The sequence below is a fragment of the Panthera uncia genome, chromosome D1 (assembly GCF_023721935.1).
Source record: "Panthera uncia isolate 11264 chromosome D1, Puncia_PCG_1.0, whole genome shotgun sequence".
Taxonomy (NCBI): domain Eukaryota; kingdom Metazoa; phylum Chordata; class Mammalia; order Carnivora; family Felidae; genus Panthera; species Panthera uncia.
Window position 1 is genome coordinate 24,496,256 of NC_064808.1, and position 143,744 is coordinate 24,639,999.

General features: G+C 46.8%; 1 protein-coding gene across 2 annotated transcripts; it reads left to right on the forward strand.

Annotated features, from left to right (window-relative positions):
• The first annotated feature begins 30,861 nt into the window (after positions 1–30,861).
• PAMR1 (peptidase domain containing associated with muscle regeneration 1) lies at positions 30,862–85,645 on the forward strand. 2 transcript variants are annotated; one of them, XM_049648232.1, is made up of 13 exons: positions 30,903–31,079; positions 36,662–36,790; positions 51,657–51,771; positions 55,902–56,119; positions 58,611–58,718; positions 59,492–59,510; positions 59,795–59,817; positions 74,935–74,943; positions 76,229–76,441; positions 78,415–78,481; positions 81,831–82,063; positions 82,935–83,227; positions 84,534–85,645. In XM_049648232.1, exons 1-13 carry the CDS (start codon positions 30,950–30,952, stop codon positions 85,068–85,070), a joined length of 2,094 nt encoding a protein of 697 aa, XP_049504189.1. In that variant the 5' UTR covers positions 30,903–30,949; the 3' UTR covers positions 85,071–85,645. The 2 variants fall into 2 exon arrangements, with proteins under 2 accessions (XP_049504183.1, XP_049504189.1); XM_049648226.1 differs by lacking the exons at positions 59,492–59,510; positions 59,795–59,817; positions 74,935–74,943 and having other exon boundaries at positions 30,862–31,079.
• The last annotated feature ends 58,099 nt before the right edge of the window (positions 85,646–143,744 follow it).

Below are 143,744 nucleotides of genomic sequence, written 5' to 3' on the forward strand. Positions count from 1 at the left end.
TTCTTGCCAGGGCACTAAATCCCATAGCCTTGAAGAGTACTCCCAAGTAAGTGAACTTGTGCTTATCTTTTCCTGTGTTCTGTACTCCTCCATGAGGGACCCTCGCAATCCAATCCAATGGGTACTTCTGTTGCTACAGGCTAACCAATTCTTACAGATCCACTGGGATTTGTCCTTTTCTTTCTTTATCAGACCCATCACTTCCTGAACTGGAATTTAAACCTAGCTATTGACCTGGCAGTGAGGACAGGTCTCGGGGCAAAGTCTTGAGGAAGACACCGGTTGTCTTGCAGTGGCGAGGCCTATGCTATATCTTCCCACAGAAGGGAGTTCTAGCCCTTCTAGGGACTACAGATCCATCCATCTCTGTAGGCCTAGAAGATTCAGGGGGAGTCAGTGGAACCTCAGTCTTTGGGAGCATCCATCTAGATGACTCAATCTTATGTTTAGGAGTTCACGTTTTTCCAGCCAGGGCCCTGATTTTAGCATAGTAGATCTGCTTTGATTAACCATCCAGCTCTCTTTGAAGCTTGGTGACAAAAAATATCAGAACCTGAGTTTGCTCCTCAGCAGTGTCCATTCTCCTGCAGGAGCTACCTAAGAGGACCATTGTCTTTCACGAATAATTTTTAAGTCTGTTAATTGCCCTTAGTTTCTCATGATCCCTCTGTAGGCATCCATTCAGCTTAGTAATCAGCTGTTTCCATTGTCCTTAAATGTGTTAATCCTCCATGATCAGAGGCCCGAATCATCATCTCAGCCAAGACTTTCCCCTCCCCAGGATGTTCTTTTAAGTAACCACCTGTGAAATTTTTAGCAATTGGATTGTCATCCAGTTGTCGTGCCAGGAAGTATCTGTGCCCCCAACACCATTTGGGATGGAGTCTTCTTTGCCAGCTGTGTGGTGAGTGAGGTGGAACCCACACCCGACCTTACCACCTCTTATTTTTTTTTTTTTTTTTTTTGGTCATTCCTGGTACCAGTTGTGTTGGTGGGTTCTCTAAGAAACAGACACCAAGCAGAATTAGAAGTGCAAGACAAATTGTTGGTGGTGAGGCCTGTGAGAAATAAATGGGAGAGGGGAGCAGAGTAGGCAGGGAGTGCTCTGCCGGTCTGACACTAAAAGGCAAGGGGAAACAAAGGAAGATTGAGGAAGATACAGCTGACTTGGGTAGGACCTGGATGAGAGCCTCAGGCTGACACAGCTCTCAGGACTTTTTAGCCAGCGCAGTAGGGGCCCTAGTGTGAATATCACCTAAAGAGAACTCCTGCATTGGGTAGAAATGCCAGCTCCCGTACCCTCATGGACCAGAGGCCACCTGGGCATAGCATGGCCTCAATTCAAAGGCTAGAATTAGGGGCGGGTCCACACATCCACACATACCCCCAAATTGTAGACAAGAATCAGTGTGTGTATATTTTGCTAGGACCTATAGCTTGTCGCTAAATTCTCAAAGGATTTTCGATGCCCAGATGGTAATGTGATATTGTTATCAAGCTTCACTTGGTCATACCAACATTTTCTCCTGGTCTCTTTCATGCCCCCCCTTGTTAAAAGGGTTGGGCGTGTGCTTGTGTACCTGCTGCCCTGGCTTTCTCTGTGTTCCACACGCAGGCGGGGCTCATTCCCACCCAGGGCCTTGGCACTAGGGGCCCTCTCTGCCGGGCACGCCCTTGCCTCAGATGCTCCCATGGCACTTTCCTTCAGGCTCGAAGTGTCACCTTCTCAGGAAGGCTTGTCCTGATTCCTTCCGCAGTCACTCCGTGGCGTACTTCTCTGCTTTGTTTCTAGCATGGCAACTCTCACCCTCTGATCTCCTTCTTCACTGCTTATATGCCTTTGCCCCATTGTGTGGAAGCTCCGTGAAGCAGGAATCATTCTGTCTTGCTCACCAAGCTGTCCCTGGTGCCTAGAATGTGCCTGACACATAGGAGAGACTCCAAATGTTTCCCTAGACTGAAGAGTAAGTGCCTGCCTGCTCTGTCAGAAAATATTTTCCTATGTCCCCCTTTTATATCTCCCTATTGTGCCTTCTTTATAGCACTATAAAATAGAGATCTACTTATCAACAATTCAAACGTATCAAAATTTTTCAGAAAATAACAGGTACCTATGGGTTCTCCTCAAAAGATAAACCGATATTTACATTTTGCTCCCAATTGCTTCCGATTTGTCTTTCGCTTCCTTTGTATTTTAGCTACAATTGCATGCCCCGTGTTTTGTGACACCCTTCGTTTTCAGTGATAACTGCTGTCTTGGAGGTAGTGTATGTCACTTCTGCATACGATTTAACCGTTTACTGATTTGCATTTGTATTCATAAACCGCATATGCTATTTTTATGTGTCCTGGGGTTTTTATATAATGGCTCGCGTGCCGTGCAACAGCATTGTTGTTGAGCCACAGAATGAAGTAACACTGAAGCCGCCCTACCTGTGGACTTCTTGCTATACAGGGTCGTAAAATACCCTATTGTCTACGCCACGTGCATTGGGTTTGTTGTTCTGTGCTGCTGACAGCCTCTGCGCTGTGGGGGTCTCATTCCACAGACACTTCTCGCAGTTGCATCCTTAAGCCGGGGCTGGCTAGCAGTTTCCCTTTGGTCACAAGTGTACCAGGGTATAGACGGGTTTAGTTCCTCCTTTAACCCGGATTGCCCAATTCAGAAACCTCTTGTATTGGTACCTGATTGCTGTGTAACAAATTTAGCAACTTAATACTACACGGTCGATGATCTCATCCAGTGTCTGAGAGTCATGAGTCTGGGAGCACTTAGCTGGGTGGATCTGGCTTGGAAGGTTCTCCTGAGGTTGCAGTCAAGTTGCCGGCTGGAGCCGCAGCCATCCGGAGGGCTGGAGGGGCTGCTTCCAAGCTCATTCTCACCGCTGTTGCCAGAAGTTTCGCTTCCTTTCCGTGTGAGACTCTACAGAGGGCTGCTCTCACACAACATGGCAGCTGGGCACTTCTCCCAGGGCAAGTGGTCTGAGAGTGAGAACGAGGGGGCTTCTCCAGCACAGCCCCCTTGCACACCCCAGCATCCACGTGGTCATCAGCCGGGAGTCATCCTTGACTGCTGTCTCTCCGTTATTCTCCACGTACATCAGAATCACGGGCCCCATCTGGTTGACCTCCGCAGTGCCTCGCACACCTCCCACTGGTGCAGGCAGAGTCAGAGGTACAAATCTGATCCAGTCACTGGCCCTCAAACTGGTTCCCATTGCCCTTAGGATAAAGTTCATGGTTTTCATAGCCGGCCTACATCTCTAGCCTCCTTATGACATGACCCTCCTCAGACCTTGTCCTCTCCTGTCCCTACCCTCTATTTTTCTTTAGATCTGAAGCTCAAAGACACTTCCTCAGGGAAGCTTTTCTGACCCTCCGACAAGATTCCCCTCTGCCTCTGCCAGTTAACATGCTTCTAGAATGTTCCATTCTTACACGCGTTGCTTTTCACATTTGCTCCATGTCTCATTGCTTTCTGGTCTGTAAATCCACAAGGTGAGGGACCACACAGGTTTTGTTCAGAGCCATATTCCAAGGATTTGAAATGATGACTGGCACATAGCAGACAGGCAATAAATTGAACTGAATAAGGGAGCAAATGCTTTTTATCTGGTAAGTATTTGTGCTTTCTCCTTTGCTTCCTTCCATGGAAGAAGTCAACTTGCTTTACATATAAATCCTATTTATCCTAATGAACAATGTAGCAAGATTGAACCACATAGTCAATGCACAGACCCCCCCTCCCAGGCTTTTTTCTGGGTTCTGTGACAAAGACTGTCTCCTTAACCAAACCCTTTTTTTTCTCTTTTACTAGACCTCACCCGTGGGCCTTGTCCTCAAGAGCAAGAATCCCAGCTTAGTGAAAATCTCCCAACCTTGGTATCTGATCACCCAGGCCTACCTTAGCAAGAATCCTGTCAAATTGGTTTAGCCAGAATACCCTCCTCTTATCCCTGAGTTTCCCCTTGATAATTTTCCATCCACTGATTTCTACCCTGTTCCTTGGCTATAAATCCCCACTTTTCCTTGTTGTATTCACAGTTGAGCCTGGTCTCTTCCCTCTACTGCAAAGCTCTATTGCAGTGGTCTCTTGAGTAAAGTCTTCCTTACTGTCTTTAACAAGTGTCAGAATACGTTTTCCCCTAACACTTGGATGGGGTCCATTCAGGTTGGGCCTCTCAACTTGTCTTCAAACAAATGCACCCCCTGTCCCGAGACCTCCAGCTGGAAGCAGAAATGTACAAGGCAGTATATTTTTCAGACATGAATTTCTTTCAAATTAATATAGGAACATAACTTACATCACTAGACCTGAGGAAAATGGTAGCTATTTAATTTCAGTTACATTTCTGAAGGGAGGATTTTTTGAAAACTCTTAAGATCAGATGTCCATACATAGTTATAATAATAGTCACCACTGATTGAGCTACCATTATGTTAGCCAGCCTCATTTTAATCTTCTCACCAAAATTATAAGGTAGCTATAACCTCCTTTTTTACAGATGAGCAAACCGAGGTTCAGAGAGACCAGTGAACTAGCCCAACTTCAGCTAGCCAGTAGGTGGTAGAACCTTGATCCATACTGGGGTCTGCTAACTACAGTGCCTTTTTGGTGTCAGGGTACCCTGGTGCCTTCCCTTGGAGTTATTCATTCTGCTTTTGTCCCCTTCCCCCCTCAAAATAGCTCAACTGCACAGAACTGTGGAGCTAGCCACTTGGACCGTGGTCAGAATTTTTGCCAGTATATTCTGTATAAAGCTTTGCAGTTCAGTTGCATAGCAGACAACATTTTTTTAAAAGTGGTTTATAAATACACACGTCGAAGTCAAGAACAGGTTTCCCCAAGCGATTCAGGAGCCCTTCAACTATGAAGGAGGGAAGCTCCCTGGCTTTCAGCAATTTGCATGAAGAATGACATAGAGCAGGAAGAATGTGGCCAGAGAAAGCACCACGCACCTACCCCCTAGCCTGGCTCCCAGTGGAAAGGGAGTGGAGCTGTGCCAGACCTGGAGGCAGAACATTATTGCTCATTGTGTAGGTGAACAGCCGGGATTCATTAGGGCTGGAGGCTTCCATGGTGGGCAGGTTCTAGCAGGCTCCGGTGGGAGGGCCCTTTGTCTTTCCCACAGACCTACCCCTCTCCGTCTCGGGCCCTGGTTGACTTGAACTTTGCGTTTCGTGCGGCAGAGGAAAACCAAACGTAATTACCCCGTTCGTCTGCGATGTTTCTCTTGGGTTTGCAGACCATTCTACCCTAGCCTTCTTTCCTCTGACTTTCCCACCGCGTGGTGGCTGCTGGGTGCTGATCCCAAGGTACAGCTTGGAGACCGGGGAGCTGTTGGCATTCGTTCACAAGGCAGCCTTCTCAGGGGTTTCTTCCTGTGTATTCACATGCAACCAGCCTCCCTGGTGGCACTGAAAAAGGTACAGGTTTTGCTAGAGTGCCTCATCCTTTCACGTGAAAATTAGTGGGTATTGTGACTTGTAATTAAATGGGTGGCTTGACTCCTTCTACTACAGCCCATTGTTGATTTCTGAGCGCTGATTATAAGTAGATAATTCTTAATTCCAGGCGTCATTCCCTGCTTCCCAGCATGGCAATTTGCCTTTTTTCACCCACGCCTTTTTGACCATTTACTTCTGCCAGAAGTGGGTGTCGAAGATAAGGGCAGAAGGGGGAGATAACGGCAATAAAAATAGCTAACATTTACTGCATGCTTGGTGTATTTTAGGCACTGTGCCGAGCACTTTACTTCAACCATCTGGGGGCAGATATTATTCTTCCCATTTAACAGATGACGAAACTAAGGCCATCACAGCTGAGAGAACCTGCCCAGGTGTACATGGGTAGTAAGTGCTCCAGCCAGACTCAGCAGTAGCCAGTGATCCAAGGCAAGTGCTTTTAAGGCAGAAATCAGGGAAAAGCTAGGGGGAAGGCTGGTCCTTCAAATATCCACCGTGTAGTTTGTAGCCTAGACTCAACAATTGTACACATAAAACCACTTTCCCCAAACCCAACAAATATTTCCTCAACTTTTCAGTGTCAGCTTATGAATACCAGTGATTCTGAAATGAGTTGGAAGTCTGTAGATCCTCTTGAGACTTTGAAGAAGGCTATGGCTCCCTCTTCCTCCAAACTGCATGCAAAATTTTGCATATAATTTGGGGAGGTTTGAAGGCCCTCCCAAAACCCCCTCCCAAGAGAGCCCATGGGATCCAGGTTAAGAAGCCCTGATTGAGGACAGTACTGAACTCTATTGCTATGAAAAGTTGAGTTGACCATAATGGGAAGAGAGGAAATTAAACTTGTGTAGGAAAATCGAAATTTGTGTAGGGCTGTACAGCCTCAGGCAAACTACTGAGCTTTTCTGTATCATAGTCCTGGCTTCCCTCTCCCTCTATAAGCCCAGGTTTATTGTGAAGTTCAACAAGGAAATATTGGATCATGCATGGCTTTGAGTTCCCCACAGAAATGTGTCCTGCTTCTTTCTGAGAATTCATTTCCAGCCTCTGTAGCCCTAGGAAATCTGCAAACCCGAATAAGACAACAAATTAGCAGGGAGCGATTACTACTGTGGGCATTCCAGGAAGAGCAGTGAGGGCCTGTTTCCAGGTTTCTAAGCCTGGAGGAGCAAAGACCTGGCACTAGGGACTCCTTTAGGTTCATCATCTGGAGTCCTGCCCTGTTGGGGTATAGTTGCTGTAGGGTGAGGCTGCTGGGTTATCAACCCAGGGAGGTTGAATGTGTGTGTGTGTGGCAGGGGCGGGGGTGGGGGGGCGGCGGCTGGAGATGCAGGATCATGGAAGAAGGAAGTGCTACTGTCAGCTGGTAGTAAGAACAGACTGTTGAGAGGCTCTAATACCTACCATTATTTGGAAACTAAGTCACCTCCTCCCCAGTCCCATCATCGAAGGACTGGGGCTGGTTGACCAGACATAAAGTGAACCTCCCCTCTTCTCACCTCCGCCTTCCACCCCTTAGATATGCTGCTCTTTGGTATTTCCCACCTTTTTAAGGCTTTTTTTTTTTTTTTTTGGTGCTTTTTTTAAAATAATTTTTTAATGTTTATTTATTTTTGAGAGCGAGAGGAAGAGAATGAGTGGGGGAGGGTCAGAGAGAGACGGAGACGCAGAATCCGAAGCAGGCTCCAGGCTCTGAGCTGTCAGCACAGAGCCCGATGCGGGGCTTGAACCCAGGAGCCGCGAGATCATGACCTGAGCTAAAGTCAGACGCTTAACTGACTGAGTCACCCAGGTTCCCCGGTGCTTGTTTTAATCAGATTTCACCCAGACAGGGAAGTTGAGGGTGAGGAAGAAGGTCCTTACCATAGGATTTCCTTGGTGTTAGACTGAGGCCCATAATGCAGATAATGATTACTCTTTAAAAAAAATTTTTTTTAGTCTTTATTTTTGAGGGAGAGGGAGACTGAGTGCGAGCAGGGGAAGAACAGAGGGAAAGGGAGACACAGAATCCAAAGCAGGCGCCAGGCTCTGAGCTGTCAGCACAAAGCCTGACGGGGGCTCGAACTCATGAACCGTGTGATCATGAACTAAGCTGAAGTCAGACGCTTAACCAACAGAGCCACCCAGGCGTCCGGATGATTACTATTCATGGAGCATTTAGTATGAGGTAGGCACTGTGCTAAGGGCCTTATATACACAGTCTCCCTAAATTCTCCCGTCTACAAAGTTTGATGATTATTTCCATTCTACAGATGAGAAGACTGAGATTCAAAGAGTCAGTTAGCTTGGTTTAGGTCATTGTATTAGGAAGAAAACCCCCAAACCCCTGCCCTTCCTTCTTCTGGGTGTGTCCCCTACTCTTGGACTACTACCATACTCATTTTGGAGACTTCTGATACCAGGCATGTGTGGGTTTTCCCCGCACCACGCAAGTCTGCAACACCAGCTGGGTGTCCTATAATTTTACTCAATCCTGACACTGCCTGGGGGGAGTGCCACATCCCACAGGTCAAGGGCTCAGTCTCATGAGACTGTCCCCCACTTCAGACATCAACCGCCAGTACTAGGTCCCCAAGTTACCCACAACCCCTGTCCCACTTGGCTGCAAATCTGGAGCGTCCCGTGACTTCCTCCTCGTTGGATTCGATTGCTTGCTTGAGGGGCTCACAGAGCTCAGGGAAGCCCTTACATTTACCAGTTTATTAAAGGGTATGACAAAGGATACAAATGAAGAGATACGTAGGGGAGGTCTGGGAGGGTCCCAAGTCAGGAGCTTGGAGTTGGGGTATATCATCCCCCCATGGAGTTGGGGTATATCATCCCCCCATGGAGTTGGGGTATATCATCCTACTGGTACGTGGTTGTGTTCCCCAAGCTGGAAGCCCTCCAAACCTCGTACTGTTGGGATTTTTCCGGAGGCTTTGTCATTTTAGGCATGACGGGTCATTAATTCCATTTTCACCCCTTTTCCCTTCTCAAGAGAATAGGGGGTGGGACTGAAAATTCCAAGCTTTCAGTCATGGCTTGATCTTTCTAGTGACCAGCCCTATCCTGGAGCCCACCCAGAGTTGCCTCATTAGGACCAAAGACGTTCGTATCACCCAGGAGATGCAAGGGTGTCAGCGCTCTGTGCCAGGAGCTCGGGGCAGAGACCAGCATGTATTTTGTGTGATCTCACAGACATAGAGTCAGAAAGTGGTGAATCAAGGTTTTGAACACAGGGCTCTGACTGCCGAGTTCCTGTTCATGGTCACTTCCCTGCAATAGGCCCCAGAAGCAGGGCTGGGATTTAGGAGTTTCTCTCTGAGAGGAGTGCCTGGGCCAGGCCCCTGCCTATCCAGTCTAGCCTGAGCCCTGGGGGCTCTCCCTTCCCTAAGTTTCGCCCATCCTTCTTTCCTTCCACTCCATTGCTTACTGCTTACTCCTAGTCTGTCAACAGTCTCAGAAGTGCTCCCAATGCCAGCCTTGGCCTCCTCCTTCCCTCGGTCTGGATGCCAAGGTGGCTTTTCTTCCTAGAAATTTGCTTCGGGCTCAGCACCCCTGCTCCTAAACCGCCAGAGCCCCTCATTCGCTCCAGAATAAAATCCAAACACCCTAACCACTTGCTTCCTCTTTTCCTGCTCTCTGCCCCATCCACGCGACACACATTGTCTATCCTCCTGAGTTGGCTTTTGTTCTGGTACTGATATTGTTTATCCAAACCGTTAAAGATGTATTTTAATGGTACACATTGCCATGGATCCTTTGGGGACAAGAATAAATATAAAGTTGTACTATACACAGGCAAATACTGATTATTTCCCGGTGGGCCTGGTCAAATTTAGTCCTTCCTCCTAGAAAGGTCTCCCCACACCCCTGCCTGGGTTGACATCCTCCCTGTCTCCCAGGCTCCAGGCGAAGCCTCCCCGGTTGAGGTAAACCTCCCGCTGCCCTGGGCCTGAATGATCACTCACTTCTCCCAACATGGGTTCTTCATGTGAGAGTGCAAACTGGGACCAGGCATGGCCTGAAGCCCCAACACTTCCCTGAGTTAGACCTGGCTGTGAATCCTGCCCTGCTGCTTCCAGCTGAGTGATCTTGAGCACGTCACTTCCTCTCAGAGGCTTGGGTTTCTGCGTGCGTGCTGTGTGGACAGGACCGTCTGTTGCACATGCACACAGTGCCTGCGGCACTTTAGCGCCATATTCACAGCATCCTAGGGAGTGGTAGAGCCCGACGGCTACGACTGCTGCCTTTGGACCTGGGTTCAAACCCTGGCTGTGCCACTTACCCACAGCGTGGCCTTGGATGAGCTGTTGAATGCTCATCCACTCAGTTTGCCTCCCTGTAAAGCGGAGATGATAGGTTAATTACAAGGAATGAATGAGTTGATACGTGTAAGGTACTTAGATCCCCGGTGCAGAGAGATTGATGTTAAAAATCAGCTATTGTCTAGGGGCGCCTGGGTGGCTCAGTCAGTTGGGCGTCTGACTTCGGCTCAGGTCATGATCTCGCGGTCTGTGAGTTTGAGCCCCGTGTCGGGTTCTGTGCTGACAGCTCGGAGCCTGGAGCCTGCTTCCAATCCTGTGTCTCTCTCTCTCTCTCTCTGACCTTCCCCCATTCATGCTCTGTCTCTCTGTGTCTCAAAAATGAATAAACGTTAAAAAAAATTAAAAAAAATCAGCTATTGTCCAATAAGCGTTCTTTCTCCTCATTCGAGATGTCATTTGCTATTCCTGTGTCTAGACTGCTGCTCTCACAACGGAGGCGGCAGGGTCCTCTGTGTTCTTTTATCCCTGAGCCTACTTCCCTGCCTGGCACACACTTTATGCTCCTGAACACTCCATGATTGGGCATCAGGGGAAGATGCCTGTGATGCAGAGGATAAGGTTTTCAAATTGTGATCACCTGGAGGAACTGCTGGGGGGGAAGCAGAACTCGGGGATAGAGGTGGGTGAGGGTGAGGGTTGTCTCCCTTTCTCCTCGGTCAAGGCCACGTTCTTAGTCAGACTGAGTCTGTAGTCTTGGCAGGGTTCCTGTGGGATGATGGTGGGGTGGGGGTGGGGTTTCGGGCCTCACCTGAGCTGCCCCACCGTCCCGCCTACCTTTACCCCCATCAGAGGTGCTACCAGCTCTCCCCCAGCATCACCCCCCAACCCCTGCCCCCACAGCTCCAACCCGGCTCTGGGCATTCAGCCTGACTCAGGCTGGCCTCCTGCCCTGGGCGTCCCTCGGCGTGACCACACCTCCCGGGCCCCGCAAGGGTTAAGGCAGCGGAGAGGAGAGGTTTGGGCTGACGTCGCTCTGGCTGAAGGTGGTTCCCCTCGGACGGACGAGGATGGGAGAGCCTGGCGAGCTGAAACCCGAGCTCCCGCTCAGCTGGGGCTTGGGGAGGTCCCTGTAAGAGCCGCCTGCCCCAGCCTCCCATCGGTCCCTCCCCAGCAGTCACTCTGGCACCGGCGCGGGAACGATGGAGCTGGGCTGCTGGACGCAGTTGGGGCTCACTTTCCTGCAGCTCCTTCTCATCTCATCCTTGCCTAGAGGTACTGTGAGTAGCGTTCAGGACCCCCAGGGGCACTTCCCTCCTGGGTATGGTAGGGAGCCGCCCCCGCCCCTCGGGGAGGGGGGGGAGCCCCGAGAGGTGGTGGTGCTAGGTGGGGGGCTGGGGGGAGCAGAGGCAGCGCTGGTGTAATTTGGGGGGCTTGGCTGCTGGTGCTGGAGCGTCTGTCCTCCCTGAGAATGGGGCACCGTTTTATCATCCCAACTGGTGGGACTGGACTGCCTCAGGAAGGGGTACCAGCTCCAGTGCACTTTCCTAGTTTTCATTTTATCTTCGTAAAGCACAGAAGTACCTCTGGGAATCTATCCGGTCTGATTCACCCCCTCTGACTAGCAAGAGGGAGAAGTTTCCCCTGGAAAGAGCCCCCCCAGAGGTGAAGCGGGAAGGAGAAAAACGAACCAAGAGCAAGGCTCGCAGCAAGGGTGTTCCTCCTGGTGGATGTAGCTTGCTGAAATCCTGCAGTCCCAGCCTTCAGAACAGAGCCCCAGCCTGGGAGATTCACCCACTCAGCATATATACACTTCCTTCCCATAAGAATGAGAAAGAAGAGGAAAAAAAAAAAAAAAACAAGCAAAAAAACGGCCGGGGTTAAAAGTGCAGAATCGTTTCTGGGGACACACAGTGTTTGTTTGGAAAGAGCTTTGGCTTCTGTGTTTTTCACTATCATTTTCTGAGCCGCAAACCCCATGTCAAATGGGCTCCCGGGACAACTGAGGCTGAAATGTGACCCAGAGCTCCTGTGGGGCCTCTTAACCCCGCGAGGGAATGGCAGGCTTGTCTTGTAACTGCTCGCTGGCAGGCAGAGAAGCAGGGACTTCTGGGTGCATCTGTCCTTACCTGGCTCGAGCAGGGCCAGGAGTCAGGAGGTAGGTGAGACGTCCTGAGGGAAGGGCAGGCTGACGTGTGCAGATGTGACAAAACAGGGCAGCTTGGGTAGGAGCAGGCAGTGTGCGAGCATTTGCTACTCGCCTTCTGTGCTGGTTACCTGTCACCTTGCTGGTTACTTGTCACCTGTGTTCTACTTAAGAGGTGGGCGCCCCGTCGCTGCAGGTAGCTGGTGAGTGTCCGGGAATGAATCAGGGTTAAGTGGGGTGCTGAGGGCCTAAAGTCAATAGCCTGCTGTATAGATAGGGGACTCGACCATAGGCACGTCCCTTCATGATGAACAAAAAGCCAGGACACATGAAAAACCAACCAACCAACCATTTTGGTCAGTACTTTCCACCTGTAGCCTGCCGGCCCCAGGTGAAATCTTCCTTGGCGCTCTGCTCCCAAGCGGGGGTGTTTCATTGGAGTTTTGCCTCAGTGGCATCTGGGGACAATAAATATTGAAGGAAGAAGGAGCCCACGAGGGGCCTGATAGTCCATAAACACAAGTGCTCGCCCAGGGGTAAGTCACCAACTTTCATTAGGATTCCTCCCTGTTCGTCTCTGCCTTTTGGTGGCCCTAGCCCAACTCCATTGGGGGGTTCCTTCCCAGAGCACCAGGGCTCCGAGGACTAGCTCCTCGGGGCTACATCAACCCTCCCCTGCTTCCTTTTTTTGTAACACAGCAGGTAAGATGGCTCAAACCCACGCCAGTTAAAAAACAAAGGTCAGCTGCCCCTCTCTTCTTGCCCGGGATCTGGAAAACAAAACCCATTTATTCCTGACCCGAGAATCTCTTTTACCTTTGGCTACGGAAAAGCTTCGGGAAGGGTGCCTGGCAGTCACGCTGTTGACGGAACCCCGTAGCACCCTCCAGCAGCCTCACGTGCCTAGTGAGGCTATTTTGGTGGTTGAACGTCCATGTCAGAGGGGAGAGGGAGGAACAGAGTGGAGAAGGGAAATAATTCCTCAAAGAGTGAGTGAGTCCACTCCCGGCTGGAATGCTGAATCTGGCCCCGTCTAGAAGAGCCTGGAAGCAGATTTCCTCTAATTGCTTTTCTAAAACGAGCGTTTGATGAACTGTCAACATCCACTGGATGTTGTGTGGATGGCACAGGAGGTGGTTGTGGCTCATTGACACGGGACACATGCTGCAGGGTGAGAATGCAAACATTAGGCCAAGTGACAACCCAACATAAACAGCATGTGGGGGAGAAACCCGACTCCAGTGACTCCACCAGACAGCAGTGGCTTTGCCAGCAGGATTCTGCCTAAGAGGAAAAACTCATGTAAAATATGTGACTCTTGGGAACGAAACCTTAATGTGGATAATTTTGCAAGTGTTGCTTCCAAGAGACATTAGCTTGCGGAGAACGAACGTAGAGGCAACCGGGGAAGATAATTTGAAGCCCAGATATCCAGTGGGCAGGAGCAACCAGCCGAGAAAGGGCATGTGGAAAGAGAGCAAGGGGAAAGGAGTGGCAAGAAAAATGAGATGTTGGTTTATGATGGGATGTGTTAGCAAACTCCAAGGAGAGAGCTTTGGGAATTGGGCCATCTTGGCTGGGGTGGGTTTTCGTGGGGACCACGAAGACAGTGTTCCCCTGATCGATAACTAAGAGCTGTGGCTTCTCCACCGGGAAAATAATTTGACGGTGGGGTCATGGATTTTTGGAGCTGGGAGCGACTTTGGAGATCACTTAGTTTTGAGCACCTTAATTTCCGACGGCAACGTGATGAAACATCTGTGGACCTTTATGTTGTGCCCAGTCTTTGAACCAAATTCCGTACATGCATGAATTCTCAGGCCACCCTAATAAGGTAGGGGCTGTTATTATCCTCATTTTACAAACGGGGTTTAGAGAGGTTCTGTGACCTGTTCAAGGATGCACTGGCCTGGTTTCTCAAAAAAAAAAAAAAAAAAAAAAAACCTAAACGTTTGACCCAGCAATTCCATTTCTGGGTGTATACACAAAAGAAATGAAAGGGGGGACTCGAACAGGTATTTGTATACCAGTGTCTGTCGCAGCCTTATTTCCAATAGCCAAAAGGTGGAAACAACCCCAGATGTCCATCCATGGACAAAGTGTGGTATCTATACACACTGGAATACCATTCAGCCTTGAAAAGGAACAAAGTGCTGACACTGACTTTAGCAGGGCTGAATTTTGAAGACATTACATGCTAAGTGAAAGAAGCCAGACACAAAGGAAAAATAAATACTGTGTGGTTTTACTCATAGAAGGTGCACAGAGCAGGGAGATCTAGGAGGGGCTGGGGGGGAGGAGAGTTGGGCGAGTTCACGTTTAGTGGGTGTGGAGTTTCACTGTGAGATCATGAAAAAGTTCTGGAGATGAATAGTGGTGTTGTTTGCACGAGCTACTGAACGGAACACTGAAAAGTGACTAAAATGGTAAATTTTGCATTACTTATAGTTTGCTGCAATCATGATGAAAAAGACAAAGAATGCACAGGCAGATGAGTGGAGCCTGGGGTGAGCTCAGACTGTCTAATTCCTGAGCTCAAACTCTCCTGGTACCTGGGTGACTTAAATTCCCGCATTTAACGGATGGATCGATTATGCTGACGTACGTCTCCGCTTGGCACGGCTTCAGGACCCATGTGGTAGGGGAGAGTCCTTGCCAGCTCTAGTTTCGGTGGCACTGGTTGCCTGTAGCAAAGAGGGAGACTCGTAGAGCTGAAGGTCTGGCAGTCTTTGGGTCGAAATGCCTGCAAAAGTATTTAGGTAGTATTTGAGGTAGGTTGGTCCTCTCTATGGCCAGACACCCCACCTTTTCAACCTACGTGTATGTTCCTGGCTACTTCCTACTGGCAAGTGAGATTTTGACTGCGTTCCTGAGAGGGGCGGGGCGGAAAGGGAGAGTGAAAGCCAGAAGGCAGAGCGCTCAGTTCTGGTTGGGGAGAAACACATGAGAGGATTGAGTAGCTTGACAGGACTCTTTATTTTATTTTATTTTATTTTATTTTATTTTATTTTATTTTACTTTATTTTATTTTTAATGTTTTTATGTATTTTTGAGACAGAGCACAAGCAGTGGGGGGTGGGGGAGGGGGTGGGGGAGGGAGGGGAGAGGGAGACACAGAATCCAAAACAGGCTCCAGGCTCTGAGCTGTCAGCACAGAGCCCGACTCGGGGCTCAAACTCATGGACCGTGAGATCATGACCTGAGCCGAAGTAGGATGCTCAACCGACTGAGCCACCCAGGTGCCCCTCGACAGCACTTTGAAAAGAAGGAATGTGAATATAAACTTGTGGGTTTTGTAGAACATGTAGAACCTCTGTGACCACCAACACTTCAGTAAAATGTTTTATTCCCTTGAGCTCTCAAGAGTGAGCTTTTGATGGAAACAGAGGATGAAGCTGGGTAGTATGTCTAGGTCAATAAGCTGGGGACAAAGCACCTTTGGACATGGGAGCCCAAAGGCAGAAGTGGTTTAAAGCATGTGAGTCTCTAAGAAATACCCAGAAGTCTTAGGGAAGGCTTTGGAATACCACTGGCATGGACTGAGGGTTTGATTTAAACTTACCTACATCTGAGTTACACTGGCTAGACAGAAATGGCTGAGATAATGGTGTCTGGGGGGATCTAGTGACTGGCCTTAAGTCAGAAATTATTTCCACCTGTCCCACTAGGGACGGCCAATCCCCATGCAAGAGAAACGTCTCTACCTGCATCCCCTGAGACCAGCTCTAGAAGCTGCGATTGATTTGTTGTATGTGTGGATTGGGGGAGGTGCCATTTCAGTGGTAAATGAGGGAAGTTTGTGCCCCGTTTCCCCCCAAATGTGGGAGGACCTGTCACCCTCACTCTGGGATATCTGAAAGTCACAAGAGCCCAGCTCCCTCCCCTCTTTTTTTTTTTTTTAAATTTGAGAGAAGAGGGAAATGCAGTGTTTACATTTTCCAGTTCCTGAATTCCAGGGTAAAGGGGCCAGAGGCCAGCTGGAGCTTTGAAAGCTACCAGATCAGTGGCAAAAAGTCTACCAGCTTCCAAGCCTGGTCTGTGTTTAAGGAATTCTGCTTGTCAGCCATCATAAGATCTGGGCTGAGGCATTAGGTTGACAGTGAAATGTGTAGGAAAAAACAAACCTTGTACCTATAAGCAAAACTACTCAAGGAAGGCAGAGAATTAGAGTTGGTATTGTACTCTCTTAGTCAATGGGACCTTCCACTGCTCCCGGCTCAGCTCCACTCCTTTCATTTTTCTGGGGTACAGTTATCTGTGAGACAGACCCAGAGCCCGTGTGGTTGACAGCAGAGTGGGTAGGGGTTGTACCTCAAACCCTTCACCCTTGATGATGGAAGCACCAAATAGCCTCCCATCCTCTCGTGTATAAGGGACCTGACCATAAGTTTGGCCACCCAGATAATTAATGGCGTTTGTGGTAAATACCAGGCTCTGTCCTATGTGCCTTACGTTTAATTTATTTAATGACACATGGAGGAACTTAGGTAGAGAGTACTCGCCCTGGCCACATGGCTGGACATCCATGTTGGAGCCCAGACAGTCTGGCTCCATAACACACGCTGGTGCCCTCCATGACACTGACTATGGTAGGTAGATGTGCCGGCTGTATTTTGGCTGACTCATAAAAGAACACGGTGTCAGTAAAGAAATCAGGTTATCCCTTGGGCATTGAAAGTGCTCAGAATGGCAGAAGTGAGGCCGTATGCTCACCACTGCGGAGACGGAGAGGTTGCGGGAGGAGGGAGAGAGGCATCAAAAGCCCCCGTGGGCCCATGTGGGATCTGGGACTGGGGGGGGGGGGAGCCGTTCCCTGAAGGAAACTGAGGCACTGAGCAGAGGCCCAAAACTTTAACCAGTTGCTGGGAGCGCTGTCCACAAGATCATGTGTCTTATTCTGAACCAGCATAGAAAGTGAGACTTTCTTTGTCTCGTGGTCAACTTTTATCATCGGAATCACGTGTCTGTTTGCAAAGGGATAGAGTTAAGGATGAGCCGTGTTTCATGTCCAGCCCTGATACTATGTAGCCTATCTCCTTTATGGATTTATTCTGTCAAGATCATCAGTGTGTAAACCCTTAACGCTTTGGAATGGGAGAAGCAGGCCTGGAATAAATAAAGGCAAGCATTTTTTCCCCTTCTTTTTTGGCATAACACAGTTGATGGATATAGCAGGGGATGGAGACACCATCCCCTTCCAGTAAAATTAATATGGGCTTTAACCAATTCATTTCAACCATGAATAAGGATCTACTGCCTACCAGACACTAACGTGGAACAGTTAAGAGAAGTGCCCCCATCGTCTGGGCAGCAAACGAAGACACCTATTTCTGTCACCCTTCTGCCTCTGGAGCTGGGGAAATGCCTTTATTCCTGCGGTGTGGGTGTCTGTGTCACCACCCTCCCTGAGGTTCTGGCCGTTTCAGAGGGCTGCGTTAGTGGTTTGGCAGTGAGTCTCCGTGTGAGTAGAAGTCTGGTCAGTGGGTTTGGTGATTGGAAAACCGGGGTTGCCGCCAGAACAGAGTGAGGAACGCATTCAGGCAACGTTAGCTCATGGGGAGACAAGGCAGTTGTCCTCATAAGCTGAATCCACGATTGGTTTAAAAAAAGTTTCTTCAGCCAGTTGAATGGAAAACCACTAAATGGAGGGGATGTTGACCCAGTTTGCTTCAAGTCAAATGAATCATTTGAAGACTGAGGAGCTGAAGGGTCAGTGTTTTTCAGAGCCCCCTCTCCACTTCCTTCATAGGATTCCTTTGCATGTGATCAGTGAATCGCCCTCATGCTGGGATCTTCCCTCCGGATCAGCACTGAAAGTGGAGAGCACCTGAGATGTCCCAGGACACGTTGCCTGAGTTCAGCTTCTAGCTGGTCACTTCTACTCCCATACTTTGCCACATCCCCTTGGCTCACCTGGTTGTGAGCAGAAGCGGGGGTTTGGGTGCCAGTAAAGAATGTTTGTTGCAGGATTTCTTGGTCTGGCTTTCTGCCTCCCAGTGGGTGGTTGGCTGCCTGCTTCTGTGTGGTGCTCAGCCTTCCTTCTGTGCAAGCCCGGCTCCCCTGGCCAACCCGCTGGTGGAACAGAACAAGCAAGCATCCCTAGTCTTTGTAGAAATGAGACACACACTGCAGTTAACAAAAATATTCACAGTGATAGACCCAATGGATTCCTCATACTGCACCATCGAGACTCCCGTGTGACAGCAAGAGCCGTTTCTAACCTCACTCTTTGTCAGAACTAACCTTTCCCTGGGAATCACACGTGCTTCACATGTCCACATTCAGGTATTTATTCAGCAAACTTGATCACGCACCTACCCCGGGGCCAGGCGCGATCCTAGGTACTTGGGGATGTCATGATGAATAAGACAGAGTTCTTTTCCTTAAGGCACTTGAACAATCTATCGAAAGAGCTGTTGGTCCAGTCTGACATTTTTCCAAAGTGGGTTTCATGGCATTCTAATGCTGGAAGATATTCAGCAAAAATAAACAAACAAAACCGAGGGCACTATGATGAAAAATGTCTGGGGAATGTGGAGATTAACTGTTCACAAAGCATTTATAGACACTGCTAAGCCCTGCAATAAAGAAAGCAGTGATTAGCATTTTATAAGGTTAAGCACAGAATGTCTTTTCACACAATACCTTATACCACCAGTGGAGTTACTGCTCCTTAGAATATAGTTTGGCAAACTACTCCCTTGCCCATAAGGAACGCAACGCTGAAGAATACCTCACCATTACGGAGGATAAGGGAAGAAGGGAATTTGAAAGTCTGTAAAACGGGGGCTTCTCATTAGCCTTCTGCTGAGGGCAGGGCAGGAAGTCTGATGTCCTAGTCACTTACCACTCCCTGAGAGAGTGAAAGAGCCATGGATTTGGCCCCGTTCATGTTGAGAAACATCCTTGCCAGCATTGACCTGCATGGTTCATTGAGGAAACTCATTTCTCATAGTCAGGTTGCCTACAGTAATGCAGTCGGTCTGGGATCATTGGACAAACTGAATCTGATTAACAGGTGACGCCCACGGTGACGCAGCAGTTCTGGGGAGTGATGGAGCTGTGGCTTGACTCCCCAACTAGACTGTATCCTTGACTGTCACCAAGTCTCCCCTTCACAAGGATGCTACTTGAGCATCCTTCGAATCCCTGGAGGCACTGAGTCCCAGGACTGTTCATCACCAGTTACCCTCTCTTCTCCACTCCTCCTTCCCCCACCCTGCACACCCGGAGGCTTGTCTCCAATCCCTTGTTATTTACCCTGGTGCCTGCCAGCTCGGGAATAGCCCAGATTTACACACCCTGAAGTGGTCTGAGCTGTTTACACTGGGGCTGTATTCCAAAGAGACAGCACGTGAGTTTGAGCTGCTCATCAACCCGCTGTTTGCTGCTTCTGGGAACTTCTTTGTTCCTGCCTTTGCTAAATATTGTTCTTGTTGTCATGCAACACGCTTCTCTCTTGGCCCTAGCATTGCCTGCCCCTTCTCTCTGCCCTGACTTGTTTCAGATTGGATAACTGCGGTGGCAATGGGTAAGGGAGAAGACCTGTTGTTCCCTTAAGGGGTATCTTGCCAGAGTAGACTCAAGTCATCCATGACCTCAGCAAAGATCCAGCCTTTACTTGCCATAATTCTGGAATTCACCTTTGATATAGATATCTTGGTATGGATGTGTCCAAGTTTGAATACACACGTACACAGAAGAGTAGAGATGTGGATGTGTGTTTGTATGAATATGTATATGCACGGGGTGTAGAGTATTATGGTTTAAAGGATGGGGCAGGGTTTGAGTCCTGGCTCTGTTGTTCGTGGCTGCTTTTCTCTGGCAAGTTACTTAACCTTTTTTATGTGGCCTTACCACCTTCCAACCTGTAGACTGAGGATTGTAGTGTATTATGGGTTTATTGCAGGTGTTAAATGAGAATCTACTTAAAGTAGATTAGTGAAACGCCTCGCAAAACAGGAGTGCTCAGGAAGTTACAGTCGTCTCCTTCTCTCCCTTCTACTGTACTTCCCACCAGCAGACATTTCACAGGGTATCGAGAGGAAACACTGGCGGCTCTGTGTGTAGTAGGGTGGGAGTTACAAGGTCTCCTTGAGGCCCTCTTTGCCTCAGTCCACAGTCCTATCCTCTTTCCCTGTGGCTTTGTCAGAAAAAAAATCCCCTAAAGATTCACCGTAAGTTTCTCTCTTTGAGCCTTGCTACCTTCCCTTGGTTTTATCATGCATCCACCTTACAACCTTAGAGGAAATGCCCTTCCGCACAGTGCCTTAGTTTCTCTGTGTTTGCACCAGGGCGAACGGTAGTTTCTTGCAGGGGCTGAGAGGTCAGTGTTTTTTGGAGCAGGTGATTCTGGATCCATAGTGTTGGTGTCCCAAACAGGAGATGCTCCCGGCCCCCTGTTGCGATTCGAAGGTGGAGCCAGGCAGGAAGCCTCAGGCAAAAAGAAGTTCCCCTTCTCTTGTTCTAGCCCCCAGAGCTGGGGGAGGTAGCTGTAATGAAGGCTAGCCTGCCTGAAGCTGCTGCCAGCTTAGGGTTCCGTGAACAGGACATACCATCATAAACGCATCATCCTCACTCAACTTCCCTCCACATTCGACCAGTGCTGTTGGCCAGCTGGCTCTGGCAGGAGGAAAATCTGGCTTCTGCCGGGCATCAGTGACCCTGGATCTGAAGACAGTAACACTAACCCTGGAAGCTATTGGCAAGGAGGGAGATGTGGCCGACCAAGACTCCTGTGTAGCCTTGACGTGCTCCGATTCAGAAAGAAGGGTTTGAAAGTGTGGAAGATTGGGGGCAGGTGGGGTGGTTGGTAGAATTCTTGGATCCAGGGAAATCCAGATTGGATTTTTAGGGTAGAGCTTAAGTTTTATTGTTTTTAATTTGGCCATTCTGATGCTTCGGTTGATCTAATAATTTGCTGAATTCGATTGCCAAGTGCTTTTAGATGCATTATTAATTTTTTTTTTTTGTAGTAGCCAATTCTACTGAGAAAATAAGACCCAGTCAGCTCGCTCGTTTTCCAACAATGGAAGTAACCCAGAAGCAGCTGTCCTTCAAGGATTTCCAGCACCACAGTTGTTGAAGATAATGGCAACTGGGGGCCCTTCCAAATGCCAGAGTTTAGGTTTTGTTCCCTTTGGCTATGGATGTCGACTTTCTATTTCTAGAAGAGAAGCAGCAGGAGGTGAGGTATGTCCTATTTAAATGGGTGTCTGAAGAGGGAGTATTAGGAAAAAGAGACGAAGAAATCTGGGAGCAAGGCGAGGAATTCAGAATGCCATGATTTAAACATGAGCCTACTGCTGAAAAATGCCATGTATGTGTGGGCCTCAGGAGAAGACATTATTACTCACCCCCTTCACTCCCTTCACCATCTGTGTCTTAGCCAAAGACGTGGTGGCTCTTTATCCTGCAGAGAATATTGGTAATGTCTTGACAAATCTGTACTTTTTCTTTCAAAGCCCTTTCTGCTCATCGCCTTCTTCCACCGCAATGACGTCGACAACACCATCGGCCTACACCTCTCCGCTTGAAGCTTTGGGGGAAGGTGTCTTGTCTGCGATTGTCCAGCAGCGTAAAAGAGGGACAGATTTCAGGATTAAAATTTGGGTGGTCTGTTTCCCAAACGTGTCCATTTCGTCACTGCCGAATTTTTAATCTGCAAAGTCAGGGGAGTGAACTCTCTAGAATGAAGCTAGTGTGTTGGAAGGAATCTGTTTCTAGGCTCTGGCTCTAGAAAGAGGTGGGTTCTGATCTTCCTTCTTTCACCTGAAAACTGTGCCGCCCGGGGCAGTTTATTTACCCTGTCTGTTCCTCAGTTTCCTCATCGGTCAAGCGAAGAAAATAATACTTACTTTGAGGGGTGGCTCTGAGGATTCAGCGAGCTGGTGTGGGCATGCCCTGCGGGTATCGGGGCCCAGGGTGCAGAGGAGGGAATGAAGAACCACAGCAGAGAACAGTGTGCTTAATAAAGGGTGGGTAGGGACAGCTCGTGACACACTGACTTTTACCTCCCCGTCCCTCCCCATTGTGTGCATGCCTAAAAACCAGATTTCTACAGAATCCCTGAGAAGTTTTCTCACTCCTGATACCCAGAGGTGGTGACGAAAACCTTGACTGCACAGCTGTCATTATCTCATTAACAAGAGGAGCTGTAAAAAGGGGCAGCCAGAGGTCACCGAGTTGGGGAACCCAGCCAGGCTGGGACCGAGGGTCTCTGGCTGACAGGTTGGTTCTCAAAGGCTTAGGAAGAGACAAGGAGTCCCCGAGGGCCCAGTCAGCATTGCGTAAGCATCGCCTGTCCCCTGACTCACCATCCTGCCTGCCTGGGGTTTGCCTGTCATGGATCCCGATCCCGCAAGCAGGAGGTCTGACCCTGGGGAGTCAGGAAAGGTGTGTGCTGCCCGGACCTCAGCATGGGGAATGCAGATCGCATTTTTTAAAGTTTATTTATTTTTTGAAAGAGAGAGACAGAGCACGAGTGGGGGAGGGGCAGAGAGCGAGGGAAACACAGAATCTGAAGCAGGCTCCAGGTTCTGAGCTGTCAGCACAGAGCCCGACGTGGGGCCTGAACCCACGAGACATGAGATCATGATCTGAGCCACAGTCAGACGCTTAACTGACTGAGCCCCCCAGGCACCCCCGAGTTATGCGTCTTTTTTCCGCCTTCTGGTCTCAGAAGGTTTACGGAATGCAGGACGGTAAAGGCTCAGTAGAAATTTTAGTTACATGTGGTTACACGGGAGGACCTGGAGGTTTCGGGGGACAGAAAGGAGGGCTCTAACATCAAGGAGGAGTGAGCACCTGACAAAAGTGCCTTTCTTTGCCACCTTCTGGGGTGGTCTCCACCAGGGCCTTTCATCTGACAACTGATGTTTCCATCTTGCAAGGAACAGGCTGACCCTTGTTTTCATGGAGAATCCTCTGGGTTTTTTCAGATGGACCTTAACGGCCATCAGTTTCAAGTTATTTCCTTAAAATGTCGTGTTGAGAACACAGTACTTGAAGGCTACGGGGACACAGTCCCCCACCATCCTGTGGAGGTTAGCACCTGCTGTTTGAGGGATTATGGGCTCTCCATCTTGTCAGCAGGAGGGAGAGATTCAGAGCTGGACAGCCTTCAAGCAGACTGTCAGGCTGCCAAGGGACCCTGCAAAATAACGATGGTGACAATGACATCAGCCAGCTTTCTTTCATTGATTCATTCATTCGACCTCCATGTATATGAAAGCTGAACTTGGGCCAGCTGGTCAGCATTGTCCTCATTGCCTTGGCATTCCCACTGATAGAGCAGGACTGAGAGCTCGAGTGCCTTCCATTTTCCACAGTGAATTCTGGAAGAACCAAAGCTGGACCAAAACAATGGACTCTCTACTCTGCTAGGATGGCTTATGCCTCTAAACATGGCAGCTGAGAGGACAGAGCTTATGATACCAAAGTACTTTGCAACTCTCTTGCTTTTATTTGCCCTGATTTAAAAAAGAGGGGAGCAGGGCACCTGGGTGGCTCAGTTGGTTAAGTGTCGGACTCTTGGTTTTGGCTCAGGTCATGATCTCACAGTTTGTGAGTTCGAGCTCACATGGGGCTTGCTGCTGTTAGCCTGTCGCCTGCTTTGGATTCCCTGTCCCACTCTCTCTCTGCCCCTTTAATTAAAAACAAAATTTTTTTTTTAATGTTTATTCATTTTTGAAAGACAAAGACAGAGCGTGAGGGGGGAGGGGCAGAGAGAGGAAGACACAGAATCTGAAGCAGGCTCCAGGCTCTGAGCTGTCAGCACAGAGCCTGATGTGGGGCTTGAACTCACGAACCGCGAGATCATGACCTGAGCTGAAGTCGGACACTTAACTGACTGAGCCACTCAGGCGCCCCATCTGCCCCTTTAATTTTGATGAAAAAATTAAAAAAGAGGGGAGAGGGCACCTGCACACATGAGATAATTATGCAGCAATTTAAAACCACTTTTGGAGACTCTTAAGTGTCAAGAGAAGGCATCCATGATTGAAGTAAAGAAAAAGGAACAGTGGTTTCTAACCAGAAACGTTATCTATGTCACCAGTTTCCAGAAGACTATGTGTACACACGTATCAGTATCTGTATGTGTATATATATGTCCGTGGGAATAAGACAACTTGAAGCTTGCTGTCTATCCAGACAGCAACAATATTAAAGATATTCCCCAATATTTTTCATTCCGTTATGATTTTATTGTTGAAGCTTTCATAAGGAATCTTTGATATTAAAATGTGTAGTGTTTCATAAAAAAAAAAGAGAGAACCGTAAATATTTTACCCAGTGGAAGAGCTCGGCGTGAACAAGTGTGAGTGCCACGCAGAACTCTCGGAGCTCGATTTCGTCATGGACGTGTGTTCTCAGTGACTTGGTTTATCCCAGGCGAGTTCTTTGTGCTTTATTTGTGCTTCCTTCCTGGGAAGCGCTGACGGGATAAGGCGCATTTGCAGCTTATATAAGGTTTTGTTCTTAAATGTGGACGGCAGAGTAAAATTTGCTCACCTTCCGTAGCTGCTCATGCTGGGGGCGGTCCTGGCCCGTTGCCCCCTGAGCAGTGGGTTTTTCATCCCCTCCCTAGGCCTCCTGTCCTCCCAGAATTAATTGCCCAGAAAAGCTTTGGCATTTGTCTTTACTTCTTCTCCTACCTAGCTCTTTTCCTCCTTTTCCTCGCTGGTAAAGTGAAGAAGTGAGGCTACATCATTTCAACTTAAAAGAAAAACCTACTTCCCTGGGTCACGTTGAAGATTAAATTGCATGAACAATATAAAAGCACTTTAGGTAAACACATGCTGACATGCTTTAGTATTCACACGTACATCCAGTAACTTCTGCTATTGGAGAGGTTTCTCTCAATCCTACTTTCTGGAACTGGCCTCTAGCACCATATTGAAATTCCCTGAAATCTATACAGCAAAAGCCAAATGACCAATATGCCTTTTCTGCAAATGTAATTCTAAGAAATGGAGGGAGGAAAAGTCCAGGAGATTGCTTTTGTCTGCTTACCTCGTTTTAAAATCTCTTCAGCTGGTCAACTTTAATTATTTCTTACAGAATATTTCACTTATCTATTTATTTCTCACACATATATTTTGAGGGCACCTTCTCGTCTCTGTTAAAGCTGGGGAGAAAGAAGGGTGATGGATTTGCCAGACCAGAGGGAACAGGTCGAGTCACAAAACCATTAAAACCATTGCCTCCTCTGGCACTTACACGGATTTCTGAGTTTTTGGTTTTGTTTTGTTTTTTAAGATTTATTTACTTATGTATGTATGTATGTATGTATGTATGTATGTATTTATTTATTTATTTATTTATTGAGTAATTGCTATACCCCAGGTGGGGGCTCGAACTCACAACCCCAAGATCAAGAGTCACATGTTTCACTGGCTGATCCAGCCAGGTGCCCCTCTACCTGTGGTTGTATTTAACGTCCTCCCCCCGCCGCCCCCCCCCCCAGCAACCCTGTGATTCCCATAGATTTGGTACTAATGTCCCTTCATGACCATCCATTTGTTCTCAGAGCATCCTGAAGTTTCCTTACCACAATTAGTGATCATGTGTCTGTGAGGTCATTTGCTCTTAGTCTCCTCTTCTACAAAACAGTGACTTCTGTAAGGCTGGAAGGGTGTCTGTTTTTCTCTCCATCATATCCCAGCACCCAGCCTCCTACAGGACACAAGCAGACACTTGGTAAATACTTGTGCAATGAAAGAATGAATTTGTCAGTTCACCCGTATTCTTGGCACTGTGTTCAGTGGGGAAACTGAGGGACGGGGTGGTTAAACCTTTATTGATTTATTTTTTCTGAGAAGACGCAGCATGTTAGTTCTGTTAGTATGTTACCGCGGTAACAAATTACCACAGACTTACTAGTAACTTAGAACGGCACACCTTTATTTCTTCCAGTTCTGGCGGTCAGGAGTTTGAAATGAGTTTCCTGAGGCTACAATCGAGGTGTCAGCCGGTCTGCATTCCTTCAGGAGGCTCCAGGGGAGGGTCTGTTCCCGTGCCTTGTCCAGCTTCCAGAAGCTGCCTGTGTTCCTTGGCTCGTCGTCCCTTCCTCCATCTTCAGAGCACGTCAGTCCAGCCTCTGCTTCTGTTGTCACATCTTTCTGAGCATCCTGCCTCCCTCTTATGAGGGTCCTTGCAATGACGCTGGGTCCACCTGGACAATCCAGCATACTCTTCCCATCTCAAGATCCTTAAATTAGTTATATCTACCAAATCCCTTTTGCCTTGTAAGGCAACATTTTCATAGTTTTGGGGGGTTAGGATGTGGACGTCGTTGGGAGGGCCATTATTCTGTTTGCCACCCACAGAATCCTCGAAAAGGAGCAAGTTGGCGGACCTGGCAGACAGAATAGCTTCCCGGGATCATTCCCTTTGGTTAAGATGATATGGCGCCTGGGACGTTACCTATGAAGTTAATATGATGGGCTTGGGAGGGCAGAGGTGGACTTGCTCATTGAAGTTAAAAGAAATGTCAATGAAGGCATTTTAGGGAATTAATTTCTGGGTAAAAAGGAGGCCAGAATATTCCATGGCTGGGCCAGAGGTGTTGCCTGCTGCTTAGGGGGAAATGGACGTCACTCTCTGTTGGAGTAGAGCCGACCTCACTTGGCCTTCTTAAGTTTAAAGGCTTGTAAAAGTTGCAAATTACTTTTATCCTGCCATTGCCCTCCCAGGAGTTACTCGTGCTTATAAATTCTTAGAAAAGCCTGAAGGATGTAGGGCTTACCCTAAGGTGAACAGAGGGAGGGCTAAGACACGAGCCACACCCCACAGGCATATTTGCTGTTCCCGGGGTTCAGATTGTGCACGGCTGGACAAGGTGGGGGCTGGACCCAAGGCAGGCAGCCTGGACCCACTGTCCCAGGCACTTCTCTACAGATGGAAAGTGCCTTAGTTCCAATAGCAAATTATGGGATGAAGCCAGCTCCCCTGGCTTGTAGCTCCAAGCTGGACCTACTGGATGGAAATACTGGACTATTGAAGAGAGGTAGCTCGGGTGTTAAGGCGGATTCATTCAATAAGCATTTATTGAGCGCCTTTTGTGTGCCAGACCCTTCCCTAGCAGCCGTGAACAAGTTAGATGTGGCTCCTACCAGCTTATGGTCATGTAAGGGATGCAGACAATAGGCAAGTAAATGGAAACGCAGAAAATAAGTTGTGGTAAGGGCTAGACAAGGAAACATTTAGTAGAGATTATCATGGAGGGGGCGGGTGGAGCTATGCACTTCCGGGGGAGAAGTCAGTGAGAACCTCTCTGAGCAGGTGTCATTTATCATAAGGCCTAAAAGGGTGAAACAGAGGCAGTGGGAAAAGCAAATGTGAAGGCCCGGAGGTGGACAAGTTGGTGGTTTTGAGAAACTTCTAGAAGGTGGGAGACCATGGCCAAGAAAACGTTTGGAGGGGTAGGGAGTGGTGGGTTCTCAAAGGCCTGTGGGCCATGATGGAGCATTTGGGCTTTGTTCCAAACGCAGTGGGAGCCAACATGAACATTTTAAGTAAGGAACTGGTATGCTCTATGGTAAAACCTTAGACTGTGAGTGTTGTGCAAAACAAGCAAGCATTTCTAATAAATTTTAGCTTGAGAAACGAGCCGTGTCTTGCAATATGAGTAGTATGTGATGCCGAATGTCACATGATCACAGCTGAGCCAATGGCTCTTCTGTCTCTTCTCTCGCTGTGGGATGGTGGGCGATCATCTCCCGTGCTTGGATGCTCGGTCTCAGGCCGTGGTGTTTGGCAGAAATCAGGGATTTTTCAGAACATTGGAAGGTGCCCACAGCCGGTACTGGTGTATTTTTTGTCACTTCGAAGCACCCGTGGACAGTCCTTTGCTTTTCCATACAAGAGTAAGCTCAGGAATGCTTTGCCTCATTCTAGGTCCGGCTGCCTGCAGATAGAGACCCGTTCCTCTGCTGCCTTATTGCCAGCTACATTAAATACGGCGTATGACAAGAGTTTATTAACACTGTACTGTAGTCAACATCGGTTAGTGATAGTGGAAGTCGTCCCACACAACAACCCTCCTTTCTTGTCTCCCTCACACCAGCCAGGAATGTTTTCAAAGGCAAGTGCAGGTTAATTTGTTTATTTTTCTCCATATCTTGTCCATACTGGGCACCTGCAGGTCGCAGCCGTGCTGCATGCCTTTTCATGGCTGAGTAATATTCCACGGTCCGAGTACCATTGTATCCTGCACCACATTTCATTTACTCACTGATCTCCTGATGGACACTTGGGTTGTTTCCCCCTTTTGACTCCGAGGAATAATGCTGCAATGAACATTGGCCTACACGCATCTGTTTTGGGTCTCTGTTTCTGATTTTTTGGGAAGATAGGTGGGAGTAGAATCGCTGGGCCTCAGTGATATTTCGATGTTTGCCTTTGAAGGAACCGCCACCCTGGTTTCCACTGCACCCACCTTACCTTCCCACCAGCAGCACACGAGGGTTCCAGTCCCTCCACATCTTTGCCACCTCTTATCATTTTTCTTTTCTGTAGCCACCCTGGTACTGTGAGCTGGTATCTCTTCATGGTTTTATTTTGCATTTCCCCAGTGACTTGTGATATCACCCATCTTCTTGTGAGCTTATTGGCCATTTGTTTATCTTCTTTGGAGAAATACGTCTTCATGCTACTTGCCTGTTTGTCTTTCTGAGGTGGCGTCGTAGGAGTTCTTTATGTATTTTTGATACGAAGCCCTTATCAAATCTTTCATTTGCAAATCTTTTCCCCCATTTTGTAGGCTGCCTTTTTACTTTCTTGACATGTCCTTTGTTGCACAAAATTTATTAATTGTGATAAAGCCCCATCTATCTGTTTTTTCTCTGTTGTTCATGTTTAAGGGTCATATTTAAGGACTCGTTGCCAAATACGATGGAGATTTACCTTTGTGTTTTCTCCTGCTCTTTCTCATTTTTAACCATTATGTTCTCATCTGCATTTTCTTTTATTTAAGTTATTTTTTTAATGTTTATTTATTTTTGAGAGAGAGCGAGCAAGCAGGGGAGGGGCAGAGAGAGGGGGAGACACAGAATCCGAAGCAGGCTTCAGGCACCAAGCTGTCAGCACAGAGCCTGACGTGGGGCTTGAACCCACAAACCGTGAGATCACGACCTGAGCCGAAGTCGGACACTTCACTGACTGAGCCACCCAGGCGCCCCTTGTCTACACTTTAGAAGTCTTCACTTCATCCAGCCAACATCAGAAACATGGGAAGCCGAGTATCTATCCCGGTGTCTGTCCTGGAGGGGCCCGTAAAGTAGTGGGGGAAACAAAACCTCACTAGTGATGTTACAGTAATCTCTACCAATCACTCCCAAATGCCATCGTGAGTACCTTTGCTGGCTGGCCAAAGTTTGTGGGGGGAAAATTAGAAAATTTTTCAAAAAGCTAAATTTATTCCATGTCAGGAACCATCTCTTATTATGCAAGTGGTTCCTTGCTATGATGCTAGAATGTTCTTATGACCTGAGGCTGACAGGAGATGGTGATAGTTTCTCTAGATGGTTCTACCTGGCAGGTTAAGGATGATCAACTCAGCGTCAGGCTTCCAAATTTAGGAGGGGAAAACAGAAAACTAAACTGTGAAATTCGAGAGGTTAGAAGCCACCACAGATCCTAGTGTTGGTTTATGTGGGCCTGCAAAGCATGTTGGGGGATCCTTGCCCAGGGTTTTCGGGGACGACTTCACAGAGAAGCCAGATTCGCTTTCTCCCTCAAATATCTGACCTATTTCTTCTTCAGTCATCGTCTTTGTGCAAAATTTTTAGAAACTGAGAGTGGATGAGAAAAAAGAGCCAATCAAAACTCAGTCTGTTTTTTAGGCTGGGTTCCTCTGGGCAGCCTCCAACCGAGTCCTCTTATAGATTTTACCAGATGGTTTTTCTTTTTCATTTACTTAAGGTATGTTTTAAAAAAGAAAGAAAGACAGAAGTTCTACCCAGAAATACTTCTCTCTCTCTCTCTCTCTCTCTCTCTCTCTCTCTCTCTCATGGGAAAGAACGCTCAGTTGTATTTGGGGACTGAATGAAGTTTTGCCAATGAGTTCACCCTGGTAAAACATTGAAATTCTCCCAGACATACTAATTAAGATACTTTTTGTCTTTTTTGTTGGTGTTAGCTTTGAAGATACGATAAAAATGGCATGCTGCAAAATCGAGGAGCCAAGTTTGGAGGAAATGACATGGTCTCTGCTTGGCAATTAGCCTTGAACTTGAATGGCCTCGTCTAGAGAGTAGTCTCCAAACTTTTTTGATGGCCCAAATGTCTGGGCTATGCTATACAGGTGTTCAGTTGAGTGGTTCCTCCTGGAGTTGTGCAGTGTACAACCTATGTAGCTGTAAGCAGTAGCCGGATGCACCCCAGCAAAAATAGAAATGAGCATAGACACTCAAGAAATGTATACTTGTTTATATTATTTTTGTGTATTCGCACAGATTATATATTGATAAAACATCAGTTCTTAGCTTTTTTTTTTTTCAAGAAATAAAAATGAATAATACTTCTAACACAATTTCATCTGTGCCCCGGTGGATGGTTTTGAACACCCTTCAGGTCAGGCCACCCCACTTTGGAGACACTGGCCTAGGAAGAATCCCCACGGCCTTCTCTATTATTCAGGCAGGATGATGCATTTATTTTATTTATTTATTTATTTTAATTTTTTTTAACATTTATTTATTTTTGAGACAGAGAGAGACAGAGCATGAACGGGGGAGGGGCAGAGAGAGAGGGAGACACAGAATCGGAAACAGGCTCCAGGCTCTGAGCCATCAGCCCAGAGCCCGACGCGGGGCTCGAACTCCCGGATCGTGAGATCGTGACCTGAGCCGAAGTCGGACGCTCAACCGACTGAGCCACCCAGGCGCCCCAGGATGATGCCTTTATTTATTTTATTTATTTATTTATTTATTTATTTATTTATTTATTTTGGATGATACCTTTATAGGGCAAGGTTGCATCATCCCAGTAGAGCCCTCATGGGTCTTACCCCTGTGCTCAGCTGCTGGTTTCCATTTCAGAGTACACGGTCATTAATGAGGCCTGCCCGGGAGCCGAGTGGAATATCATGTGTCGGGAGTGCTGTGAATACGATCAGATCGAATGCGTCTGCCCTGGAAAGAAGGAGGTAGTGGGCTACACCATCCCTTGCTGCAGGAACGAGGAGAATGAGTGCGACTCCTGCCTCATTCACCCAGGTGAGCATGGAATGCGAGACCTCAGGCTGCCTTCGGCTTTCCTGAGGTCGTGAATGGGAAGAGGCTTAACATCCTGGCCGACAGATACCAGGAGGCTGTGATGCCGCGACGTGAAAAGTGGCATGATTCTGCCCTGTTCTAACTTCAGGCCAGGGAAGTGGGGGAATTAGAACCCTCTTCACCGTTAACATGGGAAAGCTGTGAATTCATCCACTTTTTCGGTCATTTAATGAAAGACTCGGCAGCTCCTATGGACCATAGCAGATACTGGGAATACAATGATTTTTTTTTAAAAAAGACATATTCCCTGCATTCCCAGAGCTTGTAGCCTGGCGGGGGCAATGGACGAGTAAACAGGCAGCTACAGTACACAGCGTGGGGAGTGCTGTGATAGAGAAGCACCAGGTGCCATGGGAGCGGGGATGGCGACGGAGGGTGGCGGTGGAGCTTACTGGAGGAGGTGATAGGTGTGCCGAAGGTGGAAGCGGCAAAACTGAATGGGGTGGAGGGGGTGTGGTAGAGAGCTCAAGCTGTAGCCGAGAGCATGTGCTAAGTCCCTGTGGCAAGAGAAAGCATGGGGTTTGGGAATTGCATGTTCCTGGTCTGGCCAAAGGAAGCTGTATGTGTGTGTGTGTGTGTGTGTGTGTGTGTGTGTGTGTGAGAGAGAGAGAGAGAGAGAGAGAGAGATGAGAAACATGAAGAGTGATAAACAGACAAAGAGAAAAGATTCTAAGAGAGCTATCTGAGGGTCCAACCCCCATAGGCTTTGCACGTTGTGCTTTGACTTTAGGCTATATCCTGAAGAAATTTTAGCAACATTGGAGACCTTTGAGTAAAGACGTGAAACACGATTTTCTCTTTGGCTGAGGTATGGAGAAGGATTAGAGGAAGGGCAGGCCAGGAGGCGGTGGGGGGGGGGGGGGGGGGGGGGGGGGATGTGTAACGGAGACCTTAATGAATGCCGAAGCCTTGCAGATGGAGAGAGGTGGCGGGATTTCAGAGCAATGCAAGGCAGTGCAATTGCCAACAGTTTGGGATTGGCTGGATGGGGAAGGGAAGGGAAAAGCAGAAGTCAAGGATGATGCTCTGGCTCTGAGCTGGACATTTAGGAGGGGGTCCCAGTAATATAAGAGCATCTGAAGGTGAGACGGGACCTTCCCAGGCCACCGTGTACTTTTCTTTGCCTTCTTCCGAGCCACCGTATCTCCACCACTGAGGGGACAGTGATTGTCGTTTTTCACTGCAGTGCCTGTCTGCCCAGAGGCCCGTGAACACCCTGAGCCTCAGACTGAAGATGTTTCCAATGTGATTAGCAAGCCACCGAACAATTTCTAGGCGTTTTCCTGTCTGCTCCCTGGCGCGTCTGGCTTTTCCCAGGGGCATCTTACCTTTTCCCTCGTAGGCCAGATCAAAAGGAAGATGTAGAGAGTTTCCAACATGCTTTCCTCGGGCTGAAGACTGAAAGGATGTCAAAAGTGCGTTTGGGGAATTTCTCTCGTTTCTGCTTTTCCCCCTCTTTGACAAACACCCAGAATGACGCACGTAACTACCAGGAAGTTTCTTTTGTGGGAAGCTATAGAAGTGGAAAGAAAATGGGGCTCAAGTAAACAAGTGATATTTCTAAACTGTCTTCCTTCTTAGAAGAGAGCAATGCTGAGTTTGGAAATTCGAGTGACCTCGGTATAGCCTTTGTCCATTTGATCTAGAAAAGAAACCAACTGCCCCAATTTTCTGATGGTTAGTGTGGTTTGGAGGGAAATACTTGAGTAATGCTTCCAGATTTTCTAAGGAAATTTTGAGAACGAAACCAGGGTCTCTCAACCCGGGATCCTTGGTAGTGGTATCAGTCTTTGAACGATTTTCAGTATTTCCAAAAGCCTGGTGGTCACTGTTGGGGTGAGGGCGGGGCTTTGATTTTATGATAAGTAAGAGAACTTCATAAGTGGTGCTTTGTGCTTCCTGCTACATTGTACAGACGGCAGTCAACACCTGTCTCAGCCGTACCAACCTCTTCCTGTTATGTCACACAAGAGGCACCCGGTGTCGCCCCCTTGAGGAATGCTAGGAATGATCTTTGGACCTAAGCGGTGACCAGCTGGTTGTTCCTGAAAGGGCAGGTTACATAAAGGCTTGTTTTCTTTTTCTCATGTTCAGAATAGTGAGTTGATGCCCTAGCAGTTCCTACTGGTGATCAAAGAACCGTGTGCATGGTGTGTGTCAGTGTGAAATTATGAATTTAGGTGCTTTTACTTATGTGGTTTAATCCATTTCAGTCATGATTCATTTTCATGCATACATCCCCCTATCTCAGGACACTGGGGGGCCCCCCTCCGTGTCCATCTGTGTTCTTCGACATGACCACTCTAGTGTTTGAGATCTTACTTGATTTCAGACTCTTCTTGTGTATTTTCTGCCCCAGATCTGGAATCAGCCATTCCTCCAAGGAATTCTGGGCTGATGCCATAATCTGGGCTCCAAACATGTTCCTTGTTCCTGGACTGTCCTTGCTGTACAAGGCTATCATTTATTTATTTAAAGTGGATGGGGCTAGGAAATACGTATTTTTAAACAGAGAAAAAAGGAGTTTATGCTGGTAGTCAAGTTCAAATGTAATATTCCGAGGTGGTTTAATTAACTTTGCTAATTTTATATTTGCGTGTCTTTTCTGTCATGGTGAAGACACTGTTTCCTAATGGTATTTACCTAATCATTTATTGCTTTATCTTATAGCATAATATCATTGTACAAAATAGCAATAGCACTATTTTTTTTTTTTTGCGGTAACACCGTTAATACTAACAAGGCCACTGATTATTACAGTTTTTATTGACCTTAGGCTACATCCCCCTAAATATAGCCGTTCTTTCGTCTGTGGTGTTACACCACGTACTTGATATATAGGCAGGTTTTTTTGTTTCCATCTGTGTTCTGTATTTGACAACAATATACACATTCGTATATACATTTATATATCTTTCCCCTGGCACAAAAGACAGCCTACGATAAACACCGCTAACTACCTTGCTTTTTGTTTTCCTCTTAACAATATATGCTGGAGATCACTGACTGATCGGATGGATAAAGCCATTTTTTTTCCATTTCTTTTTACAGTTGCATGTAACTGCATTGTGTGGACTCCTATAGTTTACGAGTATTTGGGTTGTTTCCAGCCTTTTGCTATTATAAATAATACTACAGCGAAGAGCCTTAGACATACATCACTTAGTATTTTGCAGTGTTCTTTGGGGTAGGTTCCTGGAAGAGAGGTTGCTGAGTCAAAGAGAGGTGCCTATGTCATGTTGCCGGCCTTTGTATCGTCCCCCGTGCACTTGGCATTCTCAGCAGCCGGGTATGAGGGTGCTGTTTTCCCAAAGCCTTGCGACACAAATCGTTGTGGATTTTTGCCAGTCTCAAAGGTGAGAGATGGGATCGCAGCACAGTTTTAGAATCTCTATTCTTTTCCTCATTATGGTAGACAACCATCTCCTCTGGTGGCAGTGGTTACAGGCAGGTCCACACCCAGGCACATGGTGGTGGGGATGTCAGTAGTGATGTCCCACGGTGTCCCGCAGCACTCGGGCCCTCCCTGGATCGAGTGTGCCGTGTATTTTCGTGTGGCTTGAGGCTAGGTAGCTCTGAACTCAGTCCTCTGGCTTTTCTGGCAATGCTGTGAGCTACTTAGTGTCTTTGCGTCATAGCCTTGCTCATCTTGATCACCTGGCTGTTTTTTGTGGCTTGCACCCAAAGGCCTTGAAGTTACTGTGCCCAGAGAGAGAGTTGGCGGGGTAGTTAGGGGCAGACTCGGAGTCCGTTTGCCTCCTCAGTGGCAGAGTGGATAGGGAACCAATGCGGGGAAAGTGCCACATGGGTGAAGATGGCCTTTGGAAAGCACGGTGACTCCCCTGGGACCCGGTTGTGGGCCACATGACCCACTGGGATTTGATGAATCATATCAGCAGCTCTTCTTCTCTGGTGGGAGGAAGCAGTAGGACAGGGAAGCCGCATCAGGGTGGTGTGCAAAGAGAGGACTGCAAGTGCACACTATGGGCGGATGAAAACCCAGTTTCAGCCCAGATCACAGAGGTGTGCTATCAGCTCAAGGAAACGCTGGTCGTCTCAAATGGTTGAGAAACCTGGATTAGCAGTTCATCTCTCCATCCACCCACCCATCCCTCCGTCCATCCGTCCATCGCGTCCACTTATTCATTCATTCAAATAGTACTTATTGAACACTTGCTATGTTCCAGCTATCACATTAAGTGCTGGGAATATATTGTTGAACAAGATGCAGTTCCTGACGTCAGCCTGTCGTAGGCAAACAGACAAGCAGTTACACATTGAGCAGGTTATGTGCAGGGGTAGGAGAAGCCACGTGCAGGTATGAGTGCAGAGTAAGAATTATAGTTCATATTTGGGGGGTAGGTACTATGTGCCGAGTCCTTTATATGTATGTGTTCATTTAATTTTTAAAATAACCCTTAGGGGCTGGTACAGTTTTTACCCCCTGTTTTACAGATGATAACATGAGGGCACGGAGAGCTTCAGCAGTTTGCTCAGGGAAGCACAGCTGGAGAACTTAGCTCTCCATTTTGATAAGTGGGATCGAATTATCTCTATCTTTCATCACTGCCCCCCTCCCCTCAGGAGACTGTGTTTTAAAAATGACCCTTAACTGGGAACTGCTCAACCTTCTGCTGTGGCCTGCTGGTGGGGGCAGTGCGACACGTTCTGGGGTGAGCCCCTTATTAGGCGTTAAGGTTGTTTCCCCGGCATACTTGGGTTATGGAAGTATATGGTATAGAAGACTATTTAACAGAACAGGAAGATACTATCTATTATTAACTGAAAAGGTAAGTTACAAAAACAGAATGTACAGTCTATGGCACAAGCTTAATTTTAAGAAAATGTGTTTTTGTATATACACAGAGAGGGTGTGTTACCAACCGTTGTTCCTGGGTGATGGACCGTTAGGTGTCTTTAATTTAATTCTCTTTGCCTGTCTGAATTTTCTAAATATTCCACAATATGGACATAATACTTTTAGAAAGAGAAATAAATATGCTACATTGATAGATAGATTCTAGCTTTTACTAGAAGTAGGTTTATGTTACTTCAAAACGTCAGCCACTAACTCGGAAGATGGTTCAGACCACCCCCACCCCCTTGGACTCCTCGCTGTGGATTCTGGTGACTCTGGCATTTTCCTAGGAATGAGTATCTTTTCCCAAGGGCTCAGGCACCTTTCTAGGCCCAGAGGCCTTCATTTGAGATGGGGCCCTGAGAAGTTACGATGTCTCTCTCCTGCTGTCCATTAGAGACCGTAAGTGCTTTTTTTTTTTTTTTAATTTTTTAAACATTTATTCATTTTTGAGAGAGAGAGAGGGAGACAGAGTGCAAGCGGGGGAGGGGCAGAGAGAGAGGGAGGCACAGAATCTGAAGCGGACTCCAGGCTCTGAGCTGTCGGCGCAGAGCCCGACGCGGGGCTCGAACTCACGAACTGTGAGATCGTGACCTGAGCCACCCAGGCGCCCCAGAACCCATAAGTGCCTAATCTAACATCCTTCTGCTGGGGAATTTTCCAGGCTGTACCATCTTTGAAAACTGCAAGGCCTGCCGGAACGGCTCGTGGGGGGGCACGCTGGACGACTTCTACGTGAAGGGCATCTACTGCGCAGAGTGCCGGGCGGGCTGGTACGGAGGAGACTGCATGCGTGAGTAGACCCCGATGCGGCCCCCTCCCTGTGCATGCTGTGTTCACGTGGCAGCTTGCAACACACTAAGGTTTGTCTGTTGGAATCTGAGTTCTGGAAAGCTGCGGCCAGAGGGCTTTCTAGGTAAGACTATAACAAAAAAAAACAAAGGCGTGTTTCCATCTGCTGGGTGTGGATGGTGGACATCTGTTTAGAACTGGCGACCAGGGGTTTATATCTGCTCTTAAATCTTCTCCTTTCTCTTAAATGAAGCCAAGACATTCTGCACCCAGCACGCCTCGTTTCTGTTAACACAGAAGCAGTTGTGTGTTAGCCATGGTCAGCAACCGGTGAATGAGGCTTCAACCATGCTGAGTTCTGTAGTGCATTTTAAATATCAAGTTCTATTGGTGAATTTCTTGAATCCTGAGTTAAATTCCTGGCACCCACACCAAATTGTCGGCATGCCGCCTCTCCCAGGAAAGGGATTCTTTCTGGGTTTGACTTCGTCTCTAAGAATTACTTAATCTTTATTAGGGTTCCCCTCTGAGTTTCAATAAGCCCTTGAAAACGGAGTGGAAATCTAACCTCTCAGTTTAAAACTCCCCTCCGCAGTGCCCTGACAGTGACTGTCCCTCTGAGAGTCTGGAGCCACAGACTGTTATCTTGTTAAGCCTCTGTTACATGCTCCCTATTTGTGTTTTGTTTTTAGATGTTTATTTTTGAGAGAGAGGGAACCAGAGTGTGAGTGGGGGAGGGGCAGAGAGAGAGGGAGACACAGAATCTGAAGCAGGCTCCAGGCTCTGAGCTGTCAGGGGCTCAACTCACAAACTGCAAGATCATGACCTGAACTGAAGTCGGACGCCCAACCGACTGAGCCACCCGGGCGCCCCGACATGCTCCCTATTTGAGTCAGAAACAGGATGAGTTGACAGTCCGAGCGAATTTACTCTTATGAATGATAGTCCCAGTTTGCAGAGATGAGTATAGAGTATTGTTGATTTTTTTGCCTGACCCTACCTGCAGCAAAATGCCATGAGTTTCGAGAGTCTAAGGCAAAGGATTTGCTGTGTGGTCTGCAGCTGAGGGACTCCGCTCTATCTGGAGAAGAATTGGTGTATTAGGATTTTCGGATGAACCTGGATGTTAAATTATCCAGAATACAGATAAATTTATTTTATGTATTTATTTTTAAATTTTTTTTAATTTATTTTGAGAGAGAGAGAGAGAGAGAGCATGAGCAGGGGAGGGGCAAAGAGAGAGGGAGACACAGAATCTGAAGCAGGTTCCAGGCTCTGAGCTGTCAGGACAGAGCCCGACTCGGGGCTCGAACTCACAAACCGTGAGATCATGACCTAAGCCGGAGTTGGACACTCAACCGACTGAGCCACCCAGTCGCCCTCAATAAAAGTTCAAGAAAGAAGAGATATAATGTACATGCTTAGATTTCACATTGACCTTTGGGGTAATGAGATAACTGTGGGGTTTTCTCCCCTTTGGATATGGGAAGTTGCTCTTTTTCTTTGTGAGTGAACAGAGAAGTGGTATGAGATGGGGTGGAGCCATCTGCCAGAGTCGGCTCACATACGACCTTAGAGGCAGGGAAAGTAGGTAAAGAGTTTAGATGTTTTTATATTTTATTTTATTTTATTTTATTTTATTTTATTTTATTATTTTATTTTATTTTTATTTTTAATTTTATTTCATTTTATTTATTTTATTTAAAAACTTTTTTAATGTGTATTTATTTGTGAGAGAGGCAGAGACAGGATGCAAGTGGGTTAGGGGCAGAGAGAGAGGGAGACACAGAATCTGAAGCAGGCTCCAGGCCCCGAGCCATCATCACAGAGCCTGACGCGGGGCTCGAGCTCACGAGCTGTGAGATCATGGCCTGAGCTGAAGTGGGTCGCTCAACTGACTGAGCCACCCAGGCACCCCTTTAACTTGATTTTATTTTAGACAGTACACCCAAGTGGGGGAAAGGAGCAGAGGGAGAGAGAGAGAATCTTAAGCAGCCTCCACACTCAGTGTGGAGCTTGACATGGTACTTAATCCCACCATCTTGGAATCATGACCGGAGGTGAATCAAGAGTTGGATGCTCAACTGACTGAGTCGCCCAGGTGCCCCAAGAGTTTAGATGTTATCGTAAGAGCAATGGGAAGCCAAGAAAAATCTGTGAACTAGGTATGGCTAAGTGCTCTGAGAACATAGATAAAAGAACAATTAATCCCAGGGAGTCAGGGACAGGGGAGGTAATGGTTGAGCTATGCCTTTGTTCACCTGTGGGTAAAACAGGAAGGTGCCTAGGTCTGTGTGATTCTAGACCCCTTGTTCTTTTTTTTTATTTTAATTTTTTTAATGTTTATTTATTTTTGAGAGAGAGAAAGAGACAGAGCGTGAGTAGGAGAGGGGCAGAGGGAGGGAGACACAGGATCTGAAGCAGGCTCCAGGCTCTGAGCTGTCAGCACAGAGCCCGTTGTGGGGCTTGAACCCTTGAACTAAGAGATCATGACCTGACCCGAAGTCGGATGCTTAACTGACTGAGCCACGCAGGTGCCCCTAGGCCCCTTTTTCTTTCTTTTCTTTTTTAAGTTTATTTATTTTAGAGAGAGAAAGAGAGAGAGAGAGATTGAGCACGAGTGGGGGAGGGACAGAGAGAGAGACAGAGACAGAGAGAGAGATAATCCCAAGCAGGCTCTGCACTGTCAGCTTACAGCCTGATGCCGGGCTCGATCTCTCAAAACGTGAGATCATGACCTGAGCTGAAATCAAGAGTTGGACGCTTAACCGACTGAGCCCCCCAAGTGCCCCTAGACCCCTCATCCTTAAGCACAGTGCCATCCTACCTCTGCTGGCAAGGCCCCATCGGACAGCTCTGTTTCCGCTGAGAAGTGGGAAGTGAAATCCTGCCGACAGCAGAGTGCACGTGAGTCTGTGACTGGGCAGGACCGAAGGTTTGGGACAGCGGCAGGAGGACTAAGGAAAGGCACCAGCTCGTGGCAAAGTAAAGCTTGTCCAAGCAGACTAAGGACCCCGCTATAGCTGGATCCCCTGTGTAGGTGGTACAGTCCACACGGTTGGGCAGTGCTCGGGCAGCAGGGCAGCAGAGGGGAATAAAACCAGTCATCTGGCGGGTCCACGAGTTGGCTAAGACATGATGGTAGAGGTTGGAGACCACATGAAACCGGAAAGAGGCTGGAGAAAGGGCAGTGACCAGAGGTGTCAGTGAGGTGGAAAAGCAGGTGCAGTGGCAATAGAGTAGTGGAACGTGTAGGAGGGAGGGGTACTGTGATCATAGAGCAGAATTTCCAAGTGGAAGCTTCCATGAGTAGTGGTGATAAGGTGTTCATGTATATTAGTCATTTGTGTGTGTGTGTGTGTGTGTGTGTAACAAACCATCTCAAAAGCACAAATGTTTATTTTCCTTTGTCATGCGTCTGTGGGATGGCTGAGGTTCAACTGATTTCAGCGGGGTTGGCCTGGGTTGCGCTCCGGCTTCAGGGCTCAGCCCCAAAGGAGCAGCAGCTACTTGGGACGTACTCTGCTCAGGGTGGGTTGCAAAAACACTAGAGGCCGCGCCAAACACACAGGCACGTTTAAGGCCTCTGCTCCCATCACATCCACTAACTTCCCCAAAAAAGTCACACGGCCAAGCCCCCGATCAGTCAAGTAGGGAAGTGTATACCATCCCAAGGAGGAGGGGGTACAATTATTTCCTAAATGGTTCTCCAGTCCCTCCGTATAAATAAGTGAGTTGTTTAGGGACAGGACAGGGAAAGAGAAGAATATTTGGATACAGGAGAGTGCTAAAGCAAGTAGTAACAAGACAGAAGGAGAGCAGTTGCCCAAAGAAATCCTGTGCGTGAGCCTTTCCAAATAACACCTATTGGTCGAGTCTTGGCTTTAGCCTCAGTATAAAAGTTGGCTGTATATGGAATCTGACTGGTTGGATAGTGAGAGTGCCCATGTGTAGGATCAAGGGTTTCTTGAGGATAGCAGATAACAGGGCAACTGGTCACGAACCCTAGGAAAGAGAGCGGAGAGCATCATTCGTTAATCTACCCATCCATTCAAAAAAGATTTCTTTTTAATGTTTATTTATTTTTGAGAGAGAGAGAGAGAGAGAGAGTGAGAGCGTGAGCAGAGCAGAGCAGAGAAGGGACAGAGAGAGAGGGAGACATGGAATCGGAAGCAGGCTCCAGGCTCTGAGCTGTCAGCCCAGAGCCCAACGCAGGGCTTGAACTCACAAAACCCGAGATCATAAGTTGAGTCGAAGTTGGACGCTCAACCGACTGAGCCACCCAGGCACCCCCCAAAATATTTCTTTAAAAAAAATTTTTTTTTAACATTTATTTATTTTTGAAAGAGCAAGACAGAGCGTGAGCAGGGGAGGGGCAGAGAGAGGAGACACAGAATCCGAAGCAGGCCCCAGGCTCTGAGCAAGCATTCAGCACAGAGCCTGACGCAGGGCTCAGACCCACGAGCCATGAGATCATGACCTGAGCCGAAGTCAGACACTCAACTGACTGAGCCACCCAGGTGCCCCCTAAAAATATTTCTTAAATAGATGCTCCTAGGTCCTGGACATACAATGGCAAGACAGATATGGTCCCTGTAATTTTGGATCTTGCAATATAGAGAGGAGAGACCAAAAAAAAAAAAAAAAATTGGAATGTGGTCAGCGCTATGAAACAAACAGAATAATGGCCAGATTCCTATCTCATTCTGTGTTGGTTCGGTTATGCTTGTTCAATTTCATTATGCTTGTTCTGAAAGCCTCTTTTCGCACATTGTATGTTGTTTGATCACAGTCATAAGCATTTATGAAGCATTTCTTATGGGTCGGTCACCAGGGAGAACAATGAGCCCTCAATGAGTTTACAATCCAACTTACGGGAACAGGGCTTGACTGTGAGAAGACTAGGTTCTTATCACCTGCACCTCATACTGGCAGAAAATAAATGTGAAGGGAATTCAAAGGAGGAAGTAATTCATTGCGCTGTTTGCTGAGCGCTTGTCTACAGCTGGGCACTATGCTGCCTGCCTGTATAAAGGAGCTGAACGCTTGGTGCCCTGTTCCTGGCTGGAGCAATGCAAGCATTTACCCAGTAGATGGCACCCAAGTGATCCTTTCAGGCTGTTTAATTCAGAAGGAGGGCTTCCTGCTGAGTAAGATCTGTGGAGCCCTGGCTTTTTTTCCTGAGTGCCATATAGAACCTTGGAAGGAGAAGAGACGGGCAAATGCCACAAAGGATCAGAATATTTTATATTTGAATTATAGAGCATTCAGTATTGAGCAGATGCTATAGCACCTTTATTTGCTCACTGTCCTTGACAATATTCTTAATAATCAGTATGACAGTCTTAAAACCCGTTAGGTGATTGATTCAGTCATAACAATTGACAGATTATATTAACCAAGTTCATAGGAGAAGGGCCTGAGGTCAGTGAGCCCAGGAGAGGACTTTCTTCACATCCTCTTGCCTAAAGGAAGATTGGTTTAGTAAGCTCAGAGTATTCCAGGCTTCAGAAAGGAGCTGATTCTTTCTTCCTTCCTCCAACTTTTTATTTTGAAAAATTTTATATTCACGGAGAGCTGAAAGAATAGTACGTTCATATGCCCTTCACCTGGATCCACCAATGATCATTTTCTCGCATCTGACTTTCTCTTTTACAGCACTATGAACGCATGAATTTAAATTTTTTCCATATTTTGCAATGTTATCATCATTTTTCTTTCTGATGCTCAAACTGTCCCAGAATTGACCAGTGAAGACCTTTCAAGCCAACTCTATAGCATTATTCTCTAGGCACTTCCTTGCTTTCCTTCTGCCCGCCCCTCAACCAGATGTTTCAAGTTCACCTCGATTGTTTATGTCCAAGTCCTGGCGCCAGCCATTTCTCCATGAATCCTGGTTCCTTTTGTAGGGAGTGGTTATTATGAACTGTGAGCTGGACGGTGGCTAAAAAGGCACTGATATCTCAAGTCAACATTAAGGCTTCCTCCCAAGGCTTCATAAACTGGAAAGTTGACTTCTTAAGTGGAACCACTTCATTGTACTTCAGAGTGGAATTTGTTTGTTTGTTTAATTTACTTACTTTTATTTTGTTTTAATTTTTTTAATATTTATTTTTGAGAGAGAGAGTCAGAGTGTGAGTGGGGAAGGACAGAGAGGGAGAATCAGAAGCACGGAGCCCTACACGGGGCTCGCACTCATGAACTACGAGATCATGACCTGAGCCAAAGTCAGATGCTTAACTGACTGAGCCACCCAGGTGCCCCAGCGTGGAGCTTATTTAACATGGCCCTCAGGCTGAGTTCTTTAGCCACCGAATGAGATGGGCAATGAGAGGGCAGAAGAGCCACCCAGGATGCCATACCTTCAGCTCACATTGCAGTGACCCAGACTTTCAGGCTATGGAGAATCTAGGGGATGGAAGGTTAGGAAGTCAACCCAGATGAGAGAGGATTTATGAGGAGAGATTATGGACCCTTAATACATTTTATCTTCTTAGCCATATTTTGGATAGAACAGAGGAACTGGCCACGAGCCATGCCTAAAAACATGGGCTAGAATATGAGACAGGAGGACGATTTGTGTAGCCTTGTTCCTGAGCCATAATGTGGAAAGATCAAGAGCAAATTTTGAGAGAGAGAGCGCGAGCAAGAAGGCTCACAAATCTATGTGCTACTGATATATGGAGCTGTCTTCCTAGGGAACCATAGAATCACCAGGGAGGAGTCCCTGAAAACTGCCTCATCTTGTTTTGGACTTATGTGTCCTGAAACTTCCAGGAAAGGAAAGATGCCCATGTGGATCCAAACTGGGAACTGTATTCTGTGGTGGTTACCAACTGGGCTTGGAACTAGTGGGACCTGGATTTGAATCTCTCCTCCCTCTGTGACTTGGGGCAAAGTTACTCAATCTTTGTAAATCTGTTTCCTCATTTACAAAATGGGATAATAATAGTGGGCCCTTTGTGGATTTTTGTGAGGGAGGGTTAAATGAAGCACTATCTGTAAATCCCTTAATATGGAGCCTGATTCATAGTAAATGCTCAATAAATGGTGGTTGCCATTCTTATCATTTCTAAGCAAGAGACAGCAAGAGAGCTCTTGTTTTTCTTTTTTTTTTTTTTTCTTTTGTTTGGGAAGGAAATGAATGTAGGGCCAGAGAGCAAAAATAGTAAAGTAGAATTCCCTAAGGAACAAGAAAATATGTACCAGGCATGAGGAGGTAATCTTCCCAGAACAAGTATTATATGGTAAGTGGTATTTTACATCTCATATAAAATTATATGAAAATTATATATATATTATATATATACTATATATATTTTTTATATATATACTGTATATATTTATATATAACATATTTTATATTGCTAAAGCTGTGACTGCAGGGAATTCATGTCTGAACCTTTGAAGAGGATCTTATTTTATTTTATTAAAAAAAATTTTTTTTAACGTTTATTTATTTTTGAGACAGAGAGAGACAGAGCATGAACGGGGGTGGGTCAGAGAGAGGGAGACACAGAATCTGAAATAGGTTCCAGGCTCTGAGCTGTCAGCACAAAGCCCGACGCGGGGCTCGAACTCACGGACCGCGAGATCATGACCTGAGCCGAAGTCGGCCGCTTAACCGACTGAGCCACCCAGGAGCCCCTGAAGAGGATTTTATATTGTCAAAGAACTCATCAATCATTGCTCAGTTTCTGGCGAAGGTGTAGGAGGACATGAAAAAGACCTTCCTTCCTGCTCAGATAGCAAGAAATCAGTTGATAAACCAAAGAAAATCCACAGTTTTCTTTAAAGCTGTCAAGTATCCATGAACGCAAAATCTAAAAGAATCTAAACTCCAGAGGAATAAGTTCTTCCTGGGTAGGTGGGTCATCCAGGATACCTTAGACCAGGGCTAGCTATGAGGCTGAGGGCAGGGCAGGTGAAAGAGGTGGGTGGGTGGGGGGGCGGCTAGCCAGACTTGTGATGAACCTGTGGGCCAGCCTGCTGAACTTGTATCTAAAGGAGACCCCAAAGTAAAGGCAATTCAAGTATTTTCTTAAATGAAATTGCGCCGAGCAAGCAGAGTCTCGGGCAAGACTGCAAAGCAGAAGATCTCGGGATGCTGGAGTTTTGCAACTTCAAAAACTTGGTGATTTCAAAGTCTCAAAAGCTCACAGTTTCCCAGTCTTGCAATTATGGAGGTGGAGGAAGCTGAGGGGGGGAGGTTCAGGGGGAGTGTTGAAAATCAAAGACAGACTTTTTTTAGGTTTCTGGTGCTTCAATTTCAAGATCCCTCTAGAAGAATCATATATCCCGTCCTGCTTCATACTAGTTTAATTTCTGATTGGTTCCAAATGATCAGCCCCTCATCTTCCCTGCCTAATGGAGGAAAGGATATTACCAATCAAAAGAAAAATATGTATTTTCTATTGTGAAGAAGCAAGAGAATATAGCCTTCAGTGTAGAGAAAAAAATCAGTCAAAAGAAACAGATCACGCATGATCAAATACTGGAATTTTCAGTTAAGAAATCAAAAAAACCACTGTTTAATAGGGGCACCCAGCGGGCTTAGTTGGTAGTAAAGCATGCAACTCTTGATCTCAGGGTCATGAGTTTAAGCCCCATGTGGGGCGTAGAGCTTACATAAAAACAAATAAATAAATGAAATAAAATAACTTTAAATATACTAAAGGTTCCACAGGAAAGAAGAGATGAGAAATTTCAGGATATATTTGGAAAGTGTTAAAAAGAAATTTCATAACCGAAAACCATTCTACACACACACACACACACACACACACACACACTACTGTATTCATTGGAGGGGATTAACAGTTGATTGGTCACAATGAAGAAAGGATTGGGGAACTTAAACACATATTTAATAGAAATCAGCCAAACTAAAGCACAGAGAAATCCTTTTTTTTTTTTTTTTTTTATTCAGCAGTTGAAGTTCTCTGTGCTACCCAAGCCCAGATCCTCTCTTTTGAGTTGGATTGGCAGAGTTCAATCTCTACTATTTTTGCAAAGATCCTGATGACTTTGGGGAGGACAGACTTTCTACAGCAAAGTGGCAGACACTGTTCTTGCTGGCCAGTTGTTTCAACTAAGTGGACAGACCGCTTGGTACAAAGATGAGGAGCTTTCAGAATGGTTTGATTGGGCGGGGAGATGTTTGAGTTTATCTGGTATAGGCATTCATTCAGTTAACAATTATTTGGACACCTGCTCCATGCATATAAAGGTGTGAACAAGACAGACAAGGTCCCTGCTCTCACAGAACTGTGTCATGGGGCGGGGGGGGGGGGAGGCAAACAATTAAATAAACCATCACTCTAATGTATCAAATTAGTTGAGATTATAGGCCAAATCATAAGGTGAGCCATGGAGTTATTCCTAGACATCTGACAGTTCCTGATTAAGATCTGAGCCCCTGATAAAAGCCATCTTTTAGCACTTATTATGAACCAGGCATTGTTCTAAGTGCCTTCATGTCCTAAGCCATCATTCCTCATCAAAGCTGTTTTATAGGTGAAGACACTGAGGCACAGAGAGGTTAAGTAACTTCCCTATTGTCATGTAGCTTGTAAATAGCAGAGGGAAGATGCCAATTCAGAAGCCAGGCCCCAGAGCCCAGTCTCTCACCCTCTATCCTAAATCGTTTCTTGTTGTGGGAGGAACTTGAGGTCCTCACTCTGAGTTCCTGTGCAGGGGCCTAGCAGGTCATGGTAGGATGATACAAGTCACGTGAAAGGTGTCAGCTCCCCCCTCAGCTCCTGGCCTGGAACATGGGTCGTCCCCATGTCATCATCCAGGCATTTCTTCTGCCATCAGTGTCTGGGTTCCTGGGTCTAAATGGGTTTAGGGATGTAGCCAATGCTGTAAGGAGGCCCTTAGGAGCCTTGGAGCAGGCTGGGGCATCCCCAGCGAGTCTTGCGCCAAAATAGCGTCTCAGATCCAGACAAGACTCGAGAAATAACACGATTAGTTGCCGTTTATTGAGCATTTTACCTATCGGGTACTATGCTAAATGCTTTACAAAATGATCTATCTTGTTTAATCCTTACAACAAATAAGAAAACAACAACATGGTGGAAGGAAGATTCTCATTTCCAAATGAGGAAGTCTTGGTCTTGAGAATCTGGAGAACTTGTCTGGGGTCACACAGCTAGTAAAAGGCTGAGCGGAAGCGGACCCAGCCTGACTTCACGACTGCCCCTTAATCATTTTGAGTCTTGCCCTGGAGTCCTCTCAGAAGGAGGGAAGAAAATGCAAATGTCTCTGTCTGAATGCTTGCTTTCTTTACTCCTTTCTGCACCCCCCCCACCACTCCCAAGAGGAAAGATTTAAGAAACAAAACAAACACAACAAAACCCCAACCATGTCTCAGAAGTTTGTTGTGTCTGTCTCTTGCTCCTCCTTCCCCACCCTCCATGCTGGAGATAGCAAGACTTTTGTCTGAGTGCTGCGGTGTTCATTTTTGTTGGGAACCTTCCAGCTCTCTTGCCAGTTTAGAAATTAATGGAGATTTCCCTTCGGCTCTGCAGCAGTAGGGTCTCTCCAGCTAACTCTCCTATTTTGGCTTATAGCAACAGAGAAGGGTCGGGGGGTGGCGGAGTTGGAGGGGAGTCCAGGATTTGAGAGCCCAGGGGACAGTGTGGCTTCGCTGGCAAACACCCCTACACACATACACACACGCCCCACTTCCCCCTGCAACAAGACATCGTCGGGGAATCTGAGCACGTTTCCGGGCCCACTGCCTGCTCTGGTCTTTCAGACTCAGGACCACCTGCTTGGTTGGCCAGCAGTGCCTCCTTGGCGGGAACACTCAGCTGTGTTCACTGTTCTGCTCTAGACAGAGAGGTGCACTGAGTCCGCCCTGCACCCAGGCCCGCCAGTTCCCGGGGAGGAGGCAAGAGTGGAAAGGGAGCTGAAGGAGCCCCTTGGGGTGGGCAGGGGGTAGGGCTCCTTCCTCCTCTCCCCTGTGCCCAACACCCCTCCCCTGAGCACATTTCTGAGAAGTGGCCTCTTTGTGTCTGCTTGGTTGGAACTTGTCCACCGTCTTGGGGTCAACTCCTCCCTTCCCCCCAGAGGGAGAAGGAAAACATCAGGAGGAACCGAGGCATGGCATGTGCTTTGGAGTCCTGGCTACTTCTGAAGGACAGCCCCGGGCCTGCAGGACCAAGTGGTCTTGCATTTCACATGGCCAGGGGCCAGCACCCAGGTGGGAATGGAGGCCCCAGCCTCTCCAGAGGCTGCATGAGATCCTGGGTCTGGCTAAAGCCTGAATGGTCCTGCCAAGGAGACCTGACTGGGATGGGCACCAGCACCCCCAGCCATGAGGAGAGGCCTAGTTTCCCTGCTGCCTGAGTCCAGCTTCCATATGCAGGGAAGCAAGCAGGCAGCATTTGCTGCTGGTTCTCACTCAGGGTCCCTGCAGGAGGTTTGCTGTGGGAGCTGGGATTTAACACCTTGCAGGCTGGGAAGCTGCCAGTCCCCAAAGGGTGGAGGCTGTGCAGGCAGGTTTCTTTTTTTGTCTCTCACACCCAACGTATCACTTCCGTAGCCGGGCAGCAGATGGGCGGATGGGGGCGATGGCGTGTGAGGTGTGCAGGAAGGAGGAACGCGCACTTCAGAAAACACGGCTGAGGGTGGGGGTGGGGGGAGATTCAATGTCTCTTTTTCAGGGCAGTGGAAAAATCCTACTGCTTCGAAATGTGAGTGGGACAGAGCTACGCTAGAAAGCCCCCAAGACAGTTGAACATACCAGCCAAGACCCAGCATTGGTACTAGACAGATCCAAGTTCAAATCCCGGTTCTGCCACCAACCAGCAGCAGCTAACATTTACTGATGTCTCTGCTTAGGGCTTTCCACCCATAACCTGATTCAAGTCTCACAAAATCACATGACGTAAGTGCCAGTTTTATTCCCATTTGGTTCCGGTTTCCTGAGGTTCTGAGAGAGGAGGTAACTTGCCCAAAGCCACACAGCCAATGAAGATAAAGCTGAGTAGTGGGGTAGTGGGTAGAGGGTAGTACCCTCAAACCGAGGGTACTGGGGGCTCTGAAGTCTCCATTCTTAACTAGTACTTTAGAATTAAAACACTCGCTTGCAGACTTTGACCTCTTGGCCTTCTGGCCTTGAGGAAGTCACCTAACTTCTATCCTCAGTGTTCGGCATCTGGGAAATGGAGAGATGAATGGTGTTCTCCTAGGTTTCTCAAGAGCATTAAATGAGAGAGTGTTTGTAAATGTTTCAGCCAGTGCCTGGCCTGTGATAGTATCATCATTCATTCATTCATTCATTCAACCTATTACACACCTGGCTCCATTCCAGGTGTATAAGCTAGAAAAGGTCCCAGCTCTACTAAAGTGAGTGAGCAGATAAGCTAGATAATTCTAAATAGTGATGTGTGTTATGAAGAAAACAAAAGTAGAATAAAGGCAGTTCCTATAGAGACATGGGGTCTCTTTGAAGCAATGGCATTTGAACTTAATTTGCAAAGAACAGAGATGTGGAAGAAGACAAACCTGCCAGGCTAAGAGCAGCAAGTGCAAGGCCCAGAGTTGGGGACAGAAATGAGGCTGGTGTCGCTGGGGCAGTGTGAGGAGACAGATGAGTGGGACTGGGGACCGGGCAGAGGGTGGGCTGGGGCACTCAGTGAGGCCGGGCCATGAACATCTGTGGGAAGGTATTTGCATAGCGGGAAGCCTTTGGAGGGTCAAGAAAGCCTTTGGAGGAATCAAGAAAGCAATGTGATCTAATTTATCTCTTTAAGAGGTGGCTTTGGCTGCTGTGTGGAGAATCAAATATTGGTGAAACGGATTGCAGAGAGGGATGGCAAAGGCTGGGCGGGACGAGGACCCCCCAGTGGAAAATGGTGGACCATGCTTCTCCCTGGCAGACCAGGACAGCAGCGGTGAAAGTCCGAGCAAAGACATGACTTGTGCAACCAGCCTGGCAGTAGGTGTCACAAAAACCAAAGCCTCACACCTCACAGCTCATCGGAAGCAGAATCTGAGCTCTTTCCCTGACATTGTAGAAATGTCACCACCACCATCTTGCCATGGAGCAGTATCCACTGACATTAATATTTTTCTTCTAAGCGATGAGAATTTATACTTTGGGGGGAGGAGCTATTGAGTGTAACTGCATACCTAGAGTTTATGAGGTCAAACTGGATTTCTGTATAGAGCAGGGTTAGAGAAACTTTTTCTGTGAAGGAGCAGCTAGTAAATATTTTCATTTTTGTGGACCCTGCTGTCTGTTTCTTGTCAGAACTGCTCAACTCTGGCATTATAATTTGAAAGCAACCATAGACCATGAATAAAAAATGGGTGTGGTTCTGTTCCAATAAAACTTTATGTGCAAAAACAGGCAGTGAGCCACATTTGGCCCATGGATTGTAGTTTGACAACTCTGGTAGAAAATAGTGTTTACTTACATGACCCAGATAATTTTATTCCTATAAACCAATTCAAGACATTTTCCCCAAACTCTTTTGTGAAACTAGGGTGCATCTTGCACACCTGTGCTTATCTTAACACTAGAGAATATGATGTAATTTAATGAAGACTTAGTCCAGTGGTTTTCAAATCTTAGTGATTCCTGGGAGGTAACTCAAGGAACCAGGGCGATAGTGAGGGTGGAGGGCTTTTGACCCCCAGTTTCAAGCAGGAGAACCTCTTGGATCCATGTTTTTCTAATTGGTGTTTTTCATGAAAGTTTGTCTGGAAAAAAGGGGTTGGGGGCTAGGAAAAAAATAGAAAACCAGTAATGCAGCCCAGCTGGTGGAGAGCATGTCCCCCTTCTGGTGTCATGTGTTAAAGAGGCATTTATTACATAATTGCACGTAGAACAAAAATTGACACATAAATGTTCTAAGTGGATAGAAAGAGGTCAGGAAAGAGTTGCTTTGGGGTTATATTTGTGGAGTAGAGTATGTTCAGGGAACACAGACCAAGGGTCTTATGCAGATTTAGGCTTCAGACAAAGGCCACTGTGTCTACTTTCAAAGCCTTTTAGGGTGGGGGATCCTGGGTGGCTCAGTTGGTTAAGCATAAGTCTTCAGCTCAGGTCTTGATCTCACAGTCTGTGGGTTCAAGTCCCAAGCTGGGCTCTATGCTGATGGTGCAAAGCCTGCTTAGGATTCTCTCTCTCCCTCTCTGTCTCTCTGTCTCTCTCTCCCTCCCTCCTCCTCTCGTCCTCTCTCTACCCCTGCCCCACTCATGCTCTCTCTCTCTAAATAGTTAAAAATAAAGCCTTTCAGGGTGGAGTCAGCAGGTTGGCATATGGAAGTCTTGGGGAGGCAGAATGATAGAGTGGCTTGGACTTTATACTCAGATACAGTTAGGTTTGAATCTCTGCTCTGTCACTTAGTGGCTCGACAAGCTATTTCTTTTTTTTTTTTTTAATTTCTTTATGTTTATTTTTGAGAGAGCAAGAAGAGCACAGATGGGGAAGGGGCAGAGAGAGAGGGAGACACAGAATCTGAAACAGACTCCAGGCTCTGAGCTGTCAGCACAGAGCCCGATGCAAGGCTCGAACCCATGAACCGTGAGATCATGACCTGAGCCAAAGTCAGGTGCTTAACTGATTGAGCCACCCAGGAGCTCCTCAACAAGCTATTTCTTTAACTCTCTTGTTATACATTTTCCCAGATGGAAAACTGGAATGATATTACTTCCCTTTTCAAGCTGTTGAGTAGATTAAGTGAATTAACCTATGCAAATTTCCTAGCACATTGCCAGGTGCTTGAGAAAGTAATTTCCTTCTCCATTCTGTTCTCAGGGGTGTGGGATGAGCACAAAGGCTCTTTGAGACCTTCTACCATCTCTTTCCTGTTTATTCCAATTTCCATGCCCCAATCTTCTCTTCCCAGGATGTGGCCAGGTTCTGCGAGCCTCAAAGGGTCAGATTTTGTTGGAGAGCTACCCTCTAAATGCTCACTGTGAATGGACCATTCATGCCAAACCTGGGTTCATCATCCAGCTAAGGTAAGGGAAGGGGCTGGGATCAGAATTAGGGAGTTTGAGGTTATACGGAAACATAGTAAGAGGACTGAGTGCCCTGGATCCTAGTGACCAAAGGCTAACCATCAGAAAATTCAGAAAATGTACCTTATTCAGAAAATGTACAATGGAGTCTTTTGTTTGTTTGTTTGTTTGTTTTTAAACGTCTTGGCAATTCCATGGAATAAACCTGGTCAAAACTACAACCAATGAAATGTTTGTCATTCACTGCCCTAGAACAGGGGTTGCTTAGGTAATTTTGAACCAAGGATAACACCAACAAAACAGAATACTGATAGCAGTCTACCCATCCACAAATCTTTACCAAGTCTTCCTGTTCACCCAGTACTGGGCTGGGTTCTATGGGAGGAAAGTGAAAAAATTAAAAGGCACGGATCTAACCTTCAAGGAATTTATACTCATCAGCTCCTTTCACTGATGTCCTCAGAAAACAACAACCACATCTGTAACAAATAAACCAATTTTTTCACTTGCATGGAAGATAAGTCATCTCTTCTTATGAAGCTTTGGGGTCCTCCCAAATATGCAATTTATGCCATAGTACAAAGTGTAGATCCAGTCTTGTTGTAACTGTAGATAAATAACACAAGAGAGAACTGTTCACTGCTGCATCCTAGTGCTGGGAACAGTACGCAGTACACATCATAGGTGCTTGATAGATACTTGTTGCATGAATGAACGTTGAAAGAACTTCTCCCTGCCTCCAGTGTATCTCCTTTTTCCTGGCAAACACCTCTCCTTTAACTCTCTAGGGAATCAGAGTGACCCACTCACCCCTAGGATTTCTAGGGATATTGTCCACTTAGCTCTTCCTTTTCTAACCAGTGGGGGGAGGTTGGCAGTAATGGAAATTTCTAATCTTCTAGAGCATGGGTTTTCAATAAGTATTTTCTGGATGGATCAGTGGAAGTTTCCACATTCCAGCTGGCTCCTCAAATGGCTTTCTATCCTCTAGGAGGGACCGCATGGTACCCTGCCCGGGAAGGATCCAGCAAAACAGGTCCCCTTCTCAGTTCTCCTCATCAAGGCTGGCCCTCAGTGGCTGGTCTCCCCATTCCTGTAGGATCTGGGGTTGGGAGTGAGTCTCATCAATTGGACGTTTCTAGAGGAAGGTTAGCGCAAGGAACATCTGAAGGCCCACACCCTTCTGCTTAAGGTGCTTCAGGTGGGGTCTCCCAGAGATGGTGAGGGGAGGTGTTAAATGCTGCATATTATTTCAGCACCTCAGGGACCAGGCCAGATGGTCCCTTAAAGGGTCCCCTTAAAGGAGGAGCTTCTCCAAGATCCAGGATATAAAGGAAATCTGTCCCCAAGCAAAAACCCAAAATGGTGGAGGGATTGGAGAAGCACATCACCTGCCTGGGAATGCCCCTAGGGAGGCCTGCAAATAGGTAGATTTCTTTCCTTCTAGTCAAATCTGGACCTGCTGCCCAGTGATAACAATAATCATAGGATACACTGATGCATATGTACAGTGTTCAGACCAAAAGCCAAGCGGTCATCCCTGATGCCCCTCTTTCTATCACCTACCACAGCCAGACCACCACGAAATCTATTTTATTACCTGTAAAATAATCTCAAATCCATCCACATCTGACTCTAGTGCCGCTATTCCACTTTATACCACCACAATCTCACCTCAGTTCTCTCCTGGCTTCCTAACTGGCTCATGTTTCCACTCTTGCCAGCTCTGCTGCTTTCTCTCCTCAGTGACAAGAGTGACCCTTTAAAATCCTAAGTCCAGGGGCGCCTGGGTGGCTTGGTCGGTTAAGCGTCCGACTTCAGCTCAGGTCATGATCTCACGGTCCGTGGGTTCGAGCCCCGCGTCGGGCTCTGTGCTGACAGCTCAGAGCCTGGAGCCTGTTTCAGATTCTGTGTCTCCCTCTCTCTGACCCTCCCCTGTTCATGCTCTGTCTCTCTCTGTCTCAAAAATAAATAAACGTTAAAAAAAATTTTTTTTTAATCCTAAGTCCAGTTCTGTTGTCGAAACCTTCCAGTTTTTTCCTATGAGGCTTGGAATCAAATCTGGATTCAGGATGCTGTATCTGGATCCTGCTCTCCTCCTTAGTTCATACCAGTCTCCTCTTTACACTCCATCATGCAGCATCCCTGACCTTCTTTCAGTTCCTCAAATGCGCCAAACTCATTACTGCTTCAGGGCCTTTGCACTTACAGAGCCCCCTGCCTGGGCCTCTCTTCCCCATGACCTTCACATGACTGGCCCTGTTTCATCATATAAGTGTCTGCCCAGATATCAAGTTCAGAGGGGTCTTCCTTGACCACATTGCATAAAAAGCTTACCCTCCCCAGTCACTTTTCATGCTCTTACCCGGTTTATTTTATTCACAGTGCTTCATACTCTATGAGATTACCTTGTATTCTGGCGTCCTTGCTTATTATTTGTTCACCAAATCAGAACTACTCTCCATTAGAGCAGGCACTAGTTGGGTATATTTAGTTGGGTCACTGCTGTGCTTTCAGCACCTAGAACAGCGCCAGCCACAGAGCAGGCCTGCCACAGATAGATGTTAAGTACATGAATGAACGAGGGTATGAACATAAATACAACTTGGAGTGTCTCATATTTTGGTTTCAGAAAAAGCTGTGATCTCTTTTGGGTGGTGGCCTTGTCCCTCCTCCTTCCCTTTTCAGACAGAGTTACCAAAGTCCAGAGAAAGAACTGATCTGTCAAGGCCCACCGTGAGCTAGCAATGGCATCTGGATGAGAAGTCAGGTCCTTAGATATTAGACCACGTTTCACAAAGCATGATTAATGGGCCTTACAGTCCTTTACAAAAAGTTTTGTGATAAAAACTTTGTAAAATAAACACTGGCCATACATAGTTAGAGGGCTTCTTTTTCGTAAGATCCTTAGGTGCATTTAAAATATACTGATCCACTATGTTCTAGTGTTCTCTAATCCTGACCCTTGAACTTTTCACCCAAAGTGGTAGAAATAGACCCTTGTCCCAGCTTTTCAGGTGGCAGTTGTGCACTCTTCTGTCTTTTCCTGCTTCTTCTCCAAAACTCGAAGGAGAAGATACAGATGTATATTCTGTGAACTCAGTACCCAGGCATTCCCTTGGGAATATTTTGAAAAATGGCTTTTCCTCTCTTCCTCTGGGATGTGGCTGCCTCCTGTCTTGTCTGTTGGCAGTGGAAGCTTGCATTCATCTTCTGCTTTTTTGATCTGATGTATTCCAGTATTTCCAAACCTGAGACCCTTTTAGGCAAACACACGTTTATCAGATCTCCCCCGTTTCTGAAATTCTGATATAGTGCTACTTTTTCTACTCTTTGGGTTAAGAATTATTGCTACCCAGAGGATAATTACCTTCATATCCTTCCATTAAAATAGAAGAATGTGCAGAGATTTTGTTCTTTTATTGAGTTTTGCAAGGCAATGTATACTTTTTCCATTCTTCAGTTGTAAAATTATACTATAGTATCTATTCAACCATATCTTCATCAATATTTGCTTGGCATCTCTATATGCCAGGCACTGTGTTAGGCACAATGAAAACATTGATGGAATAAGACAGATGTTCTCTCCTACACTCAAGAAATTTGCAGTCTAGTGGAGAAGATAGGGATTCATGCATGTGAACGCGCGCACACACACACACACACACACACACAATCAAGAAGATAAATTTGAGGAGTTAAAATTAGTATCCTCACTATGAAGAGAACAGAGGATCTCCTTTAGAAAGAGTTGTCAGGGAAGCGTCTTTGAGGAGAGAATATTTAAGGTGAGGCCTGAGGATAGGAAGGAACCAGCCAGGCAGAATGGGTGGAAAAGTACCCCTGTAAGAGAGGCCAGCTATGTGCAGAGATTCTCTGAATGGAATAGGTACTCCCTCTGTCTGGGCATGCACATACACATGGGGACAGCAGACGTATACATGCCCCTCTGTTAAAAGAAATTCATCTCACCTCACATTGTCCAGGACCCTTTTTCTATCAGATCAGACCAGTGGTACCACTCTTCTGAGACCTGTTCATCATCTGGTCTGGAACTTGCTCAGGCGTCTCAGGAGTCTCAGGATGGTCAGGGCCCACCTGTTTTGTGCTGTCACTCTCTCCACCCACAGGTTCATCATGTTGAGTCTGGAGTTCGACTACATGTGCCAGTATGACTATGTTGAGGTCCGTGACGGGGACAGCAGCAATGGCCGGATCATCAAACGCTTCTGTGGCAATGAGCGGCCAGCTCCTATCCGGAGCACAGACTCTTCGCTCCACATCCTCTTCCATTCAGATGGCTCCAAGAATTTTGATGGCTTCCATGCTGTATTTGAGGAGATCACAGGTAAAGGCCGTGGAGACAAGTGTAACATCTTATGGCTATGCTCTAGATGAACATCTTTCTGTGCACGTCTCCTTCTCCCTGCTCAGCCTTAATAAAACCCAGTGGGCTGAGTTCTCAGAAGCAACCTACACATCGAGAAGGAAGAAAGAAATGGCGAGGTATATTTCACAGATGTTCGCCAGAAGCATAGCTAGGAATTATGGACGCCCTCGTATGCTGGAGCAGGGAGAGGGTAGGTTATTTGTCCAAGGTCACAAAGCGGTTGGCTCTATGGATCACACTGCGGGGGGAATCTCATGGTTAAGAGCATTAGCTTTGGAGCTCTGGCAGATTAAGCCATGTGACCTGGGGTAAATTCTACTTCTCTGAGCCTCAGTTTCCTAATCAGCACATAAGGGAATATGCCTAGATCCTGCTCCATTACGGAGGCTCTGGGAGATGGAGTGGACGAAGAATTTAGCCCAGTGTCTGGTATGTAGGATACACTCAATAGCTGCCCAACCCTAGGCCTGCCCTGAGCCTCCCTCTGTCATCTGCAAGATAGGCATCAAAAGTGTTTAACTCAGTGGTGAGGGCCACTTACTTTGTGAGCAACTCTGAGCTTGACTTTAACTCCTGCCCTATTCATATCAGGAAGTAGGATTTGACCAAAATGCGCAAAATGCTCCATCCTAAGGAAACCCCCTCAGCTCTCACGGTTCTGAGATTGAATTGCATCAGGTTTTACAAACTAAGCCCAGGCTTAAAGTTCTGGGGTTTTTTAAGTACCCATTTAGGCATTGTTGTGGCATTTTGATCGCTGTGGCTTCCTACGGAAGGTATGATACGAAAGACTCAGGAAGAGTGATGGTAGCAGTGGGATCATCCTTCTGCAGCCTTGTCCTTTTGGTGAGACTGGGACACCACCCCCCCCCCGCCCACCTGCCCATCCCTTGGAATGTCTCCACGTGAGCTCTCAGCAGCTGCGGCTCCCCTGTGTGCCCGCTACCTTCACAGAGGATGTCTCCTGTAGAGCTGTGCGGGCCTGGGGGTTCTGGAAGTGTGCTTCTGTGGTGTGGTGTGGTCAGCCTCCGGCTGATCTGCCCCCTTGGTAATACGTGGCTGGCCGAGGCTGGGCAGGGGGTGGAGGGGTCACACTTGAGATACTAGTGTGGGTACTCGTGACAGACAGCAGGGCTGGCTGTCAGGGAAGCCAGGTAGAATTAGTGGCAGCTTGCCAGCTTGTGACCCTGTGACTACGGGGAGGGCCAGGAGGGTCTTTTCCTCCCCCGAAGTGGACTCCTCAGCCCCCTCTGGAGAACTTTGGGAAATGCTGGTCTGCATCGTCAAGTGGAGAGTAGCACTCGTGGCTTCTCACACACCCTGTTTGCACGTGTGTACTTGAATTTTCTCCTCAGGCTAATGTCACCTCCTCCACACCTGTGCATGAAATCCCACCCTTCAGGGTTTGTCTCCCATTCATCCTCCTCTGCTGAACCTTCTCTCTTGGTCCAACGGGTTGTGACTTTGCCCTATTTTGAACGTCTTACAACACTCTCTCCCCTTTCCCAACGTGAAGTGAATTATGCTTCAGGTGATAGTGGTTGTATATTTTTTGTCAAAAAGCCCTGATTTGGTAAACACGTGTCCTGTTCATCTTTCTGTCTCTCCAGTTGCCTCACACAGAGCAAGCACTCAGTTTGGGCTTGTGGAAGCGGACCCAGCGATCTATTTCCATGTCAGGGTAAATGAATGGAGGGTTAGTGGTTAGGACACAGACCTCCGTTTCCCAAAGTATTCTCTACAGAAGAATAGTTCTCTGTAAAATGTAGGTTCTGAGGCCAGATAAGCTTGGGAAAGGCCAGACATGATGTGCCTTCTTAGATATCTGCAGTGCACATTAGGACATGGAACATTCTGAGAAGTTCTGCAGTAAAGAAATCTGGTTCGTTGCCATTTAATACCAGTAGCACTTGCCCACCATATTTGAGCTTAGAACCCTTTCTTAGTTGAACGTATCAACATCTCAAGAGACTAATGTTCACAGAATATATGTTAGGAAGTTCTCAACTACGCTTTTGACAGTGTCATGGAGATCTTCCAGTTCCTTCCCCTAGTACCCAGGACACTGAGCTTTCTTAAAAAAAAAAAAAAAAAAAAAAAAAAAAAAAAAGGATCTAAAGCTGCCTGAGGATGCCTGTCTCCCCTGGAGTCTTTATGGGAGGGGTAAAGGCATGCTTCCACTTTAATCCTGTGGTGTGCCTGTTTATGTTGGCTTTAGGCTTTTCAGACCATAGAAGCATACTTCTGGGGCCTTTGAAAATATCAAATAACATCAGATAAGCACCGATTTTAGGCACTCTCAAGTGACGGTAATGTGGATCCAGTAAAAGAAGTAAAAATATTGGAAGAAGACTGCAAAAGGCAAGTGAAAGACCCTGGTCGAGGCTCCAGGCTTGAGGAAATTGACTCACCGCAGTGACGCTGAGGGAAATTGCCTTTTCTCTTACAGCATGTTCCTCTTCTCCCTGTTTCCATGATGGCACTTGCCTTCTTGACAAAACCGGATCTTACAAATGTGCCTGCCTGGCAGGCTACACCGGGCAGCACTGTGAAAATCGTGAGTATGCTTCTGGAGTGAGGGTTGAGGAGTCACATGGGGCTGGCATGAAGAAGGCTCTGGGAGCTTATGAAGTATGTTGTTTCTTGGTGTTTAGGACGGTGTGTCCAGGGTGGCACATAATGTGGACATTCCCGTCGAGTGGTTCTCGGGGCTCGGCTGCCTCTGAGTCAGGATATTTGGAACCACTTAGGTCTTCCCGTTGACATTTCCACATCTCCCCCACTGCATATAGTTCTCAAAAAGATATGCCTTCAAGGGCTTGAATAATATTCAGAGCTCAAAAACACGGAAGAAGTGCCAACAGGAGAAAGCCACCATCATAAAATCTCCTGTGGCTCTCAGTCTGAACTCCCTGTCCTTTGCAAGATCTGAATTTTGGAGTTGTGCCCCAGGGAAGCATTTATAGATTCCAGTATGTTGTTGCATGGTCTGAAGCCATCAGCAGAGAGTAACTCAACATCATGACCAGCAATCATTTATCAAGGGTCACTGGTCACCAAGCCTTGTGTATGACATGTGTCGCAACCAAAGTTTGAGACCTGAAACAGGTGTCATGGACTGCAACTATCAGCATAGAATGAGATGCGCACAAGAATAAGAAGAATCAAAATTTGGGGAGGGGGGCAGGGGGAGGAAGCAAAGGAGGGCAGATAATGGCATAGGCAGGGGTTCCCCCCAGCAGATCCTGAGTGGTGAGTATGAGTCAGGAGATGAATTAGGACGTGCTCCCAGAGAAGCTGGCAAGGGAGTGGGGAAGCTGGACTGAGAAGGGAGGGAAGCCAAGCAAAGGTGTGATTTTAGGCAAAATCCAGCCTCAGTGGAATCTGGAATGTAATTTATACCTCTGCGTGTATCCTGGCTTTATAGCAAGGAGCTGGGCTTCCATATCCCCCTTGCAATCAGCCATTGACCAAGGGCTGCCCTGGATGAGTGGGAGAACACGACTGACGTTCTGTGTATGTGGGATGAGTGGTTCCAGTAGCCCTTGAATAGTCAAGGAGATCTCAGGTGCAGGCCAATGGAAGCAAAAGCATATAGACTGGGGGATGGGGGCAGTGTGGGACCCACAGAAGCAGTGAAAAGGCATCTGAGGACAGTGTCTGCTATAACCACTTGCAACTAGCATGCACGGGTCCTTTGGGGTCGTCCTATAAGGTGCCTGGTCTGATGGCATTCTATAAAGTTCAGACATTTTCTAGTCAATTTCATCAGTCGTCCTTATCAACAAGGCAGACGGAAGCCGTGGTGTCAATAGTGTACCCTTGAGTGTGTCATTGCGTGGTGCTGATGACCTTGATTTGGTCCTTGATTTGGCTTGGCACGGTTGACCTGAGCATGGTTATGCTGGGGGCTTAGAAAAATATGTTCTGCTTCATGGCTCCTGCCTCGTTGGAACCTGCTGTGTTGTGTGCAGGGCAGGGAAGAGAAACGCTGCTTTCTCTTTGTTTTGAAATTGCGTGTAGAGAGTGAATCTGGAATCTCGACAATGGCAGATCCTGAGCTTTAAAGGGTTCAATTCAGAGCGAGAAACAAGAAAAAGGGGGAAGGCTTAATTTCTTGATGAACTAATTACACAATGCTAGAGCTTTGAAAAACAAGGTAAAATTGGAGAGAAGTGAAGTATTATCGAAGAAGCCAAAATGCATTAAGAAGCTGGGTCAAATCAGGGCACAGTGAGGATTTGGGGGCGGGGGGAGGGAAGGGTAGAAATTGATCAAAAGTTGTGACTAAAATATTTATGAGTTGCTTATGAGTCAAACATTGACTTTTCAGCATTTCCATTTTGTCCAGAACACAAAGCAAAACAAAACAAATACATATAATGAGAAAGAATGGAAACTATGTCGTTACAAACTGATTCATATCTTGAGTCACAAACTGGCTCAAATCACATCTGACCTCAAAACACCAGCATAGATGCACAAGAGAATTCTTCCTAGCTACTTTTTAAAATGTCCTTAAAAAACCATAGTTCCCTTAGTACCTTGTAGTTGTAACTGGGTGAAGGTATTGGTGGTGGGTATCTGATACATCATTTGCTGGCATTCATGTGGGGGACCAAATGTTTTATTATTTTTTTAAATAAGATTTAGGTTTGTTTTTCCTTCTAGGAAATTCAGCAGGAGTCCCCACTAACTCAATGAGGGGAACGTCACAAAAATTAGCTGTGACAGTTTACCTTGTAATTTCTGAACAAACCATAGCAGATTTCTAGAATAGCCTATTAGTTAGAAAAACCAAGGAGGAAAAAAAAAAGATTTACGTTATTGTTTTCCTCCTGAGTATACCACTGAACTGGAATAATCTCCCTGGAGGAAATTCCTTCAAAATGAACAAGAAACTCAAGCATTCTGGGATTCTTTGTACATTCTGAAATGCCTAAATTGGAGTAGACATTTGTTTTACAAAATAGCTTTAAAAGCACTGAGTCAAATATTGATGAGAATTCCATCTTTTATTTATGTAGTACCAAATCTGATGAGGGGCAACCACATCATAGATGCTGCTTTAATGGTCTGCCCTCCTGAAGGCTTTGTGAAAAGGTGGATGCCCCTTTTAACGGATGAAGGATTTGAAGCAGAGAGCGCGAGTCACTGAAATTCAAAACGAGACGCTAGAATGCCACATTTCCCATGTTGGTCACGGTCTCCCAGACGTGGTTCTCGCCATGTGGCTCAGTGGAACTGTGGGTGAACAATTGATAAGCTCTGGTCATGGCCTCATGGTCCATTATGTATTCCTCTCAAAGGACTTACCTTCCCAGGTAAGCTCTGCCTGTCACTCTTTTCTAAAGAGCATCCTGACTCCCTGTCTCTCGATAGAAGCTATTCTCATTCTTTTCTTTGTGTATATTTAAGAATGTGAGTGGGACTGGAATAAAAATAGATATTATACTGACTTACAGAAGAAATATGTGCCTATAAAAATAATCAAATAGTCCAGAGGTGTTTAAAATAAAAAGAGAGGGGCGCCTGGGTGGCGCAGTCGGTTAAGCGTCCGGCTTCAGCCAGGTCACGATCTCGCGGTCCGTGAGTTCGAGCCCCGCGTCAGGCTCTGGGCTGATGGCTCGGAGCCTGGAGCCTGTTTCCGGTTCTGTGTCTCCCTCTCTCTCTGCCCCTCCCCCGTTCATGCTCTGTCTCTCTCTGTCCCAAAAATAAATAAAAAACGTTGAAAAAAAAAATTAAAAAAAAAATAAAATAAAAAGAGAACATGACTTTCCCTAACCGACCCTAGTAGACTGTTACTATGGTCCTTCTGGACTTTTTGCTATAATGTACAAACCTAAGTTGTTGAGAAACCAGTATTTTAAACCAGTGATTCTCGGTTGGGGATGATTTTGCCCCCAACTTCCACCCTCAGGGGCGTTTGGCAACCTCTAGAAACATTGTTGGTTGTCATCATGGGCGGGGGTGGGACGCGGGGGGATGTCACGGGCTTCTAGTGGGTGGAGGCCAGGGACGCCACTAAATATCCTACAACGCATGGACCCAGACCACAGAGTTATCTGGCCCAAATGTCAGTCATGCCAAGGTTAAGAAGGACTGTTTCAAACAAAAGTTTGTTTTCAGTGTGCTGTTTTCAGTGCCTGTATCATGGATATTTTTTCCAGGCCACTCCATGTTGGTCTACCTCATTAAAAAAAAGGGGGGGCGGTGATTTTCTGTGTATTCCATCATAGGGATATATATACAATTGTATTCATCTAATCCCTTAAGATGGACTTGATGCCGTACTTAATATATTGTTATAAAGAGAGCTTCGGTGAATATCCTAACATCTACCTCTTGGTTCATATGGAGAGGAATTTTTGTAAGATAAATTCCTAGATGTCGAGCTGTTAGTTCAAAGGGCACACATATTTAAACTTGGGAGAGCTGTTGCTGAAACTGTCACTAAGAGGTTTCACCAGTTTACGAGATGAGCTGTTATAAACACCAGTCCTCCGATTAAGAATTAGAACTCGCATTTGAGAGACAAGGGTCTGCTCTTGTCAAGTTGAAAATGGATTTCTTCTCCAAGGGAGACAAGTGGGTCTGAGGGAAGATCTCATGGCCGGACTTCCTGGGGCTGTGAAGACAGAGGAGGAAGCAAGCACCCGCGCAGGCGGGCGCCTTCAGTTGTGGAGAGGCTGTGAGAGCCCCCAGTGCAGTTGGACCATAGGTGCTGCCCCCCTGCCCCCCCCTGCCCCCAGGTGTCTCCTCAGACTGTTTCCCAAGGAGGAGCGACTTTCCCCTGCTCTCGGGTGACCTCCTCTGAGAGCAAAAAACGGGAGTGGCCCTCTCCTCAGCATTGGGGCCAAGCTAGCCTCCGGCCAGCACCCTCAGTGACCCCAACCTCCCTGGGCCACCGCGTAAGAAACTGCTCCCCCCACCTCTTTTCCCTCTGAAGTTTCCTGTTTTTTTGTATGGGACACAAGGACAAACTAAGTTCTTGAGTAAATGGTGGGAATCTTGTTCTGTAAAAGTGAAGAGCGAGGGCTTCATTGCCCCGTTCCAGTTTCCATGTTGCCTTTGTTCCTCTGGCCCAGTTGCCGATGCCCGGGCTCTCCCCTGCATCCTAATGAAGGACGATGAAATGGGCTAAATCTTGGGGCACAATGCTCACACTGCGGGCTCTGACGCGCTTTGAACAAAACAAACCGGCTTCCACCAATTAAAGAAAATGGGGGAATCTGGATTCGTTTGGGGTTTGGAGCATCAGAAGGTTTCCCGCTAGCCTGTCCCAAGGACTGGGAAGAAAGAGCCCCAGATGAGAGGCACACTTTATACTTTAGCTTCAAAGGGGCAACCGCATTTCTCATCAGAATAAGTGATTGGGAACTTGGGGGTTTTCATGGAAACGGTAATGCTGATGCAGTGAGAATGTGCCGAGGCCAACAGTGGGTCATGATCACCTCTCCGATCAGAGATGTAAGATGCGGGGCTTTGATGGGATTCGTGCAGATTGTCCCAAGATCACTCAGGGGCGGCACTGTTAAAATGGAATAGTTGCCTGGATTTTTCACAGTTCCAAGGGCCTGTCTCGTCCTTAATTTATGGAAGACGGGTGCACCTCTGTCTGTAGTCTGGAGATGGTACATCCCGGGGTGGAGAGCTTGGGCTCTGTGGCCAGAAAGACCTTGGTTTGACTCTTAGCCTGCAATTTACCAGCCAGAGGACCTTGAGCAGGTCGTTTAACTCCAGCCTCATTCTCCCTGTTTACAAAGTTCAGAAAAATAATGCCAAATATTTCTCAGAGCGTTTGTGAGGATGCAATGAAATAATCCATGTAAGGTGCTGAGTTGAATAATAGGAGCCATTATGTTTTTAAATTTTTTTTTAATTTGAGCATAGCTGACGCATGATGTTATATTAGTTTCAGGTGTATGACATAGTGATTCAGTTTCTTTATGTGTCACGCTATGCTCACCACAACTGTGGCCACCATCTGCCACCCTACGCTGCTATTACGGTATCATTGACTGTCTTCCCTATGCTGAGCCTTTTGTCCCTGTGGCTTATTTATTCCATAACCGGAAGCCTGTATCTCCCACTCCCCTTCGCCCATTTTGCCCATCCCCTACTTCCTTCCTTCTAGCAACCACGAGCTCGTTCTCTGTAGTTATAGGTCTGTTTCTACTTTCCATTTGTTTATTCGTTTGTTATGGCCATTTAAAAGTTTGGCAGAAAGCAGGGGACTCTCCAGATAAGGGGTAAGGGGAACAGCACCAGTTTCTACAAACTAGATGATTATGACACACCTTTCTCGGGGCTCCAGGGCTTAGGAAAATTCTCCCTTCGACTTTCTAAGTTTCCTCTGTGAACTGCTGTTTGTAAATCATTGCCAGATACTAAGAACTGCTACCTCTGCGTTTGCATACAGGCAAGAAGGATCTGGTTTTATCAGGGCAAGTAGACACTTCCAGTGTCGTTGTCATGGAGGCATCCTAGATCCCAGGAGAAGACACCCACACTGGGCATGAGGGATAAGGAGCCTTTGTAACCAGGGCAGCTCAGAGTGGGGGCTTTGAGAAGTGATGGATGGAGTAATGCCCCGGGAGGAACTGGATTTGGAAACTCCAGGGCAAGTTGCCCAAGCATCAGTGTTATCTGGTCAACCTCCCTTTTTCTTATGGGGATTTTCAGAAGTCACTCACTTCACATGTGGCGGGCCCTATGTCAGTCCCCTGGTGGTCATATAGGAGACTGCTGCCCCAGGGCATCCCTTATATGTTTCATTACAGGGACAAAGCAATAAAGAGAACGAGCAGTCTGGCTTGAGATGGTATGAGAAGCAGAAGGATAATTCCATGAAGAGTCCTGGGGAAATCCATAGTTGTTACCCACAAGCACTTGATGGCCCAGAGCCTTCAGAGATTTCAGGGGCCCCAAGAAGACCATCAGCTAGTGGACTGCTAACTCCTCATACACTTCCTTACACCTGTGCCTCCCGTCCACTTCTGTCCCTAACATGGAGATGAATCTCTGACATCCTTCTTGGTGTATTTAGAGGGATGCCATCCCGTTTAGATTAAGATCTGAAAAGCAAAAGCTATAACTGAACACAATAGAAACTGCCTTTATGTAGTTATCAAGGTATTTGTTTGTTTAATAATTCAGGAGGAAGTTTCCTTTTCGTTTGGATCATTCCTTGTTGGGCGAACCTGAGTCTACATAGACGACATGACGCTTTAGCATCAACTCTGGTGGGCTCTGCGGGCCTCCAGCCTCTTAGCCAGAGTGTTGCCATATCCCATTCGGGGTAAGATGCTTTGTGGTCAGCATACAGGGGATATATTTTGCGAGTCAGCAATCCCTCTCCTTATGGACAGCATTCTAGCAAGTAACAAGAGGACAAGTGAGGCCACATGGTCCTTTCCAGTCTGACTGTCTCTAAGAGCTTGGGATGGAGCACCCATCAGTGTGGGGAGGGCCAGACCCACCACTGGTTTACTAAGAATTTGCTTCCATTCGCCTGCCCCTGACGGGGCCCTCTTGGCTTTTGCTTCGGCAGATGAGGTCACTGACGCAGGACTTATCGCGGGAGGCAGATTTGATTTTGGGTCTGAAGGGGTGAAGAGGCAATCCATTAGAGCGGGGACGGGCTGTGTGCCACTGAGGGAAGGCACTGGAGGAGGCAAAGAGTAGAAGAGCATGAGAGCAAAGCAGAATGAGCTTCTGGTGGGAACAAATATCCCTGCCTTCCTGGACCCTGAGACTGACCCCAGCCCCCTGACAGAGGCTAGAGGGGGGCCCCACTTTTCTCTACAGGCTCCTGCCTTGTGGGATATCAGCACTTGTCCCTCACCCTGCTTCAGAAGATGAAAGCTTCCTCTCTGCAAAATGTAAGACCTTGTCACTGGCCTCCAAATACGAAAAACGACAAAGGTAGTTGCTCTTATTTGTGTCCTCGGCACAGGCCAGACTCTGTGCTTTATGTGACGTTGTCTCATTCCATTGTCTCAACATCTCCATGGGGTGGGCACTATTATCCACGCCACTTTATATATTCATGTAGCCGAACATTTTTGAGCATCTGTTACGCTCTAGGCACTCAGGAGCTTGGACAGGGCTATACCGTATGTTTTTTCCCTTCTATTTAGCAGAACTAATCTTAGCCTTTCTCAAGTGCAGAGGAGAACATCCCATGCCACACAGTTCCCGGTCACAGCTTCCTCTAGTAAGGCCTTTGGTGATGGTGATGGTGGCGATGAGAATTAGTAAGTGGGCAGAGTCTCTTAGGACTCTTCTGCAAGGTCGTTCTCTTCATCCCCAAGGCTAAACAGAACCGAATTGCCTAGCCTGGGCCATTTTCATGGTGAGCGTTTCTTATATGTTGAAAAGTTGACAATCAATACTGCTGGGAGACATTTTCCCTGGGAGTTTAGCATTAGGACCCACCTTCTACCACAAACCCAGCAGCTGACTCAGAAGCCTGAGATTTGGGGAGGCCCCTAGAAGACTATCACCAAGCAGGTCCACTAGGTAGAGGGCAGCTAAGTTTCTACCAGTGACGTAGGTTACCCAGTTACTCTACCAAATAAGTGTGTGTCAGGTTGATTTTGAACAAAAGTAAAATGACTAGGACTTTCTGAACATCTTTCAAAGCCGACCTGTCTCTTAGACACAGGCAGTGTCAGCTAAGTAAATAGGCCATCCAAACACCGGAAAAATGGTATCCGAAAGACACAGTGTACCAGGGGCCAAGGACAATACTGATTAAGATCAAATAGCTAATTGTAAGCCTCAGCCTCCAAATTGCTGCCGGATGAATAAACAGCAGTATGTGCAATCCAAGCATAATTTCACATGGATACTGTCTCATTCACACCCGCAGAGGGCTGGAAAGCATCAGGGGGACAGAATACCATTGGCTGGAAAGAGATAAAAAAGGGTTTGTAGTGGGAATTACATCGCCGGTGGGTGTCATTATGCCTGTTTGGGGAAGACTTTTGTGGAGGTAAAAGATAATTGGTTCGGTCCAAAGGCACTAAACTCAAATATAAGCTGAACAGGAAGAGAGGAGACCAGAGTCCATCCGGTGGTTATCTCTAGGTGTTGGTCTTATGTTCATTCAGGTTTCCAGGATGAGCAAAGCCCCAGTGGGAAAGTTAATGCCTTTTCCAAACAGAATGTAAATTCTGTCACAAACTGTTTCCTTGATTTTGGTGACACGTGAGAATGGGCGGGTACCAAGGGTATGCTAAGAATTGAGACCAACAGCCTCCACCACCCAGCCCCCAACATCAGCCAGGTGCTGGGGTCACGAATTGTGTTGACTTTGGATCTGTTTTCTTTGCTGAAATTCTCAGATAATCTCCCAGCTCTGAAACTCAGCTCCTATTTAAAGAGACAAAATAGTACCCCGGTTTAGTTTTTTCCTCGCGCGGCTATCTGGCTGCCATAACTAGTTCATTCATATACGATTCGACAAAAGAAATGTATGCTTTTTGATGTGCAGTTTTGTAAATGACATCAAACCGTTGCTGAAAGCCAGGAGGATGTAAATAATAGTAATTAGAAGGAATCCAAGTGATTTAGAAGCAGGGCAAGAACAAGTGAAAGAGAACACTAGATCAGATGAGGGAGTTAAATGCAGCTTCCACTTTTGCATTAGGTGAAATGCAGCTGCAGATGTCTCTGATTCTGAGTGTTCTGGCAGCAAAGGCAAAAAGGGAAATGCCTTAGATGGTACGGCTCTAATTGTATATCAAGTGAAAGTGGACGCAAGTTCATTGGGAGATGCAAATATCACCCATCCTGTTACAACCCCTACTCCCTTTTGCTCCTTATCTAAAGATGGGTGCTGGGGAAATGCTTTCCACTTCAGTTTTGTAAACAACAGAAATCTAATCTTTTTTTTTTTTTACACCAAATATTTCTAAAAGCTAAATCCATCCACATCTCCTGAAAAAAGAGGTAGCTGGACTTTATTATGTTTACACCATCACTGTGTATACTGACCCACTGGCTTCCAATCCCAGGCTCCTGCAACTGTGCCTCAGGGTTTTCTTGGGCTTCCAAAGCCCACTGACTCATATATATGGGCAGACTGGAGGTGCGGAGGAATTAATGTTTATCTCATCATCCTTCAACAAATGATTGATTGCGTTTGGTAGGTAATTACTCATACCTCTTACTCCTTCTGTAGAATAATTCTGAGGTAGGTTCCTCACTGTCTCTCAGAATTTGCCAATGGCATTGAGCCTCAGTTGTCCCCAGTAGTAGCTTTCTTGGTAACGTGAACTTCCCTGTCTCACTTCCCCTACACTACCATTGGTCCTTCCCGGGATCACCACCTAAATAAACTACCTGCACTCAAATCTCTTCCTCGCAGTCTGCTTCTGGAGGGACCCAACTGAAAGTACCTCATGAAAATATTTATTTGAGAAGCTAACTTAATAGAGGGCTGGAGCTCAGGTCAGCTAGATTAGCATTTGATTGTTTCTTTAAAATATTAGGTAAGCCTTCCATCAGTGCTGAATAATGTGTATTTCAGGATTGCGCTGTCTGAAGGATGCTCAAAATATGATTGTATGGTTGATTTTAAAAGATCCAGTGTTAGACCCAAGAACTGATCTCTCTCTCTCTCTTTGTCTCACGTTTGTGTGTGTGCGTGCACACACATTCTCTGTGCATAAGAGCCAGCCCCGTCCTTTATTCGGTGGGGTGGTGAAAGTGAGTGTAGACTCCAGTGGTGATAGCCTATAGTACCTCCCAAAGGACTTGAAATCTTCTGAAGGATTTGAGCAAACTTTGCCACCTAGCATTTCCAGACAGGGGCTAGAAAGTGAGTGGTCCCACCCTCAGGAAACATCATTGGGCCTTCACTAATGGTCTTATCTTTGGTTATTGTGCCCTTGATTGACTGGTCATACTGCACTAACTTCAACGTGTGCCCTGGTTAAATGGTGATCTCTATGTCAACAGCTCTGCCTAGTAACCCAAGGGGAGCACAAATGTGCTAAGACATTCCAACAAGTCCCCAGTGGTTATTCTTAGCAGAAGCATCTGAATTAGAACCCGGTTCCACCTCCCCCGGGTTCTCTGTCTGGATTTACAAGTTTTCTTTCAGGTGACACAGCAGGCTAAGGGCTATCAACCCAGTTCAATCAACGGTGCCTGATGAAATCTTTGTTGCAACTCAGACTATAGTCAACTGCTGGGGTCGGTTAGTGTTTGCTGAGACCCCACAACGCATTCAAATTCATTTAAGGCCCCTGTGATTACCTTTGTTTTATTCCTTGGTCAGGGCCCTACATTCTTTTGTAATTTTAGAAGCGAAGTTATATATATTCCTCTGGATATTTTGTTTGGTAAAAATCTGACCTGGGGAATAGGTAGTTGGAAGGAAGTCCCCAAACCATTTCTAACAAGTACTAAGTGAGGCCCGGGAGAACCTTCAGGTACCTCAAGTACTTTAGTACAATAAGCCTTAACTGACATCACTTCTATTTCTGGGTTTAAATGAAAACGTTTCCGTATTAAAGATGTAGGAAAACATCTTCCAGTGCCTTATTCTCCTGGGCACAGAGGAAGCACTCATTCAATATGTGATGCAAGAAAATTAGTCCATGAAATCAATAGAGCTCAGCACTCCCCCACGTCTTTCTCTACAGAGAGGCATGCTGGACTTCTAAAAGGCAAAGCAGTGATTGGATTCTCTGCTTCCTAGGGGTTTTTTGATAGATCTTGTCTTCAAATTTGAACTTGTAACTTCAAGAACAAAGCAAAAGGAAAAGACAAATATTCGTGGGTGTTTGGTATATCATATTGAAATTCTGGCCTTATTCATGAAAAGAGTATTTTTGTGGGCAAGGATATACTGGCGGATACTGATATAATGGAAGAAGAGGTCTGGGTGTTTGTTTGTTTGTTTGTTTGTTTGTTTGTCACAGCTGGGAACTGCCCCCACTCCTGAGTTTTGTGATTATTAGGGGGATGGGGAGGTGGTTCCACTTCCTAAATTAGGGATGAAGAGTGTGGACTTTGTCATATTCAATATAATTGAGCAGAGAACACAAAAAAATTGGTGTTACTTGTGTGTACTGAAGAGCCCCCATTCCTAAAAATGTCTCCACATTATCTTGACATGCTCTCTGATATCTCCATCATCATGTCCATTTCCTGTAGAGCTTCTGGACCTGGTCACCTCAGCTACCTTCTGTCGAGTATGAATCTTAGTGTATCAATCAGGGGAGAGAAAGCCGTAACTTTATTTGCTTTAGGTCAACCTAAAGCCAAGTCTAAGACTCATCATTCAGACTTGTGAGAAATTCAGTCTGGCATTGTTGGGGCCTTGTCTGTACCTTTGGGGGGTGAACAAGTTGCTGGCTTTACAAAGACAGCACCAAATCATCAGGGAGAATCTTCACGTGGATTCTGGGTCCACGCTGTTTAGCTCGCGAGGAAGCCTCTTGTCTCAGAGCACCTGATCCCTTCAGGTCAAACACCTCTGCTGACGTGGGGCTGGCCGGCCGCTAGAGGATCTGTGGAGGCTGGAGGCCCCTCTGACTAGAGCTGGCCTCTCTAGATGACAATCATCCTCCCCAAGATCTCCCAGGAGTGCTGAAAGGCATGCAGAGCTTCATGCCCAGGGCTGAGATGACCGCCGCTCTGGGGTCTTGTCACCTCCCGGGAGTGCCACCGTGGGGAGGCATGAGGGGCCCTAAAGCCCAGAGCTAAGAAAATAGCAGACCTGTCCTTGGTAACTTTTTCCCAAGCCAGTCATTGAGCTAAGCATTTGCGTCCAAATGATTTATTAAAGGAGGTAAGGGATCAACCAGTTGATCCCAGGATCGACCAGTAAGGGAGTTGGGGAAGCGAGATGGGAAAGAGGAGGAAACCAAGCAAGAGTGGTTTCACCTGAACTCCCAGACTCAGTCCGATCCTGTGGGGGTGCTGGGGAGTATAAATGATGCCTTGAGGAATAGGAGTTGAGCTTTTGTGTTTATACACCTAGCAGTCATTGTCTATAGGCAACCCTGGGGTGGGCATGAGGGGACCAAAGTCTAGGCATTTTTCAGCTTTTCATATGGGCAAGATGGTGCCCGTGCCTGTGCCCAGGGCAGTCCTCTGAAGGTGGCAGGTGTCAGCTCTCAGCAGTAAAGCGCACATGTGGAAGCTGAGCTGGTAAAAGGGGATGAGGGGACCTGGGTGGGGCACTGATAGACTTCATCACAAGAGCCATCTCAAAACCATCACGTGTCCTTCATAAAGTGGCATCACCGCGAACCACCTTGTACTGTTGCCCTGAGAAAACAAGAAAACAAGGTTAGAGAGTCTTTCTTTAAATGTTTGTCTGAAACAGCAATGCACCTCGAGATACTGTTTTTTGTTCATGAAATGGCAGGTAAGGTCATGCTAAACTTAACGTGTTTAGCATCCCCGGACTGAGTCCCAAAAGTGACAGGGAGATGTGCTATTTATTATTAATCGTGGAGTATATTACTTAGCAAAGCAGAAGCTTGGTGCTTCTTCAGGCCAGGGATTCAGATGTTTTACATTCTCATTTGGCTTTGTGTGGAAACGTCCATCCCACTGAGGAGAAAGGAAGCACAAAGCCCTTGAAAAATCAAATAGAAAAGAATCATGGATCTGTTCAATGGGGAGATACAAAGGATTCTAAAAAGAGAACCCACAGGTGAAGTGAAGAGATAGTTTTTGAAATGTAACCCTGGGGAGGTGCTCCAATGAGATGCAGATGGTCTATAGACCCAACAGGTAGATGTCTAAACTGGGAGAGAAAAGGATGGGTGGAGGAAGTCCTAGAATTCTCTTCAAAAGCATCCTAGGAGAGTGTACAGCTTTGGATAGGATAGGAAATAAATGAGAGGGAAAAGGAAAGGATGCCCACTGGATGTTTGAGACAAGAATACAATTCTGAGGCTTCATGATGCTTGATTAAAAGAGATGAGACAGAGACCACGGCTGATACCCAGAAGTCGGAGTCAACATCCTGGACCCAGGTCTCCAGCGCATCATGCATAGACATTACCAAGAAGCTAGACAATAGAGTGGCATATTGTTTTACATTCAAATAGACCCAATAATAGGTCTTTAGATTTCCTCGTGGGTTTTCTTTAAAGTGTATGAATTTGGGGAATTGAGTTTTAGAAGTTGCCTACTTTGTAAATAAAGGCAAACAGGAGAAAAGGAAACTATGTGTTATAGAAATTACTCCTCAAAACAAGCCCAGCCAGATAAGTGCTATTATCCCATTTTTCAGGCCAAAAAAAGCAAGGTTTGGAAAATTATGTCATTTTCCCACACCCTAGTTCATTAAATGGAAGAATGAATAAATTTTACCCTTTATCCCCTCCACCTACTAACAAATATTAATTGAGGACCTCTGGTGTACTTATTCTGGACACTGGGGACCCAAATAATTATTTCAACCTATATCTGTCTGATTCTGGAGGCCCTTCTTTTCCCCCCAGACTCTAGTGACAAAGCTCATTTAAATCTGAGCTCACAGTAGGTTGGATTATTCTGTGATTATGCAAGATGGTAATGAGATTTACAGGGAGGGGAGAGAGTATGGGAACATAAAACAATGCATGGCCCAGTTCATGCTAGGTTTATAGGCTGAGCAGGGAGGACCCAAACCATTTTGCCTGCTATTTTAAAAAATAAAAATAACGAATGACCACAAAAATAATAAACACCAAACTTTTATGGCTACAGTTTCTGATTGTCAAACATGGGGAAAAAATGATAAAGAGGCAAAAATCCTTTGTGATGTTACAAGCCAGAGAATGACTATAATTATTTTAAAGTATGTTTTTCCCATCTGTATTTTTTTTTTTACCCCTTTGGCTGCTTAAAATTTTTTCTTTGATTTTGGTTTTTAACAGTTTTGTGTAATAGGTCTGTGCCTGGTTTTCTTCATATGTATCCATCTTGGGACTTTGTGAATCTGTAGGTTGATGTCTTTTATCAGTCTTTTTCAGCCATTATCTCTATATACTGAGATGCTAGGTACATGTATTTGTTAACCTTCTCTGTATTCTTACATGTTCCTGTACGTTTTCACTTTTTTTGTCTCTTGGGCTTCATCCTGAATTTTTTCTTGCAAGTTATATTTCAGTTTATTAATACACATAAGCTGTTTCTGACTTGCTATTAAACTCACTTCATTTAAATTAAGCTTTAAATTTCTGTCACTGTAACTTTTCTGCTCTACCTTTCTCCTTTGGTTAGTTTCTCAGGTTTCCAGTCTTCTACTGAGGTTCTCAATTTTCTGTTTTATTTCCTTGAGCACATTGAGCATATTTATTTTCAAGTGGTGTCCTAAAACTACACATCTGAATCCTTCCTAAATCTGTTTCTATTGCCTGTATTTCTCTTGAATTTTAACCATCGAGTTTTTTTTCCTAAGATTGAATTTTTAAGTAATCTCTACACCCAACTTGGGGCTCGAACTTATAATCCTGAGATCAAGAGTCACATGCTCCATTGACTGAGCCAGCCGGGTGCCCCAGCCATATAGGGTTCATTGGACCTAACTCGGAAGCATCATTCAGCACTAGGAAGCTCCATCCTGCCGACCATTCATGAGCAATAACTTAAAATCAAATAATAGTTCTCTGTTATAAGATCTCATCAAGTTTAAGGTGCATTGTTGATTTAATTACAGCTTCTTTGAGAATTGGAAGTAAAGACATACTACATGAAATTATATATGTGACCTGATTCAGACATGTCACTTAAAAAAGAGTAGCATCTAAGAATTCTAGAAATATGGCAGAACTCCTCAGCCTTGGGCAGACCTGTTTGTATATCCTGACTCAGTTTCTCTTGGAGTCTCCCTTTAAATCCTCCTCAGGGAGAAAGGCAGATAACCTAAATTGTCCCAAGGCTTTGTTACCTCCAAAGGCTTGAGAACTTTCCAGTGCATTCCTGCTGGTTAAGCCCACATTAAATGGGGAACTGGAAATATGATCCACAAGGATGCTGCCATTAGGAAATCACAGGGCAGGAGCCTGGTGGACCACAGAAGTCCTTACTTCTAAAAGGGGAGAAACCCAACTATCAGGCTCACGGTAGAAGGGATTTCTTATCTGCTGTTGAAACTGCTGTGATTCAACTATAGTTCATTTTCTTTCAGTATTCCAGGACTGGTCTTAAGTATCACCAGAATTTTTCTTGGCTGTGAGCTATAGGAAGCAAAACTCAAAATGGAGAAGAAACTGCCCTGGTGTTGCACAAATCATGCCCTTTGCACAAAGCATGGCCCTTTGATAAGCTAACTAACCACAGAGTGGAGCCCCTGCCAGGGCCAGGCAACGGGGGCAGTGACCAAAATGAAGAATGCAGCCCCCATTAAGCAGAAGCCACTTCTCAACGCCAGTTGATTGTGGCCATGTGGGAACACAGGCCCAGGGTTTCCGGATCTGAATTTTGCTCAGAAATCAGTAATATGGATTTCTCTGAGCAATCTCCTGATTTTTATGTTGGCAGTGAATTCCATTTTCTGACACTTGCAGGTATGACGCACCATACCTTTTTGAGATGATTGCAGGCTGTAGGCTCAGGTTCAGGCTACACGTTCTGGGCATTAAGTGATCTCCGCTCTAAGAAGGGAGTCCCATCACTGGAGCAATATGGAATGCTTTCTCTGCCTCTCCCTCCTACATCATAGAGGCATTCCTGGGAATATAAGCACTGGGGATTTCTAAGGCCGCTTGAAGTTTCAAAAAGTGCATTGCTCTCCATATGCCATGTTGCGAAAGCTCTCTCAGGTTCATTTCTTAAGTTAAGGTGGGGTTTTGGAGTTCCCCGTTGTGGAAACTGCTCCTAGTATGTAGCCCAAAAGCATACAGAAGATCCTTGAAATCATCTGCCACATGGTCTATGGGCAGTCTTAAAGCAGACAAACCAGAAATTTGATTAATATTAGCAACCCTGCCAAATTGGCACAAAGGGAAATTTACTCATTTTTACTTCTCAAGTATTTTAGAAGTGCTATATGAATGGAATGGAGATTATTTTCTTGCCTGGAGGCAGGCAAGCAGGTTGCTTGAAAGGTAATTGGGACGGTTAAGGGAAGAAAAGCATGTCAGTTGCATGATCACATTGCGTGGGGACTCTTTCATAGGGATGAGACTGTGTCTGAGACGAAATGATTAAAAAGAGACCAGGGAGGCTGACGGAGCGATTGGTGCCCAAGTGCAGTAATTAAAGGTCGAATTCCTCAGGGGACTCCCTCTGCGTCCTTACGCAAGCAGTATTCACCCTTGTGCCATAATCGATTTGAGAAAAATATGTTACCTGATAGAATCTTTCCAGGAATTGTCTGATACCCTGTTCAGTGCTCGGACACTGGTGTTATAGCTGGTGTTGACATTTCTGCTCTCCATTGCTGTCCAATGTGAGTTAGAGAATAGAAATGCCTTTGGAGTGGACATTAAGTGTTTATTTAGTTAGAAAGTATATAGTTGGAGATCAGGGGAACTTTGTTTTATCTCTGAATCTATATAGTTTCTAGTATTTTTTCACCATAACTTTCAGCACACTTGGGTTCCTGAAGATGAAACATAGCATCTAAATTCATTTCACACATAAGGCTCTGTTTCTAGTAAGTTCTACATTCTGGGTATAATACAAATAGGAAACTGAATGGTCTTGTTGAATTGCGCAAGCTTTAGGGAATGGAAGAGACAGCACAACACCGAAAAGCAATAACCCCTGGGTACTGGTCACAAAATCTAGGTGCAATGTTTATTTTGCCCAGGCCTGCCCAGCTCCCACAGTTTGAGAAAGAAATGAACAAGATCACAGGAGAGCCAGTGGCGATGTCAAATTTATTTATATACGGGATGAAATACTTCTCAAGGGAAGACATGTCTAACGTGTGCATTTTCTATTACGAGTTTTCTCTTGGTGATTCCTCTGGGTACAATCCTTAGCAGGCTCCACCTCACTGCATTTTTAATTCAGTGAAACATGAAAAGATTTGGTTCTAAAATGGAATACTTCACACTTTTAACAGCTCCTCCCCCCACCCCCTTTTATTTCTTCTTTTAGTCCTTGAAGAAAGAAACTGCTCGGACCCTGGGGGCCCAGTCAATGGGTACAAGAAGATAGCAGGTGGCCCTGGGCTTATCAACGGGCACTATGCGAAAATCGGCACTGTCGTGTCCTTCTTTTGTAATAACTCCTACGTTCTTAGTGGCAACGAGAAGAGAACTTGCCAGCAGAATGGAGAGTGGTCGGGGAAACAGCCAATCTGCATAAAAGGTAACCTACAAGTATTTGCGAGAGCCACAGAAGCAGACGGAGCTGCGGACTTTTTGGTAGTTCCCATACATGGGTGTTTGTGAGCCCCTGAAAAAAGAAAATGCCTTTCCCTCTTAGGTTCTCCCTGGAACCATCCATAACTCTCAGGTGGGAAGCCATCTCTGAAAACATTTGCTCCTTTTCTGGACCTCCAGAGAACCTGCTTATCCTAATCACAGCTTCTTGCTGTGATCAAGATAGTTATCAGAGCAGTTTAGGAAAGATGACAGGACCGATTTAGATATGCAGACCCAAGAACAAAATTGATGCAACCAGTGTGCTTCAATATAGCTGTGTTTATCTACTGTCCATGAAATACAAAGTCAACACAGGAAACAAAAGAACAAAATAGACACACCGTCCTGCCGGCCTATGTGGCAGTAAGTTTAAGATGTTAACATAGTGGGGACACCTGGGTGGCTCAGTCAGTTAAGCGTCCAGCTCTTGATTTCGGCTCAGGTCATGATCTCATGGTTTGTGAGTTCGAGCCCCTCATTGGGCTCTGTGCTGGCAGCGCGGATCCTGCTTGGGATTCTGTCTTTCTCTCCCTCTCTCTGCCCCTCCCCTGCTGGCGCTGTCTCTGTCTCTCTTTAAACAAATAAACATTAAAAAAAGATGTTAACATGGTGAAAGACATCTTAACAAGATGTCAAGTCCTTGAGCATTCAAGGCAGAGTTAGAGGAAACAGATGAGCAATGTATGTTCAGAGAAGGGAACGATCAATATTGCTTGAAATGGGGATAGCTGCACACCGCAAGTCAGAGGAGAGCCAATCTGGGGAGCTGGGAAGGGTTGGCAGAGATATTGCCATCATGAGACAAAGGAAAACAAGGAAGTATAGGCAGGAGGGAACGGATCATGCTGAACTCAAAGTGGGGCCAACTGGGAATCTGGGAGGAAGATGGAAAAGGTTGGTTTGGGACTAGAAAAAAATGGAACCTTGTACAGAGAAGCCTGAAACTTCCCCCTTGGCACTGGGGGTGGGTAGTTTCTTACTGAACCAGGTCAACAGCCCCTGTATTTCAGGGGCAGGTCACAATCATCTGGCTGTTTCCTAGGAAGAAAAGCATGTCCTTGGCCTAGATTATCCAGATAATTGCCTTAATCCTCCACTTTCCCTTCTGGGTGTTTGTCAACAACCCAACTCCTGGGAAAAGAAATAAAAGAGAATTGGTTTGTGAAAGGAATAAATCACTTTAGACTTTAGCCAGAAGCGACCTTCGTCCCCACCAGCACAGACTCTGATTCTTGATTTCATTAAGTATGGACACGGTGTTACATATGTCCTTGGAGATTTTTGTCAACTCTTCTCTTACGAATTAATAACAACCAAAGTTCTCTAGTTTGCTAATTAGACGAATGTTGGCTGCCTGATTGGGAAAGTGGAACGAGAAGGATTGCTTTTCACTTGTGAAGAAAGAGACACTTCAGCAAAATTACGCTGGGCTTTGAGGTGTCCTTAAATGGTCATCAGGAGCCTCAATTTCAGAGAAAGGACATGAGGGAATCAGCTACCCAAGACTTCCCCATGGTGGACACTGACATCTGGTCCTAAAGGAGAACCTTGTAGTTCCCTGCGTGGGGCTTTATGTTAGAACCTTCATTTTGACCTTGACTCCGTTTTCCATCAAGGTCACTAACGCTGTCGTGTGAACAGAGAGTGCCAGTGTGTTGACTGCCAGGGTTCCACATCACCTAGGTAGAGCAGCTTTTCAGAGGTGCGTGCTCTACGTGGCTTCTTCGGAGGGGCTTGTCAATTTAGATGGAAGGCGGCGAGCTCTTTCGCTAGGGAGCTGTCCAAGCTTGGCCGGCATGCCTCCCCTCAGAGACCCCTGGGGGTGTCCAGAAAGGGCGGTCAGGGATGAATCTGGATGGAATGATGGGAGCAGGTAATATGGGAAGAGATTATGCAGTGTTGTCTCCTTCGTTCTAGCCTGCCGAGAACCAAAGATCTCAGACCTGGTGAGACGCAAAGTTCTTCCAATGCAGGTTCAGTCAAGGTGAGGTGGAGACACCCGAGCTCTGCTTTAAAGGCAAATGCATGCTTTCCGCTCCCACCCCTTTTCTCGCCTTGCGTTTGGCCAAAGACACTCTGGGGTTTCTTAGGGACACTCAGAGCTGACTCCTCATGAAAGAACAGGGCCTATTAGGGGGAGGCTGATAAGCCAGCTGCCTTTGGCCAAGAGGTAGCAACTGCTGGAACGTGTACACGGTTCACTGGATCGTGGGAAAGCAGGTGGTTGATGGGAAGTGAGGCTTGAAGATGATCCATGAGGAACTGGATTTTAATACTCGAGTCTTCGTGAAATTGCTCTGTGTTTACTAGGGTACCTTCTACCGGGATGGCCCTCCTGCCAGACTCAGGCAGATGTTTTCTGTAGTAATCAACCAGAGGAGGCACGCCGGTGGCACCCAGGAACTAGAGACAAACGATCAGTCCCGATGAGGGATGCGGGCCCTCAGATCTGCCCACCCAGCCTTCCTCCAGGGAAGACAGATGTGGAGGCCACCGGTGGGGATGGAATAGGCCCATTTCTACTACTTCTCGCCTCATTTTGCAGGAAACACCGTTTCATCTCATCTCCTGCCATTCTTCTCCTCACCCTCCGCTCCGGCCACACGGGCTGCCTGGCTTGTCCTCTCTACCCCTCCACGCACGATGCCTTCAGAGCCTCACAGCTCTGTCTGGACCCTGCTTCCACTGGATTTCAGTGAGGCTTCATGCCTCCCTTCCTTCAGCTCTCTCTCAGCTTTTTAACCTGGCAGAGAGACCTTCCCTGGTTGTGCTTTTGAAAATAGCAACCCCCCGAAATGACAACTATGTTGTGGTACCATTTAATGTTTTCTCTTTTTACACCTTATATAAAATTAAGCCACAGCCAACCAGATAAATAAGTAAATTAGCAAATAAAATAAAGGTAGTAATGTCACTACCACCCAGACCGCAGAGCCGACTTCTCTACTCTCTGTCATTTGCTGTGACTCTGTCTTCGGCTTGGCTTCTATCCCCACCTGTCGTCTCGCATCCATTTTTTTATTTGTTCAAGTTCTATCTCCCCCCCCCCCGCCCCCAGCCCACGAAAATAAGTAAATACAGTTTACAAGCACAGGAACATTTTGTGTCTTGTTCATGCTCGGGTTCTCCTGCCAAGAACAATGCTTGCCACACAGGGGGCACGCAAGAAAACATAACCACCCCGAACATGGACTGAATGAATGGGACTGACAAACAATGGCTTGAGACCGGCTTCTGTCTCTCTTTAGGGCTGTATTTAGTATTCTTGGGCAAGCTCCTACACTTGCTAAGCCTTTAGTTGCCTCTTTTGAAAAATGAGGACGATCATAATAACGTGTGTCTCTGGGGATTGCTGAACAGATTAGACACAGCCCCGATAGGCAGCATTTATCGAATGCTATGTGCCCAGTTACTCTTCTGAGCGCTTCCCATGCATTAGCTCATTTACTCTTTGTTACGCCCTCTGAGGTAGGGATTATCATTATTACCATTTTATTATAGATTTTATTACCAATTTTATTACGGATGGGTAAACTGAGGCTCAGAGAAATTAATTAACTTGCTCCAAGTCACATTGCAAAATGCGGATCCAGGATGCAAATCCAGGATCTTCACGGTCTTCAGGGCCTTCAGGGCTTGCTCCCTTATGCACTAAGCTCTAACTAAGTCCTACGTAAAGGCTTTAGCAGAACACTTGCCTGGATGAACACCTGTCACTGGTAGTTATTGCTTTTAGGGTTGGTAACAGTGCATCCCAGTGACCAGAACTGGCCATAGCCAAGTGACCTGAAATCTTCATAAAGCAGGATATTCCTCAGTCTCTCACCCTTCCTCCGGATATCTCCTATTTCTGTCTTTCCCTTGTCAGGCAAGGCATTCCCTTGGGAACAGTGGCTGTAGAATACAAATTCCGCTCCCTTTCCTGATCTTTATGACCTACCTGGAGCTGGACTCTCCGCTAAGTGAGATAAACCTGTTCTTTCCAAGGAGACGTCTTGTAGAGCAGCCCCTGAGCTATTGAAAAAGACTATGGGGCTTTGCATTTTTAAAGCGATTATAATGGGAGGTTAGGTGACAAGGTGCCCGGTAGCTCATGTAGATGAAAAAGCAAGCCTAAAACTTGGTTTTAAGGATCTTTCTGGAAGATAGGCTGCTGGAAAGTGGATATACATATCTCCAGCAGCCTAGTCACCCAAGAACCCCCAAAGGCAGTGTAGTCTTTCAACAGATGGACCAAAAGATGAGCTTGCTGGCCAATTCAGAAGCTCCTTGAACTGCAGACCTTGTTCTAAACTGGGCTCAACATTTGTTGAATGAAATCAGTGTGGGTGGAATATTTGCTCTGAGTGAAGTGCCGTGCAGACACATGACACACATTTCTTCAGATGATATCAAATGGCCCAGTGGAGACACCAGGTTGGGAACCATAACTGCTCAGGTGCTGCCTTGGGTACCACCTTAGCTTCCCATGTACCCTTCTGTGTACTCTCACTCCCCTCTCTGGGCTTCCTCTCCCCGTTCATTCAGCAGAGATGAAAACATTGTTTCCTAAAAGAATTCTAACTTTTCAGTGATCGTTAGCACTGATGCACCATGAACGCAAGCTCTCCCATGTGTGTGCGTCTCCCCCAAGAACCCCTGAGTGGTCTCTGGGGGCTTTAGCTCCAAGTGTGGATTTGAAAGGCCTTTTCGCATGTACACACAGTATGCTGTGTTTCTGCCAATCATTGTGCCCTGAGAAAGCTCTATTCTCTGAGGTGTACTAATTATATACGCTGATTGCTAAATCAAACTACTGTATCAACACAGTTTAGTTCAAGTCAATTCCTAATGCTACCCCATTATGATAATGTTTGGAGGAAAAAAGACGCCTGGATTTCTCTCATTCAAATGAACTTCCTTTCCTGTTTAATTTCACAGTTAATTTTTCTCTGTGTGCACGTATAACGTACCCTTGGATCGCAGCTGTTACACCAGATACTATCCTTTGGTTAAAATCCTAGGCAGCTGGAGGCATGCCAGAAATGGAAATGGATGAACAGAATGAAGGTTGAGGTGTGCAAGAGAATTTGCTCAGTGGCAGAAGGGAAGCGTGTGTGTGCATGCGTGTGTGTGTGTGTGTGTGTGTGAGTGAGAGAGAGAGAGAGAGAGAGAGAGAGAGAGAGAGGAAAGAGAGGGTGGGGGAGGTGAGCGGGAGGGATAGAGAGAATGAGATAGACTTTTTGTTTTCTGCTCTAACCAAATATCTACGTGGGGGGCTGGCATGGATACCATAGGGGCCGCCATGACCGTCTCTCACCCTGTTTTCTCTGGGCCCGTGGGCCCCAATGCAGGGAGACGCCGTTACACCAGCTCTACTCGGCGTCCTTCAGCAAGCAGAAACTGCAGGGCGCCCCCACCAAGAAGCCAGCCCTTCCCTTTGGAGATCTGCCCCCCGGGTTCCAACACCTGCACACCCAGCTCCAGTACGAGTGTGTCTCACCCTTCTACCGTCGCCTGGGCAGCAGCCGCCGGACATGCCTCAGGACCGGGAAGTGGAGTGGACGTGCCCCGTCCTGCATCCCTAGTGAGTCAAGGCTTGTCCTGGGGCTGGAGCCCTTACATCTTCCATGGTTACTTGTGAAAAGCCCTTAACCCTCTTGAAGACTTTTTGGGAAAGGTTTCTCGTCCAATGGTCTTAGGTGAATTTTTTTGGAGGGGGCATACTTCCTTCTGAATAATTCTCTTATGTTTCCTTGGATAAAAGGGAGAGAACCGTCATTACACACAGGTGGGGAAAGGACTTAACAATTCCAGAAGGCTTCTAATTATGTCATCTTGGATATCCTGTCTAAGCCCGTTTTCATGCTCATCATCCAGTGGTATTGAGTAAGTAATTGTTACTAATTAGGTGATGAGCTTTTAATTACCCATAAGGCTAAGATGATGATTACTGAAGTAGTATGTGGAAGTTTCTGGAATAGGGTCTTGCACATAGTAAACTACCTTCCTCATCCTCTTTGTCAAAGGAGAACAGTATGGCTTAATTCTTTGTGGTCAAGTTTATAATGATAGTCATTGATATTTTGAGTCTAACTGTTTACATACATGATCATCCAGCCTCCTCAAGAATTGGGTGAGACACGTGTGATTCCTGTATCCATTTTGTAGGCAAGAAGACTGAGGCTTTAAGAGATTAGGCAATTTGCCCAAAGTCCTATTGATAGTTAAGTGCCTGGGATCCAAAGCCTTCAATCTTCACCCTAGACTTTATAGCCAGCCATGACAAGGTGGTTGGTAACTCTTTAGTGGGAAAGGAAAAACAGCTTAGATGCTTAGTGGTCATCACGCGCACAGTGCTTACCTTTCCAGGTTTGTGTTTTCTTGACTGAGTAACACATTCCCCTTTGGATGGGATAGTCTGAGTTTATCTCACTGAGCCAATGCTTTCTCCATAGTCTGTGGGAAAACTGAGAACATCGCCGCTCCAAAGACCCAGGGGATGCGCTGGCCGTGGCAGGCGGCCATCTACAGGAGGGCCAGCGGGGTGCACGGTGGCAGCCTGCACAAGGACGCGTGGTTCCTGGTCTGCAGCGGTGCCCTGGTGAATGAGCGCACCGTGGTGGTGGCTGCCCACTGCGTAACTGACCTGGGGAGGGTCACCATGATCAAGACAGCAGACCTCAGAGTCGTCCTGGGGAAGTTCTACCGGGATGATGACCGAGAGGAGAAGACCATCCAGAGCTTGCGGGTGAGAGAGAGCTGTCCCCTGGAGACTAGGCCTCGGCTCAGCAAACTCCACACCAGGAGAGCAGCAGGTGTGCCTGTGCCGACACCTTGGCACTGTAGCACCCAGCCAGAGGCTGGCATGTAGCAGGTGCCCAATATTTCACGTCGACAGATACTAGAAAGGGGGCACCTAGAAAGACTAGGGAGTCTTTTCTCCCTTTGTTTTCAAAATAAGATTGTAACAACTATCATCTCTCATGGAGATCATCAAAAGTTAATCACCCATTATGTTTAGGTCACTGTACTAGGTAGGCTTTGAGGACATAGAAAGATTTTATCCAAGGTACTCCTGATCAATTTATAATATACATCTGTCTTTATTTGCCTCTTTCCCTCCCTTCCTCTCTTCCATCCACCTACCCACCTCCCTCTCTATCTATCCATCCATCCATCCATCCATCCATTTATCCATCTTATCCATCTATTCATTCGTTGTTGATCTCCCATAGTACGCCATTCACAGGGAATAGATACAGAACTGATACATAAGAATAGATATATGAGGCATGGTTTTTGCCCTGAGGAGTCCACAGGCTACTGGAAGTGACGGACCAGTATGTTATGATTAGTTTGACACAAGAGAAGCCCTGAGGAAATGTGCCCAAAGGTAGTTGCAGTAATAGAACACGAACATAAAAATGTTAGAGCATATCACAGACGTAGGCTCCTAGAAGCTCCCATCAAAGTGAATGATCAGCAAGGATTGGGACAATCAGCAAAGACTGTGGAAAAGTCTTGTAGAGCATTCTGGGTGGAGCTCTGTCTTACTGGCTTACAGATGAATGTGTATGGTGGCCCAGAGGTTGCAAACTGGTCGCCTTGAGGGGTTTGTGTTTGGATGGCGCTAACATACATTTTTTTTTAAGCCAGTTCTGTGCCAGCATTTAAAAATCAGGAGGTTCAGATGAAGGTCTGGAGTCTGTTCTCTGGCCAGGTTAGAATGCTGCCCCCTTTCGGCCGGGCAGTGGTCAGCCGGAGCAAAGTGGCCGCTACCCGCTTTAGATGGGTTGTGCCACACTGTTGTCGGCAGCCCCGTCTGCCGCCCCCACTTAGTTAACCCCACCTACCAGGCAGCAGTGGGCTTTTCACTTTGCAGCCCCCGAAAGAGAGCTGATGTTTCCCAGGACCCCTTAAGCAAAGCGTCTCCAAATAATTACGTGTGTCCCTAAGACGTTTTCTCCGAATTTTATTTGGCCCCAGGGCTTGCCTGTTCTTGTTCACTGTGCAGCTCGTGGCTCACCACTACTGTCCATTTCTTGCGTTTGTAGATTTCTGCAGTCATCCTGCATCCCAACTACGACCCCATCCTGCTGGACACGGACATCGCCATCCTGAAGCTCCTGGACAAGGCTCGTGTCAGCACCCGCGTCCAGCCCATCTGCCTCGCCGCCCCGCGGGACCTCAGCACCTCCTTCCAGGAGTCCCGCATCACCGTGGCCGGCTGGAACGTCCTGTCCGATGCCAGAAGCCCGGGCTTCAAGAACGACACGCTGCGCTCAGGGGTGGTCAGGGTGGTGGACTCGCTGCTGTGTGAGGAGCAGCACGAGGACCACGGCATCCCCGTGAGCATCACGGACAACATGTTCTGTGCCAGCCGGGACCCCGCTGCCCCTTCTGATATCTGCACGGCGGAGACGGGAGGCATCGCGGCTGTGTCCTTTCCGGGACGGGCATCCCCCGAGCCACGCTGGCATCTGGTGGGGCTGGTCAGCTGGAGCTATGACAAAACATGCAGCCACGGCCTCTACACGGCCTTCAGCAAGGTACTGCCTTTTAAAGACTGGATCGAGAGAAACATGAAATGAGCCTCGGCGCCACTGAGGTGCTTTTCGTGGGTCCATCTCTACGTGTGTTGCCTGAGGCAGTGTGGACCTGAAGTTTGATTCTGCCTGTGAATTCGGCTGGGCCAGGGCTTCTGACTTCAAGATCGAAACTCAGTGGAGAGTGAGTAGAGCTCACTTTTTGGTAGACCGCTGCCTTCCTGGCTGCTGAGACCATTTGGAAGACACCACGGCTGCTTTGCAAGGACGGAGTCTCCTCCAAAAAGACTATGCGAATAGCAGAGAAGTGGTCCCCGTTCCACCAGCCCAGTGGCTTTGCCCACCTGCCCTATGGTGGTGTGAATGTCATGGCCAGCTCTGGCGGAGACAGCATTGGCCAAGAAGTCTGGGTTTCATGAGGTCTCTTCCAAGACTCTTGCCAGACCACATTCCAAAGAGCCGCCTGTGGGACAGCCCGGGACAACGGAGCTTGGATGTGGCTCTGGCTTTTGTGTACATTGCCACCGTAAAGTGTGGTCCTTCTCTTTCTCAATCCCCTGTCCATATTTTAATAAAACGAGGGTTGGCTTCTGACCTACAGAACCGCTGTGCTATGGCTCTCATTGCTGCATGCTGCTTCTGATGGCTTGAAGCCCCTTAAAATAGATCCTCAAGTCATAATTTCAAAACAATGCGTGCGGCAAAGCCAATGCCATCTTTTCAATACCAGCCCCTGAAATTGCTGGGTTATGGGCTGGAGGAGGAACAACATGGGGGCCGTCAGAAAAGGCACAACCAGAGGAAAATACCAGGGATTAGATGATTTCTAGTGTCCCCTCTGGTTCTCATGCTCCAAGATCTAACCCAAAACTCTGCTTTGAACTTCTGTCCATCTTGATGACATATTCTCATAGCATCTGAACTGGAATCACCTATTTACTCACACTAGATTGAGATGTGCCAAGACAGTGAAGCTCCACTGTTTTCCAGAAGTGACGTGATTTTCTTTTCAAACGCTACCTGGCTCTCACCGGATAGCGGCAGGAAAAAAATATGAATTCAGTCCCTGAAGTGATCTTTTCAGTAACTTTCACTTTTGTGTGTGTTGGGGGGGGGGGGGCTCACTCTTTTATCCTTTCTTCCCTGCTCTCCTGGCCAGTCTCCTCTCCTCCAAGAGGGTGCCGTGGAGGCTACCCTTCAAGTACTGGGGCACAATGAGACTCCGGAGTCCCTGCTGGCTCTTGGGTGTGTGTGGTGGGTCCTTCCCATCCCTGGCCGTCCTGCCGACATTGACCTCGAGTGCTACAGCGGTAACCACTGAAACTTGTGCCATGTTCTTTCTGCTCCCCTGGGGCCCAGCAGCCCTCCCTCCTGACATGGTACTCCTGAGTCGTGGGGGTGACTCCCTTTTGACCCTGGTTTGGATCCCTCGGCCTCATTGCCACAGCGACAACCTTCTCTGGTAGCCATCCTGCCAGACTCTCAGTGACCTCCCCTTCTACCCTTGGGGCCTTTGCGAGAATATCTCAGTCTTTTCTACACTTCATGAGGGCTGAGAGCCCAGGGTTGGTACAGGGACCTCCAGAAGATACACATCTCCTATAGACCCAAATAGGAACACTACTCTTTCTCAACCTACTGGAGAGAACTTCGACCTTCAGATCTTGGGCCCCAACACAGGAGGTTAGGATACACTTGTCTCCCAACCTGCCTACTATCTCTGTGTCTTTACGTAATTCCCTGAGCCAGGAGACAGTTTCTGGTACTTTATCATCTTGTCGGACTTTCCTGGGGCTTTCCAGAATCCACACCCACCTCCTTTCTCATGGCTTAGTCGAAGAGCAATGTATTAGTTATCAACTTCTGAGTAACAAGCATCTAATGTTTCGTGGTTAAAACAAGGAATAGTTATTCTCTCCTAGCCTCAGTGGGTCAGGAACCGTGGAGCTGAGCCTGGCACGATGCCGTAATCATCTGAGACCTTAACTAGGGCTGCGGCATCGGCTTCGACAGATATTGTTACCAAATTGCTCCAAGGTTTTTTCGTTTTCTTTTTTCTTTCTTTTTTTTTTTCTAAGCCTAGAAAACTTGGATTTTGAGAGGTATAATGGGAGTCTGAGCAAAGAAATCTAGATTCAACTTCCTGCCTCTCAACTTCTTTTCTAAGTGACCTGGAGCAAGTCACCTAACATAGCTGCCTCAGTTTCCCAACTGTTAGGTTGACATAATAAAATCCATCTTTTGTGGTGACTGTGATGATTAAGTCAGATACCGTGTAAAGTGCTGAGCATAGTACATGGCTTATAGCTCGGTGCCTGTAATACGAGGCGGGGGCTAGGCTGTCCAGCTGGGCACAGCTCCATAGAGCCTGCATCTGTGCCTCTGTGGGCATATCCGACATGGGTGCCCATGTGCATAACTTGTTCTCTCTGTCCTGACCCCCCCCACACACCACTCCCCAGACCATCAGTTCCCTACTTTCTTGACATCCTTTCCGTCCTTGCTCCTTCATTCAGACTTGGTTCACATTTCTGTCATCTCAGCTATGACTTTGATCCCCTCAGAAGTTGAAACGGGCCTGAAATCCTGGCAGCCCTGCCTTGGCATACTTGGTTAATGGGCCCCATGCCCATTTCTCCACCACCCCCAAGATCTTCCCGTCCCGGCATTGCCCTCGTGGGCTGCAAGCATTCTGCCATGCTGACCGAAATCTCTAGGTCTGGACAAGAGAGTCAGACACCAGCCTGTCCCTTGGCCACATCTGGCACCATAGGAATGCCATCCATATCTTCATAACATGGCCTTCACATCCTAGCATGGGGCTGTGAGGATGAGAGATCTCTTTCTCAGCTGGGAATCTGGAGTGGTCCATCAGTCAGGGGTTTTGATCAGAGAATCAGAACTTCTAAGAGTCTTATAGAATAGGGGATAGTAATGAAAACATACAGTTGTGGGCACTGGCAGGGAAGTCTGTGGGAGGCTCTTGCCTTGGCATCTGGTGTTGAACCTGGAATCAACAGGGCCAGCAGTCTGGAAGGAAAGCCAGCTGGGAAGTTGGCCGAGCAAGGACAAGCTGAGACCCCCAAGGATGAAGGGAAGCCCATGTTTTCCCTTGCCGTCCCCAGCCGTCCTGACACCCTTAGCATGTAGCTGTACGCATACCTGATCCAGGACACTCAGAGAAGCTTGAAGAGCATTTCCGGCAGGTGGGCCTGGGTGCTGTCCCCCTCACCCCCCAGCAAGGTGAGCCGGTGGATCAGTGACCTTGAGTGTGAACTATCACAGTGACTGGTGCGCTACCAGCTTTCAGAGCAGGGAGGTACTGCTCCACTCCCCTCTTCAGATCCCATGGAAGTTCCTCTTGTGCCCACCCGCAATCACATAAGGAAGGGAATTTTGCATAGTTCCAGCTTCCCCTAGGTTGACCCGGAACAAAAGCCATTGCAAATTATGGGATATGAATGCTGGACAAATGTTTGTCCATTCAGGATGCATTCGGGGGGAGCCCGAGAAGGCTCCTGCTTCACCCAAAACAGTTTGGTTCTGATTCGTTTTGAAGTAGTTCTTTTTGTCTTTTATGCACAGGCCGCCCCCAGCGTGGAACGTTCTATTGGCGAGGCCTTGAGGAGCTGGCCTGGCACTCGCAGCTAGGCTATGGTGTTCTCTTGTTGAAGGTCAGTAATTTCCCAGGATGCCAGCAGCAGTCAAGATCATTCTGTGACTGCGATGGAGCAAAACACCAAGACCACATTATCTTGTCAATGAACAGACAAAAGCAGGGTCACCATACAAACCACAAGAACACCAATTACTCCCTCTCCAGCTCATGTGTGTGAATGGCTGCTTCTCCCAATTGCTGTTTTAGCTTTGGCTAGTTTTCCTTTTAGATAAGATTTATTGAGATCGCTATTACAGAATGACCTCCGCTTACTGATAGTACCTGAGCTAGAATAAAGTCCCACTTCCTTGCAACCTCTCCCAGATAACCTAATAGAAGCCCAAATCCAGTAAGTTCTTTCTAATACTATCTAGGTGAGATACCCTACAGTTCCCCAGGATGTACACTCTCTTTTGTGTCAAAGAGCAGTTAAATCCAACTTGCTTAGCTATTGGTGTATTTCTGGTGGTCCTTGGCTGGAGGTCACTGAAAAAAAAATGTATATGCCCACATATGCTTCCATGTGTATGGTAAGAGTTTTGCCTAAATAGAACTTACTTAGATTTTGTATATCATGTGATCAAATGTATACGATATATAAAATGTAAGTAAAGTCTATATGATTTAGGCAAGCCTCTTGCCTTCCTTAGGAGTGGCCAGGCTTACACATCAAGAGGACTTTTTCAAGAGTAACTGAGTAGTGGACTCACACTGTATTCTCTCACATCCTCTCCAACAGGAATTGAGATGACGGGGCAATCCAAGCAGGCTAGCATTTCCAGTTAACTTGACATTCACAGGGTAGTTAGCACTTCAACTGAGTCTTTGGAGTGGTGGATGGGAAGGAAGTAGGATATAAGAACTTGGCAAGTGCATAGGTTTAATCATGGAAAGGGATGGCCTGGAGAAGGACCAATTATTGCCCAACATGAGCCCTTTATTGCAGTGACAGGTCAGGTTGGCCAGCCAAGGCAAGGCCAGTCCAGGCGAAGCCAGTTGGTGGTGGGTTTCAAATGCTGGGGTGAATAATTTGGCTTCTTATTGCCCATCGGCAAATTTCAAACTCCTGTCGATGTTTCCAGGAGTGAAAGGGTTGAAGTAGAATTCTAGACAGGCCTCTCAGGCTGACTGTGCAGACAGAAGCAGTGGTTAGAAGACCCAGCCTGAGCTCAAATTCCATCTCTGTCAATTTGCACGCTGTGACCTTGAGTGTGACACTCGATCTCTATTCTGCAGTGGCCTCTTCTGTAAATGGGACTGGTGTGATGCGTATGTGAGCTCGGCATGGAAGATGCTGTCTGACCCATTGCACTTGGTCAAATAATGGCCACTGTTATGGCTGTTGTTTAGCTGCTCTTGAGGAGGAGGAGATTGGATGTCTGGGAACCAGTTATGGGAAACCTTACAAGGGGTGGAGAGGAGAAGAGAAGTCTTTCAATGCGGCTGAGGTCCCAGCATGTAGAAATAAGTTCAAAAATCTGCAGAGTGGGGTTGACAACAGGAAAGGGTGGGCAGAAATAAATAGGGGCCTGGGTTAGAAAAACCAAAAAGTCTGAGAGCAAGGAGCAATGGGATTGTGTAAGTGGAAGGTGTCTGGATAAATTTCTGAGACAAAGTGCTAGGCTTGCAGTGATTTTTTTTATACGTTGCCCATCTGCATGTGTGTGCATGCGTGTGTGTATGTGTGTGTGTTGGGATGGAGTGGGGTAGGGGGGCTATATATATCGAAAGGGACCAGGCTGAGCTGGCCAGTAGAAAATATAGAGCTATTTCACCCCCTCCTTTCCAGCATAACACACATTGTCCTCTGAAGTTATGCGTGTGGGGGCTGAATATGAATCTTTACAGTTCTTTGGGATTTCAGATTTTTTCTGCTGCCAGATTTGTCACCTACTCAAAACTTAATGGGCCTTCCACATTCACCTCCTATATCAGAACATCAGTCAATAAAATCTCTTCTATCCCTAATTCAATCAAGAGTTGTGAGTTCATGGATTTTCTACCTGCCTGTCATTCATTCATCAACAAAAATGAATACAGTGCTTACTACGTGCAAAGGACCGAAACACTACAGGGGGGCGAAACAGGCTTGGTGCTTGCTCTTGGTCATATAATCCGAGAAATAAGAAATCACAGTCATATAATCCGAGAAATAAGAAATCATGGAAGGAAGACACAGGGTGCTGTGAGACCCTCTAGCAAGGGTGGCTGATTTAATCTGGAGGGTGGGGTAAAAGCTTGCCTCCCCCCAGTTGGCTAGCAAATGGAGCCCGGGCCGTGGGGAAGACTGTTCCAGATAGGGAGAAAAGTATGTGCCAAGGTGTTGAGAAGCAGGGCTCCCGGCCTGTTTGAGACACTTCTAGAAACCAGTAAGTCTGCGGTTGGAAGCGTGAGGAGAACAGTGGTGCGGTGTGTGGCTAGGGATGGAGTCCCATGGGCCATGACCACCTGGGGAGGTTGGAGGATGAGGTGAGTGGGCATGGCCGGGACCACCCTGCACGTATCAAACGCTATGAATTCCTACCTGTGCCCTCGAAATTAGTGAGATCAACCCAATCAAGTGTAGCCCTTGGCTTTGACGTGGGGTTTTCCATGGCACTTCTAACCTGGACAGGAAGACCTTGAGTGTCATTGCTCTGACACCATCCCATATTGTTTGGACAGCGAATGATCGTAGATGAAGAGGAGCTAAAAGAAGGCTGACGGCTAATGCAAGATGCAAAGAACTGAGACCCTTAGATCTCAGCTCTGGCCTGCCTTCTATTTTTCTCCTTCTTTAGGATCCTGTGAAAATGTTGAGTGCAACTTCGGATCCCCAGGGCTTGGGGGAAGTTTATCTTTTCAGGGCTGCTGGAAAGACGAGAACATTCTGGAGTGGTTTGGTAGCCATTTGTGGTTTCTCTCTGCTTTTCCTGGCAGCAGGACCTGCCTTCCCTGGCAGGGCTCTGCCCGGATGTGCCGTTGAGGCCCAGCATTTTAAGAAGAGCGTCTCAATGGCTGAGTTTTTCAGGGCTCGCTTCACATTTGTATTTCAATTCACCGAGTGTTTCTACAGAGGCTTGTAGTCTAGGTTTGATGGAGAGTTTTGTCAACAAAGGAAAAAAAAAGTCGGTAAAATTAGCGAATAGCTTTCTCAGGTGAAGAATAATATTAGCGATTGAATTCTCAGAGAAGAAAAACAACAGTGCTCCGTTCCTGAATTTATGGTCTCTAGGAAAAGGTAATTCCAGACCAAAGAGAAAGAAAGGACGTTATTAATCCCTGTTTGCAAAGGGGGACAGGGTGTTGCAAATACAACATCCACGTGCTAATAAATGAAATCTTCAAGTGGACTGGAATGGTTCTACTTTACCTGTTATGCAAAGGCATAATTCAGCCTCCGATTTGAAGAAGAAAAGATCTCTGAATCTATAGTCTTCGGTTAGAAGAACCAAATTACCTGGTTGCTCTCTCTTATTCTCTTAATAAGGAAAATAACTTTATAAGAAAAAATACCTTTGGGATTTGATACAAAGCCTCCCTCGGAATAATCATGTAATTTCATTAGGAGGTGAATACAGGCAATAGAACAAATCACGTCGCTGGATTTTCTGAGGTCACGAGAGCCTGACTTGGGCTCCTAATTCACTCCTTTAGCCAAATCCTTTAGCATTTAACCACCACGAGCCGGTGTCAAGCAGAGGAATCATCTCAAATATAAACAGTGTTCACCCTTTGCCCATCAGAAGGATGTCACTAGGGAATATTGTAATGTGCCCGCAGAACAAAGGGAAACACGCATAACTGGCATTCTTTGCCAGGATTAGGAAAAATGGGGGTAGAAATGAAAACACCAGCAATCGCTCTCCAAAAAATATTTCCGCTTTATCCAGGATCAAGCTACTAAAAAAGAGACAGACACTCTAATTCAGATTTTTATGGTTTTTATGGCGGGCGTAAAGAATTTGTGCCAACCCTGACATTTAGCCTCAAGCCATCTTGTAGTGGAAGATGCTGACATACAGGAATGATATACCAAGAACTCAGTTCATTTTTTCCCCATTGTCTCCTTTCCTCTTTCATCTCTACTGAGTAAATGGAACGAAGTCACACTCTTTCCATTAGAATTCATCAGGAAATAAGTGTAGCTAGCAAACGTTTTAGTCTCCCTGAGCTCTCTACTTAATGAGACGCTTTCTGCCTCAAGAATGGATTATATTTAGACCAAATTCTCAGTCTGAACTGAGATTTCTATGAAGTAACATCTCTTTCTCATCAGCGTAGAGAGTGAGTAAAAATAGAACTCTCTTCTCTCCTGCTAATGTGTGTTAACAAGGAGAGAGTGAACGAACTCAACGTGTATCTTACCGCTCCAAACACAGGGGAGATGAAGATTTCCTTTACTCTCTATCCAGCGACCACGCTGGGACAAACGGAACCACAGGCAGGCTCATCTATAGCTGTCCTGCGTTGTTGGCTCCAAAGTGTCACCACTGTTACCACTTTCGAGTAGAGCAGCCGCAGCCAGGAGACTGACATAATACAGATGATGATAGCTGTCACCTCATGCCAAGAATTGAGCGAAGTGCTTTATATGATGTTGCCTCACTGCGTTCTCATCCAAGCCCAGTAGATGGGGTCATTACCACCCCACTGATGTCCAGAGGGTTAAGTGACTTACTCAAGGTCATTCAAAATGGCGAGAGAGATGATGAACTCAACTGGAAACTCACTGGTCCAAAACCAGATGGGGTGGTTCCCAGGTTAGTCTAATTCTGAAGCCCGTGTTCTAGCTTTTGCTGTGACCATCTCAGCATTCTTAATACACTGAACTGGGGCTGCTGCTGTGAAAATTCTCCCCCTACCAGTTGTCTCTCTAAGTACCCCCTCTGTTTCCAAAACCTTTTCATTTTCTTTTTTTTAAATTTTTTAATGTTTTATTTATTTATTTATTTATTTATTTATTTATTTATTTATGTGAGAGAGAGAGAGAGAGCGAGAGAGTGAGAGAGCATGAATGGGAGAGGAGGGGGTGGGGGTGAGACACAGAATCCGAAGGAGGCTCCATGCTCTGAGCTGTCACTCACTGCAGAGCCTGACGTGGGGCTCGAACTGAAGAACCTCGAGATCATGACCTGAGCCGAAGTCAGACGCTTAACTGACCGAGCCACCCAGGGGCCTTAAAACCTTTCATTTTCAATTTCATTTCAGACTTCTCCATTTTCTCTTGCTGATGCTCTTGGCTTCAGGGACAATGCTGTTGAGAATACTATCTTTCCCCTAAAATCGGAAGGAACATTATACAATAATTTTCACTCGTCCTAAAAGTAGCTCACATATTTGAAAAATTAGCACATGCACATTAATTGTCAGGGTGAAAGGGCCCCTATATCTTCCTCTGTTTTATTGCTTTTTAAAACAACCTAAAGATGTCTAGTCTTATAGTCTTTATCAGGCCAAACTTTTAAAAGACCGATCAGACATGCAGCTTCCGTTTCCTCCGCTACTTAGGAAGGTAGGGGGCAGACATCCAGTGTGTGATACCCGCTTGATAGGTATCACTTTCTTAACGTTTATTTATTTTTGAGACAGAGAGAGACAGCGCATGAACAAGGGAGGAGCAGAGAGAGAGGGAGACACAGAATCTGAAACAGGCTCCAGGCTCTGAGCTGTCAGCACAGAGCCCGACGCGGGGCTCGAACTCACAGACCGTGAGATCATGACCTGAGCCGAAGTCGGACGCTTAACCGACCAAGCCACCCAGGCGCCCCATATAAGTATCACTTTCACAGCTACAAGAATGGCTTCCATTTTATAGAGGAGGGAGTTCAGTGTTCGAGGGATTAGGGGCCCACTCGATGTCCTGGGGGAAGGAGCTGGGCTTTGAACACAGGCCTGCTCGACTCCAAGACCCATACAAGTTTTATCAGAACAACTACACGGAACCTGAAAAGACAAGATTTGTTCACTGGGTGGTTCTGACTTGGCAAAGAACCGTAAGAGTGAATGTCCCACCGAATGAACCAAGGGTGGGTGGTTTTCTCATTCCTAAATTCTGGACAACATCAATAATCTTTAAGAGCAAGTGTGATGAAATGGTTATTGCATTCAGGGGGAATCAAATTTAGATTTCTCAGACATTACTAAATGACAGTCCCTTTTAGAGAGGGCACCCCTTCGGTCACTTGGCAGCTAGTTCTCGCTCTAGGTCACTTTCTTCTGATAAACTTTGAACATTGAAACATCTCTCCTCTGTTGTCATCATGGGAGGGAATGGACTTCTTTAACAGCCTTTTATGGGAAATTGGTGTAGGACTTTTTTTTTTTTTTTCTTTTCTATATTAGGAGCCTCCCCCACCCCTCACCCTCCATCGAGATGCAGTAACCAATCTCAAGCAATCTGAAAGAGAACCAAGACAGGAAATGAATCCTTTACAAGAACATAACAGGAGGAGGGAGAGTCTTTACCTCTCCTTTGGTCCAACTAAGCTCCAATAACGAGGCTAATGATCGGACAAGAATGTTAAACACTGTGGAAGTTAGGACTGGAGACTTGGGGCCATTTCGTGATTTTTTTTCTAGAAAAGGGTCTAGTTGAGTCTTCTCTGATGGAAGATGCTCCAGGTGGAGAGGTCCCCGCATGTCAGGCGACAGCCTGTTCCAGTAACAATGGCATCATTATTACCATAGGTTGCACAGCAGAGGGGTTAAAAGCCAAGTTCTACAGGAAGATTGCCTACACTCAAATCTCAGCTCCACGCCCGCTTTATCCAATGGCCCTGGAGCTCCATCCACCCTTCTCCATCCTGCTGTGCTCCCCAGGGAGGCTGGGCTGCAAGGACAGCCCGGGAATTGCAGCAATGCAGCTTCCCGCTTTGGCCAGTAGGGAGCCCCAAAGGGGAGAGAAGAACCGGAGGGAAGTGGGATCAAATTATTCCCAGCACCCATCCAGCAGGTTGTTGTGGCAACAAAGCTCTCTGGTCCTGTTCTGCATAGGGCACTCCCCTCTAGATTCTAGTAGCCTCCCTTCAAAAGTAAGGTAGGTAAGGGGTGCTTTACAACTACCAGCCCAGGGGGTCTGGACTATGCTTTGGAATTTTCCTACACCCTTCTCATATAGTCCCTTTATCAAACTGTGCACAACTTACTTAATTTGAACATGCCATCGTTTTCTAGCTAGCACCTGGACTGCTACGGCCACTCACTATCTGTGTAACGTTGGGCAAGTTCTTTAGTCTCTGTTGGCCTCAGTTTTCTCCTCTGTAAAATGGAGTTAATAATAATAATACTATCTTCTGTAGAAGGCCATCTAGAGGATCAAATGAGGTTAGACATATTATGATACTTTGAACACACAGTAAGGATTCAGTAAGGGTTAGGGGAATACCACAAATACCCTGCAGTCCCTAGACACTACCTGAATTCAACCATGGTAAGTCACTTCTCATTGCGTGGGTTAGACCTGGAGTAAACAATCAGTAGGCAAAAGAAAAAAGATCCTTTTTGGTAAACATTAACTTTGAAAGCCTCTTAAGTCACCTATCAGAGCAGGGTACGGAAAAACGTTGGCATTCGGTGCTACAGAGTAGTTCTTCAAGCGAACTTTGAGAACGCTCGCGCTAGATCTGAGAAAGAAAAATCTATGTGCAAACCTCAGAGCATCCCATCCCTTCTGCTTTGGCCATAACCATGGCATCCTTGGAGGAGACAGATACTGGACAATTCACAAGTGTTCCTGCTAGCTTGTTGGGTTGACCTGGTTCTGTTCTATCAAGTCTCTATCAACTTCATGCTGCTGGCTAGGAGACTTACGGTTCGTTGTGAGGATAGGGGAGTTTATGGGATCATAGTTGAGGTGACTTTAGCAGAGGCGAGGCTCACAAGCGAGCTCCGTGGCAAACGGTCTGTGTCTAGGGTGACCCTTTATTGAGCACTCAAGAGGTGCCAGGCTTAGAGCTAAGGATTTCCCACATAGAATCCCATTGAATCTCACAATGATCCTGAGGTGGGTGTCATTACATTCTCCAGTGTTTAGATGGGAAAGCTGAGAACCTAAAGTGCCCAGCCCAAGGTAACACAAGAGTCTAATACAGGTTCAGGGAAGTATTTAATGCAGGTCTGCCTGACCCAGAGCTGAGTTCTTACCTAGCACTGAGCTGGTGGGTATAGTGACTCACTCCCAATATTCCCTGTGTGCACAACCTAAGAAGAGAGCTCTGCGTTTGCCAGGAGAGAGTTTTTAAAATTTATTTATTTATATTTTGAGAGAGAGGAGAGAGAGAGAGAGGGAGAGAGAGAGAGAGATGTGGGGCCCGAACTCACGAATGGAGAGATCATGACCTGAGTGGAAACCAAGAGTCAGATGCTTAACCCACTGAGCTGCCCAAGTGCCCCTGCCAGGAAAGATTTTTTTGATGCCCTGTGTTTGAAGAGAGGAGGGTCAGCCTTGTATCATGTCCTTCTTAGTTTTGTCTTTCCAAAGGCTAAACACACCAATTAATTCCGTCTATTTCTGGGCGCCATTTTGTTGAACCATGCTGCCTGTACAGAATTGATCACCGGGGGAGAGGGATGTTTTAAAAAATACTGTAAGTTAAGGCCCCCACTGTAGGCTGATGGACCCAATATTTCTGGCAGGTAGCCTGAGCAGTTTTTTTAATTAAAAATTTTTTTGTAATGTTTATTTTTATTTTGTATGTTTATTTTGAGAGAGAGAGACCCAGCTGCCCTGGGTGAGAGACCCATCCCACAAACCCACAGGCAATTATTTTTAAATGAAATATAATTGGCTTACAACACAGTGTAAGTTTAAGATGTACACCGTGTTAATTTGATACACTTATATATTGCAAAATGATTACCACCATCGGTAAGCTAACACCTCTATCATATCACATAATTATCATTTCTTTTTTTTTTTTTGTGGTGGAAACAACTTATACTTAGTCTCTTAGCAACTCAGAATTTTTAATACAGTATTGCTGTCTATAATAACTTGGCTGTGCATTAGATCTCAGGTCATTTACCTACTGGTTGCGGGTTTGTACCCTTTAATAACATCTTCCTGATTCCCTCACCCCCAAGCCCCTGGTAACCACCATTCTACTCTGTGTTTATGAGTTCTGCTTTTTTAGATTCCACCTGCAAACTATAATCATACAGTATTTGTCTTTCTATGTCTGACTTGTCTCACTCTGCATAATGCCCGAAGAGTATTTTTTAACTGGATGGTTTAAAAAGTGAAAACAATCCCAGCCCCCTTTCTCTTTCCTTTTAGCTACTCTGCGTTTACATACCACCCGGTGCCTTGCTTTCTGGGCAGTGTGTGCTAATGAATGATGCCACTCAGCCCTCCGCGCCTGTGTGCAGGCACGGGGGGGGGGGGGGGGGGGGCGTTATAATGGTGGAGTTCATTCACACTCATCTTAAGAGGGGTGTTGCAGTGTGGCTGGGATCGTTAATATCTCGGCCTGGGATAGATTTCCAGCTGCCGCCTCAGCAGGAAAGTGAACTCCCTAAAATTGTAAAGAGAAAATGAGACTGTAAAGATTCTAAGCCCCACCGCTTCCCATACAAAACCACACATCTACCCCCGGTAGGGCTAAAGTGTCAAATATAACACCAAGGTGTAAGAAGGTAGTTTTTCACCTACGAATTATTTTTAAATGCACATGTCAGATTGCATAATTTAAATACAGATTAATAACATGAGTAACTACAATTTAGAAATGCAAGATTAGAAAGGCTGTTAAGTAAAGGGTGATGGGCTGATTAACATACAGATCTGGTTGATGTAATCAGGTAGACGGGAAGAGAGGAGGGGAGAGGGAAAGCAAGATACAGAGCAAGGTATGGACGGAGGAAGATGTTTGGGCTCAGATTTGGGGAGGGGGCGGGGTGAAGGGAGGAGGTGAGCAGAGATTTTTTTTTTTAACTTCTATTTAGTTCTTTTCTCTTTTTCGTGTTAGTTCTCTCATCTGCCTTCATCCTTGGATATTGAGCCCAAGAAACTATCCTCTGGGGACCCTTAGATTTAACTGAGCAATTTTTGAGGTTTTTACCGGGTGCCAGACTTTAAAGCGCTTTGCATATCTTTTACATTTTATTTAGTTCCGGGGAGGGGGGAGGGGGTGGTTGGGAACGTAACTCTCGTGTTGCCTATGGGATGAGAAGACATTGAGGAATTTGCATCCCCCCCACCCCCCCACATACTCCACCGGCAGGTGGTGACGGGCTCAGGCTCTGGCATAACCACTAAGCCATCCTTGTGGGACTCCGCTCTCCTGGCACGGTCCCCGGGATGAACTCCTGGAGATTCCAGGGGGCCAGCGGTACTCCGGCGTCGGACAAGGGTCAGCACAGCCGCGGCATTGAAGGGCACCTCCCTAGGGCAGAAAACTGGGGAGGCAGTGAGGAGCGGACACTATTAGAGTGCTGGGGTTCCGTGACCCCGCTCGGAGGAGCCTGGCACGTTCCTAGCGACAAGCTAAGCGCCGCTGACATCTCCCGGGGCGCGTTTACACTTTGCAAATCTCTCCGTCAAGACAGCCTGTTTAATTCTCACCGCGGCCCTGCAAAGGGGGTTATTTTTGGTCCCATTTTCCAGACGCAGAAAGTGAGGCTTCCTCTCCCAGGCAGTCACAGCGTCCGGCAGGTGGTGGAGCTGTAGGTGTCTGCTGTGTCCCAAAGATAATAAAGTCGGCACGGATTTCGTCATTATTATGCAAAGCCGGCGGGGAGGCTCCGACCCTCCCCTGCAGGAGCCCATCTGTCTCCGTGCGCCGCCCCCGGGGCTCAGAAGCCGAAGGCGAGCGGGAGCGGGTGGAGACGCGTCCCCAGCCGCTAGCCTGGGCCACCTCCCAGCGCCCTGCGGGCCAGCGCCCCCGAAGCCGACCTCCCAAGGCTTAAAAAAACCACAGCCTCCCCAGCACCCCGCCCGCCGGCCGCCCCCTGGGAGCTGCATTAATATTAATCCCGATGAATAATTGAAGGCCAGAGATTTATTCGGGCCGCGGCGGGGGAGGGCGCGCAGCTGGGTTCGGCTGGGCCCCGCACCCGGCACACCCGGCACCCGGGACGCTGGAGGCTGGGGTGGGTGTGTCGCCGGTGAGGGTGAGCTTGCTGGTGTGCGTAGAGCCCAAGCTAGTGTGCCAAGGAGCGAGGCGGAGCGCCGGGGGGCTGCTCGAGGGCGGCGGGGACGGAGGGGGCATCCCAGGTCTCCGCGCCCCAGCCTGCGCTTCGCCCCGCTTGGGGTGACCCGGGGCCACGCGGGCTTGAGGGGGAACAATAGCGACTCCTTAGATCCTGGGCTCCTGCCACGGGCTGCCCAGGCCTTCCCGGCGACCAGCGGGGCCTCCTTTCTTATTTCGCTAATTTATGGCGAGAGGCCGGGGCGGGGGGTGGGGGGGTGGCATGGCAGAGAGGGGAGCGCGTCTGGGGACGGGGGGCGAGGGGGCGGCAGTTAAAGGAGTCTCCCGAGGCGGCGGCGCGGGTGATGTCAGCTCTCGACGAAAATAGAGAGGGATCGCCTGCAAATCCCCAGCTGCGGCGGGGCTAAACCTCGCAATCCCTCCCCGGCGGCGGCGAGCCAGGGCGCAGCGGCCGCCACCGCCTCCCCCGGCGCGCACACACCCGCACACGCGCGCACGCACGCACACACTTCCCCTGCACACCCGCGGCACACCCCCTCCCGGGCCTCCCCCGCCGCGCGCCCCGAGCCCCGCAGCGCACGCAGGTGGCGGCCGCGGCCCGGCGGCCCGGGGGCGGCGCTGGCTCGGGGAAGCCACCCCCAGCCCCCCGAGCGCCCCGCCGAGCGCCGGCGAGGCGGGACGCGCGCGGAGGAGAGCCCAGCCGGGGCTTAGCGCCCGCGGGAGCCTCCCGCGCGGGCTGAGGCGCTAAAGGGCTTACCCGGGAGGGGGGTGGGAGGCGGGGAGAGGCTCCCCCTTAAATAGAGCGCTCCGCCACTCTCCGGCGCTCACGCCGCGCCCGCCGCCGCCGCCGGACCGTGCCGAAGAGGAGGGGGCGTTCCCCGGACCATGGCATCCACCGAAGGGTGAGGGGGCTCTTCTGCGGACCCGCGGGGAGCGGGCGGGCGGGCGCGGGCGGGGCGGGGGGGAGGGTGGCCCCTCATCCCGGATGGGGACGCGGAGACGTCGGCGCCGGGCCTCGGAGACGGTGGCGGAGCGGTGGCTCGGCTGGGGGTGGGATGGTGGGCAGGGGATTGATTTTTCTTTGGCGAAGCTAGCTGCTTAACCCTTTGGAGATGCGGGAGACAGACGCTGCGTTTCTTTTAATCAAAAGGGCACCGGTGGAGGTGTGAAGAAGAGTCCGACGGGGTGGAGGGGAAGAAAAACCCTCTTGAGGTTACTTGTGAGATTTAGAAGCAATACGGGATTGGGCACGATGTGAGCGGCAGGCATTGCCCGGGGAAGCGGCGCTTGGAGCGCGGCGCGGGCTGGAGCGTGGGGACCGGCCCGGAATGAATGAGCCGGGACCAGGACCGGGGCGGGGCGAGGACCGGCGCGCGCGGCCTTGAATGTCAGATTTGCTGCAGAGTCCCGGGGTAGATGCTCGGCCTGTGGAGATCGCACTCTGTCCTTGGATGGTGGAATCTCCCTGGCCAGCTCAAAGGAAGAGTGGAAGAGATTTGGGTACTTCCCGGGAAGAGGCGGGAAAAGAAGTAGTTTTGGGCAAGGACAGGAGTCCCCAGATTCCACTGGGTAAAAGCGCTGGCCTCCCCATTCCGCCCCGGGGCAGTGCAGTCCGCTCCAGCCTTCTGAGGCAGCAGTTGGAGGGGCGGATGTTCCCAGTGATAGATGACAGCTATCTTTAGCCAAGAGGGGACAGGGGCTGCAAGAGGCAAGAGGATCTCTTGAATACGCACACCTCAAAGGAAGGGTCCAGAACAACGTCCCTGGAATCAGGATCTCCCAGGAAACTTTTCTGGCTTGATAGAACCTGGTTCTGGTTGGGGAGCTCAGCTCTTTGGTTAATACACAAAATTGCCCTAGCCACTTGCCAGAAATCACCAAATCCAAGTTGTGTAGAAAGCCACTGTCAGCACCTCCTCGGGGCACGGGTGGAAAATCCTCGGTGCTGGCACTGTCCATAATTTCTGTCTAGTAAATTTTCCAAACACCACAGGCTTCTTTGGGGGGAAGGAGTCTCTAGGAGTAAAAAACTGGTTCCCAAGTTAGATCTTCAGATTCCTACCTCCAACAAAAGGAAGATAGTTCTAAAACCGTCTCTCTGTGTTCAGGGAAGGAGCTCATCCCTTTTCTGTCCCCAGGACTCTTTCCGAAGGAGTCTGGCACCTTGTGCTAGCGTGAGATTTCTTCTCTCTTTTCATCCTAACATTTCGGCAGTATGGACTATTTTGATTATTATTTCGCCAAGAAAGATGTACACACGTGTACAAGGAGGGTATCACATTGTGCTAAAACAGAGCTCTGGAATTAAATATTAAGAGCCCAGATGGCTCAACCTCAAAGCCTTTCCCTGTTAAATCAGTCTTTCAAATTAGAAAGGGTCCTTCTAGACTTAGCCCTGCTTTTAAAAGCTAGGTTGCAAAACGTCTGTGAAAGAGGTGGATGATGGTAGTCTTTCAAATCCTGCACCCAACTCACCCCTCATTTTGATAGCCAGATAGTGAAGGCAAAGGTTAAAGCAACAACAAAGACCCCCAAAGGTGTTTGTCTCACCTTTGTCCTAAATGAGAGTTGTCAAATGATTTGACATTAAATACAGAGTGGAAGTGATTTTCAGTGTTTTTAATGCCTTATTTGTACACTGTGCATGTTAGGAGAAAATGGCAAAAAAAACCAAACAAACAAAACTTGTACTGAGAAGATGAATTGAAAAAAAATGAAAGGCTGGGAAACATAGAGAAAGATCTATGAGCCGTTATCCCTTAAGAACAATAACTGATGAGCGGGTAACATTTTCAGAAGCCCTGGTCTGTCTTTGTCTCTTCCTTTCTTCTACCTTTCCTTCCCGGAGCATCTCCTGGGTAGACCCCACATGCTAGGCACTCCTCGGAGATACAAACAAAAATAGTTTGAGAGCTGGCTTTTAGAATGCTGCCTCCAATCAACGACATTGATTGGTAAATTGTTCGTACAGTTTGGTGGGATTCTCCTGCGTCTTCTGATATCTTTGATTAATGTGCCTTATAAACACAAGTTCAAGTTCATGGGGAATTCTCAGACCAGTTGCCTTCATTAGCTTTTGCTTTCTACCAGTGTTGAAGCTGTTTCTTTGAAACACATTGCTGAGAAGGAAGCAAGAATAGCAACACAATTATATGTTTTCCATGCATGTATTTTCAGTTCAACTCTATTTGATCCAGAATGTTTGGGAAATGGGAGAGTATGGTGAACTGACCATTCTGGGTACCATTCATTTGGTGATACAGTTACCGTCAGCTACTTATGCCGATTACCAGCTAGAGGCAATAGTGACATCTTATGTTTATTTAGTACCCCACTTGCAAAGCTCATTTGTATACATCATCACATTTGCTTCTTCCAATGTCTGTGAAGTAGGTGGTCCAATGAAAATGGAATTTAAGAAGAAGATGGCGTAGAATGTAAAGTCATCTTTCCAGGAAGATTCCAGGACTTGGCAAAACTTTGGGGTTATCATCTGGAAATGTCAGTTATCATCAGAGAGTATACTAGGCATGTCTAGCTCAGAAGATCACCTGCTTTCTCTCAATCCTTTGGCATACACACCCTGCAGATTTGCCTTTTGGAGTATTCTTATTATCAGCCTCTGCACTTGGTCTTTGCCTTTGCAAAACATACCCAAGACGCTTTGGTTATTTGAGGCTTCTAATTATTTGGAGTGGGGATTATTAGTATCCAGTTGCCATAGAAGTCAACATTGGACTCTTTGGTAGTTCCCAGGCCCGGAGAGGTATTTTCTTGCAAAGCGGCATCTAATCTGATAGTTGAGCACTCTTTTTCTCTGGCTCCCCGGACATGGCTAGAATTACGGTTTTAGGTCTTTGACCCAAATTGGAAAGAGATTATAAGTAGTTGGTGGCAGATAGGCTAGTCAATTATGGTCTGAGTTATACTGGAGTGCCTCACTGCTGTAGAGGTGGATGTTTTAGAGATATGTTTGGGGGGTGAAAGTCTGCTAAGTCTCCATGTCTGTCAGGAACCCAAAGCGATCTGTCTTCTGATCAGTTCCCAAGAGCCAAGGGGTCAGGGCAAGAGCCAACCACAAGGCCTTGGGTTTCAGTTTGACTGAGAAAGCAAACGAAACAGAACTGCTGACAGCAGGAAAACCCTGGCAAGGGAGACCTCTGGATTTATTATTTCAAGCAAACAAAAGCAAAACATAACGATTGCCTTCTCCCTCCTCCCCTCGGGACTGAGTTTGAGGTCAGTCGGAGGAAGAACCCACGAATGGACTTATTGAAAGGCGAGTGGCGCGCACGGGGTTTGGGGGCCAGAGGGGGTTGCGTATTGCATGCCTTGGGCTTTGCTGCCACTGTCATTTTTCATTTTGAAGAATATAAAAACAGCCTCCTTGAGTAAAATACATACTAGTGGAATTACGAAAAAGCCATTTCGTGTTCACTAAGATGGCCTCTTGTGAGTGATTGGAAGCTCAGTTCTAACAAGAAACAATTTCTTTTTTTTTTTTTTTTATTTTTTTTTTTAACGTTTATTTTATTTTTGAGACAGAGAGAGACAGAGCATGAACGGGGGAGGGGCAGAGAGAGAGGGAGACACAGAATCGGAAGCAGGCTCCAGGCTCTGAGCCGTCAGCCCAGAGCCCGACGCGGGGCTCGAACTCATGGACCGTGAGATCGTGACCTGAGCTGAAGTCGGACGCTTAACCGACTGAGCCACCCAGGCACCCCTACAATTTCTAAATCCGAATGAAGCTGGATTTCCACCAAATGAAGTAAAAGAGCCAGGATGTTAAAAAACAAAAGACAGGTCTGTCCATCGGTATCAATAGCCCCTTTTGCTCTCTTACGCAACACGATTCGGCACTGTCTCTTTTCACTTCAAATTTAAGGAAATTGTCAGACAAGGAAAAGTCCTTAAGAGAGAGAGCTTCGGTTGCAGGAACAAGTGATATTTAACAGCCAAGTGTGAAATTTCTGGGTCATTGTGCCATAAATCCTAAAGATGCAGGATTGCAAAGCTTTTTCACTGTTCGAAGCTCAACGCAGGTTGATTTCAATGAAAATCCCCCCTCCCCACCCTCCTCTAGGACTGTGTCACCAATGCCCAGATGTTCGGTTTTCCCCCATGTGAAGGCAAACTAAATTGCTTTCCATGCTGATTTTTCTCCCCCATGGGACTGGCTTGTCCTAAGGAACTGAATCTATTCTTCATTTCAATTGCCTGCTATGATTATTTTAATCGAATGAGACGCCAATAATTTAAAATCTTCTAGCAACAGTAGGCAGGAACGTCACTCTCAAGATAAAATTTTAGTTTTCCTTGCATGTAAGAACTTGTCCTTGAAGTCTGAAAACATCTGACAAATGCCATATATCACCTTGCTCGCGAGCTTCTCTTCATGCTCTTAACAGCTTGTTGGGGGCACGCAGGATGCTTCATAGCAAGGGTTTTAGAATCCAGATTATGACAAATCTCTTTATTTACCAGAGCCTGTGCTTGCCCTCTCCTCCCTCTGCCCGCCCCTCACCCCTCACCCCTCCGCGCCTCAAGTGCTTGGTCCTTGGATGAATTCATTAAAGGAGTGTTTAAAAATACCTCATTGCTCTGTCCCCACGTGCCCATCATTGATTGGAGGCAGATGGGCCACATATTTGTCAGTAGAGTAGAAAAGGACTAGCATCTTGTTCTAAATCTGTCTGGTTGGCTTCTAGACGATGGCAGGAAAGACAATGGGCCGGAGACAAAAGAAGATCCTTAAACTTTAGAAAAGAATAACTCGGTTTCTAAGTGCTTTGCTTCCCCCCTCCCCCAAATGGTGGTTGTTGTTTTCTTTAACGGTGTGATATTTATTTACATGTCTTTCATTGATGTATGTATTTAATTTTCCACGTAGGTGAGCAGATATGACGGCTGTCTGCTGCACCGCCCTCTGGTGACGTGGGCAGTCTTGGTAGCTACTTTGGATTGCGGACTCATGGAGCAAGTGTTGTCCTTTAAAAATGGAATGAAGGGAATGGACTCCATTTTGGTGGCAGGACTTGGTCTGTGTCGATCCTGGCTCCCTCTAGGATATGTGATGGTACATGTTAAAGACCTTGAATGAAGTCCCTGGGGACAAAGAGGGAGATGGGCTCCCCTCAGCCCCCTCCCTTATATTAGAGGCTTCATTTAAATCACCGAGAGTACTTTCTCCTGTTACATTTGGTCAGGAATGCCATCTGTCACTCGCTCTTCGTAATCTGGCACGGGACTTTCTCTCGTATGCCCCTGCCACCCCCGGCTCCCAGGCACTGTGCTTTCAAGATCACGGAGCTGGTGGCAGAGTTAGAAGTCAGTCTGAGACCTGTCTGCATCCCAAGCATGGCTCTTCCCACATCACTAGACGTGAGGCACTGGATGCCTGTGGACCGTACATGGCCCACAGGCATGTATGTTTTGGCTTACACAGGATTTTGAAACTATTACAGTTATTTGCTCCTACTTAGACATATTTCACCTAAAAAGGAATTGCGATTCTGGCTTCTCTCAAACATTGGGAAAGCTGATGGCAAAGGATCCGTCCTTTTGTCTTGGTACCACTTATTGAGTGATGATAGCTCTGCATTGGTTTAAGCACTTTGTATGTATTAATTTATTTAATCCTGCCGACAATGTGATGCACAAGGACTATTATTATCCCCATTTGACAGGTATGGAAATGGAGGCGTAGAAAGATTCAGCAACTTGCCCAAGGTTTCACAGTTAGTGAGTGGCAAAGCCAGGCTGTAAACCCAGGCAGCCTGGCTCTCTCTGCACCCTCGCCCTAACCACCAGACTACACGGCTTAGTCCCAAAGGGCTGGGGTCAGCTGGGGCCAAGTGGCTGTCCCTCGAGATAGGGCATGTGCCTTTCAGCTTGGGCACAGTCTTTTCTGAGACGACTCACTCATGTTACCTCTTGACCCCTCACCTCTCTAAGGCCCTCTTGGAGAGAATGAGAGCTTGGGTTCTGTCCTCTTATGGCGTGCCACTCTAGTGGTTGTGGATTGGGAGAATTCTTCAAAACCCCATTTCTATGACATGAAAGGTAATTCCAGCGACTTTTTCTTGTTAGCCCTTTCACCACTACCTTCTTGTTATTTCCTTTCACATTCGTTGCTCTGGGTTATTCTTAATGATGAATTCTCTTGTAATTATTCATTGTCGGGACACCAGTAACACAGTCTTATCCAGATGCGGTGCTCTGAAACGGCCCAGGGCACGACCACATGGGTCCCTTCCCTTAGAATGCTGAGCCTTGGGCGTGCACTTCTTAGTGGCAAATGTAGCTGAGCATTTTACAGCTCTGGGATTTATCCTTTCCTGTGTGATTTCAAGTGTAGCCATTCAGGGTTGTGACTTCACTTAGCCACTTTCCTGAAAGAGCTGCGAGCCCTACCCTTTTAGGAGCAGGGCTGATGTTGTTGTTGGGTGGTTTTTTTTGTTTGTTTGTTTTTTTGTTTGTTTTGTTTTTTGCAACATACGCGAACAGTGATGACTAGAGATGCCCTTTTTTTCTATTATTTTTTTATTTTTTTATTATTTTTTTCAATAGATGAAATTTATTGTCACATTGGTTTCCATACAACACCCAGTGCTCATCCCAAAAGGTGCCCTCCTCAATACCCATCACCCACCCTCCCTTCCCTCCCACCCCCCATCCACCCTCATTTCGTTCTCAGTTTTTAAGAGTCTCTTATGCTTTGTAGAGATGCCTTTTAAGTTGAGGGCAAATTTTTTCAGAGGTCATGTTGCTGTGTATTTAAGCACAGTTTGCTCATCACTCCATAGGTGGCAGTAAATGTCAGCACTTTGTCCAGACTGGTCTTTTGATTCCCTTTGGAAGCCCCTGGTGCTTAGGGACTCCCAATTCCCACAGCATTCCATTCTTTTTTGATTAAAGAAATATATCTCCACCAAGTACATCATTTAGTATTTGTGAGACAATCATCATAAATCAACAGTGTTCATAGATATCACCATAAACAAATATAAATAGGACTATTCATTTCAACTTATTCCAAGTTTGGGTGACTATACATATACGATTTCATTAAATCCTTGGAAAATTACTATGGAATGTTAGGCTCATTTTACGGAGAGAGAAATTGAAGCTTTGAAAAATTTTGGTTTTATGCTGTTATCGGGTGCCTTTTATTCCCATCTCATTCAACTCTGTTTCAAAGTATCCACATTTTGCAGTTAATTCACATTTCCTTAAAATTTCACAGACCTTCTCTTTGTTTCAGCTCTAGTGAGTATCTCCAATCATTGTGGTCAAAGGGAACGGGATAGCCAGAGTGTCCTTGCAAAAGGAGATGATAAAGCATTTAAGAGACAATGCCCAAGAAGGATGGCAATGATTACAGAGAAGTTAACTTATCTTTGAATGGAGATGCGACATTAAGGAAAATGCCTCCATTTAAAAAAAAAAAAGTGGGAATAAGTTTAGGCAACTGAGAACAATGGTCAGACCCCGGCCTGTAGACATTAAGCCAAAGAATCTCAAATAGAAGAAGCAGTTGCAATGTACAAAGGGAGATAAAGTAAAAGAAGACAGATAAAACAAGAAAAGCATTCTTTTTCTATTAGGTATCAGACAAAGCCAACTGCTGCAGACCAAATTGTATTTTTGTTTTTATCTCAGTCTTTACTTAAAAGGATGGTTGGGATCTGATAACCAGCTTTGTTAGGAAAGTGGATAGAAGTCAACATGAACAAAACACAAACAGATAAACTCGGCTAGAGATCAAATGGATGGATGTCAGCTGACAACACTCATTTCAGGCACTCGGGACCTTCAGCTATTGTTTTTTTATATTTAGATGCAACATATGGTCTAGAAAAAATAAATTTTGTACGAATGTATAAGAATAGAGTAGGGAGTAATGGAATTATAGACCGAATCTGTTTCCCTGGTGTTTCTCTGGGATTCAGCGTCATCAATCAGCAGACATTAATAAAATCATCATAGAATAGAAGCTCTGAAGGGATCATCAATTTTTTGATCATGATTAATTGCTGACATTTCAGATGAAGAACTGATCATTTGTAGAAGTTTATTAGTCTGAGAATATTCAAATTTGCATTCTTTCAGGACATTGATACATTGGGTTTGAGGCATTGTTGCTGGTTGGTCCGTCCTGGGAGGGCACTCCGAGGTGGAGACTTGTGTTCATAAAGTTTATTGAGGGGAGCTGTCAGCATAAATCCCCGTGGAAGAGGGAAGGAAGCAAGGTGTGGGCAGAGGGAGAAATTGAAACAGTCACATCAAAGGGCTCAGCCCATCCCACAGGAAGCTCATTTCTTCTGAATGATCCTGAATTGAGGAAAGAGGTCTGGCCTTTCTACCCCTGCGTCAACCAGCCGCTGCTGGGCAGTGGGCATGGCCCTGGGTGCGTACAGGGCAAGGCTCTAGAGGGCGCTATAGTTGATGTCAGTATCGACACTGTCAGTAGGTAGGGGAAGATATCTTAAGAGTTCTGAAGGTGGGAGCATGGAAGTCTCAGTGGCACACCACAGCAGCCATTATTGACTCCAAATTCGAACATTCGAAAGAGAATCAAATAATGGGTACAGTTGCCTTCCATCTGAATGTCCAGGCCTCCACAAAGCCATTGTCTGTAATAAAATACGATATCTTAAAAGAGTAGGTGGTTGGGGGAAAGGGCAGGGAGAAGATGGAGTCTAATGGGCACGATGGGCAGAGTTAGCAGGCATCCTTTTACTTAGTTTTAGCCGTGACCCACACGGTCGCCAAAGACGGACGACCAAAGACCTTTTCTTCAGTCCAGACCTTCCAGAAGTATCTGGTGCAACGGGAGGATGGTTATCTGAAATTGCCCAGGAAAGGGTTATCACCTCTAGTTAGTGGAAGGGGCCAGAAAGAGCAATAGATAAATATACAGGGAACCAGAGTATAGCTATTGTTGGTAATCCCAGGGTCGACAGCAGCTTTTTCTATACTCCCACTAGTGTGTTGCCCATGGAGTCCTTACCTTGGGAAAAGGTGAGCTGGACAACCCCTTTCTGGAATATCCACTGCTTTGTTCTATTGATTCAAGAACTCATGCATTCTGTCAGTCTGCAGCCAAAGGTGCTTTTAGGTTGATATGTCTCAGCTCCGTTCCCTTGGCAAATAAGATATGTTCAGAGATGAAAGAGAACTTTTGTACATAATCTAAGGCCTTGGAGGTTGCACATCTATGGACATTTCCCCTTCTTCTCTCACATTAGCTGACTCTGCTTTCTGAGACTAGGACATTGATTATCAATGTTTGAGTTTTTATTAGCATGACAACTTAATCCAAATGGCTCAATTGCAGGGCAATAGATGATAAAGCAAGCCAACATTGAAAATTGCCTTTCTTTCTTTTTACTTGTTTACATTATTTACTATGGCAAACAGATACTGTACATGTTTCCAGTATTTGGGTAAATACAACACTGTATTCAGTCAACATTGAGAAAATCCATTTTATACAAAGAATTTACCAGCTAAATAAAGCGATGTTCAGAAGTTACATGAATAATTTTTGTCAGAGGAATTATTTTTAACAAAAATTTTTAACTTTTTGTCCTCTGGATCAGTGACTCTTAGCCCCATAACAGTAACAGCGGCAACAGCACAAAGTGGCATTATTAAAAAACAGAAACCAAAAAACCCCGAAATTTTAAATATTACAGAATGGCATAAAATGAAGAAGTAAGAGAATGTCTCTTACCTCAACCCTGTTCTCTAGAATTACTCATTTTTTGGTCTGACCTTCAAGATAGTTTTCTTTTTTTTTTTTTTAATGTTTATTTTTGAGAGAGAGAGAGAGACAGAGAGACAGAGAAAGAGAATGAACGAGTGGGGCCGGGGCAGAGAGAGAGAGGGAGACACAGAATCCAAAGCAGGCTCCAGGTCTAAGCTGTCAGCACAGAGTCCAACACAGGGCTCGAACCCACGAACCGTGAGATGATGACCTGAGCCAAGGTCAGACACTTAGTGGCCTCCCAGGTGCCCTGAGACATTTTTCTGTCCCATGTAAACATCCTATTGTTAAGATGCAAATTTTACCATCCTATACAGACGGTTGTACAACTTGATTTTCACTTGACAGTTTTAAGTGTATGTACATGTGTTGTATTTATCTGATAATAGTCTATCGTATGTCCATATAGGTGGAATATGAATTGGAGGAGAGGATGAGGCAGGGACACTGAGACCAGTTATGATTCAGATGACAGCAGTGATTCACGTGGGAGATAACGGCCCAAATGAAGGTACAGGGATGCATTCGCATTACCAGGTTCCAAGGATGGTTAGAAGGACTCAGTGACCAAGCGTCTATAGTGGGTGAGCAGAAGGGAGTCTCTTGGGTTTCTGGCTTAAGCAAATAGAGGTGGAAGAGAGTGCAGAAAAGGAATTCAGGAGAGAGATGGCAAGTTTGAAGGAGAAGGTAATCAATTTGGTTCATCATAGTGGTTTAGAACTTTTTGGTGGACATCAGGTGGGGAATGCTCACAGAGCAGTCAGATACAGGAGAGTCTGGGGGCCTCGATTTAGTGGCATTTATGATCACAGAAATAAATGAGCTCACTCAGACAGGTCATGAAGCTAGAAAGAAAAATGAGGGGGTGGTGCTGGGGGAGGAATCGTGGGATGCTCTAATGTCTATAGATGAGCAGGGGTGGGGGGCAATTCACAGGATGCTATGAAATAAGGAGGGGAGTCAGGAGAGAGCAGGTGTCTTGGAATGGGAGACAATGCTATGTGCTATAGAGAGGTAAAATAACGTTAGGTACTGAAAAGTGTCATTGAATTAATTAGTTTCAAGGCCATCACTGACCTGTGCCAGAGTCAGCAACGTGGTGGCTCCTGTTGCCATGTTGGCATGGGTTGAGAATGGATGGAGGGAAAAGGCATGTAATTTTTTTTTCAAGAGTGGCAATCAAAGGGAGGATGGGAATAGGAAATTAGATTCTGAAGAGATTACATCTTGGCTTTTTTAGGATGGGTGCAATGTGAACATGTTCATATGCTAAGAGAAAAGTTTGATTAGTGATGGTGATGTCTTGGGTGCCCTTTGTAGAAGCTGATGAAGAAAAGAATTAGAGGGGGCGCCTCTAATTCTCAGTCAGTTGGGCATCTGACTTCTGCTCAGGTCACGATCTCGCGGTTCGTGAGTTCGAGCCCCGCGTTGGGCTGTGTGCTGACAGCTCAGAGCCTGGAGCCTGTTTCAGATTCTGTGTCTCCCTCTCTCTCTGACCCTCCCCCATTCATGCTCTGTCTCTCTCTGTCTCAAAAATAAATAAAAGTTAACAAAAATTAAAAAAAAAAAAAGAAAAGAATTAGAGCCAGAGGGTAGTTCATTGCTTGCTCTGGAGGTTCCTACATGGGAGGGGAAGGTCGCTCTGTGAGTGCTTGGCCAGAGTATTCCTGTTTGACTGATCCCACAGCCCACAGTATAGGGAAGGACACCTCAGGATGGAGAGGGAGGAAAAGGTCACCTGCTTAGACTGAGAGCTCTGTGCCTTCCACCCTGGTGATCCATGGAGTGACAGGCAGATGGGGCAGCCAGCTAGAGTTGGGTAGATTTTAGTAGTCATTGGCATTATTTTTTAAGATTTAACTTCTGGAATCCTTTCTAAGTTTCCCTAGCTGGGATTTTTCTCTTTCCTTCCAACCGTTCATTTGTACTCTCGGGTAGCTGGTGAAATTTCCTTGGATTCATTCTTGATCTCCATTTCCTCAGCTCTGCATTCTCTTCAGATAACTTCATGGGTACTTTCACACCACATATACATTGAAAACTTTAAAATGTGTATATATATATAGTTTATTTATTTTTGGAAGAGAGTGGCAGAGAGATAGGGGACAGAGGATCTGAAGTGGGCTTTGTGCGGACAGCAGAGAGCCAGCTGTGGGGCTCAAACTCACGAACCGTGAGATCGTGACCTGAGCCAAAGTCAGACACCTAACCCACTGAGCCACCAGACACCCTCTAAAATGTATATTTCTAGCTCGGACCTTTCCTCCAAGCTCCAGATTCGCATATCCTGCCATCAAATTGACATCACCCTTTGTGCGATGCACAGACATCTCCAAATTACCGTGGGAACAATAGAACTCTTGATATTTCTTCCTGTAGACCTCTCCCTTGGCCCACCCAGTTTCTCCCATCTCAGTTAATGGCACTACCATCCATTTGGCCATTTGAAGCGAGCAGTATAGGTATTAGCCCTGTATTTTCCCCTCTCTTCCATCAGCCCCACCCTACAAGCTTTCTCAGTTCCATTTCCAAAATGTACCTCAAGTCTGGCCTTTTCTCTCCATTGCCAGGGCCCTCACATCAGCTCAGACTACCATCACGGCCCCACTTGAAGCTCCATAACCTCCTAACTTTCAGTTCCTCAAATACCCCGTGGTCTTGCCCACCACCTTAGAGCGCATTCCCTCCGTCCGGACCACCTCCGGCCCTCCACCCACCGCCATGCTTCAGTTGGCCGGCACCCTCTTATCCTAGAGCCTTCCGTTCTCGGTTCGTACGCCATTTCCCAGAGGGGTCTGCCCTCATCACTCCAAAAACTAGGTCCCCCTGTCGTGGCCCCACTTCATCCTCTGCGTTTGCTTCCTCCATGGCGTCAGTTACAGTTTTTCAATATTTTATTTATTTACCTTTTTGTCCGTATCTACCCCCCGCACCGGAATGTAAGCGCTCTGGCGGCTGGTCCATCATTGCACCCCCTAGACCCTGGCACCACACACTCAGTAAGCACCTGTTGATTGAATGCTCATCCTCCAGGTCCAGCCTCGGGAGGCAGGGAAGGCCTCTCAGAAGAAGTGACATTTGAACTGTGTCTCTTCCAGGGAGTTTGTTCCCATTACACTTTGTGCAGACCTCTCTTCCGACAATTCGTGATAATGGGGTGTGCTGAGTGTTTTCTTGTCTGTCTGCTCCCGTCCTGGTGTCTCTCTGGGGATCAGGGCTATATTAATTTCTTTGTGCCCCAACTTATTATCATTATCACAATGCATTTAGTGTAATTGAGTTGTCTAGCTTACAGAAGGCAGAAGGGGATGGCTTTAAGGGGCTTCAGGGCCATAGTGGAGAAAACATGTCCTTTTGTTTCTTGGGACACGTCCTTTCTTAAGGTTCTGGTGGTCAGTTGCACTACCCTGCCCAGCAGTCAATAACCCGACTTTTGACTGCTAAGGGTTGATAGCGTCCAGGCAGGTTACAAGAATAACTAGCTGGGCAGCAGCTCATCTTGTGAAGCCACTTGTATTTGTCACAGTCGGTCATGTTCCTGTGCTATTGTCTGGGAAAGATGACAAATCCCTATAGCGGCTGTTAGTTTAAATTTTTTTTAAATGTTTATTTATTTTTGAAGGAGAGAGAGAGAGAGACAGAGCACGAGTGGGGGAGGGGCAGAGGGAGGGAGACACAGAATCTGAAGCAGGTTCCAGGTTCTGAACTGTCAGCACAGAGCCTGATGGGGGCTCAAACTCACGAACCGTGAGTGACCTGAAGTGAAGTCGGACGCTTAACTGACTGAGCCATCCAGGCGCCCCTATGGCCGTTATTTTAGAATGCACTGAAGTTTAATCAGATGAGACTTTTGAGCCTTCCCTCCATCTTTCCCAAGACCACCTGCATCCTGTCCTATGATGTCTTTCTGTTCCTTTCCTTGTTCCTTGTGAAGGAAAATAAGAAGTTACCATGAGTTTGATATTTAGAAACACAGAGAAGGATTTCTTAAGTCCAAGATGATGTTTAAATTGCATCAGTGAATAAAATCCAAGGCTCAAGAGTTCAACCGCTCATAAAACTGATTTAGAAAAAGAGAAGTCCAGAAGCTGACACCATTATTGTTAAGCTGAGGCTTTTTAACTTTTGAAGAGCTTCTGAGTGTATTTAATCATTCCCAATAGAGTTCTCCACTCTGGCTTCCTATTGTGGTTGGAAAAAAGAGCCATGAGTGAAGAAATAAAAAATCCTATAGTTGGTACATGTGTCTTCTGGCCATCTAAATAAAAACGTTTGTTGTTTCTCTGTTTTCTAAAGTGAAATTCTTCTCTGGAGTTTTCTGGTGGCGGGACATGCTGAGGGGTATTTGTTGTGCCCTGGTGGGATAAGAGGATAAAAACTCTGCCCAGAATCTTCTTTTCTTATCAGTGAGAATTCTGAGGTTGAGTAAAGGGCCAGTTTGTGAAACTGTCTTCCTGAGCCTTCACCCTGTAGCTGAAACCACCCTCATCGTCCTTATGGCGAATGCTGGATTCCTGCTGGATTCAGAGCCAGGGCCTTCAAACTGCTGTATTTGAGTTGAAAGTGGCTTCCTCGGGCATAGAAGTCACTGTTCATTGGGAGAACCAAGCATACACGGCTCATGGTTTTACTTTATTTGCTTTCTCTTTCCCTCTGAAGATGCTCAGTGGGTTTCTGGGAAAGTAAACTCCAGATCCCACACAATCTGCAAGTAATTGTTCAGCCATCAGAAGGACCCATCCGGTTTTTCCAGGAGGGGGCACTGTGGAGCCCCGTGTAGGCTCGCTGCAGTGCAACGGTAATTTTCCTCCCAGGCTCTGAAGCAAGAGCCAGAGGGCCAATTGCCTCTTTCCCAGGCCAACACCAGCTGTTGCCTTGGTTTTCAAGAAGGGAAGCCCTGCTGCTTTGATTATTTACATTTCAAGTGACCTGGAGTTGTTAAGTCACTGAGGGGACCAGAGCTCCCTGGCACTCAGGGCTATCCCTGACACCACAGGCTGAGGTTGAGAGTGAGTTGACAGCAGTCGCCATTTACCCTCCTGGTCCTGGGTCCTTGTCCACGTCATCAACCACCTGGCTTCTCCATGAGAGTCATCAGCGCCGATTGAAAAACATTTGCTGGTTCCAGAGCTCGGGTATGTCCAAACTGGTTTTGTCTGGGTTGTTGCCTGACTTTTTAAGGTGACACAGGGGCAACCATGGGGAAAAGGAGAAGCCCTTAAAGAGGGAGAAAAAGACACTGGAGAGATTGAAGGGTACATTTTGAAAGGGTTGGAGAGGCCCCAACATAAGGAACGCAAGAATAGAAGTATGAGCATAGTCATCTCTCTTCTCAAAAGGACTAACCAGCCGCCCCAGAGGTCTAGCTTGTGTCCCAGCCCAGTTGGAAGCAGGCAACAAAGTCAAGATGTGTGTGAAAATGCTGTGTGTTTGGTACAGGGCACACTCCCTCTGGAGGAGGCCGGAGAGGAGTCAGGGACTTCTGTCCATATGTTTGCCTAAAGAGGACCTTCCTCTTCGCCTTTGAGCTAAGCTGCTGCGGCCGGCCAGTGAGATGAAGGCGCCCCCATGGTGTCAAGGAGCAGGAAAATCACAGTTCCACCCAGCTGTGACTTTAGTGACTGGTCACAGGGCATTTTAAATTAACCTTTGAGTTTCCATGTCATGGAGTCCCAGGGTATGTGTTGAGTACATACATGAAAGCGGTAAAAAACTCACTGGGCGGGTTCTTTCCTGTAATGATTTCTGATTCCTCCTTCAAGAGAATCTTAGATTGGGTGTGGACAAAGAAACACAGAGAAGCCGCCAGCTTCACGGGCATGTGATAGGTGGTAGCCCAGGGCCTGAGCTCAGAAGGGCCCCCGTCTTTGGTTTAAGGCTCTGCGGTCACCAACTTGAAATTCTTAGTAACAAGAGACCTTGTGTTTTCAGTTTGCACCAGACCCTTGGAAAGTGCGGGGCCGGTCCTGCAGGGAAGCCACACGTGTGCGAGCCCAAGACGATAACCTTGGGGCTATCTGATCTCTTGCAGGGCACCAGAATGTTCCAGTAACGAGGCGCTTTGCATAAAACGGCTTCCGGCAGCCAGTGTTGCCCAGTGGTTAAGGGGTGTGTTTTACACTCAGAAAGACCCAAGCAAAATTTCCCGTTCCACCACTTGTGAGCAGCGTCACTTCAGGGAAATTCATTAACTTTCTCCGAGACTCGGTTTGTTTCTCCATTACATAGGCACAATACCACCCACTCGACGGGGTTGGGAAAAGATTGAGGCGGGATGTGTGTGAAGCAGTCTGGCTGGTGTCTGGGACGTGGCAGACACCCTGTAGTGGTGACTGTCCTTCTTGGAATGGCATTACCGTACTGCTGAACTTAGCGGAGTCTATCCGTCATTCTCCTGGCTTTGCACATTGGATTGCTAACACTCAGCGCATACCTGCAGATATGTTTGCTAATTCGTTCTCCCAGAGGCCCCTGGTGATAAGATTAGAAAGTGGGTCCTGGCCGTGTTTGATCTTCTGAGCGGTGTATTTGCACTAGCATAGGTTTGAAGACTTTTCTCCTATGTGCTTTTAACCCTTGAACTCACAACACTGCTGACTCGAAACGCATGGTGACTTTTCCAGCATGCCTCCAACTCTCCAACACCAGCCGGGTGCCCTACGATGCCATTCCATTCTGACACCATCTACCTGGAGTTGGCGTCAATCCCATAAGCTAAGGGCTCGGTCCCACCAAACTGCGCCCACCCCAGTGCCGGTTGGAAGCCCGTGTTGCGCTTCTCCCTGATTGGCCGAACATCCGGGGGGTTTGCACAACCCCCGCCTCAGGTTTGATAATGTGCTGGGACGACTCGAAGAACTCAGGGGAACACTTACGTTTCCCAGTTTATTGTAAAGGATACCGCTCAGCAGAAGACAGAAGAGGTGCATCGGGGCAAGGTACTGGGGAAGGGACCTGGTACCCTCTCTGGGTGCACCACCCTCCCAGCCCTTGGATGTGCTCACCAACCCAGAAGCTCCCGAAGCATCATTTAGGGGTTTCTGTAGAGGTTTCCCTACATACAGCTGATTAAATCGCTACCCATTGGTTGTTAACTTTGTCCAGCTCCTCTCTCTCCCCAGAGGTCGAGGGTTGGGGCTGAGACATAAATAAGTAAAACATAAAACATCATATGCAGCTGAGTGCCATAAGATTTCTATATGATTATTTTTAAGGGAAATCAAGTCTTTTAGAAAGACTTCTGTGTTTTGGGGTCTTTTTTTTTTAATTTTTTTTCAACGTTTTTTATTTATTTTTGGGACAGAGAGAGACAGAGCATGAACGGGGGAGGGGCAGAGAGAGAGGGAGACACAGAATCAGAAACAGGCTCCAGGCTCCGAGCCATCAGCCCAGAGCCTGACGCGGGGCTCGAACTCACGGACTGCGAGATCGTGACCTGGCTGAAGTAGGACGCTTAACCGACTGCACCACCCAGGCGCCCCTAATTTTTTTTTTTAACCTTTATTTTTGAGACAGAGAGAGACAGAGCATGAATGGGGGAGGGTCAGAGAGAGGGAGACACAGAATCTGAAACAGGCTCCAGGCTCTGAGCTGTCAGCACAGAGCCTGACGCGGGGCTTGAACTCACGGACCGCGAGATCATGACCTGAGCCGAAGTCAGCCGCTTAACCGACTGAGCCACCCAGGCGCCCCGAGGGGTCTTTTTTTTTTTTTAATGTTATCTCTGCTAAATTTTCATGGGCCTCTGGCTTTTCAGGGATGCACCTGTATGATATTGTGGCAGCAGTAAGCCATATGAAGGCACTGTTCTGTAAAGGTAGAGAGTTTATCCGTAACAGAGGTATTCGTGATGCGTGAAGTCCTTACTGGTTAGACACGGACGAGATTAAAATACCCCAAACTGTAACATCTATTCTCCCACTAGCCAGCGATAAATATCTTTGCCATTGGTGTATTTCATTTCAGACTAAATGCAGATTTACTTATCAATACATTTTTACTAAAAATGGAAGCATAACCTACAGATTGTCTTATAAACTAATTTTTGACTCGACAATGTGTTGTGAACCTCTGTTAATAAGTAAATCTATAAACTTATTTAATTGCAGTAGTTTCCATTTTGTGGATGTATTATAACTTTTAGAACCAGTCTCCACTTGTCAGATACTTAGGTTGTTTCCGATTTTTCATTATTATGAACGTCTTTGTGTATACCTCTATGCAAACCCATTTCATCATTTCCTTAGGGTAGGTTCCTAGAAGTTGAATCGCTGGGTCAAACGGTACACATGTTTATCGTTTTGACACCTGTTTCCCAATTGTGCAGTGTCTGGTGGGGACAGGAGATTTGAATGACCAAATGCAGTTGTCTTTTTGAGTTGACTTCACTGCAGTGTCTATTATTGTAGTTGTAATATAGAATGGCTCTGAGGTTAACTTTAAGTCCTGGCAAACACCTGAAACATTCCTGAGCAAACACCATTTCTTTAGACTAAGAAATGTCTTTTCTTTGCACTTGGTGAAACATTTTTTTTTTTCCTGTCTTGGCTCTTTTTTTTTTTTTTTTAATATTTATTTATTTTTGAGAGAAAGAGAGAGACGGAATGTAAGCGGGCGAGGGGCAGAGAGAGAGGGAGACACAGAATCCGAAGCAGGATCCAGGCTCAGCCATCAGCACAGAGCCTGACATGGGGCTCGAACTCACCCACCGTGAGATCATGACCTGAGCCAGAGTAGGACGCTTAACCGACTGAGCCACCCAGAAGCCCCCTGTCTTGGCCATTTATATGTATGTTTGTTACATTCCACATCAGGGCTTTTGTGGAACATTCTCACGGTTTCTTTATCTGTTACTGTGCAGAGTTCACGCTGCGTTCCTAAGGGGCTAGCTTTCCTCTAACAAGTGCTTTTTGTTAAAAAAAAAAAAAAAAAAAAAAGTGGCTCCCGATGTTACTGGGGCTGGCTTCTTCTTTTTTGCCTTGTCTTTTTGCTGCACCTTGAAGGAGCCGAATATCCACTCTGTTTTGAGTACAAATAGGTGGTCCGACAAGCTGTGTACAACTGGAAAAGGCATCTTCTAGAGTGCAGGCATCATCACACAAGGTTTGCCTCCCACATCCTTAACCTTCTTGTCTCGAGATCCAGTTCTGCCCCTCACCCCAGCCACCCCCTGACCTCCAGTTGTGCTCATCTGGATCTTGTACCCAAGCTTTATGGAGGTGACACGTGTGTAACAATCAAACAGGGAGAATCATCCAGTTTGGTTTCATTACTGAGTAGGTCAAGCTCAAGGTCAAGGTGTTGGGTCCAAGTAATTAAAAGTGCTTGCTCTGGTTTCCCATCTTAGAAGTCCACAGGGGGCTCAGTGTCTGTTAAAGGCCAACTCTCAGCTTCCTTATGGACGAAGGGGGACTATGTGGGGAGGACAGAGATTCGGGGAGCAGGGGAGGAAGAGAGGGGAGTACTGAGGACATGCTGGAGGTCAACGTGGATGGGGTTGCTCTTTCCAGGCTGGTAGGAACGGATTGTAGTTGAAAATTTTTATTTTGTGAGCAATTTGCAGGCTGCAAATAAATGCTCACAAAGTCTCTCCTCTAACTGGATGGTGACCCGGGCAGGGGCAGGCTCTGCAGGCCTGGCGTGGGGTCCTTCCTTCCAGTTCACGAGCCTCTGAAGGGGCTCTCTGTAAAATGCGACACACTCTGTTCTCATCTCACGTGTTTCCCAGCCCCGTGGAGCTGAGTCGGAGGCTAAGCCTCCTGCCGCTTAGGGTAAGACTTTGCCTTTATTTAGCTCTCTTAAGATTAGATAACTCGCATCACCTCTTAGAGTCCGGAGGTGGCATTGCTTTTTATTACCTGACAAACTGTGGACCCCAGATATCTTTGAGCAGGTTTTACTTCATGCAATGTGCAGTCACCGTAGGCTTAATGTCCTTTGGACTACTCAGTATGGTAGCGCTCCAAGTCTGTGCCCTGTTTCCTTGGCCAGGTGTCTGCATTTTGTTTTTTGTTTTTTGTTTTTGTGTTTTTGTTTTTATGTTCCATCCCCTTCAAAAGTGACAGTGGTCAGTGCATGTGAAATTGCGCTGGAAATGGGCTTTAATGTCATGTGAAGGATAATTAAGTGTTTCTACTTGTGGTCATCATGGACTCAGAACATTCCAGAACATTTGGCTCAGCCCCCTCATTATGTTGAAGCCCACAGTCAAAGAGGGTTGAGAGACCTGGGTTTTAGGCCTTGCTCTGCCATTGGCTTCTGGATGAGAAATCTATCATTATCTCATTCTTTTTCCTGCTCACTATGTGAGCTTTAGAAGGCATGTTGCCTATTGTACCTGTGTTCTTCCCTGTACCTTGGACCTCTGGTCCCCATATGCTGGCTGTTCTGGGGCCCCTGGGACTGTTGCCCCTTGACACTGTGCTGCTCACCCCGAGGTCTTGGTGCAGAGGTGAGGTGGGGAAAGCCGAACTTCCCTTAGTTTCTCTGTCCTTAATTCCCCAGAACTGCTCACATACAAGAGGGTTGTGGATGTACAGACTTTATCAAAGATAAGGGACCAACTAGAGGGAATGATGATGTGAAAAAAAGATAACCATAAAAATCACTATTCTCAGTGCTTAAGAGGAAAAGAATCCTAAACATTTGACAGGAGACCTCCTAAGAGATGAACTCATCCCTGGTGCCGGCTTGAGGTCTGAACTCAGAGAAAGAGCTCCTCTTCCAGTCCTCCTCCAGGCTAACCGCCACTCGCTTCTGGAAAACCACCCCGCTCCTGCCCACAGTATACTGGGTGTTGTCCTTCGATCTCTGTCGCCCTCCCCGCCCCAGGACAGCTCAGAAGTGTTCACTGTGGAGTGTTCCAGAAGTCATGGTGAATCACGGTGGAAGGCACAGCTGCAGCATGTATCGGAGCTCACGTCCTCCTGGGTCTCCAGGGTCTCTGGGGGCCTTTTAGTAACCGTAGGCCACAGCGTGTGCCTCCACACGAGGCCCCTGGGTTCTCGGGGACAGCACGGTCCTCGTGGGCAGCGCACCCTCCATACCTACCAACGAGAGAGGTATTTGGCTCAAGACGTGACAAGCTCTGCACTCCATCCTCCATCGATCACAGAGACTTAGCCTACCTGGGCATCACCTTTGCTCATCTTCCGTGTCATGCCTGGCGGCCTAACTGTGCATTCAGAACAGGACTCTGTACTGTGCCGGTCCAAGCCCGGGGCCATTGGGCCCTGGTCGGTTCTGCTAACTAGATCAGAATCTATGGGCTGGGATTTTCCCGGAATTGTGTCCTGTTCTTGGCTGGTGGCATGGAGGCCTTCCAGCAAATGAAGAGGAAGAGAGGGTGCAGGGGTGTTACGGCCTCTCCCGGGAGAAGAGAAGGCCGCGCGGCCTGCCTTGCCTGTTCTGGCTTCTTCAGCTGAGCCGCTCGGCCGTTTTCTGCAGGCTAGAAAGTTTATGCTCCGTGGATGGAAGGGAAGGAATTTTATTTTTAATTAGCACACTTAAATTAGCTGTTTGCACTCTCCTATATTTGAAAAGTGGCCTTTTGCTCCGGGAGGTACGGGCTGCAAAATCTGCACGTGCACCATCCAAGGGCATGCAGGTCATGGGGGGCCAGAGTGAGGCCGTTCTCCATGGTGCCTGAGCAGCCGGCTGAGGCTTTGACCCAGCTCGTGTGTCTCTGATGCCCTACACCTGGCCCCGGGCATGTTCGGGGGACCAGCGTGGACCTCAGGCTTTCACTGCAATGCTGTGAGCAGACCAGGTCCGGGTCACCACCGCTGTAGCAGGTGTATGTGTGTGTGTGTGTGTGTGTGTGTGTGTGTGGCAGGAAGGATCACATCCTGAGGCCCTTAGACAAGTCAGAGGAGTTGACCTCCCCCAACGAGCCAGATCCCAGGGTTTGGTTGGGAATTGCTCAGGGGCTGGGGTAGGAGCTGGGGCAGGAGCTGGTGACAGAAGGGGAGTAGTAAGCTTGCAGATTGCTGAGGCAGGAAGGGCTCCACTGAGTGGGCTGGAAAGTGCTGGGTCATGGTTAGAAAGAGTCTCAAGGGCGCCTTCTAGCTGTTGTCATGAGAATGAAGCCCTGGGGGATGAAAAGGCAATGTGTAGAAACACGAGTTAATGGAAGGGAGTCTCTATTCTCTCCCTTCTCTTAAAACCAGAACATTTAAAGTTTGTTTGTGTTTGTTTATTCATTTAGAGAGCATGTGCAGGGTAGGGGCAGAGAGAGAGGGGGAGAGAGAGAATCCCAAGCAGGCCCTGTGCTGTCAGGCACAGAGCCCTACATGGGGCTCGAACCCACAAACTGTAAGATCATGACCTGAGCTGAAACAATGAGTCAGACGCTGAACCAACTGAGCCACCCAGGTGCCCCTAAAACAAGAACATTTTAGACAACAAACCTTGTTGATGTCTTTTAAATATCCACATGCCATTTTAAGATGAGTGTTTTATTCATATTTATAATGATTTTCGGGGTTTTTTTTTTGGTGGTGGGGGGGTTTCACAAATTATTAAAGGGAATGTTTAAAACTCAGAGGAAAAGCGGTTGGTGACTTTTTTTTTTTTTCAAATTTGTAAAACATCATTTACATTTTATCTGAATGCTTCTTTCTGATTATCAAATCCTAATTTGGTTAAAGGCTTAGCCATGAATACCAGTTTTGGAGTGATTTTTGCCATCTCTGCTTGGGACAGTAGGGCGGCAGGAAGAATGGAAGGGTAGGCTGTGCATGTAGCCATTGCAGTGACCAGGGAAAGGGCAGTGGGGGTAGTAGCAGTGGGGGTAGGGGCAAGGGCAGGGGCTAGACTGGCCTCTGTCTTCAACAAGGCAGCTTCAGAAATCAAGGCCCTCCTGGAATACCACACAGACCCCTGGCTCAAGTCACAGTAAAATGTGGTGCCATTCACTGATTTAACAGATGCTCGCGGGGACTGGCCCTCCGCAAAGTGTCAAGGGTGGCTTTCTCCCAGTCGAGTCAGATACAGCCACTGTCTGGCCACCACGTGGAGCCTGGAAGCCTGGTGCCCTGGAGGTAATGCTCCTTGGTCTTCTGATCCCTGCTGTCCTCGTGCCCTGACCAGAACCTTAGTATGAGACATCTGGAACCAAGGAGCTGAAGACGCTTGGACCTAGGACTGGCTGCATACTGGATGGGTGACCTAGCCTTAGAGCTAGAGGTTCCTTCTCTGTCCCTGCTATAAAGTAGGAATAATAGCATCTACCTTGTAGTGTGATAATGAAGGTCATCTGTCATTTGACCAGTGCTGGAACAAATAGGTGCTCAAGAAAAGGTAGCCGTTTTATGACATATTAGCATTCAAGCACAGTTGTGCTTCTGTCCCTCTGGAACACCTCAAACGGAGCCCCAAGATAGATAAAACCTTCAAAATGTGTCAATGCTGCATTTGTGCACGGTCCCCCTCCAAGTACACATGTGTACCTCACTGTGGCTGAATCTTCCAGAAAGGGAGATCCCGAGGATGCCGAATCTAGATGGACACTGTGAAGAACTCAGGGTATCCCTTCCAGATGGCTTTCCAAGCCCCCCCATTGCTACTGGGAGAAGACTTTGGGGAGCCCTGGGGGCCTTTATTCGCAGCTCAGATGTGGCACTTAGGAGCCCAGAGTCTCTGACGTGCCTGGTCTGGCGAGCAGAAGTGGAACAAGAAACTCAAAAAGACAAATACTCTGTTCCTGGGAATTCAGAATAGTCGGGATGGAATGGCCCAAAGCAGCAGGGAGGCAGGCTTCCTCGGCCCAATGCTGGTGACTTCCACCACCCCGACGCGGGGGGGCGCTGCAGCCCCACTTTTCCTCAAAGACGGAGGGAGGCCGTCCCTGGGTTTCCCCACCCAGCCTTGAAAGATCCCCCATTTCCTCTATACTTGCATGATTGCCCATTCTCTGTGCCTCCCTATGTGGAATTCTGCAGTGCCCTAAACAACAACAACAACAACAACAACAAAAACCAAAACCCCCAGAAAATGTGCATGGCTTATTCAACCAGGAAACTTAACAAATTAGCAAGAAATAGCTTTTCATTGTCACAAAAATTTAAAAGTACACATCAGCCGAAAGAATTCCGTACACCCCTTGATAATAGTCTTCAACTCATGTACACACAAAATAGAAGAATTATAAATGATTTTTATATATTTACTAAAATAAGGTAGCACTCTGCAACCTATTTTGTTACTTGCTTTTTCACATGACAATAGCCCTAGGAAGCTTTTCAGAGTTGACTCTGTTTAGATAATCTGGGACCATCAAATCTGAGGTTCAAAGCCCTAAGGTATTAAGATTAAAAACAAAAATCAGGGCATCTCAAATGCAAATTTCTAATTAAAGTGAAGAGAGGCTTAACGTGATTATGTTTTGGTCACTCCACGAGCAGCATCTAACAGTATTTATTTGCATGATGGGTAGAAGGCAGGTGGTGTTTCCTAAAGCTAGAAGAGCAGTTACGGCCCTTAAATACCCTGAGGAGAGGAGGCCTCCTTCCCCAGACCTGTCCCTGTTTCCTCCTGGACTGCTTGGTGGTCATGTGGGCCAGTTGGTTTTCCCAGAGACAGAGGTGGAATTTAGTGCTACGTCCAGCTGGGAAGGCGATGGTTTGGGTAGGGAGAGATGCACAGAGAGTAGAAATGATAGCACAGGCTTTGTTGTCGGACTAGCACAGGTTCAGATCTCAGCTCTGTTACATGCTGCCCAGCTGGGGGGCCTTGGGTCAGTTACTTAATCCCTCACTGCCTCATTTGTAAAACGTGGTAAGAAAACTCTTGCAGGATTGCCGTTAATATCAAGTCAGGTAGCATATCTATCTCTATCTATCTATCTATCTATCTAACATCTGTCTATCTATCTACTTACCTATCTATCTATATCTATATCTATATCTATATCTATATCTATATATCTATAATCTTCTCTATCTATCCCTATCTATCTATATCTCTATCTATCTACTGATCTATCTGTCCCTATCTATATCTATATCATCTATATCTATATCTATCTATCTACTTATCTATCCCTATCTATCTCTATGTCTATCTACTTATCTATCTATCCCTATCTATCTCTATCTACCTCTATGTATCTACTTACCTGTCTATCTATATCTATCTATCTACTTATCTACCTATGCCTATCTATCTATATCTATATCTATATCTATATCTATATCTATATCTATATCTATCTTCTCTATCTATCCCTATCTATCCCTGTATATCTATATCTCTATCTACTTATCTATCCTTATCTATCTATATCTATCTACTGATCTATCTATATCTGTATCTATATCTATATCTATATCTATCTATATCTATCTACTTATCTATCTATATCTATATCTATATCTATATCTATATCTATATCTATACCTATATCTATCTTTCTATCTATCCCTATCTATCCCTGTCTATCTATATCTCTACTTATCTATCTATCCTTATCTATCTATATCTATCTACTGATCTATCTATCCCTATCTATCTATATCCATCTATGTCTGTCTATCTATCTATCTATCTATCTACCTATCTATCTACATAACCTTGGATGGTGACTGGCAGGTATAAGCACCCAGTGCAGTCAGCAAACATTAACAGAAACAGAATGCAGGGTGGGTTTGACCCAAGGGCAGTAGTTGGTGGCCCCGCTGTACATCAGTGCCATCCACTGGCAATACAACGTGAGTCTCATAGGGAATAAGTGTTCTCGTAGCCACAGCACAAGAAGAGAGACAGGGGAAATTAGTTTCAGCGATAGATTTTATTGACTTGAGATGATCCCAACTATGATTGCCTCAACATGGAAACAACATGAGAAATCATTAATGAGGTCCTTTCCTTTCATTTTTGGTATTATTATTTTTTTTAATCTGCTGTGTATTTTGAACTTAGGGCACCTCTTATGTCATACTGGTCACATTTCACGTATTCAGTAGCTGAACTGGTTGGCACAGCCTTGGGTAGCGATTCTCCATCTGCAGGTCATGCTATGAAGTGGGTCCAGAAATCAATTTATTAGAAAAAAGTCTGGCTACAAAAATGAAATAGAGGGGAACAGAAACTATCAGAGAGCATATAACTTACAGAAAGGATATGGGCTGTTTCCTGCAGCTGTGTGTGTGTGTGTGTGTGTGTGCGCGCGCGTGTGCTGGACCACGATGAGAAGCATAAGACGATTTCTTTCTGTGGCTTGTTGTCAAACAGGGTTGAAACTCACTGCTTTACCTACTGATGTGTGCTGGTTTTGTTTTAAATCAGGCTAACTGTGGCGTATAGCTGCTTTCTTACTCAGGCTGTGCTGGGGCCGGGCCAAAGCTATCTGGTGTTCCAGTGAATGAATGTCCGAAACCGGCCAAACCAGTTACTGAATGTCATGCTGACCATTTAACATGTATAAACCAGGGGCACCTGGGTGGCTCAGTCTGTTGCGCATCCGACTTCAAGCTCAGGTGATGATCTCAAGGTTCATGAGTTTGAGCCCCACATCGGGCTCACTGCTGTCAGCGCAGAGCCTGCTTCAGGTCCTCAGTACCCCCTCTCTCTGCCCCTCCTCTGCTCACACTCTCTCAAAAATAAATTAAAAAAAAAATACTTTAAAATGGGCAAATCACAATCCCCAACTTTAAACTCTATGACCTCTATATTTGTTTCAAAGAATCCTCATTTTACAGATAGTGAATGGAAACCCAGAGAGGTGAAATGCTCAGTCAAGACCCAAACCCGCAGCAGTGCTTTGGGATAAGAATAAGGCAATGTGGGAACCCGGCCTGAGAAGAGCTCCTCCCTCCCCTGCCGGCGCTCAACCTCTGTGCATGAACGGAAAACTGGATTAATTCCCTCAGTGGTTTAAGCATCACGAGTCATTTTTGCTTGGCAGTTTTGAACATATAAAACAAAGTTAAAGAGATATTGCTTTAAAATGTTTCATTCTCTTGATTTTTTTTCTATTTTAGAAAGAGAGAGTGAGTGGGAGAGGGGCAGAGAGAGAGAGAGAGGGAGAGAGAGAATCCCAAGCAGGCTCCACACTCAGCACAGAGCCCGACGCAGGGCTAGAACTCACGAACCGTGAGATCCTGACCTGAGCTGAAATGGAGAGTCGGATCCTTGACCGACTGAGCCACCCAGGTGCACCTCTGTTGATTTTTTCACTGATTCCTCCACAAATTTTTCTGAGCCTCTAAAAACAAGCGTTCAGGCTCTGTGCCCAAACAGTTCACAGTGGAGGGGGCGGATGGTATGATATCCTTCTATAAAAACCTATCTAAGATTATTCAGAGTGAAGTGGAAAAGAGTTTGTTGTTGTGTCTGGCTCATAATTCCATAAAAGATGAAAAGTAGAAACCGGGAAAACTCACTTGTCTCCCTTCTATTCTTTAGCTAAGTGATGAAAGACATTTTAAATAATTTTTATAGCGAAAAGTCTTTAAGGTCCCATTTCCCGAAATAAATTGAGTAAATCCCACTCGCCACATGGATTCAGTTTTTCCCTTTCCCGCAGGATTGGTGTGTAGGGACCAAACAGACTTTGGAGTTAGGCTGACTTGGATATAGAGCCCACCTGCACCGTTTCCAGGCTTTGACTTGACCATGGTCTCTAAGGACTCAGTTTCCTCATCTGTAAAATGGGGATGATCTTGGCCTCATAAAGTTGTGGTGAAGATGAGCTGGGGGACACATGTGTTAATAGAAAAATAGTTAAAGTGTGGGAGCATGTGTTTCCGTATGCAATTTTTGATATGAATCAGTTTTCCGAACATAGCAAATGGAGTATAGAGGTGATGTAATTTTGTCACTTCCTCCTTCTTCCACAAGGGTGCAGTGTGGAGCCAAGAAATGCCCCCTTTCCCCGCGATTTTCAGACGCGGACAGTTAGTGACTTAGAGACTGCATTTTTAAGATGTTTTCCTCCACCCGTTCACGTATCGCTCTCACACAGACACGGTTGCTGTCGGGAATTCGACATTCCTGAAAAAACAGCCACATTTTTTGGACACTTTTTTTTTTTTTTTTTTTGAACAAGTAAGGGCTTTCTGTTGTTGCCATGACAGCCAAGCTCTCCTGTCAGTTATCCAGGGCTGAATCATTAATGGTCTTTGTTGAGGACCTCAGCAGTAAACACACTCAGTGTCCTCCAGGGCAAGGTAATAGGACACTAACAGCAAGAGCGGTCCCAGTGCTGGGAACTCGGGGGGATGTGCTTGCCGTGTCCCGTCCACGGGAAAAGACCTGCATGAACCAGCTGCCTGCCCGGGATCCTTTTCAGTGGCCACAGACCCTATTTTCTCCTGGTATTTCAGGTTGTGTAAAAGGCTGGTGCCTGAGTCACTTTTCCAGAAGCAGGATGCTTACACTGGCACTTTCTTTCATTCCCAGAAAGATTTCACCCATTCCTGCTCAGATAATCCTTCCCACAAATTAAGACAGCCACGTACGGGGGGATTGGTTGACCAGGAACAAATTCATATCCCAGTTTTGTGGGAGAATGGGGAGGCCACTGAAAGAGGAGAGGGTCAGAACGTGTCGGTTTGGAAATTACAGGGATATAAATGGCTGCCCTTATTTGTATTTAAAAATAAGAAGCACTGGGTGCCTGGGCGGCTCAGTTGTTAAGCATCTGACTTTGGCTCAGGTTATGATCTCACTTGGTGAGTTCGAGTTCCTTATCAGGTGAGCACAAGCCCCGCTTCAGGGAAAAACACGAGCCCCGGATGAGCCCCGCTTGTCTCTCTCTCTCTGCCCCTCACTCGTGCCCTTTCTCTGTCTCTAAAAAAAAAAAAAAAAAAAAAAATGTCCCGCAGGGCACCTGGGTTGGCCCAGTTGGTTGAGCATCTGACTTTAGCTCAGGTCATGATCTCACGGCTCGTGGGTTTGAGCCCCACGTCGGGTTTTGTGCTGGCAGCACAGAGCTCCTTCAGATTCCGTCTCACTCTCTCTCTGTCCCTCCTCCACTCTCCCTCTCTCTCAGAAATAAAACATTAAAAAAAATTTTTTTAAACAATAAGCACTGCATGTTAGTCATGGATAAGCTTCTCTGAGGGTAATTTTTTAAAAAAAATTTTTTTTAACATTTATTTATTTTTGAGACCGAGAGAGACAGAACATAAACAGGGGAGGGGCAGAGGGAGAGGGAGACACAGAATCTGAAACAGGCTCCAGGCTCTGAGCTGTCAGCACAGAGCCCGATGCGGGGCTTGAACTCACGGACCGTGAGATCATGACCTGAGCTGAAGTCGGAAGCTTAACCAATCAAGCCACCCAGGCGCCCCTCTGAGGGTAATTTTAAGGCAACTTACTTAACCTTTCTGACCCTTAGTTGCCACCTATATAAAATGGGTTTAATAATAGAACCCAATATCTTAGGGGTGGTCGTGAGGGTAAATGCATAGAAAGTGTGTGGAGCAGTTTCCGGAGCGCGGCGAGCCCCTTACTATGTTAGCTGTGTTATAAAATGCTTGAGCTCTGTCATGTATCAGTATTTCCTTAATGTAGCCAGATCCCCTGAAATCTATTAGGAGATTCAGGAGACTGCCATCCAAGTCACATCTCACGGACGTCTTTGCTTTAGGGTTGAGATTTGGTTTTCACAAACATCCCTGAATTTCGTGGCAACGGTGTTTGAGGGCATCCATGTCTGAAAGTATCTAGAAAATGTATACGTTTTAAAAGAGACATTCCTCTTTGGACACAGCGAATGGGTGGGGAGAGAAGGCAAGACAGGTCTCAGAATTCAGGTGTTCCTTGGAGAGAAGAGCCAGATCAAACGTGCAGCCAGGAACGTAATTAAGGCCCAGAGACAGTTCTTAAAGGTGCTTTTTCGCCTTTCTTTCGGTCTTCTCTGCCTGAATGCTTCTAATTCTGATGGACAAATTCCTCTAGGGACAAGATTGAAAAAGAAAAAACTTATTATAGAAGTTCCGTTAGAAGATGTGAAGGAGAATCCAGGGAGCCCAGCCAGGAAAGCAGATGGCTGGTTCACCATGGGATTGGCGTGCGGGATAACTTACGGGTCCCAAACAGTACGCCTCTAAGGTATTGTGAAAAGATCGTTTCACTGCCTGTTATGCCCCTCTGTAGGATCTGCTCCTGGGAGGATGGGAGGCACAGCACTGTGAAACCTGTAGGCTGTAGAACCAAGAGACTAGCTGTGTGACCTTGGAGAAATTGCCTAACCTCTCTGAACCTCAGTTGGCTCAACTGAGGGAAGAGAGATAATAGTATTTTCCTTGCAAGGTTGTCATGAGGATGAAATGGGGATGAAACGTGACATGCCTGTCATGTTGTAGGCCCTCAAGTGTTAGTCCCCTTATGTCTTTTGCAAAAGCTGTCCTGGGGTGCCTGGGGTCTCAGTCGGTTGAGCGTCTGACTCTTGATTTCAGCTCAGGTCATGATCGCACAGTCGTGGGATCAAGCACCATGTTGGGCTCCGTGCTGAGCATAGAGCCTGCTTAGGATTCTCTCTCTCCCTTCATCTGCCCCTCCCACACTTGTGCACATGCTCTCTCTCTCTCTCTCTCTCTCTCAAAAAAAAAAAAAAAAAAGTAAAAAGAAAAAATCTATCCTCTTTCCTAATTTATAGAGAGGAGGGCAGGGATGATCTGATCTGAGCTGGAGGTTTCCTTGCCTAAGTTACGAGTTAGAAAGTGGTAAAGGGGAGAGCTTTCATTTCTGGATATTTCTGTTTCACTCTCTCATTAGTTTACTCTGGACCCACCCATAGTATGACCTTGTCAGTCATTCAGTATGTGGGTGAATGTTTATTATCCTACTTGTTTAGTTCATCCTTGTATAAACGACATATTTCTGGGAAATTTAACTGAGCGCCTCTCTGTGAGGCAGACGGTGGCATAGGGAAAAGCATGCTGCACTAAGACTCTGCGGCTGTGGGCTTCTTGACCTTGGCACATCACCTTGACCTCCCGAGGCTTTCTAAATTTGTTTCATATGTAAAATATGACGTTGATGATTGGGTTTTAAATGTCCTTTTACACCCCCCAAATTCTGTAGCACAAGCAGATAAATGGCCAGACTTTTGTGATGGTATTTTTCGCCCCCAAAGTTGGTAAATCTGAAGATTTGGAAGTTGGGACGTTGACGATTATGCCACGGTGGCAAGTATGGGTAGGTAACTCAGCACGCCAGCATGCTTCGGGTTATCTAATCCACTGGGCCTAAAGCTGAAACTGAGACTCGTTTTAGGATTCTTGGAACGCAACATGTACTTGTCATTTTGAGTTATGCTCTGCAGATGGCCTCTGGGTTGGTCTTCCTTACTCGAGAAGGAGGAAGGTCATATTCACTTATCCGTACATTAATTACTTTCCTAAAACTCATCCTTAGGATTCTAAGGATGAGGTCAGAATTCAGACAAACCGTGAACAAGCCACGTGGCTGAGAAAAATCGTCTTCCATATTCCACGTGGGATCTGAGGTCATCCAGAGTTTGGCAAATAAATGTCTTCACGCGTTTCTGTTAAAATATTTATGGTATTATGCTGTCATTTCAAAAAATTATTCCCAGCTCTACCTGACTGGTCATCCAACCACTGGCCCAAATTGCATTTGACAAGGGCACTTCCGTTATTATTTTGTTTCGTGTTCTTGGATTCCATGAGATTTCTGACAATACCGGGTTCTCTGTTTTTGTGTCACGCGAGTACATTTCTCCTTGAAACAACCCGATAGCCCCTGACTAGGACAGTGGGGGATGATGACGGCCATTGCCAAACTTTCCTGGGTTGTGGCAGTACGGTTTCTCAGTTGTGTCTTTTATCCTGCTAATCGGCAGTGCTCCAAACGTGCCCCTAGACAACTGCCTTCCCTTTCGCCCTCCATGGGTGTGGTCTGGAGCGAGCCATCACCAGTGACATGGTATCATGGCGGCTGCTCCTCAGAACGTTAGCACTGCCCTCTGGAATCCAACCGAGCACATTCAACAGACGTTCATCATCCACGCCCGCTGTGCATCAGGCCCTTTGATAGGTGTCAGAAGTGAATACAATAGGGTGCTTACTTTTGAGTGGTTCATACCATAATAACAACGTGTGCAGAACATAGTCTATGCCAGGCATTGTCTTAAATCCTTCATGTATGTTAGTTCACATGACCTTTAGAATGACCCCACGAGGTAGGTACAATTATTATCATCCCTGTGTTCTAGATGGGGAAACTGAGGCACAGGGAAGTTGAGTAACCTGCTCAGTTCTATAGCCTGTGAGCAGTAGAGCCTGAATCCAAACCTAGGCAGGTGACTCCAGAGTCCGGGCTCCCTTCCTGGCGTGTACGTTCCTCTTCTCTGACCTCCCCAGGAACATCTTCGTCTCCTTGATCCTTGCCGCCTTTTTCTTCAGGCTTCTCTCTTCCATAACAAGTCTTAGAAAAATAATGTTGCTTAAAGCAAAACAAACAACAACAACAACAACAAAAAACCCGGTGAATCCAAAAGGCACAAGGCAAAAAATCTAAACAAAAAGTAAAATCACTCACAACCCAATTATTGTTATCATTTTAGTTTATGTCCTTTAAATCCATATGTTTTGCTATTTTTGTAGAAATAGACATTTTAAAGTCTGAACTTCTCACCAAGGCTCACGTCAGGTTTTCTTTTTCTTTTTCCCACTATATTCTTTCCTAACATAATTTTTATGGCTTAACCGGTCTGAATGTTTTAAAAGCATAGTCACACCATACATTGATGTAACCAGCCCCTTCTTGTTGGACATCTAGGTGACTTCTGACATTTCGTTGTCTTAAACCACACTGTCGTGTACATTTTTATACATACATTTTTTTCATGTGTGTTTGATAATTTCCTTAGGTGGATCTTAACTTTTGTGGTGTTTGGGGGGGGGGGTGGGAAGCAGAATCAGACTTAGGAATCAGGTTTAAAAGGACCATCTAAGTTCTTTTCACTCTTGGAGAGCTTCAAATAGTAATACCATAAGTGTATGAAGCATGCTATAAATCATTCATCTTTTGCTTTTTAGGAGAAACGTCATAACTTACGATTTACGGTTTTGGAATGATATGGCATCTTCTTTTTGACAAATGGATTCACAATTCTACCAAGGGTTAACAAAACCAAGGTTTAGCCGGCCTGGTTGCCTCTTCTCACCCTTCTCGAAGAATCGCCCAGAGGGATGATGGAGAGTAGAACACGGGAGGAACAGGAAGACACAAAACAGATTGAACAGGAACTCTGTGGAAGTAGAAATCTAGAGGGGCGGACAGGCCAGGAGGGAGAATGTGGTATGAGGTAAACGTCACTTAAAGGTCCATCAAGCAGCGTGTGATCTCGCACAAGTCATCCCTCTTTCTGAGCCTCAGTGTCTTCATCTGTAAAATGGGCATGTTTTTGTACCTGCTTCACAAAGCTGTTGTGAGGGTTTAATCTGACTGTGGGAGTGAAAGTGTCAGTACTGTTTGTTGGCTGCCTCGTGCAAGCCACTAGGCTCTTACACATGAATCAGCATCATGTTCATCTGCATCAACATCACTTAGTGGGGGGGATTATATCGTGAGAGGTCAGTTCTTCCACGCTGTTGTGGCCCACGGAAACCACTGGAGAAGTTTTGCTTTTTTTGGGGGGGGGGGAGGAACGACAACAAATTAAAGGGAGCCTCATAAACGTTGCACTTTATCTTCCTGAAGCACAAAGGAGGATTGTGTTAGAGTTTCCTGTCTGCTTTCCGAGGCAAATGAGGACAGTTTAGGGGCCTTTGCTGAGGGGCTGGGATGCTCTGCAACAGCAGGGTGGGCCTGACTGGATAGGCTTATGGCTTGTGCTTCAACATTTCTCCGGTGTTTAAAAAAAATTACATTTAGAGATTGCTCTGTATTCTTTTGGGTGCTTTCCTCAAAGGGAAAGAAGGGGGGAATTTTCGTGGCTCAGGTCCCTGGGATTTCTAGGGATTTGGTAGCTACAGGCAGAGCAGGTCCCAGGACTCAAATGCTGTCATTAAGATCCTGTTCCCCTTCCCATCTCTTGACTGGGCTTTCCTGGGTATCTTTGTTTCAGGTGACAGTGTCTCCTGCAGCTCGAGGCTGACAGCATCCTCATAGTTAATGATCCCAGCAATAAAAAGAAAAGGCCCAGGGAACAGTCTCATTAGCTGGACTTCAGTTGCACCCCTTCCTGGGCTGACCACTGGAAGAAAGGGTTATCTGGTTGGCCAGGTCTGGGTCACTGTGTTCACTTCTCTGGAACGAACGGAAACGGGTGGGTCCCCGTAGAGATGCTGGGAGACAAAAAGTGGAAAAAAGAAGGGAAAGGAAGGAAGGAAGGAAGGAAGGAAGGGAGGGAGGGGGGGGAGGAACAAGGAAGGGAAATATCTGACTACTACAAACTCCTAAAAATCTTATATTAGGTGACTGAAGCCTATGTTCTGCAGGACTGAATCCCAGCTGGGTTTACCAACGACTCTTTTCCCTCTTTTCTTCTGCCTTTTCCGCCTCCCTCCCCACGCCGGTGTGATTTTTAAGTCAAGTGTTGCTTTTTATCACCTGAAGCTTCAGCAGTTGGTGTGAAACCCGCTTCTTTAAGCTCAGGGTGTCATTAGTAGCCTAACAGCTACCCTGTGCAGCTTAACTTCTCCCTGCGGGTTCTAAAAATACCCGGAGGCACTCAAAACAAACAGTGAGGCGCTGTGTGCGCAGGCGCGGCCACTCCCCCCGGCCGGCTCTGTAAATTGCCTTAACGCGGGCGCTGTCCAGAGAACCTGGGCGTTCGGCTTTATTCTTTATTTTTCACTTTTCGTCTTGGGTCCCCTGTACCGCTGTTTATGCAGAGGAGAAAAAAAACAAAAGGGGGTTATTGATGGGACAGAACTGACTGGAAGAAAGGGAAAGGGAAAAGCAAACACCAAGCTTGTTCACACACTGTGGTTTCGCAGCTCGCTCGAGACCTGGACTAAGCTGTGTCGAGAGATCAGACCAGTCCAGGGAGCAGCAAAGATTAGCTGGGATTTAAAATAAAACTCTTTAACAGGAGGTCACCTAGAGTAACCCTCACGTATGTATCCGTGAAGAGGCCTGAGGACCATAAACGCAGAAGGTTAGTGCCCACAAATGACCACCAGGGCCACGACCCGGGCTGGTGTTCAAAGGCAACGCAAAAATCAGTTCCTTTTGCGTGGAATTCTGAGGTGGAGCTGAGCCATCCAGGGAATCAAGGTCTTCTTGTTTCAAGGAGACGTCCCATTTTACGGGGCTAAGGAGCTAAGGGGATTGGTATCATATGCCCTGGGACTAACGGGTTGGGGGCCTGCCTCGTGCTGTCTTGTCAAACCTGTGAGCACTTGGGTTTTTTGAAACCTGGCCAAGGGATTAAATGATAAAATTAGATGGGTTATGAATATATGTGAGTCATTACAGATGTGACCTTTTAAAGATTGCCTGGAGGAAATCAGATGCCTCCTTAACGAGACAATGAACCTGAACCCAGTGAAAGCATCCAAGTAAAGTCTTTTGCTGTTGGTACTTACATGAAATCTATTGGATGTCACTAGTGACACGATCATGGATAGGAGGGAAAAAATACACGGTTTTTTACCAACTGTATGGATGTGTGGACGACATGGAACGTTTGTTTTAGCTGTTGGGAATTGCCACACGATTAATAGATTGCCCAGAAGTCGTTCTCAGAGCAACCTTTCAGTTGGCCGGTTTATGGAAGGCTTCTGGGATTTAAATTAAAAAGTTAAGCCTTGAAGGGTAAGCATGAGTAAGTTCTTGGACAGAATGTACTTAGCATTGTTTCCATCCATACGTGAGTGGAGGAAGCGTATGTACCCTGGACATATGCTTCTCATTGGAAAATGCGATCAAATGTCTCTCTCTGGACCGGCTCTCAAGGAAAGTCCTTGGCATCTTCTCAAACCTTAAGCGAAGGCTTCTAAGCTCCCAAATTGCTAGGTGGTCTCTCCCGAGGAACATGTCAGAGGCAGGGGCGCCTTGCTCTTTGTGGGTGGGTTTGCTCATCTGGGATTTTCATGCCTGCCTTCTTTACAAAACCTGCATTGCTTATTTAAACGGAATTGCCTAAATGTGGCACAGGCTTTGAAGAGTTTTGTGAATCTGGGCAGCTTAATCACAGTGTTGGTAATAATGATAGCAGCAGGAACAAGAACGGACATTTCTGTAGTGCTTTCTGTGTGCCAGACTCTGCTCTGTGTATCACAGATTCTGATGCATTTAATCCACGAACAGTGGGGCCTCAGATTTATCCCTCCGTCTTCTCCTTCCACAGCTACAATTAGCCGTGTTGGCTATGCACCCTTTCCAAGACGACCAGGTAATTGCCAGCTTTTCACGGCACCCATCAGACTTGACTTTGAACAGAGTTTGACTGAAGAGAACCACAGGTTGTATATTTGTCCCGACACATGCTTGCCTTTTACACTCTTATGGTTTTTTTTTTTTTAAGTTTATTATTTGAGAGAGAGGGTGAGAGAGCGAGCAGAGGAGGGGTAGAGAGAGGGAGAGAGAGAATCTCAAGCAGATTCCGTGCTAGCAGCATGGAGCCCGAGGAGGGGCTCGAACCCACAACCTGTGAGGTCATGACCTGAAACCAAGAGTCAGATGCTCAACCAACTGAGCCATTTACGCGCCCCTCTTGTGGGTTCTGTGAGCAACAGATTCAAAGCACACCATTTATCAGTCCAATCAAGAGACTCCGTTGCAGGCAAAGACACATTTTGTTCCCTCTGCCCTTCTCACTTTCGAACACATTTGAAAGGTTCTTGTTTTATGCTAAGTAGTTAAACCTCACGAAAAAGAAGGGCTGCGGACCTTTTCGAGTTGCTCATGAAGACATAGATTGCTGATGTGAATGGGAAGGGTGAGCTCTTTGGGAGATAAAGATATTTAACAAATCAGACCAGGTTGGTGACAACTTTAAGCTGCTTCGGGTCAGTCAGCGTTTATGTCTTTTTTGGCCTTTCCTCTGCCTTTGGTGAAAGCTGTGTGATAGGCAGCAGTGAGCTGCTTTAAGATGGCTGTCTTCCTAGGAGGCAGGCAGGGTCCCCCGAGTGTCATGCGTGTCCTCATCCAAACAACGTTTCAGAATAATCAGTCCCTGAAGTAATACTGTGCAAAGGCATCAGGTCATTTCCACTTGAGCCTGTGTTTTCGGATCTGGGGACTGTACCCTTTTCTAAATCCACGTGTCGCTTTTCCTTGCAGAGTGTGGAATCCTGAACTGGGGCTGGAATGTGTTTTGGGGACGGGAGGCAGTGGTATTACTGATTATATTTCCAAGTGTGAAGCCGACGGACTGGGCACGGATTGAGGGGCGCTTGCCTGGTTGCATGTGGCTTCATTCTTCTGGCTGAAACCTACCAAGGGAACTTCCAAATGCTGTGCTCATTTCATTTGCCCTGTGCAGGTGTTTTCGCTTAGAAATGCCCACTTAGTGAAACAGGCTGGGTACCCGGGTTTCTTAAAGGAAAACCCACGTTGGAATAAAAGAAAGGGGTGTATGCAGTTTCCTAGATAGTTAGATCACGTAGGCTTCCAAAATAGATGAGGGAGGCCAAAAACAAAAGAAAACAGGCAAAACAAACAAAACAGACCGACCAGCAAGCAAAAACTACTCTACTTGTTTGGGGTCTAAATGATCTGGATTTGATAAATATGACAGGCAAAATCAATTGGAGAACAGCAAAAGCTTCGTGAATATGCCCGCTCAGGTCCATCTTGGAGGGTTACTTTTCAGGGGTTGCGGAGAGGGGGTTCATGCCTTCTTAGATGATCGATGATTTTTTTTTTTCCCCCACTGAGTGAGTTTTGCTTGGGAGCAGGTGAATACAGAGAGCCTGGGCTTTGCCTATCAGGAAGATCTGGGCTTACGTTGTGGTGCGGCCACCTATCCATAAGTTATGTAACCTTTCTGAGCCTCAGCTACCTCATTTGCATGTAGAGTTGGTAATCACTCCCCTTCTGTACTGGTCAAATGGAGTGTGTGTTCTGTGACGTCCATATGGTTCACTCGGCATCCCACTCTGTGAGTTGAAGACAAACCAGAGGGGTGATTGATAGAGCCAGCCCAATTTTGGTTGAAATAAAAAGGTCAACAAAGGAAAAGACGCCTATAGTCTCTCAAGACACAGTTTCCCTGCTGTATTCCAACTATAGGGCTGAATTGCTGTGTGACCTGAGGAAGCGGGTTAACCTCTCTGATCCTCAATTTCCTGATGTGAAATGGGAGTAATAATCACGGTTCCTTCCAACTAGGGCTGTGGAGAGGATTACAGGAGCTAATGTAGGCAGAACATTCGCCTCCTTGCCCCACACATAGTTAGTGGGACCCATGCCTTTGTTTCTTCTTTACCCCTTTGGCTGCCAGCTATCCTGACCCTCATGAAGACACTTGGGGCTCCCTGGCTTGCCAGCTCCTCCCTGCGTGCCAAACCTGCTGCATTTCGGGAAGCTCACCCCTGCCTGCAAAGTAGTTCTTCAACCTCCAAGTGATTCAAGGCTTTTCTGGCCAGCGGCCATCGACGTGTGGGGGTCGAGTGGATTTGTAGAATAGCCACTGAGGATTTGAGTCAGAGGGAAGTACAACAGAGTTACATCTTGAAGCACATGGAAATCATCTGTTCTTCTGAAGCAGACCAGGTTTCTAAGCCTAAGTGCTGCCAGCGTTTTTGTTGTTGTTATTCACAATTTAAAACAGATTTGATGTCAAATCAAGCTGAATACTTATTCACATACATAGGTGGAAACACTATAATTACGAAGATCAACCCATTCGTTTATAAACCGAGAATGTCAGTGGTTTTGATCCTTTGGCCATTTGTATTTTTAGTTTTTTTTTTTCAACACTGAGTTAAAAAAAAATCAAATCACTTTAGACTTAAAGAAGAATTGCAGAAATAATACAGAAAGTTCCTGGGTGCCCCTCACTTAGCTTCCTGTAATGGTAACATCTCACATAACCGTAGGACATTGGTTAAAACCAAGCAGTCAACCCCACTCCAGTGTAGACCTTTCAGGTTCCCCCAGTTTTCCCACTAAGGTCCTCTCGCCGTTCTAGGATCCAGTCCAGGATCCCACATGGCATTTCGTTGTCCTGTCTCCTCCCACCTGTGACAGTTTCCTAGGTATTTCCTTGTTTTTCATGACCTTGACACTTTCAAAGAGGACTGATTTGTTATTTTGTAGAATGCCTCTCAATTTGAGATTATCTGATATTTTCTCCAGTCCTACCTTTTTTTTTTTTTTAAATTTTTTTTAACGTTTGTTTATTTTTGAGACAGAGAGAGACAGAGCATGAACGGGGGAGGGTCAGAGAGAGAGGGAGACACAGAATCCGAAACAGGCTCCAGGCTCTGCGCAGTCAGCACAGAGCCTGACACGGGGCTTGAACTCACGGGCAGCGAGATCATGACCTGAGCCGAAGTTGGCCGCCCAACCGACTGAGCCACCCAGGCGCCCCCAGTCCTACCTTTTTAGTTGACTGTTGTACATATGCTTCATTGCCCAGGCTGGGGATCCAGTGACAAATATGGAGGTTCGAAGGCCTAATAAATTAGCGACTTATTTCTGAGACTAGCCTGGCTGGGTGTTATAGACCTAGATCCTGGAGGTTAAGAGTATGGGGACCCGAGTTCCATTACCTGCTTGCTCTGTGACCTTGTGAGTGTCACGTGACCTCTCTGTGCCTTAATGTATTCACCTACAAAGTGAGAATAATATGGAACTGACTTCTTAGGGTATGGGGTGAAGATTAAGTGAGTTGAAGCACAAAGTGCATAGAGCGGTGCCTTGTATGTAGTAATCACTCAGCCTATCTTAGCTGTTACCGCTGCTGTATCCTCCGCACTCCTGTCCCATGAAGTCCAGGTCAGGATGTCACTTCTGAGATATGCACATGGAGGTGTGGCCCCGACCAGAGTTGATGAGTATGCAGCACAGCGCTGGGGTTTGGGGATACAGTCCTCATGTCCCATCTAGAAAAACCATATCCAGCAGAGGGCTGAATCTCGGCTGCCAGGACCAAGTTCAGTCTCCAGAGCCTCCTGGCTACGTGCTTATTGTATGCAGACCCCTCTTCTGTCCTCTGCTTTTCTTTTCCTTTGGTTCGGCATTCTCCTGCAACCCCCCCCCCCCCCGGCACCCTGTGTTCCCTGTGTCCCTCTCAGTTGGTATGAGGCCGTGAGGCATGATGGTTGCACACCCAGCTTCTCCAGAAGGACTGGCTGGGTTTGATTCCCATCCCTAGCACTTAAAAATGTACTTAGATCTCTGTGCTTGATTGATTGGTTGATTGATGGTCTCTAAAAGGAGCTAATGCTAGTAATACCGTTAAGGTGACAGGCTTTATTCTCTGTGAGTCACCACTGTAAATGTGACCCCTGTTGTTTTGTTTACTCCCCATCACAGCAGTGTGGCATAACTATTAGCCTGATCCCATTTTATAGATGAGGAAACCGAGAAACAGAAAGTTTAAATAACTTGCCCAAGATCACAGAGCCAAGATGTGGAGCGGTCGAGATTCAAACCCAACCTGGCTCTGGAGCCCCATGGGGTCTCAGAGGGTTTCTGTGAGGGTTAAATAAGATAATCTATATAAAGCACTTAGCAAAGTGCCTGGCTTAGAGTTAATGCTCAGTAAACTTTAGCTATTATTAATCCCATGATCTGATTTCTGTTTCTGTGGCTTGTGGTTTACATGATTCTGGGATGCAGCTTCTAAGTGTTTGCTCACTGACTCAGCACTCTGCACTTTGGGCAATGGGCACCTTGCTCAGTTCCCAGACCAGAGTACCCCTGCCCATGCTGTGCTGCGTTGGCCCTACAGCCCCCCGCCTAGCAGATGGGGTCACTCCCAGCCCTCCACCTTGATACAGCTCAGCCTGCAGTCCTCCGTCTGTTTCTGATCTGCTCAGTTCCTGGTGCTTTCACTTTTCTTCCACTCCGTTTCACCTTGTACCTCCAACCTTGGCTTTTGCTTCTCTGTCGCTGGTTTCGGGCTTCTTCCCCTAGCCGTAGCCTGGCCTCATGCCTGCCCCGGACCAGCCGCTTCCTGTCCCCGTGCTCGGTCCCTGGGATTTGTCGTGTGGCCCAGTCTGGGGCAGGTCCTCGTGACTGGCATCCCCGCTAGGTCTGCCCGACTCGACAAGGGGCTCACTCCTATTATGGAAGTAGCAGCACTTGGCCGTGGGCCTTGAAGTCTGAAAGAAGGCATTCAAGGAGAAAAGAGTGCAGAAGGACAGCTGCAGGAGGGACAAGGCAGGAGGTGGCCAGCATTTTGTTCCCCGGTCCCGGGAAGCCCTTTACCTCCTTCCGTGGCTGGAGGCCCCTCGTGTTCCCCTAGGCTCTGTGCCGGTCACCATCTGTAAGAGGAGGCCTTCCCTATGCCCCAGACACAGCTTAGGTCCCGCGTCGGTGGTTCCTGCTGCTTCTGAAAGTCACAGGCTTGGATCTCTGAGCATGCGGTAAGGCAGGTGGGCATCCTAGGCGGAATCCCCGTGCCCAGCCACACTGCCTGGGCTTTCCTCCCAAACCACCGTGTGCTAAATGAACTCAGGCACGTTGCTGAAATCCTCCGTGCCTCAGTTTCTTCGTCTGCATGATGGAGACACTAAGGGCACCTCCCTCACACAGTGGAGCCTGAGACTCTGATGGTTACCTGAGCGTCTTTCATTTAGCGAGAAGCTGAGCACATGAATGTCGCTCGGTGTCCTTCTGAGAGCCGGGCAAAGAATTTAAGGATTAGTGACGCCTCAGGCATCACCACAAATGGCGCTTACCCCACAGACCTTACAGGAGGGCACAGAGTTTTCCTTTGCAAAGATTTTGAGGCATCATTGGCATATTCTCTAATGTGGCGGTGCTAAGAAAAACAAAGCTGCAGGTTCACCTTCCGCCTCTCGGGGCCAGGCAACCTCGCATTGCTTCACAGATGCGGGCTCTAAGCCGGTAGCCACTGGCCACCAAGCTCGTATGAGAAGGGCTGGGGAGGGAAGGAGACCGAGCCACTGGTAACTGAGGACCACAGTAGATGCTCGTCCAGGTCAGTAGGAGAGGGGTACGTGTGAATCGTGGCCACATTGGTGTCATATCCAGGTGGTGAGGGGAGGCCATAGACAGGAGGCAAATGAAATGGTAGGAAGCAAGGAAATGGGACCCCTTGCGGAGGTGTCAGTGGTAAGAGAGGTTTAGTTACTTTGCCAGAGTTGCCCAGCGGCCCTGGGCGCAGCAGGACTCAAGCCTGTATCGGACCGGCTACAGTCTGTGCTGTTAATAATGAAACCCCACTGTGGTCAGGATCCAGGCACGATACAGCTTTATTCCAGGTGTGAGGTTGATGTCCTGATGAAATGAGAGATGATTTCAGGGGGCACAGGGGACGATTGGGGGTGCACCGATGACAGATTAAGTAACATCGCATCGTATGGTGAGACAGTCATTTCCTTTTCGAATTCTTCAGTCTGGTTATGACAAGGTTAAAACAGGTGCTGCCGTGTTTTGCTGCTGCCCTGAAACCTTTCAACCTCCCTTGAAAACAGAGAGAGGGCAGGGGCGCCTCCGTGGCTCGGTCAGTTGAGTGTCCAACTCTTGCTTTCAACTCGGTTCATGATCTAGTGGTTCACGGGATCAAGCCCCGTGTTGGGCTCCCGGCTGATGGCGCGGAGCCTGCTTGGTATTGTCTCTGCCCCTCCTCTGCTCTTTCCTTGCCCCTAGCCCCTCATTCTCTCTCTCTCTCATTTTCAAAATAAATCATCTAAAACAACAACAACAGAGGGCAGGCAGCAGAAGCCTCAGCGAGCGGGACCTAGCTGAAAGTCAAGAAAAATGTTTATTGTCATGTTGGTTTGCACACCCCCTTCTATTCATCAGTGGTACTGGTTTTCCATTGACAGTAGTGTAAAAATGCCTCTCAGGGTGCCTGCATTTAGGGACAAAGAATTGGTGAGTGTTAGGCACTATTAAGTAAGTAATAGCAGAGATTGCATTCACTTATGGCAAAAATAGTGATGTTGCCACTGTGGGTGACTCAAGCATGTGAAACGCTGTGACAGACCGTGAGTAGTTTTCAGCCTGATGCGTAGCACGTGGTGCATATTCAGTAAATGTCAAGGACAGAGGGAGGGGAGAATGCACCTCTCTCTTCCGACCCACGAGAAGGAGAAAGG

Bases quoted from the DNA above. Each gene is read 5' to 3' on its own strand.
- PAMR1 (XM_049648232.1), top strand. From the start codon at position 30,950: ATGTGTCGGGAGTGCTGTGAATACGATCAGATCGAATGCGTCTGCCCT. The intron at 31,080-36,661 runs GTGAGCATGGAA...GGAATTTTCCAG, and splicing joins CTCCTGCCTCATTCACCCAG to GCTGTACCATCTTTGAAAAC. The intron at 78,482-81,830 runs GTGAGGTGGAGA...GCCCCAATGCAG, and splicing joins CCAATGCAGGTTCAGTCAAG to GGAGACGCCGTTACACCAGC.